The sequence below is a fragment of the Struthio camelus genome, chromosome Z, assembly GCF_040807025.1.
Source record: "Struthio camelus isolate bStrCam1 chromosome Z, bStrCam1.hap1, whole genome shotgun sequence".
Classification (NCBI taxonomy): domain Eukaryota; kingdom Metazoa; phylum Chordata; class Aves; order Struthioniformes; family Struthionidae; genus Struthio; species Struthio camelus.
This window is the reverse complement of record NC_090982.1, coordinates 75,203,226-75,308,775: the sequence shown is the minus strand read 5'-3', so window position 1 is coordinate 75,308,775 and position 105,550 is coordinate 75,203,226. Positions and strand designations below refer to the sequence as shown.

The window sequence follows — 105,550 nt, the reverse complement described above, 5'->3', positions numbered from 1 at the left end:
AGTTTCTAAAATAGCCACAGATAGGATAGTCTTTGTTGTTGTTCTCTGGGAGCCTCCTCTCCAGACTGCCCAGGGCAGTTCTGGTCGCTGCCTCCTGAAACTTCCCTGTGGCATGTAAATCAAATATTTTTCCCAACCAGGAGGGCTTGAAATGGCAGAATGATTAGCCAGTGCCCGCCAGGCTCAAGGAACAACACACTGGCTATACAAGTCATCTACAGAGTTTAGTGATGTCCTAACTTCCCTTCCCTCCACTGCTAGCTCTCTTCATAAGTGACTTTTGTCACTCAGAAAGATTAGCTGTTTATCAGACTCCTCTGCACACGCTGAGCTCTGCAACAGTGCTTGAGCTGCCACCACTGCATACAAGCTGCCATTGCTTCAGGGAAGACCTCATTTCTTGGGCTGAGAAGAGCAGATGCTTACATGGATGATCCTGCAGGGACAGTCAAATGCCAGATCCCAAAAAAGATTCATGCAAAATACACACCTTTACTTTCCCCTCCAGTACCTAATCCTGCAGTGGCAAAACCCTGTGGCTTGCAACTACCAGAGTCTGAACATGCAGCTTCCTCAAAAGTACCATTCTTTTAAGAGTGCTGCCCTACTACCAAAATCTGATGAGACAGAAACAGCAGAAGCCCAACCATCTGTACTTACTGCCATTTTAGACACCCTACAGTATGTAGGATCTACCTGTGCTCTCCTGGGAGAGTAGCCAGCACCAGATGCTGGCAACTGAATCGCCCTGTAGCTGTCCCTCCACTAGATTTACAGCATCATAAGAAGTTTGACTGGGTCTGCCCAAAGGTTTGCTAGGCCCACTCTACATTCCTACATGGCCAGCAACCACCAGTGGGAGTTTAAGCATAGGGCATGCCTGAAGAGTTATCCTCCCCCATATGCATCCCCGCGGTCAGCCACGTCATGGCTTCCTGAGCTAGAAATCGCACCTATGAAGCTATTCTTCATGAGTTTCACTAAATCTGCTTGACTTGAGCACCTTCATAACGCTCTAAATTTTAGGTCCCCAGAAAAGTGCCTCTCTAAAAAAAGTGCCTGTGTTCCTTGCCTTAGCAATGGAGTCACGGAGGTGCCCTTGACACCTTCCAGGCAGCAGGTCCAAGGGAATGAGGTGTCCAGATCCCCCTGAGCCCTGCAGGGAGTGAGGCTCTCGCAGCCATTCGTAACGCTCAGCAGAGACGTGGGGCACCTGCCGCCACAGCTTGGAGCGCTGATCTGAGCCCACAGCTCTCACAGGGCATTTATGTGGGATAAAGATCAAGACATATTCCCTCTCTGCTACCTCCTAGCTCCCTATAGTTTGGCTGTTGGGCTGCTTTTTCAGGTGTCACACACTGACATCCACTCTGAGGCTGCTCTGCACCTATGAGAGGAGGCAGACCACAGAGGCAGGATAACCACAACCTTGAGCCTCTAGGTACAGCTTGTGAACGTGTGTGGCTTTGTAAATGCTGACTAGAAGAAACTGCCAAACCCCACTTTCTCTGGGGTTTGGCAGCAGAGCTGATGATCTGAGGATGTTAGACCTAAATAACAGGTTTAGATGCTACAGCCCGTGAAGCTCTGAGCCCGTATCCATTCTAGCAAACATCATGAACTCTTGCAACTCTCTCACTTTGAGGTGACTGGGGGAGCAAGTCTACTGACAGATTAGGAGAAGAAACATATCATGGGCTTTTCCCTTCACAAGACATGCTTTTCACTGTAAATTAAGGAAAAAAAAAAACCCACATTTGAAATTTCTGATGAAAAAGTTTTCAGCACCATGGTTTCAGGTCAATCAGAATGTCCCATTCTGGTAAACCCAAGCTACTGTGGCTCTTGTGTGGCTTTTACTGCATGCATGTACATCACTGGTCAACCATCCTTGCACGATGAAGCAGACAAGATGCTTCTCTTTCTCCCACCCTTAGCTTTTGATAAGCAAAATTAAAAACATAACAAAACTAAAGACCTAGCCTAGCTCTAAAATTGTGATCTCTTTTCATGCTCCTGAACATAGAATGAAATAGCCAGAATTCATTTCAGTAGCTAAAATGATCACAATCCTCAGATTTCTTTTCTCTCACAAAGCAGTTTCGGATATGAAGTTAAAGCTTTTTTCCTACACTGTTCTGTCTTTTCCTGTTATGTGCGTCTTAAAGGCTTCAGACAAACTGATCTTGTACTAAAAGCCCTTTGTAAAAAAAATTCGCATCAAGAAGTCCATATAAAACCCATCTCTTTTCTATCCCCTGTGTTTTGCAAACCTTTGTTGAAGAAGCAAAGGCATAGTGTTGAATGGATTATGTTGCAAGCAAAATTTCCTCGTGCCTTTGACATACATAGGATACATAACTTGACTTGTTCCTTTGACTCCAGTCTGGCAGCATAATATTAGTGTTAGGAAAGGACCTGGGAAAAGTGTTTGTGCACTGAAAGCTCGGCTTGGTGCAGAACGATGCTGAAGGAAAACAGAGCTATTACTTGCTTGGCTGTTCCTTTCATAGCTAGCGATGCCTGAAGCTTCCAAAGTCTGGATTCTCTCTTTCATTGGTGAGTACTCAACTAGACCGGTGTGGGCTTGCATGGGACATATTGCAACTTGAATATTTAAAGAAGAGCTCAATGTGAGAGGGTGCTTTATTTCCTGAAAGGGCGGCAACAAATGCTGGGAAGTCTAGCCTTGTAATACAGTACTGCTGCTATTACTAGTAACAGGCCATAAGCTTTGTGCAGAGTTTGCAAGGCCTCAAGACAGAGGCTTTTCAGGCTTGCTTTGAACTTTTCTTAACGTGCCTTTAGCTTTGTTTTACTTAGTTTACCTGTGACAGCAATTTCTCTAATCGACAAGGTATCCGTGGCAAATTTGTTTATCTTTTTATCTTTGTGTGGTACAACCACAGTTTTATGCAGATAACAATACCAAGTAGTTATTCTATGTAGAAAGAGGTATTTCTAATGCTAACACAGAAATACAGGCCTGGTACAATTGCAGAGGCCCTGAGAAGTGGACACAGGATAATGCACAGAGGAATACAGGCATGGGATGAAAAGAGATAAGGCACGGGAGACCCGACAGTCATAAACTACTCACCAGTGGTCAGTTAAAGAAATGCAGACCTGTAGCTGGACAAAACTGGGCTTAGAGGTAACAAAGAGAACACAGAAAGAATATTTAACAAACACAAAAGGCATCATAGATAGTAAGATCAGATGTAACACAAAGCTGCAGACCAGTGAAGAAAGAGAAAGGTGTAAATGTGGGTTAGCAAACATACAGAATGACCCCCTGTGGATCCTAGAGCGAGGAAAAAGCAACCAGGAACATCATCAACATATTCTTCCCAATGAAGGTCTCTAGAGGCTGATGACTTGTTCAATATATTCATCAATGACCTGGAGGAAGGGACAGAGTGCACCCTCAGCAAGTTTGCTGATGATACTAAACTGGGGGGAGAGGCTAACACACCAGAAGGCTGTGCTGCCATTCAGAGGGACCTGGACAGGCTGGAGAGCTGGGCGGAGAGGAACCTCATGAAGTTCAACAAAGGCAAGTGCAAGGTCCTGCACCTAGGCAGGAATAATCCCCTGCAGCAGTACAGGCTGGGGGTTGACCTGCTGGAAAGTAGCTCTGCCGAGAAGGACCTGGGAGTGCTGGTGGACAACAAGTTAAACATGAGCCAGCAGTGTGCCCTTGTGGCCAAGAAGGCCAATGGTCTCCTGGGCTGCATTAGGCAGAGTGTTGCCAGCAGGTGGAGGGAGGTGATCCTGCCCCTCTCCTCAGCCCTGATGAGGCCTCACCTGGAGTACCGTGTCCAGTTCTGGGCTCCCCAGCACAAGAGAGACATGGCACTCCTGGAGAGAGTCCAGCGGAGGGCTACCAAGATGATTAGAGGGCTGGAGCACCTCTCCTATGAAGAAAGACTGCAAGAGCTGGGCCTGTTCAGCCTGGAGAAGAGAAGATTGAGAGGCGATCTCATCAACGTGTACAAGTATCTGAAGGTGGCGTGTCGAGAGGATGAGGCCAGCCTCTTCTCCGTGGTGCCCAGCAACAGGACAAGAGGCAATGGGCAGAAACTGAACCACAGGAAGTTCCATCTGAACCTGAGGAAAAACTTCTTCACTGTGAGGGTGACAGAGCACTGGAACAGGTTGCCCAGAGAGGTTGTGGAGTCTCCTTCCCTGGAGATCTTCAGAACCCGTCTGGATGTGATCCTGGGCAATATGCTCTAGGTGACCCTGCTTGAGCAGGGAGGTTGGACTAGATGATCTCCAGAGGTCCCTTCCAACCTAAACGATTCTGTGATTCTGTGATTCTGTGACTTACAGTGTTATGCTCTCCAGAGGTCCAAAGCTACTGACTTTAAGATTTAGAGGAACAATGGAAGGATGAGCATAACCCCAAGGAAAGGGATAGAAAGCAAGTGTGTCACAATTTTAAATCTATTATTACTATTATTAAGACTTTTTCTGTATAGAAGTATTTAAACTGCATAATTATTCTTTCTTTTTAGGTAACAATTAGATCTAGACTAACAACAATTAGAGTTGTTAGATTTCAATTATACCAACAATAAATTGGCCTTCCTTAAATATAAGATGTGCTTCCTCTTTGTTCAAAAATAAAATTTTGAGTATAATAGAAGGGAGGGAAAGATGAGCATGGAGGCTTCTTCAAATTCAGCTCCTAGCAAAGGGCCAAAAGGCACTCTCTTAACATCACTTTTGCCCTTTCTGAGGGGATTGTATGTGTTGCCTGCTGAGAGTTGCATTAAAAGAAAGTTTTACTATTATGTTCTGTGTGATTATTTTTACATCCCCGTGACTGCAGAGCTGAGGGCTGTTCTTGCTCTGGCAGTGAGAATGCTTTTCTGCTTTACCTTTTTCAGTATTTCCTCTGGAATAGGGTGGTGGGTTTTTTTCTTGGCTAGGAAGTTAGGCGGGTGATCTCTCTCTCCGTATTCCTCCTTCCTTTACCAGACTGGTTGTGGGGTAGAGCTGTCTTTGTGTACGTCACTCATTTCACCATTTATACCAGTTTAGCATATGGTAAAGAACGATGCTAAATGGAGGTGACAGTACATGTCGGTTTGCTCAGCAGATCTGGCATCAGTTATTCAGATTTCAAGCAAAGATTCTCCTTACCAGCTTGTGATGAAATATTCCCCATCTGTGATGTGCTCTTGCCTTCAGCCCAGCAAGCTTTGCTCTCCGTTTGCCTTCTAATTTATTAACTGTACGGAAAAAAAAAAGGTGTTAACCTCCACTACATGTGCACAAGCTTTATGGAAACATAACCCAGGTCCTGTTGTCCAGCTGCAGGTTAGGTGGGAATGTCACCGGAGGAGGAGACCACCAATCCCAGGCTCTGATTCATGACTCCATCTTGTTCTGATGTAGGGCTATCATACAGACTGCAGAAGATACCTGGGTGGCTTGTATTGGAAGGAGCCAGGGGATATCGTGTGGCGGCACAGTTCCGAGGGCACGTGCTGGAGAGGGTGTCTGACAGGGAAATGCAGAGAAGTAGGCACACCCAATGCTGCAGAAATGGCAACAGGATTCCCAATACTTTTTAAATCCACAGATGGAGTTATGAAGAGTTACAGATCCTCCTTTGTTTCAAGACCTTCTCGACCACTTAATTTCACTCCCTAGCAAAGTTCCTGCTGATTTTAAAGTGTGGCATCTAACACATGAGGTTAAGCCTTATGCAATAGAGATGAGGTGTTCAGTAACCCTACTGCTCCCTGAAGTCAAAGTCACCAGATGACCACTAGTTCTCACTGTATATCAACAATGATGCCAGTGTTGACTGGGACCCTGTCGCAGTACAAACCTGACTAGTAGCAGGAGCCAGAAAAGAGTAACTTACAGCATCAATTCTAGGCTACTGGCATGTGCCAGCATTTTAATTTTTGTAAATATTTTTTCGTAATGAAGACTTGTTCTTTTTAAAAACAAGTTGATCAAATTGTCTTAAATGGATTTGCACTGGTGAAAAATGTAATTTGCTTGCTTATTCATATAGCCAAACTACAAACACTCCTGTATTTCTCTGATACACTGTTCTTGCATTTGAAGCCAGATAATGCTAACAAGAATTTGTAAGCATTATCTACCCAGAAATTGCATAATCTGGCATGTTTGTTATCTGCAGCAGGAAGCTGCTATCTTCTGATGGATGAAACCTCACAAGTTTTTGTACAAACAGCCATGCAGTCCGGATGCCAAAAAAGATGGCTGTTTTGATTGATGCCAAGCAAAACAAAAAAAAATGCAATAACAACAGAAAGTAACTTAACACTTCTCAATATAGAATAATTACAAGAAAAATGAAAATCCTACGTTGCTAATTATAATACTACTGTAAATACTATGCAAGCACTAGTAAAAGTGTTTAGTCCACTACTTATTGCCTCTGCCAAGGGTAGAGGCTGCAGTGCTATGTTGCAGCCAGTAGTGCGGTACTTACTGCAGCTTCCTGGAGTATGAGGCTCTGCTGAGTGGCATTCATCTTGTATATAGCGCAGCTCTTCATCTAACACAGCCTGATGTCGCTCCCTTCCTCTACCGACGTGACACAGCCCTGTCAAGGCACCATTGAGATGGCATTTAGGATCAAGAAGGAATGAGAGAGATGAGTCCTGGGACTACTTGTTGCCTTCAGCAACGTCCTGACGGAAATATGTGGCTAACTCGAATGCCAAGTAAACAGTCATGACTGCACCGTCACCCCAGTGCCTAGTTGCCTGTAAAGGACCAGACCTCCTCTAGCCAAAAGAAAAAAAAGAGGGGCCAGGGCCCTTGGAAGATTCAAAGCTGCAAGCTAATCCTGGAGGACCTGTGATTACAAGGCACAAATCAGTGCCTGTTTCTCAGTTAGAGACAAAACGATGGGACAAATTGGGTAAAAGAGAGGATAAGGACACAAGATTCACCCCTCTAACAGTGGATCTTCCTCTTGAGTTTTGGTTCCTGACATCTAGCTGTTCTCTGACTGTCACAGCTTGGATCCAAATTAGAATAAATACTGAACTCTTTGCCTCCTTTTGCCGCGGGACTGTGAAAAGGCAAGTGTTACTCATTGCTCAGCAGGGCTCAGTTTTGAAGGAAAGGTTAATTTTAGTCTCCAAAGAATCCAAGAGAAAAAGAAAGGAAGGTTGAGTAAAAGGTAGTATGTTAAAAATGTCTGCCCTTTAAAAAACTGTAAATATCATTTTGGTTAAAACAGGAGTAGCCCAGTATCTACTGAAGTTCAAAGTTCTCCGGTGGCCAGGACTCAACTGATGAATACGAAAAAGGTTTTTGCCAGCTACACAGAAGAGTTTGTGGAGGGCATGTACACAGTCTTGGTAATTTCTGCGTACAATTCCTTAAGCAGTTTGGATTATTTGGAAGGACCACTAGCATTCCTCATGGCCCCAGATAGTGCCTTTTTAAATATTAGAATTTAAATAACAAAGTAAGGTTTTAAAAGTTATTCAATGGAAGTTCTCTCTCCCCCCGTGCCTGTAGTGTTCTTAACCATGTTAAGCCTAAGCGATGCTGCTCCTGCAAGATAAAACAAGTTTAGATAAACAGATGCATAGAATTAGGTTTTGCAGCACTTTGTTTAAGTCCAGTGACTTTCACAATGGGTCTTGTTCTACTAAAGTTCTACAAAACTTTTCTAGGCATGATATTCAGGACAGTCTGCATTGTTCTCCATTCATGGCCAATGCTCTAATGTTCAGCTGAGCAGTCAGTAATTGCAGTAGGAAAATTGTTAGTTGACATAAAATTTCCTTTGCAAAGTTTACAAAGCAGTTGAAATTTCTTGATTTTCTAGCCCTTCCCCAAGGACTGCAGAAGTTTTCTGGAAAGAGACAATGCATTGAGCTAGGGGATCCTGACATCTAATTGTTCTCAAAGTATACACTGTTACAACTTGGATCTAAACCAGAACAACGAACTCCTGCCAGCGCTGAGAGCTCAATCCAGCCCTTTGTCATTGCAAGATCTGCAGGGGGAGAAGTTATCTTGAGCCTTATGGTGAATTCTGCTCCAGAATCTTCCCCAAATCTTGCTCCAGAGTCATTGTAAAAACTGGGAGATTACCTTGGGGACAAGCTTTTCAATTGCTGAGGAAAACGAAAGGATCATTACACTAAGCTCAGAAACTGGTGAGCATGGAGCTAAGATGAAGAGCAAGCTTCTTTTTAAGTGCTTTGGCTGGCTTTTTTTTTTTTTTTTTTTTGTGGCGGGGGAGGGTCCTACCAGCATGATCTGTTCTCTAGAACTTTTCAGGACTGCCCATAATTTCCTGTGAGGCAAGACTTTGCTTTATTCGAATGATGAGGCTATTTTAAGGCACTGCGATGCTTATCGTGTAACTCTGGTCTCTTGAAAAGCAACACATGGTTTCCTGTTGTCACAAGCAAAGTGATAAGTAGTCCTGAAGACTGTGCTGTGGTGCAGGATGGGAAGAGGCAGCTTTTAAGTAGGGCGGTCATACGAATGGCTGTCAAGGAGGCTGCTGAAACAAGATACGTGCTCCTTCTATTTAAGGATGCTATCAAAGTAACACAAACTCTCAAAGTTTGAGAGTATAAATCTCAGTGATAAAAACCACCACATTTTTTTTATCCAGTGTTCTTTTTTTCTTATTAAAAAAAAACTTTTTGCAGTTTAGGATATTCTTTTCAACAGGTAAACAAGTGTTGTTCTTGATAAACAGTGATTGAACATTTGATTACAGTGCAGCAGCATTTTGGCAGATTAACGCCTGCTTAAATGGGAAGCAAGTCCATTTGATTTTCTGGAAGTGCTTTTGAGGCTTTATTTATTTTTAGCTCTAGCTCTGTTCCAAATCACTCAGAACTGCCAAGAGAGGAAGCGCTGATCAAAATTCACGTTGCTCTCCTCCCCTTAGCAGGGGACTCCCTGCCTGTGCACTGCATCTCCGAGCCTGCAGATGCCAGGTCTGTTGTTCCCTATGGGCTTGGCTTTCCCTTTATAACACGTCACCGTCCAAACCTGCATACTCTCTGCAGTGCTTATTGCAGAGCTGAGAAAATCTGGGGCGTTTTATACAGATACTTTATGCGTTAGTCTAGGAAATCTGACTCCTACTGCCTATGTCTTCCCAACCTGCCACTCATGCAAGATACTTAAGATGCTTTATTTTGGTGCTCTGAACTGCACATGCTCACTCTTTCTCCCCCCCTGCCCCCCACCCAACCCACCTACCTCCCCTCTCTTACTGTGTAGGGAGCTCAGTCTCTTAACGTGAGTCCTTGAGCTGTGCTTAGGTTAGATATCTAAAGCAAGAGAGGAAAAAGTTGTAATGTGTTTGCAGAGTACCCAGCCCAATAAGGTCTTTCAGCAGTCACTAAGTTACATATCCTGGACTGGCTGTCAGCATGTTGCTATCAGACTTCCTACAGAAAATTCTAGGTGAGGTTGTGAGCAGCAAGAGGTGTTAACGTACCTAGTGAGTAGGCAGACCTCACACTTTGCTCATCACCAGCACTCCAATGCTCTCCCCTGCCTTGCTCTGCCTCTCTACCCACTTCCTTTGTCCTGTCTCCGTCCTTGGTTCACCTTACCTTGTTCCTTTCCCCCTACTATGCTACAAGGGGCCTTGATGGCTTGCCCCGTGCACACCTTGAATAGGGACACGCTGGCTGCCTCCCAGCAATAGCCTTGCAGTTGTTTGTGAAATCTGTGCAACGTGGTGTTGCTTGCTCATCGAAACATGTCGTGGAGTGGTGTACTACTTTTGCACCTTCCCATATGTTTAAAAACAAACTCCTCCAAAACAAAACAAAACACCAAACAAGCTAGGTGTTCTTTACAGGAGTACTAGTGCTTATGAAAGGAGCCAGTCTCCGAGGGACACTAACACAGAACACATAATAAAACTTTTGAGCACAGTCCTGCCTCTGTGAAGTTTACTTAGAACAGATGACCTTTCCTAACCTTTGGAAACCATTTATTCATTTGACAGTGAATTGCTCAACTATAAGTGTTCACTTGAATTTCAAAGGTGTAGCACAGTTCTTGGAAATGATCTGTGGAAGCATCTCAGTTAGGCCTTTGATTTTATGTTGACTGGGCTACTCAAACACACACCTTTAACCAGACAAAGTATTTTCGTGGAGGGAACACAAGAGTTTTTTTTTTTAGTGTTTATCTGTAACCCACATTCATAAAACCACTCTAATACCTGCCCTCTTGATTCTGAGCTGAGTCTTTTTTTGCAGCTCAGGTCCACATGACCCCAAAAAGCAAAGAAAAACTGTCTCTTCCAGTCTGAATCTGGCCATGACCAACTTTGGCTTCTTGATAAATCTTTTTTTTTTTTTTCCAAAAAAAAAAAAAAGCAGTGTTGTGTAATGAAACAAAGCACAGCAAGATGATGCAAAAGATATGACAGGTTTATGAAAAGAATGGGGCAAGATTTTTATCACAGTACGCAGAGCAGAGCCTGGGATGAACAACACATTGTCAGGCACACTGTGGCACAGTGCAGGCAGAGGTGAAGTGAGAAGGACAGAGCGAGGTTAATCCACAACCCAGATAATTCGCAGCGAGATAGTCAAACACTATTTCTCCAAAAACTTAAAAATTCACCAAGCATACAAGTTGCATTAGCAACCACTGAGGATTAAACAGAAGAACTTCTGCTCCTCTCTGAGCAAATACAAATCTGAAACAACGAATACTGGAAAGTTAATGTTCAATACAGGGCAGCTACCATCCTCTGAACTCTATACTCTACTGCTTAATAACAATAGCAACTTATTACAGTAAGTCCAGAGGAAGTTTGTGGTTAGTTAACTATGTTGAGAGTGATTCACTTCAATATCCATCTTTTTTGGGGAGAAAAAGTAAATAAATAAAACCGTGCATAGAAGACCATTTTGCTGCTCCTCTCTCTCGTCAATAAAATAATGGTAGGTGTTAGATTATGATAATAGATAAGATGGCTCAGTTTGATTACTGAGTTTTCAGTTACTGATCTTTATGAACATCTACAGGCATCATTCATTTACTAAATTATTTCTGAAACCACATATATAAAAATGTCTACCAAAAAGATCTACATAAAAGGCACTTTTAGTGCAGCAAAAACGGGGGGAGCATGGATGGCCCTTCTGGAAGGGTGGGGGCCATGAGAGGTCTTTATAAAGAAGTTTTGAGTCATTCCTACTACAGTGATGGCAAAGACTGGTCTCCTTGAGGGTGCAACGTGTTTTCTGCAATTTACTTAAAACAGCAGCTGCAGATTAAGTACAGCATAGTAGAAAACAACAAGAAATCAAATACAGCAGTCACCCAATCTCAACTGTTAGAAATATTCTGATGCGCTAAAAAGATGAGCTATTACTTGTTCTGGGATATCGCTTTTCTACCTACTACATCCAGCCGATGATTCTTTACCTTAAATTAAGAGAAATGACACTTCGTCAGAAAGAAAAACAACAACAAACAACTTGTCCTGCCATAGTAGCTGTACAAAGATGATAAAATATTTTAATTTAAAACACACTTTCTCTTCTTTCTTCCTCTGCCTTATTTTTGCTTTTTTCCTCCTTCTTCTTCTTCTTGAGGGGTAGGGGACACTGAAATGATAAACAGGAAAGCAGAAAAAGAAGAGATAAGAGTTTACTCCCTATTCGCTTTTGCCTGTCCCTTCATAGCTGTACTGGCAGCAGTCTCTTGCCTCTGTGGTCAATGATAGCCTGCTACCACCTAGAAGGAAATCTGTCCCAGCTGCAGTCCAACTGCTTCTGGAAAAGGAAAGAGGTGCGTAGCAGCCCTACCCTCTGCTCCTTCTTATCCCCCCAAGATACCTTGTCAGGCGCAGGAGCGCACACCGGTTCCTTACGGGGTTCTCCACAGGTGCTGTGGGAAGCATCCATCGTCAGCAGGCCTGGCCGCGCCACTCTGCCTCCCCACGTTCGCACAGCGTGCGCTCTGCCGCAGAAGGGGTCCAGCCCAAAGTGCAGGTCTGAGCCTGGCTCCCTGCTCTGACAGGGAAATGGCTGGGTAGGCAGGTTTCTTCTCAGCTTCTCTTTTTAAATCTCTTTTAAATAAAATGTAAAAAGGTGACCAAAACCTTGCGGAATTAAATTTTAAAGTAAACTTCTGATTTCTGCAGGAAAAAAAAGAAAAAAGGAATAGGTTGAATTTGCTCTGAAAGTATCAAAAAACATTTCAGAGAAGTCTGAACATCTAAAATACACCAGGGAAAAATGTATTGCAGAAATGATTTATTTCATGCCCACTCTTTTACTACATATTTAAACATACATTTCAAAAATATATCCAGTACATCAATAATTTAGAACACTACACAGAAAAATTTATAACTCAGTGAATTTCAAAACAAGGTATTATGCACAGACATACTTGTATCATAAGGCAAAAGAAGCTAGTCTATCCGTTAGCAGCACTCCCACATACTATCCTTGATACACACTGGAGAACGAACATCTTCTATTACTAAATCTATACTTACAAATAAATTCCCTTATCTTCCATACACTTCCATAGAAATTTAAGGTATTTCTATAGAAAATAAAGTATTTCTATAAAATTTGAGAGAAATACTAAGCTATCACTCTCAAACTGTTATAATTTACAGGAATATGTCAAAAATAATGTTATCCTGAAGAAATAACTGAAATTGCATATTATTATTGCCTGCCCATTACAACTGAAATATAAAAAGATAAACTATAAGCATGCTGATGAATACATTCGAGTGCATTTTAACAGAAACATGAATAAACCTGACTGGACTTACAGTATGACTGAAACCAAATCTAATGCAACATAATCAATGATAGCAATTAATACATTAAAAAGGGATCCAGTTCAAGGTGCTGTTTTGCTGGGAATGCTGAGTTCCTATTAACATAACAAAATAGTGCAGGAGTGTCTTAACTTCAGACTAGACTACTCAATTAGAGGCACAGCTAATATTAGCAGAGAACTGCTGTAAAACAGTACATGTACCTGTAGAGCCCATTAGAGAAAATGAATGTAAAAAAATCAAAAAGTTTAAATTTTACAAATAAATTATTCTGTAAAAATTAATCATTTTCTGAATTTTAAAGAAAAATTAAATACTAGGAGACTATATATAACACAAACAGTGTTTTTGTTAATGATTAAGATGTATACATTTGACTGTAATGAGTAGATCAGATTTGTTTAAGAGGCCTCATACAAATTTTACTTCATAAAGTGATCTCTATTTGGTATTGTAAATGTCCCTCAGATTGCAAGCAATTATTAACAACAATGAAAGTTGGAACAAGATAATGTATTTTTTATATAACATTTATGATATTCCAAGATAAATTTAATGAAATACAAATTATCATTACAGTAAATCAGAGTAACCATCTTAAAACCTTTGTATGTGAAAATCATTGTCATGGTTATGTTTTATAATAGCAAGAATAAATATTGAAAAGATAGCAGCTTTCCCCCATTCCCATTAATACTGTTAACAGTAACTCATTTTACAAGGGTTTGATTTCAAAACAAAGGCAGATTATATACTGGGATTTTTCCAGTAGTATCATTTACAGCAGTATAAAGTTGGTTGTTTTCTAACACATTATCGTACCTAAATGATAAAATACCTCACAGTTCTCCCAGAGCGTCACTACCAGCACACAGTAAGAAAGTTTCAACACCTTTTACTTTCCCTCATATACAGACTCCTTCACTTCACTGCCAAGAGCTGCACCTTACTTTAAAAAAAGGCAGAGGACTCATTTCCCAATAAAGAGATTGGAATATATATATTTTTAAATGCCTGAAAATACAGAACTACAAATCTAGCAGGAACTGTCAAGTTTGACTAGAGTATTTTTTTCCCCATAATTTTCCCTTTTTTTCCCCATAATTTTAAGAAACCAGCTCAGCGCTGACACAGTATGAAAGAAGCTACCATTTTCATCCTCAGTTTTCAAAGTCCATTACAATTTGCATGGATTCTCTACACTGGTTTAAATATTTGATAAGAAGAGATTCAAACATTTGTATTATTGCTTGGATTTTTTTTTTTTTAAACTTTTTTGCATGTTCACAGCTTAAGAGGAAACAGTGTGATAACAAAAATGAAATGGAAGTATACCTTAACTGTTCAATAATTCAAGAAGTGAAGTTATAAAGAAAGATATAAGTGACACACTTTAATTACAAATAAATATGACCATATACTGGCAGAATAAATACGCTAACATTCAGTTTCCAAAAGCACACTTGCAAGTCTGTTATATTTTAAGTCACCTAATCTGGAGCATCAAATGTGTTGCAAGAACACCATTAGTCTACAGTGCAGTCTCTGCTTAAACACATCAAAGCTAACTAACTTTTTTTCAGCTGAGGTACTGTTAGGAGTAAAGCTACAGCAGCAAAGAACTCAGCAAGAGTTGCCACAATCTAGCCGTGAAGTGGGGTAAATCATCAGGCACTTAACCTCCAAGCAAATTCTCCATTAGTTATATAAATATTTAACAAAACTAGTTTAAAACTAGCTCAAGTACACAGCAAATGCTGTGCAAACATACCCCTTATTTCTCCAATGCTCTTTTATAGTTGTGCCCTCTAGTTCTTTTTTGAAATTTTCCCAGATTTATATTCATAGGAATGCACAATTATATTTTAAACACACTTTATATTAATTAGCCTACTAAATTGCACTTAATTAGAGCAAGGGTAACTGTTAGTCAGCGCTGAACACTATAGGTGAAACCCTGGCTTCTTTTAACTAATTCCTTAGTTAAACTCCCAGGATCCGGGGAACATGTGAGAGGTGGGAACTCCAAGCACTATCCAGGGGAGACCTCTCAAGAGATTTTTAGGAGCTCTACGTCCCGTGCTTTCCAAAAGGAGCCATTGGTTACTTCATTACTATAAAGCAGCATCAAAAAAGGTCAGTAGATTCCCACCACAATCAGGCAGGAATTTCTGTATGAACAACTGAAATTCAAGTGCCATTAATTTATACCATCAACCCCTCAAATTACTGTATTCCAATGAAAATTATACAGAGGGTTTACAACAGGGACTAGCTAGCTTTCGCACACAGATGCTAACCAAGTTGACATTGAAAATTCTGTTAGCAACCATTCTCCTCATTTCTGAGAGAGCAGAAATCAGGCCCCATTAAGGCTCCATCCAGCTCTGAAGTCTCCAGCAGTTAGGTAAGACACTTCACACGCATTCACAAAAACAAACATTGCTTCTGTGATGTTCCATTAGCACTGAATTAGATCCCTTTTGTAGTAACATTTCAAGTGTTAAATGAAGAACTTGCACCTTAGTTCACCTGAAGAATTTTACAAAGAAGCTTTTGGGCAAGCAAGCGAGATATCTGCAAGTTTTAAAAACAGAAACATCAAGTCTAGGTATGTTCACATGGATGTCCAAAAATATACATAAACTGAGTAACCCTATTCAGTTAAGGATGAACTCACGATTTTTTTTCTCAATATATCTAATATAAATTAAAGAGGTTAACCATAATGTTGCTAAAAAACAGTCTGCATAAAAATGTCTCCCATTTGCTCAGCTTCCAGTCCCTGATGCAGCCATGAAATTTTGATGAAACTTATAGAACACACAAAAAAACCCCAAACTAGAAAAGCCACCTCTTGCAGGTATTTTGGAAATTGCATGTGCTTGGACAAACATGGGCATGGCTGTCATTCACTGCATTCACCTAAGAACAGAACTGACAGTTACTTAATGTCTGCCCATTTATTAACACAATTATTTCTACACGAGTAGACTACTTTTTCTCCTTCATAGTAACAATTCAGTGCTCTAAAATAGGCAGATCAATATCCTACAAATACCAATACCATACTAAATACCACTAATTTACTAAATCAGAGGAGGTAGTTAGAATTCCATTAACACTTACTTCAGAAAACAAAGACTACTTTTAAGAATTAGTAGAACATCTCATTCATGGAAATATTCAGAATAACCCATTCCTAGCTGCTTAAAGGGTTGCCTGTGTTAAGCATGATAAAAAAAAAATTTATGGTAGAAACTACTTCTCTTTCAGTTTTCAACACCACTTCGCAATAACCACATAAGAAAATTCCCAAGTGGTAAAAATGTAAGACAAACTGCAATAAAGCAATAAAGCAACATTTTAAGTTAATCAAGTTTCTTGAGATATCATGAGTATGACTACATCTTTCACCTTATGATTAAATTTGAAAATTCATTCAGTTAACTATAGTTTAAAAATATAGCTACACCACTGAAATTAATTCAAAGTATTTTATACCACTAATAATTGGCATTTCTGAATGGCATTTAAACAAATAAGCATTTATTCTTTTTGCAACAACTTACTGTAAAATACAGGCACCTTAAAAATAGATACATAATGCAACCAGGGCAGTCGGGACATTCTAAGTGTTTACAAATCTAGTCATGCTATGTAGTTCCCTTCTTCTAAAGAAATATTCTAAAATTTGAAACTGTGCCTGAAACATGTGCAAATTGTAATGTTTCAGCATTTAATTCAATTTTCACATTAGATTTCTTTTACAGCTACAAAACCATTAGTGTGCTAACATTTTCAACTTTTATACCTGTAAAAACCTTAAGCAGGCATCTTACCTTGGATAACGTATTCTTGCTATTGCACATATGCTCATGTGACAGTGATAGTGAAACTGTGGTCCATATTCAATTATTTACATATGCTAAAATCTTTTATCTGCATACAGTATTGGAAAAGAAAAGATTACCATTCATGACTGATACACATTGCTCCACAATTTATGCCAGCACATTTTATGAAGAACAGCCAGCCATTCAAACTTCCTGCTTATGAAGGATACGATTCAAAGGCCACTGAAGCCAACAGAAGCCTTAATTTAATTCACCAGATTCTGGACTAGGCATAAAGTTCAAATAGAAAAAACGTAGGAAGTGTTTACTATAATAATTGATATAACTGCACTTTGGATGCATTAAGATGCTCTCACAACATCTGTTTAGGAAAAAAAAAAAAAAAATCCTTGCAAAAAATCCTCTTCCTAGAACTTACATGTTACAATTCAAGTTGAGCCTTAGGTACATTTATCAAGTTTATTCTGTAGTAATTTAACTGATTAGTTTTCTCCTTTTGGTAATGACACAAAAGTCCACACTGATGCATAACAGTATCTACAATAGAAGGAGCATAATCTTGACATAAGTGGTAGAGCTATCATACAGGAGGATTTCCAAAATATAGTTGTTCCTTCATATTCTTTCTTCAAATGGAAGTGGTCTTTTCTAGTTCAGTGATCTATCACAAACATAATTTTTTTCCCCCCAATCAATGAGTAGGAAATAGATTTTCAATGAATTTTCTTTAGCTTTGAGGAGTTTAGACATCATCAAATATTCTGCTTCGAGACATTGACAAGTATCTTCCACCAGGCTGGTACCTGTATAATGAATGTTAAAAAAGAAAGAAAAAAAAAGTCACAGAAGACCAATGAATAAAGATTTGTGAAATCATATGACCCTCGCCGCACTCTATACACAGTAAGTCTCTATGAATTATAGGATCTGAAATTCTACTGAATTACTGTTTTCATGAGAACTTGTTAGGTGGTCGTTAAATTAAATCTCATATGACCAACAGAAACAGTGACATGAATAAAGGGAGTCTCAAATTTTATTCCTCGTTCTACAAAGGAAAGAAGTTGAATGTTTTTTGAATAGTAAAAACTTTTTTTTTTTTTTAAACCAACATCTAAAAGTTGTTGGCTGGATGATTCTACTGGCTATTCCTAGGAGGAGAGCAGCATCCAAAATGATTAAAACAAACGCCTGGATACTTGGTGGGAGAAAAGAAGCCTCACAAATCATTAGTTGAATATGCTGTAAATGGTTTTGAAAAGCAGAAGTAAATTCCACTATATGCATAATGTACTTCATCTCTGCAGTAGCTAGTAAAACCCAGGACTCAAAGCAAGAACCCTAGCCTCTCCGGTGCTGTTACACTGCCCTAGAATGTTTATTAAAAAAAAATAAAACCACAAAAAATGCACACAGCTACTGTTTTAACAATCGATGTTACTCCAGTTATTTTCGAGTGAATTTATATTTTACGTGCCATTACTCTTGATTTATCATCTATGTGAATGAAATGAAGGTTTCTAGAGGAAGGCTCAACTATGCTCTGTGCCTCTAAATTTTCTTTTCAAATCAGAACATTCCACATTGCAAAGTCTGTACAGTGCCAGAAGACTTCGGACACTGTACTTGAAAAGGATTTGCCCCAAAAAAGAATTATATATGCATATTTTTTATAGATTATCTCAATAATAACACTGTATAAAAGTCAACACCTGTTAGAACTGCTCTGCTAGTTCCTCTTTAAACTCTTGCTCTGCCTACAGAGAATCAACTTTTGAAAGGTAGTGGCATTAGGTTAGACAAGACAATGTTATCAATTAACATCACTGAATCAATTTGTAAAATATAGTAGCGTCATTTAACGGGATCCTTGGGACGTTTTTGAATGGGAGTTTATTTGCTGAAGTTCCAGATATAAGTCAACTGAAAACGTTTCTGAATTTTTATTGAATTTGGTATGCTAGTTTTAGCTGAAAAATAACAGAAATAACTCTTTATATGGACTTTTTAAATGATTTATCATGAAATGGTTCTAAATCATAACTGTCTAGATAAAATACACACTCATAAATGTATTACTTCCTTCCCAAATATGGGCAGAGCTTACCAGCTAATAAGATACAGGACTCAAGAAATTTGATGTTGGAATCAAACCCTATTATAGACACAGCTAGCTACACTGTGCAATGTGAGGACTTTTTTGCCTAACAGATTCAGATTTTCATTTACTTTAGTAGTTCTAGTCCCCAGGTATATTCCTGGGATTACAGGCTTATCAATACTCAGTTTTACTTCTTGCAATCTTTTATGATGGTATTTCTGTCGGGAAATCAAACGAGCTTTCTGAAATGTTATGAGACATTAAAGAAAACCTCATGTTGTATGTATGCAGGCCATTCTCCAGTTCTTTCACTTCCACATCTCAGATTATGCCAATATACTTCTTGATATTCAACTCAAAGCTAACTCGGACAATTCTACAATACTGAAAAGAACAAATCCCCAGGTTCCAGTTGGTTTTAAAACACTTCCTCTATCATCAGGGAGGAGGAAGAAAGGAAAAGGCCTTGATGAGACTGTTCACAAAACTATCATTACTAAATCATCCCCTATGTGGTTATAGGGCAGAAGACAGAAGATATTAACATCCTTTCATTTTAAATAGAACAGACGATTGCTTACCTTCCAGACTCTGATTCAAGAGGGTCATCATTAATTGAGTCTGCATTAAAATCCAAAGGTTCTGCATCCTGGAGGAGTTCTATTCTATCTCTCTCAGTCCTACCATTTGATCGGGTGTACTTTGATAGTGCTGAAGAGCAAAAAGAGGGAAAGATATTTGTTTGCTATATAAATGCCTTTTAAAGTTGGTATTTCCACACACTCTAAGACCAAAATAGTAATTTTCTAGTATCTTATCCAAAGAGTAAGCCTGATTTAGAGTAGATTCAATATTAAATAATTCTGGCTGCATGCTTTTTAAAAAAGGGCACCTTTATTAATTAATGAAATACAGTTGTTTTGCATTTCACTCTGCCACCTTCATTAGGCATGCCTACACTTTGTTGTGGTGTTGGAACACTGTTATATATGTGGTTAACGTTAAAATATAACTTTAGCTAATCTACCAGTGAAAATTTAGGTTTCCAACTAGGGTAGAAAGGGAAGTCCACCACAATTCTGTCTCAAAAGCACGTTTGAAGCTTCTCCCTCCTGTTCAGTAAATTTCGTAAAAACAGCTTTGCAGCACTTCATTCAACCTGTCACACATGTTTAGTTGTTCAGTTTCATTTCTCATTTGATGTTAGCTTACAGGAGCATATAAAATTTATATAAAACATTCACAGAATGACAAATAAACTTTTTGGTAAGATTAAAAGTAGGCACTACACTACACAGTTGGTTGTTTTAAACGCTTAACATTATTCTTCTTTCTCAAAAGTAACACATGTAATAAACTAATCAGGCTAGTTTCACAGATGTTATTAGATGAACATGTATGTGCTCATATACTAAAATTTCTCTGTTCTAGTTGCAAAAGGACTCTTTCAGACTGAAATAATCAGGTTATTGACCAACAAATGAGAAGCCAGTAACCTATTATATAAAACTTTCAACTTCAAGACATATTCCAAATAAAGTCTCTTTGTTGACCAGTGCTACCCTAATTGCAAGTGTTACATGTCCCATCAGAGGTCCCTCTGACAGACCAGCCAGAATCTCCAACCTAAACTAGAGAGAGGTGTTGAAGACGGGAGGAAATTCAGGACTCTTTTTGGGTGGCTGTAATGGGAAAGATGGCACTGTGCCACAAAAGGGACTATCTCGGCATGCTATTCTAAGACAAACAAGAAACTATTTACTGTTACTTACATAAATAGTATCATGGAGACAAAATATTAAAAAAAAGAAAAAAGAAAGAAAAAAACCCCCACACAACAACTTACGTCTATTTGCATTGGTCTCTGAGAAGCTGGACTCTTTTTGGTCTGTGTGGACAGCTCTGCTTCTAGTGGAATCTTCTCTGTTTCCATATCGCTCTTTCCATTCCTGGAAAAAAGACAAAAAAGAAAACATCAGCTGCAAGTAAAGAACAGCACAACCAGAGCATAAGTTGGATCAAGAGACATGTTAGACCCACAATTTAGACCTAACTGGTCATTCATATCGAAGTATAAAAGCAGTATTTTGAAAATATTACTGCTCTGTATCTTGATACGGGAAGAATTTTTGCTTCATTTTTTTAAACTAAAGATACGTCCCTTTACTAATCAGGTTTCAATAGCTATTCCTTAGAAGAAAGAGTCACATTAAACAAACTATAAATTAAATCTACAAATAAGATTTGCTCAACTGCTTGCTCCAAGTTATGATGAGAAGACAGAGGTCTTTTTTTTGTTTCTTTGTTTGTTGTTTTTTTTTTTTTTGTTTCTGCTTCCACCTAGCGGTAGAATTCTGAAATATCCAGTTGCCGATGGCACAACGAACATTTGAACTGGTCATGCTTAGTAAACTTGCTCTGCTGTGTTTTCATTCCATCATATAATGTTTTAGCATTTACACTTTTTAATATGAAGTATAGTGAAGTATTAAAGAACGAAATGTCACACGCTACTTTTAGGAGACAACTTCATTTTTCAATAGAAACTTTTGCAATGGTTCAAATAACTGCAATATATTTCAAATTTATATCTGGATCCCAGATCATGAACTGGTAGGAACTGGTATACTCAAGAGTTACCGTTCTAATTTATGCCGTGAGCTCTATCAGGTCTCAGCTGCAGAAGGATCAAGAACAGAACAATCATGACCCAGTAAAACACTCAAAAGCCCAAAATGTTTTACGAGTGAATGTGCTACATTTAGTATTTAATACAAACTCAAACAACAGGTAACATCTGAAATTGAAGTTGCTGTTGAAACTGAAATTGTTGCTTAATGTCAGATCATTTCCGAAGCTACTAAATGCATTTGCTTCTACTCGGTTTTAACAAAAGGATAAGTTCTAAAATTATGAGATCTCATTGTACTTACTATATTTGGAGATCCTTTAAGACATCCCCCCCACTCAACTTGCTTTTTCAGGGGTGGGGGGAAAGGAGGAAATCGCAAAAAAGGCCTGCTCAGCATTGGCAGTCATCAAGAACTGAAGGCAAGTATGCTTGAGCTTTAAAAGCCCAGAGTTTTTAGTCACAGTATGATCTTGTCTTTCTCCAGATAGTATTTTTCTCTTCCTCCAGTTAATTCATTTTTTGCAAGCATCTTTTGGATATATCTATTTGATTCTAACTTTCTATATTAAATATCTGACGTCATAAACTAACGAAAAACTGAATTTACAGTTAACTGAAGTTGCCTACGTTTTTTTTTATTCCTACTGACTCAGCCTTCACCAATCTTCCAGTCCAGAAAGCACTAAAAATATGAATTTAACCAAACATTTTGTCTGTGTGTCTAACTAAGCAGTGATGGCATCGCTCCTTCTATCTTAAATGTAATTCCCCCCTCTGAGGAAAAAAATACATCTATGCCAATTGCTTTCCAATGAGTGCACACAGCAAAAGGGAAGTCTGGGAGGAGCCAATGAATTTGACAATATCTCATACAAATCACAAGTGCATCAACAGATACAATAAAACCCTATTTTTAAATATACTTTGCAGTTGGTACACTCGCATGAGGAGAAGAAAGCAAGGTCAGACCTAGCGATCCCAGAGGTTGCCTGACCTGATAGGAGGTGGGAAGTGTTTGGGTTTTTTTTGTTTTTTTTTTTTTAATTAAAAACAGGCTTCCCCTCTGAATCACTCTTTTTGATAAAGTAAATATATTCTAGATATACTATTGGTTCCTAGGACATAACTTTCAGGTTGACAAACTGCATTCCAGTTCCTTCTCAAGTAAATATTTTATTCCAAGCAAAGCAGCATCAGCAGAAGACACTGAGAACAAGCCATGTCAGAATATTCTGCACCCTAGAGACTAGGATACTTATTAAAAAGGGCCTTAGCATAAGGAACTACGCCTGTTACACCTATATGCTCAGGTCCTTCTCACAGCACACTGAGTAAGATGAGCATACAAGCAGTGTGACGACAATTACTCCCTTCTTTTATAGGTAAAATGTAAAATTATCTTTTTTTTCCTCCAGCCAAGACTATTCTGCAAGACTAAACTGATTCCTTCCATTATTTGGACATGTATTTTTTTGCCAAATAGATCAGGGTGAAGTAAATATCCTATCAGATATTATAGTATATTATTATAATTAGTTAAAATAATTTCATACTCTTCTTCGACTTTCACCTTCTTCTTGTCTTTGCCGCTTTCTTTTCTCTAGAAATAGAAAAATATTTGTAGTTAGACACGAGGAAAATCACTACCAACAGATAAAAAAGTGTTTGTGTATATATATGTTTGTCTGTGTGTGCGCGTGTGATATCAGGTGCTCATACAGTTAAAAAAAACCCAAACAAACAAAACAAGAAACCCACAGAGCTGCTGGAGTTTTCCATCAAAATTCATTCACTGTGGGAAAATACCTGAGGTCAAGGCACAACCTTTGGAAACCAGATGGCAAAGCATAGGGAAACTTTTAGAAATAGCTGGAAACAGTATGATAAGAAGAAACCTGAGCATTACCAAATCAAAACCTTTTGCTTAAATTCTGTTTGGCCCAAAAAATGGCCCAAACAGTTTCTGTTAGCATCTGTTCAGCTGGAAGCGTAACATCAGTGTTTAAAAGAAATAGCAATCTCTTGTTTAAGAGAATGAGTGATGCTCTCTCTCTCTTCCAAAAAAGAAATAGTACAACTAAATCTAGATAATTTTGTTTCTAATAAGCTATGAAAGAAGAAGTATCGCAGTGTATCCAGAGATTTTAACTTCTAAATCTTTACTCAAGAACCACAACAGCTTAGAACAACTTTAAAAGATACTTTCAACAAAAGGCTCCTACCACAAATCAACAAGAGAGTCTGAAAAAGCGCTCCAAAACAGTAGGTAATTACAACTCCACAGGATTACAAGCTTTCTGTGATAACGCACGGTAGTTAGCTGAAACTCCAAAAAGAACTAAAGATGATGACAGAATTTGGGAGGGACAGCTGAATGAACATTCCTACACCAAGAAACATTAAAATGAGGTTGTCAATGATAAAAACACCTGAGGTGCTAATTATCCTTTATGACAGATTACATAGGATCTTAGCACCATTAGATTAGATCAGTATTAGATCAGTACTGACTTCAGAGGAGTATCACCTAACTGAATCATAAAACACTGCTTATCTAGTGTCTAAAATTTAGATACTGGAAGAAAAGTTTGTGTTTTATTTTGGGTGTTGATAGTCTGGTACAGTTTATATAACCACCACACAACTGTAAATCTATTGCCCCACTGGTTTTCAAAATACTTACAAACTATTAAGTTACATGCTTTTTTGCAACATTTTAGACACCTTTAATGCAACAATGTATTATTTTTTGTAGGCAGAATAGGATAGAGGATCCAATTTACCTCTTCTGATTAGTTCTTTTCCTTCATCAATCAAATCAGACGTCATCTCGCTATCCCCCATGAACTGCTGGAATCCCAGAAGATTCAAACAACGAGTTCCTAAACTGGTGAAAGCAGAAGGACAGGCATATTCCTTTGTTAATCTACAATGAATAGTTTGGATATATTATATTATAATACAAAATGTAAAATGAATCATTCAAAAATCATGGACAAATCAAAGAAAAAAGCAACAGAAGAAAAGATAGATTATTATACTTATTGAGACATCAAAGTTCAGAACAGTGACAGGTTCTTAAATACAGCTGAAAGTAATGTAATATCCCTACTCAGGGAGATGAGAATGCTGACAGTCTGAGTGTAGCGCAAATGACTTAAAAATAAGACAACTGCTTGCAATTTTTTCAGATATAATTTATGCCTATGATAGCTCACTGACTCTTCTCTGCCAGAGCAAAATTACTATAAAGATTCCATCTATTTTGATTTCTGTTTTCTGAAACTACAATAATATAGGAAGTCACTTTCATCTCAGTTTTCATTCAGGAGGAATATCTGGCATACTCTTACGCTTTCAATTTCCCACCAGAGAATACAATTATTGTTTTTATTGCTGCTGTTTTCCTCTCTCCAAACTGGAACATCTATATCGTTTTAAAACTTGGCTTTGTCATACATTTATGCTGAGAAGTGCATTCCTGTACTATCTGAACTTTAAGACTGCTGGATTTAATAAGGGAGATAGCTTTCCTCATTAGATTTTCATTAAACATTTTGTCCCGTATACATTTCAATTTTTAGAAGGCATGAGAATTTAAGCAAAATAATTTCTTTTTCCTTCATTTTCTTTCCTTACTTTTCACTGTGATGTTCAACACCCAGGACCATCACGAACAAGAACTCACACAAACCGTTTTCTTGTCGCTGACTTTCCTGTTTCCCTTCCTCCCCGCCCCCCCCGCCACTGCTGTATGTCACCTAACCTGAAGCTAGACAGGGAAAAGCTGGGACTGGATCCTTACCTTATTACCTGTAGATGCGCATAGGATATTAATAGACCTGAAGGCACCGAACTACATTCTACATAACTATACACTACCCTCGACTGAATGGCAACATAGGTTTGAAGGAGCGAACACAAATGCAGCCAAATAGGGTCCGACCAAAGGCATCTCATTTCTTACAGTGGTCAAAGGCAGGTATTTTGAAAGAATACAAGGACAAAGCAAACACACCACGAAACTTTTCTCAAACACCCTTCCAATATCCAACAATCTCTGGCTCAGGAAAGCAGTATTCAGTGATTTAAACCACCATGCTTTTAAAATAAAGCCTGGTAACTGATCAGATATTTGTTATGAGTTTGTTAGAAAGTTCATTACCTAAAGTTTCTTCTAACGTTTCTTAGTTTATTAGAAAATCTTACTGAAAACACAGCCTCCTCACGTTAAGTTTAAACTGAACTAGCCAAAATCTAAACGTTTGTAGGCTCTGAAGTTTTAACAGTACAGACCCCAAAACCAAAAATGAAGTTTAATGAAAAAAAACAAAAGAAACCTCAGTTAGGAATTAATATGAAGGATACTTTAAAAAGGTACATATTCCACAAAGATAAATAATGATCTATGGTTTTATGTTTGGCATTTTTATTAGTATGTCACAACTCCAGCGCTGGAAGAGGAATCTGAAATTAACTGAAATTAACGTTATTAATACAAACAAATGCGGAGCATCATAGTCTTGCAAATTACCTACCTGAAGTATGTGGCAATACAGAGAATGACAACAAGCATCGGGTAATATATATAGAATCCATCTGCAATGAAGGATAGCACTCTCATAGATCCCATTATCTGAAGAAAACAAAACAAACCACTAGTATAAGAGTAAATTACTCTAGATATATCCAGAAAGACTGTGACATCTTGCTGTTTTCACAAATACATATTCCTTTGTAGTATGTGAAACATAGGTAACAATCATTTAGTTAACAATTTAAAGTATTACCACTATAGATCTATTTTAGGCAGTTGACCTGAAATGCCCAGCTATAAAAGCAAGGTCACCTCCCAGTGTGTTCACTCTGGGGTTTCTAAGATAATCTTTTTGCCTCACCTGATCCAGAATCAGTCCAAATGTGGTGGATGTTTTCACCTGCTGTAAAAGGAATCTCTGGACTAAGAATCTACTTCCTAGTAATAACGGGAGAGGTGGCTGACTAACCTGCAGAAATTAGCTGTTCAGTAAAATCAATCTCAGTTTTCAGTGGCAAATTAGGTTTGCTCCCAATCCATAAAGACACTCCATATGCTAGAGCTAGTGGAAGCTAAAGCTACCAGAACACAAAGAACAGCTTGCACTCTTCAGCATAATGCGGTACTTTCTTAGCATAAATAGACCAAAATAGAAAAATTGAGCTACTGACAATTACTATGCGTAGCAATCAGTATCTAACTCCCAGTCTATAAGTAGTTCCGCTCTGTTTTATATTAGTGAATATCTGGGCAGGGTGAGGAGAAGGATGTGAACCTTAATAAATCTTAACAAACGTCTCAAAATATTTTTCCTCCTCTCTAAACCACACAGAGGCTTCAAAACCATGCTTTCTATACTTACTGATGTGTAAGCAGTTGGCTGAGTGTTTTTATGAGAGATTGTTGCATCCATATGGGTCAAGCCCAAAAAATTCAAACATAATGGTGGAGTAAGACGGCAAAATAACCTGTATAAGTGTAAGATATAACAACGTTTAAAAACAATTTATCACATTAAAAACACTAATAAATGGTAACTAGATACAACAGGGATTAATGATGAACAGTTTAATGGGATTTATACACATATGATCATAAATGAAAGGATATCAATTAAACTTTAATTGACATTTTTAATTATTTAACAGGAAATCTGCAAAATATATACTGTGTACTCACATTCCACTGAAAAGGAGACTGTACGCATCTGTCTGATGATGCGAAGCCAAGTAATAATAGTTAAATACACGGATCCTGAAGACAGTAGAGTAAACACAGATACTTAGGAAGAAGATGGTAAGAAAACAGGCCATCTGGGGAAAAAAAGGCATCTGAATTTAGAACTCTACTAAAGGTTCTAAGGTTTATAGCCTATGTTTGCAACAGGTTGACTGCACAGTACAACTTTTCATTCTGAGACGGAACAATAACATGAGCTCTAAGACAACACTCAGGAGGTTTTTTCGACTAGTTGAATTGGAGAGTAATATTTGCAACATCCTGCACTTCACATAAGCGTAGCATAAGTTACTGTAGGAACATCTGTACTACTTCTTTCTGTTACGCAAATTAAATTAATATAATTGCCTTGGTAATTACTATGATTGATTTGATATTTTCTTCCCGCAATAGTAAAATAAGTCTTTAAAATTCAACCTGTTTTGTTAGTATAATTGGAATTTTTCAGCTCAGCTCTTCTGCTGATAAATTTGTGCACTCTTATGCTAACCACACCTCCCAGGGCTGGATTTTTAGTCAGTAGCAAATTCATATTTAGGAGAGAGAGGCTGTATACATAGTTGGTTAAAGACAGGTAATACACAAAGTCTAAACACCTAAGTTCCAAACTATTATTTCACAAACTATTCCACATATGTACTACTCAGCTCAAGTGGGTTACACTGTCATGCAGTACTGGAGAAGTGCAAGAAGTGGAAAAAGGGGGACCTTCTCTACAGAAACCAAATTTGGTGTTACGTATTTTAGAGACCTTCTGAAAGCTGACAGCTTATTTACAGAGACTTACTTTAAAATTAGCATAATCTACTATTATTGTAATAACAATCTAACTATAAAGATTTTTGTGGAGTGATTACCTCAAACTTACCTCTATGTATATATAATTGTATGTCTTTTCTGCCAGCTGTATGAAAACTGCAAATAGGGATAAAACGGGTTTTGTGCTGAAAAACGTGCACTCCGACCACACGACAATTACAGAGAACGTGGCCAAAACAACTGCAAGAACCCTGTAAAACCATGGTCGTAGAAGACATTCCCAGTACCACTCTGGAGGGGGGGAGAAAAAAAAAAAAGACAAACGCACACACATAGACACATCCCAAATTGATTAATGTAAATTACAATACCAGAAATGGAACTGCTCCAAACTGTTACAAACTTCTCACACTTGCCCTTAAAACTAAGGCTGGAATCTGTGGAGTCATTCGCTCAAATTCAGTGCTTTTCTGATGCCCAGAGATCTAGATGAGCCCTAAGGAATCAGCTGGAGAACTGGGGGAAAAGGGAGTGGGATTTGGGAGGCAAGTTTTGCAAAAGGATTTGGCAGGGAGAATGGGGAATAGAACAGAGCTCTTCACTCTGAGCCCAATTACTATGGGTGATCCATTTTTTATTTGTTAGTTCCTCTGTTGGCCTCTAGTAGGCAAAGCTTACGCTATAAAACCATACTGACATAACCTAGCAATAACTCATCGTTAGTATACAACAAATCAGAAATTAAAACAGAACGAGGAGAAGATACCTTCTAAGAAGATGCACAAGGAACTGCACCTCCAAATATTTGGTGTAGGACGGACAAGAGTCCTTTCCTCCCTTTTTAGTAGGAAAGCTATGCCACCTCAGTGATGTCCCACAAACACAGAAGGTAATCATGATCCCCTAGCTGAAAGTTTCTATTCTTCTTTCTTCTTCTAAGGTTTCTAAGTTTTCTATTGCTATTACAACACCTGAGTGTTACTTAGTTTGTAGAAAATTTAAGCTTCTGGTCAGAATCACAAACGCACAGCTGATGGCTATTCCATCACATAAATGCATGAAGATGTATGTTTGCTCCCCTCTATTATAATTAAACTGTTAACATAAAACAACCTAATTTTCTTACAGAATGGTACCAGTTACTCCTTTACATATCCAAAATCTGCATGACAGCACTTACCAACGGTTGGTGTGTAGAAATACTGAAAAATTTTATTCTCTGATTCTGGGGATTGAAAAGTATGAACAAACTGGCGACTTGCGCTGGTTTCATTTTTTGCCACATCTTCTAGATAAAAGGCTTGTTCTAAAAGAATCTGCCACTGGACCTGTGTACGACGATGTCTCTGCACTGAATAAATTACCTATAGTAAATAAATTCCAAGAAATTACGGTTACAACATCCTTGATCCAAAAAAGTCTTGTACAATCCCTCAAAAAATTCTACATCACAGAACCGCAAAGATTAATTCTGTAAACTCACAAGAACAGGTAGTTAACTCTGTTAAAAGAGATATCATAAGAGGACTATAAGATTCCTGAGTTTCAAAGCTCTTTGATCATCATCTATCTGGAGGTCAGCTGGGATACTAAACTTCTATGTTTTCTCTCACTGCAGAAAGTTTCCAGAAGTAGCAATCCCAAATCCCACTATACTAAGCCAATCAGGCATCACAATGCATTGAAATTCTTAATTTGACTGTCATTTATTCTCAGTACATTAGCATAAATGGGACATTTATCAATATACCTGCTTGTGAAGTTTGACCAAACTTTTTTCACTTGGATAACTGTTCTGTCTTTCATCAAAATCTTCATAATCATCCATGTTCCTACCCATTCTTTCCTGGTACTCTGTAGGACACTGGAAGGAAAAGGAAAACTGACTGGAATATGAAAAAGTGGTAGTGAGTTCTCTTTGTTGCCATTTTTAAATATTCTGGACATTTCATGCCTGTGAAATGCTCGCTCTACATATGGATTTTCCTTTTTGATACCAGCTTAACATTCTTTATTTCTAAGATAAGGCACTTGAAATTATTTACCAGAAATATTTACCCGTATTTTGCATACATTCAGAATAAAGCACATGGCAGAGAAACAGATAGAATATTCTACATTGCTCATTACACTATAGAAAAAAAGTACTATTTTAAGTAATCAACTGTTATAACTTCTGTTTCTCAAATACTACATATCTCAGAACGCAGTAAGCAGATAAATACATACACTGTAAGAAAGCACTGCATAAACAATTTCAACTCAAATGTGGTCAGCGGAAGTTATAAGATGCCAATTAGAGACTGTAAATTAAGATAAAGATGAGGATGAAGATTAGTTACCTTTTTCAGTATCGTATCAACACATTTTCTCAAAGGGTGATTATACTTGATACTTTCGTTTACTTTACGGACCTCCTGTTCACATATACACACACACACACAAAAAAAAAAGAGTTGCTTCACTATGTTAAATATATAAAAAAAAATTTACTGGGTCAGATAAGAGCTCCATCTTTGTGAATTGAAGCAATAAGGATCACAGACTAAAAATCAGCAGAAATTCCTAAGTCACAGCTTTTCCTACACATCTAATATAAGAAAATTAAAGGAGTACTTACAAAGAAGATATATATTTAAAAAACCTACAACGTCAGCGTGCAAACATTACTTTGCAAATGTGTGGAGGACTATTTTCTAGGCAAGAATGTTGAAACGGAAAATACTTTCTTGTTTTAGTTGTAGGTAAAGAGGAGGAGTTTCTTTCTTACCTGGTTTAGTTTAACATTTGTTACTTTAAGCAGCTTGATAAATATCCTTTTACCCTGCTAAATGTTATATCTTATCTCCTGCTTATCTCCAGACACTTCATTCCTGAGGCTGTTTGTTATGCCTCAGTAATAAACAGAGGCTACCTAATGGCTAGATAAGTTTTGTCAAAACTGGTTCTAACAGCTGATCAGCCTTAGTGACAACTAGATTTTTTTCTTCATCCTATTGGCAATGCAGAGATAACCAACCTTTGGATGAAACTAAGTACTCACGTCCAATCTTTTAGCAACTGCATTTAAAAAAAAGGTACCTAAGTTGTAGGAATTAGGCAGACAGAACTGGAAGAACTGTATTTATTTAGTCTCAAAGGGTGGCTACATGAATATAGGTGATCCTTCAATTTATAAAAGGCTGTTCTAAAAGATGAATGTTAACTGTGTCTGAATCCCTCTGACTCTCCTGAGGGAATGATCACAAGAAACATGCTTAATCTGTTGCAAAGAAGTTTTCTTTATGGGGAAAAAACAAACAAACAAACTAGCAAGAGTGTCTGTCAGGGCCAGTCCTAACATATTCAACCCTGTCAGGTAGGGTGCTGGACTAAGAAATGTTGTGAAGCTTTCTCTAGTACCGTATTCGTACAGTTTTATGAATTTCCCTCTGAGAAAGGAGAGGGAATGGAAGCCTCAATTAAAAGGGGTGAGAGCTAAAGGACTGCGATTTAATTACCGCAGCAGAAATTTATATTTGCAATGAAATTCTCAGTCAGTATTGGCATTTTTAAAATTTTTAAAAAATTTCAGGAGCGTCAATGTTCCTATGAAAGGAAAAAAAAAACCCTGGTGGGGGAAGGGAGGCCAAGATTTATGCAGTCTAGTGCAATTAGTTTTAGAATCAAGAAAAATGCAAAAAAAATGAAACAGTAGTGCCTCTCTCAACAAAAACTCTCTTAAAAAAAACTTTTTGTTCTCCAAATGCACACAGTGCGGTCCTACAAATCCAACCTGGAAGCTCTTCTTAAGATTCCAGAAGTGTATCGGGAGCAGAGTACAAAATAAGACACGCACAACTTGCTTGCATGAACACTAGCAAAATATCCATATGCTATATCGTCGATTATCACTCTGGAATGTTATTCATTATCGACCAATATTAATTCAAAGAGCTCAATATAAGAACAAAAAACAAAGGCTGTTGAGGTACCATGAGATATAATTTCTTCAGGTCAGGCACTATTTCCCTTTTGAATTTTATGTAGGACATTTTTTAGTGTCATGAAGTAGCACACTATGATGATACTCTCAATTTACTTCAAAGCAAATTCATGTGACTTAAGTTTTCCTGCCACAAATGCCCCCCCCCCCCACCAAGTAATTCAGATATGACTAATGGCAGCCTCCACTGTTTATATTTCGTAGTGAAAGCTAATTACCTACCTCCATAATATCCTCTAAATTCTCCTCTGCATCTGCTTTTTCGGTCATCAGTTTAGCAGCTTTGAAATAGGTCTTCATGAGAAGATAACCCCGTTTGGCCCCATTCCAGTGAGAGCGGGGAATTTCCACCAAACCATAACCCAAAAGCAACACGAGAAGAAAGAGACCCCAAGTGTTTGCGGCTGCTATCCCAATAGTCTGAAGTTGGTTCCTGCAAATACATAAATAAACAAACATCCCCCCTGACACACACACAGAAAGCAACCTTGAAATATCAGCACCCACAAGGTGTGCAAACGTACAGGAACAAGTTTAGTATCAACTGTAATTCTGCTTGTTCAGGAACAATCTACTACTTTGCCACATTTAAAGCTGCTACGATTTTTCCAGGTCTCCCATGCTTCTGAAAGAAGCTCTTTTGCCTAGAGCGCCCTCTCTGGAGGGAAACAAAAAAGCTTGTTTTCAAAGGAGTCTGTTGCTTTAGGAAACAACATGAACTTAGGATATAAACTGAGACAAAGCATCACTACAGGAAACAGCCTCTTTCAGAACCAGAGATTTGTGCTCAGCAGCAGAAGTTGAAAGTAACTAGGCAGTAAACAGTAGTGTCTACTCCTGTATATAGCATGAAAGACTAATAGCAATGTTACAAACATCAATTACTTTGACTTACCTTAAGGCCTTTAAACAGAATCTTCAGTAGACATAAATGCTACACAGGAAGTACTGACACACTTTTTGAAAGGTGTTATTTTCAAAGCACTGAAAAAGTTTTGCGAATGCCTTTGTAGGGAGGAAGAAAAAAAAAAAAACACCACTGCAAATATAAAGGGATCCCTCCACCCTACATATGAAAACCAGAAAACCCGAAGGAAAAAAAACAAATTTAAAAACAGTCAAAAAATCCCTGCCTAGAAAAAAAAAACAAATTCTCAAAGTGTCTAGCAAAAAAAAGATGCATTTCATCTACAGAAGATATATCTGTGACAATACATTTTTTAAAGAATTTGTGTAAGCGTATACAGCATTGTTCTTACCATTGCAAATTGAAGTTGGGGTTTACAGCCACATATATTAAAAATGCTCCAAAAATCAGCAAGTAAGTGCCGTAATAGATTGCATTCTCAATCAACGCAGTTTTAATCTTCCCAGTAATGGAGAACCCTCCTGATCTAGCATACGATTGCATGAAGGGTAAAAGAATCCTAGGGAAAAAAAGCGAGCAAAACCAACACAAATCAGCCAGACAAAAAGAAAAGTGTATCAGTGACAAGATACCAAGATAGGGCCTTTAACTTGAAAATTCCCAAGATTCTAGTAAAATGTGTTAGCTATCCTATATTTTTGTTCTAGATATACTGGTCTGATGGCAAGCCTTAAACAAATTGTAGATAAAAACAAGACAGTTAGCTTTACCATAGAAAACCTCTTCTAATGAAGAATTCACTACAAAAGCTGATCTTCCTGACTGAGCTACAAAGGTAATAATTCGATGATAGGCTGATTAGAAACGGTAAATCGATCTAAACCAAAGGCACAGACATTCTGTTGGCTGGAGAAAGGGGGTACTACCTTGCCTAACTCTTCAGATCCTCTAGACACATTTGAGATACTTCAGCAAAACAATGGTCATTCATAGAACTGCATTTTATGCACATACACATTAAGGAAAAATACACTCTGTAGATGAAAGTACTACTAAAGAGAGAGATTTTATAAATCTTAATCTGTAGCAATATAATTGTTATACCAATATGGTCAAGAGCAAAGCCAGAGATCAAGAACATGAAGTTGGGAATGGAAAAAACACGCTTCCGAACAGTGAGAAGTTTAAAGAACTTATCTTCTGCATGGAGGCCCCGGAGAAAAACGTTAATATGCTTTTTGCAAAGCTATCTGCAATAAAACCAAACAATTTACAGTGTAACCCAGAATTTGCCCAACTTATTCATATCATTATTTTGGTGTCCTGTTGCCTAAGAAAAAATAAAAAAATCTTTTCAGACTACCTCCCCATAAAAAAATTTTAAGCGCAAACTGGTCAGTTTCTACTACAAAAGTGAATCAGGGTAAATAGTTGTCACGTGAAGAGGTGCAGAAGTGGCGTATGCTCAATTTAATACACTAATATTTAGAAAACTTTCTTCACTAACGAACAACATACGTGATTAGATAGCTTTGTGAAACAGTGATATATAATCTTAAGGAGTACAGTAAGACTTAAGATGTTATAACTTTATCATGGTCTTTGTTACATTCCTTTGCCTTACTTACCATGTTAAAAACTGTGATGTCCAATATACAACACGCCAGAAAATTGGCATAATTCCATTAGGAATATAACTCCATGGTTTGAAACATTTTTGCTTGCTGTAGTAATGTAAGATAGCTTAATGTTAGTTGTCGGGTCAAGAGTATAGGACTTTTTTTTTCTATAAATTCCTCTATCTAGAAAAGGCTTTGCATACGGCTAGCATGTAATACACACTATCTTGAGTCAGCAGTCAGCCATAACACCTTAGAAGAGAATAAACAATCACCATTAAAAATATTTACCATTCTTCTTGAAAATTTAAAAACTTTTGTTTAAAAGTTTTAAGATCTGAGCTATAGCAACACAGCACCTACCCAATTATTACTAAAGTTGATCTTTCTATTTGGCATCCTCAAGCGATATACACTCACCAGCATCTTCCATAAGTATAGGTTAACTATAATTACAACACTATTAAATAGTTTTCAAATCGTGTATTTACCTAATTATGTTTAATTAACACACACAGAGCAGTCTTAAAGAAAGGCTAAATGTTAATTCAGCGAGTTTGGCCCTTCCCAGATTTTCCATGAATAAACAACATCTGGATATCCTCCACTTTGGGGTAACATAACTGGCAACACCTTCCGCACACGCTATCAACTGACATCTTAAATGCTCTAATCATCCTGCAGATACCTAACTACACTGCACCTAGCTACAAGATGCAGAAACGGTAAATGAAGGCTAAACAGTGAACAGCCACAGGAAGAGTCCCCTTTTGCCTACGTTCCCCTAAATTTGGGGATTATTTCCTTGCTGCCAGAAGACAATTAGCAGCTATTGTTACTTTTGCAGAATGTCATTCAGGTAACAGTAATTATTTTATAAGCAATAATATATGCTGCTTGCATTTAAGATAAGCCTACTCATCTCATTCATAAGGTATAAAATCAGATTTTCAGATCTAAGGCTAGGCTTTTAAGATCGTGGAGGAAAGATAAGCATTCAAAAGGCCTCTCCTCATGGATAACCAAGTTTGTTCAAAAAGCTTAGTTCTGTTGCTTTAACAAAAAAAAAAGGAGAGAGGAAATTTAGTGAGAAATTAAAAAAAGTCAGAGCATTTAGAAAAAAATCAATTAAAACTAGCATTATTAAGCATAAATGCCTAGCAATAGACACGGATGCATTTTTCTTCACCTTCTCTTCTCTCAACCAGCCTTCAAATGTCACACCACGCAGTTAACACTTGTTTATTGATCTTAAAAACACAGTACCCTTCCATCATTTTTAAAAAGACCACCATAAAATACTTCTTTAAAAACAGTCTAATGAAGAAGACATACAGCTCGTACCTTGGAGCAAGCGTAACGTAAGAGCCATTACTTTCCGGAGGACTGGAGTTAACAGCAAGTTTGCAGCGATTATATATAGTCTATAAAACAAGTAATTTTACATCAATGACCACAACAAGGCACAATATTTATTTAAAAATAACAAGTTGCATTTTGGAAGACATGTCTTGCACTCCAGTTTTACACTTGAGAGCAATTAAACTAACAACAAGCAAACCCTCAAATAAACAGACAGCTTGCAGGGCCAGTAACAGGAAAACTGAAAGTCTTTTTATATTGTTTAAATTAAAAAATATATACTATAAACAAATAAACAATGAAAATTTTAAAACAAACTGAAGTTGACCTGTCTGATGAGAGCAACAACAAAAGTAAGAAAATCAGTTGTAAACAGAGAAACTGTCAAGCTAAAAGCAATAACAGTATTTAGTTTATTTTAACATTATACATTTGAAAATTCTATTTTCATTTAAAATTTCTATTTTTAAGGTACTTTGTCTTCTGAAACTGTGAATTAAGAAATATCACATATATATTTTATTTAAGTAGTAAATCTTAGAAGTTTCTCACCGTGCTGACATCCAGAGGCAGTATAAACACAATAAGAAAGCAGAGATACCAGGCCAACAGCGTTGCTATGATCACCAGCCTATGTTGTTTCTTAAAGTCTCCATATCGATGAAGTAGGAATAAAGCCAGAAAAAAGACAAACACTATCTCAAGGCCCAAAGCTGCACCGCTCATTATTGAACGTTCACTCCAGCCACACAGCACAGCTCAGCTAAGAAAGCGGATCAGAACTGCAAGACAAGAAGACATTTCACTACATTAAAACCTCTGGAAGATACTCATGCAGAAAACAGAGCTGTGTACCAGACATTTACTGAAAACGCTAATAGCCTTTGCTGGTACACATGACAAGAACTCTGATCAGATGAAGCATGAGATTTTCAGCAAGGTGCCTCTGCAGAAATCACAGTATCATGTCACTTCAATTTTGTCATTTTAGCAACATACTATGAGAACTCCTCTCAGTCTTCTTGATATATAACAGATCCTGAAGTCAAGTCACCATCATTGAATAAGACTATAATAACTTTTAAGATTAGTGTAAATTGCAAAAGAAAGTCAACGCGGTTCCTTTTTTATTCTAGAAGAAATCCATTTATTTGGAAAAGGATAGACAGAAAGGTTTAAGATGAAACGTGTTTCTGGAAAGCTAAGAAAAAAATTTTTAAATGGACGGTTTCTCAACTATGCATTTAAATCCTCTACTCAGAGTTAACACAGCATAAAAATACAGTAAGTATATGTTAGTCTACTGGTGATGTACCTTTAAGATGTGAAAGTTCATGTAATAAGAGGCAATACGCTAGCTAGTTAATTCATCTTCCTGTGCCACTTCTGCTCTTCTTCAGAGAAACACAGGTCTCCATTCATTCATTTGTTATTAGTACTGTTGTGATATATTTTTGCTTTGCTCACCTTTTGGATTTATTTACTCTGTCTTACAGTCAGGGCTGTTTGGAACGCCTAGAACTTCGGACAGGCCTGCTATTATGCTAAGGGTCAGTTAGCTGCACAAAACCCAGTTTACACACAGAAACAGGCAGGACCACATTAGAGGCTAAATCCAATAGCCACAAAAGTCAAGGAGACTCGGTTCAGGGTTAACTGAATTAACCCTGAAAACACTGGCAGACAGCATAAAGAGTCATCCAGTTGTTAACTTCTTTGTTTCTGAAGCACACACAGATTGCCCAGCGTGCGCATGCGCACACACACGCGCACAGATTACCCAGCACACACACGCACACACACACACACACACACACACACACACACTCTTAGAACCATCTCTTTAATCTCTGCTGTACCTCTTGGCCTTTTGCAGGCATTTTCCTGCAAAAAATAAGCCAGTTGGGGCAGATCTCTACTGCTTTACACTAAAAAGGGAACAAAAAAAAAAATCAGAAACAGTATTTCATTATAACAAAAAATGCAAGTTCATGTGAATTATTATCTATAAAATATTTCTAGAAAATGAGCTGCTAAAAGCTTCTCGTTCCAGAGAATTTCCAAAAGGTCAAAGTCTATAAGCCTGGTAAGACAAATAAGCTCACAAAATTGGTCCATACTGCACTGTGAGGATCATTCCCTAAGATAAAATAGTTAACAGCTTGGTATCTAGATAAAAATACTAGGAGAGCTGAAGAATTATTACATTTTATTTCTAGGAAAAGTAACTGATGCCAATAAGTAAAAGTATCCAAAAAAGCATTCACAAACCTAGCATGACCCATTACAGAAAATTTCATCACCTTGCTATATGGCTAGTTATAATGTTTCTGACCTTTTTAAATATTCATCGTTTTAACCTACCACTTCATATATTTTCCCCACACAATTTGTTCATTTCTCTGCTCAGAGAGACTGGATTCTCCATTAAGGTTGCTGCTTCAGCTGGTTTCATGTAATCAAAATAGTTTTTGCTATGGCTTCCCCAGTTGTATTTTCAATGCATTCACTTTTCACCAGAATTTCACCAGATTTTAAAGAAATGCTATTACTAGTTTCCCTCAATTTACTTTTAAATCTCTTCAAAATTTGTCAAAGTAAACCACTTCATTTATTAATCTCTCAGTACACTACCTAGCAGCCACGATATGTATGAGAGAACTAAGCAATGAAAAGTGTCTCATTTCCAGTAAAGAAGTCCACAGTTTGTGACACCAGTACTTCCTAAAGGATAGGCTGGACAATAATTCTGTGAGATCTCCATGAAGATTTCCCATTTTGCTGCTTTTACGCTTAATTCTCAAATAGTTAAAGCAGTTTGGCAACTCTATAATGGCTTTTACATAGCGTTTCATTTTCCCAAAAGTTGCTTGAACTACCTTCTTGTATCTTATCAAAGATACGTACATTTACGTTTTATCTTCTCGCTCTCACCTAACAGGTCAAAGCAGCCCCTTACTGTCTGCCTGTACATTTTTGCTAGCTCATTTGTAAATCATGAATCCGGGTTACCTAACCTATTTCTCAATAACATATTCTAAACAAGTTCTTGCCTGTTCTATTGTACTATTCTTATTTCCTCAGCAAAGAGAATGCCTTTTTTATTTATAGTACAGCAGTAAATTCCACAAAAATATAGTATTTATTCTGCACTCATATTGACTTCACTAAGGCAGTGCTATCTGACCTATATAGGTGCCCATTGTAGGTGTACCTGATGCTGTGAAAATAAATTATACACCATACCCTCCATTAACCACACCTATACAATTTTATACTACAGTCACACCTGAAGAGCTGCAATTAGGGCAGAAGAGGAAAAATTATTGTGCAAGATGCTGCACTCAGCTACTGCCACAAAGGAACTTCCAAAAAGATTGCAAGTCTTGTACTGAACGTGCTAAAATAGAGAGAGAATCGAGTCTTACCACAACTTCAATCTACTCTCAAAGACAAAAGCAACTCTGCAGTGTCAAAACAAACTACACATTTTTCTGCTCTTTACCTGGTTCCTGTTTTAACTTCAAAGTAAAAAATGAAAGGCAACATTTTTACCAATAATGGTAAATGGAGTTATTGTAAAACAATGCATACACTTCAAAATTGCAGCTCAAAACTTGCAGATAGAAACGAGCTAAAACTATTTCTGAGGACAGATAGCTTAAATGGGAAAAAAAAAATCAATAGGGTGAGTGAGAAGCACAGTGCTTGAAAGCAGCTTTTACCATGAACTAAATCCTGCTTAACAGGACAGCCTTAGTTGCCCCTGCTACTAGAATTGTGACACACTTGTATTGCACCTTAAAACACATTACTGCAGGTTATAAAGCCATGCTTTCTTGTGGCAAGAAACATTTGCCTCTAAACCTGGTTGCTAGCTCAACGCAGGGCAAGTTGCTTACTTGTAATTGTGCTTCTTCCTTTTATTTAGACAGGTTTCTCACTATTAGTTCGTAGCTCCCTAATATCAGCTGGCTGAAATTCCGAGACACCTTAAAGAATTTTCTGCTGCGAGCAGTGAACTACTTTACATGGGTTCTCTCCTACTGCCTTCTTAGTAGAACTTTCCATTGCATAGAAGATGCTTCTACTAAGCTCTACAAAGAGTAACAAAATTCCTAACAGTGGAAACAAAATAGAGAGCAAGAAAAACACTAATGAAAAATAATTCCTTACTTCTGAGAAGCCACCTCTGAACGATATAAATATGAAATGTTCACCTGTAAAGACAGCACGGTAAGTAAACAGCTCCTTGCTCTGAAGGGGAGAGTATCTATTGGGATACTTCTACTTCATTTCTGGAGAATAAGGCAACTATGGATTAAGATAAGTGAGTTAAGGTCAAAAACTGAAGTACTGGAACCAGAAGTGCAATTTAACCATTAAAAACCAAGTGTATGCATCAAGAAAGCTAAGGATTTTGTGTTTTTTTTTTTTTTATTCAAATAGATATAGGCAAAAATACTATGTTTTTATTTTATGAATGGAAGAGCTTGGTTACCCCTCTATAGGGGCAAACAACTTCCACAATTCCTGGAATCTGAGATGGGATCCTCTTCTGAATTCCAAATCCAGCTATGCACTCTTCAAGTGCCATACAGGGCCCAGTTCACACTTTAATAACTGTCGTGGAGACTCCCTACCATGAATCAACAGTCTCACGTTACTTTGCCAACCTCAGAATGAACCATGTTCATGTCATCTACATTACAAACAAACTATTCTGCTTGGTACAGAAACACTCAAGTTACTAAATGAAACAGCAGAGAATGAAGCACACAGTCTCTTTGAGCTTTTACACAGCACCAATCTAGTAACAAAGGCGTTCTGACATTACATTCTTAAAGAATATCTAGAAAGAATAAGGTATATCTGAAGAAAGGACCCTGGTCTCACTGAGGCGGACTCCAACACCACTTTAACCAGGAATCTCAGATTAAACTGTAGTGTAGCATGGTCTTATCCTTTTCAAACTGTGCATGAAATCAATTTATTAGTACACTGTTCATTTTGGAAACTAATGTAATTACTCCTTCAATCTTTCCCAATTGGTCTAAGATCTCATTTTCTACAGCTTTCTCACTGCTCTCCTCGACACTCTTCCCCAGCTTCTACAATTGGCTGTAAACCACACAATATTCCACCTAATGCCTGAGAAGGGCTGAACTAAGGGTAAAAATTGCTTCACATGTCTTACTGAAACGTATAAGTAGAAGCTTAACCTGCATGAGGTTCACTGCACATATTCAGTTCACTATACCCCCCAAATTCTTCACCCTTAAGAAAGACAACACTGTTTTCCACCCTGTATTGGGGTAGTTGATTACCCCTGCTTCAGAGCCTTGCATTACAAAACTCCACTGATCTCTATCTCTTCCTCTTTCATAGCCTTCATCCCTGAATCTTCAAGGCACTTTGATGTCCACTAACACACTCACAGGTGCCTGTAATCCCTCCTAGCTTTGTGCCCTCTTCAGTTTTAGTAATAGCATAACTTCATTATGGAAATTCTTTGAAAATACTGAAGAGTAGTCGACAAAGGAGTGCCTCCTTATTCAAGTAGCTTTGCCCCCCACGCAACAGTAGTTCCCAAACTGTGCTTTTCCCTAGTTTGGTTACAAAAACATCATGAGAAACAGAATCAAAAGTCCAAATATGGGACATCAACTGATTCTCTCATATGTAATCCACCTGCTAGTCTATTAGGGAAAGAAGTTAGATCACTTTTACAATTTGTCCTTGGCAAACTGATGCTGGCTTTTACTCATTATTATGCTCAAGATGCTTACAAAATTGGGTTTGTTCCAGGATTTTTTTCAGAAACCAGAAATGAGGCTGACTGGCCTGCCACTCTCTAGTCCTCCCTCCTGTTCTTTAAATATTAAAGACAGCCAACACATTTCTGTTCTTTATAAGGTTGGTACCTCAGCCGTTTCGAAACTACTTCATCCTTTGCACTTCTTAAAGTAATCTTGTGTAAAGTACATCAGATCAAACAGATTTGGAAAAGTTACATTTCTAAAATTCTTGGATATTTTCAGTTTAGCCACTTTGGAAGAACCAAGTGGCTAGAGATTTCCCTGTCTTACTCTATACCTGAAACTTTTAATACTGTAATTACATCAGAAAAAAGTAATCTTTCACCAAGGAAGTTACCAAGCTATGAAAGAGATACGAAAGATGGCAACAAACAAAACTGAATGAGAGCCATAAAATACTGAGAGAAACATCTGTGAGATGGCATCTCCCATCTCAAGCTGCACTCACAACTCTGTGATGACTATAAAATGAAAGCTGCTCTCTCCAGCAAAATATCAGTGGTCAGTTCAATGGTGACCTTTGCCTTTCCGTCAGGTGACAATCTCCTAGTTCCTAATGAGTTTCCTCCAGTATATCTAACTTTGCAAAAGATAAATATGGCCTGCCACGACACCTGTGATAGGTTTCTCAAGACTGCCTTAGTCTGTAGAACTATGCTATTAAGCACACTGAAGCAAGAACCCATTTTACAGATGTGCTTAAACCTTTTGAACTGCCCCATAGCAACAATCTTTTAATACTTCCATCATTAAACAATAAAATATTAAAAAATAAAACTTAACCTCCCCTTACCTTCTCACGTTTTAGAAATCTTAAAAAAAGAACAAGAAATCAAGCATCATTTAAAAAAAAAAAACCCTTCAGCCATTTTCATATCCGAGTCTGCTTTTTTGTGTGTTCTTGTGTGTGTGTGTGTGTGTGTTTGTTTGTTTGTTTTTAAAAAAAACTTCCTTATTATGCAGTGTCCCTTCCAGCTTGGGAAAAATAACCTCTAAGATGAATCAAGAAAACTCATTCACATAGCTTTGCTTTTCTAGGAAACGCTAGCCCAGCTACATCCTGACAGATATCTTATCAGTATCTATAACTTCAATTATCTTGAAATGAAGAAAAGACTTAAAAACAGATTAAATTTTAAATTGTTGGCATGTAAACATTTAGGAAAGCTACAAGTTTTGGATCTGCTAATGACAAGCAAAAACTGTAATAAAATGTTGCATTGATTACATTCAAAATAGCAGTATTCTCTGATCTGGTGGGAAACCTTCTCCTTAGGAGCACTGAATAAAAGACAAATAGTTTACTGAGGTAGATAAGGATGTTGAAAAACAAAGAATCAGCAGTACAAACACATGGTAAGTTCACTTGCTTTACTTGGCACTGTCTAGTCCTCAAATACTAAGTGCCACAGAGGCTGATGCTTTCAGAGAAGAGAGTACTATGGAAACGATATATTGAAGAAAACAACCTATTTGGAGGAACTAAAACAGAAGGTCCAAAAGCTGTCTACTTGCCATAAGAATCTAAAAAAAGAACAGAAATTGCTATCTGGGCAGCCTGACTAATGCACCCACAAAGAACAGGTGTTGTTGTAAGGAAGGCAAGGTGGTCAGTCACAGGATCAGAAGCCTTACTCTGCAGTAAGATAAACTTAGGTTATTCGGTAATTTAGCGCTTTTAGAGAAATAATTGTATTTTATTCTTTTCACCAAGTTCTTCTGCATTCACTTTCCCATGCTTCAACAGAAAAAAGAGAATATAAAAGAGTAAGAGCTGAAAGAAGAAAAGGGGTTGTGGGATAGAGGGTTAAATACAGCCAGTTTCTCTGTTAATAAAAAAAGAAACTATCATTTGATTATCTCCAAATAAACTTTAGAGAACCATTCCATGACTTCAGCTAAAATTGGAAATGGCTAACGCTAAGTTATCCTTAAAGATTATATGAATGCCAATTTGAGTCACATCACTGACTATCCAACTTAATAGCTGTGCATGATTTGACATACTCTCCATTACCATCTCCAGTTTTGCAGGCATGTCTCTCCGTCATTATGGGGTAAACAAGGGATAGCATTTATGAGCAAGTTGCTAAGGGTGGAGTTGTAGGTGTGTTCAGAATTAATTTTCCATCCCCACCAATTTCAAAACATGCAATCTGGTTATCGTGGATGAAGAACTGCATTACTGGAAGAAGGTCTGGCAAAAGTCTGAAGCCTTATGTGAAAAGGCCACACCGATTTTAAACAGGTGTGGTTAGTGATATGACCAGAAAATACAGGCAGAGCCCCTCAATTCCATATGCCCACAGCGAAGGGACTGCCGCAAAGGCAGGAAAACCTTTCAAGGTAACATGTCACCAACACGAGGATTCTGGTCTTCCAAACCAGACACTGCCACTGCATGCTAAAGCCGTTAAAGCAGATCACTTTACATTCACTGACCACACAGAATGCACTCTAGCTTTGCATAAATTAAAACAAAATCGATATACATGCCTTAAAACGTATGCACTTAGCATCTCTGAAAGAAGAGGAAAACTAGGGGCTAACGACAAAAAAAAGGACCACACCGATTCCTCCCTTCCCCTTCACCCCCCGGGCCGCCCTCAGGGTGTCCGGCGGCTCCGCGCTTCCGACCCGGCTCACGCCCGGCGCGGAGGCCGCCGGGGGCAGCGCGACCGGGCTGGGCGGCCCCTCCCGACGGCGCCGCGCTCGGCCCGGCCCGGCACCGCGGCACCTTCCCCCGCCCCGGGCCCGTGTCGCCGCGCTGCCGGTGCCCCGGGCCGCGCCGGCCGCTCACCTCGAGTGGAGCCGCCAGCTCAGCAGCGAGTCCCTCGCGGAGCTCCGCCACCCTCCATCCTCTCCCCCCGCCGCCGGCGGCCTCCCCACGAGAGCTCAGATCGCCAAGCGGAAGGCGACGGCGGCCGAACCCTGCTGCCTCTGGGTCGCGGCGGCCGCCGACATTTCCCCTTCGCCAACCGACCGCCGCCGCCGCCACTGTCGCCGTCGTCGTTGTCGTCGTCGTCATCGCCCCCGCCCGGGAGGCGGCGCAAGGTACTGTGGGTACGGCCACCCATTCCCCCCCCCCCCCCACGACGTGGAGGGGAAGGTGTGCGGGCGGCGAACTACAGCTCCCGAGAGGCTTTGCGGCGGGCGCCAACCCGGCTTCCGGCCGGCTCCGGGGAGCCCCGCGCCCGCGCGCGCGCGCGTGGCGGGACGGAGGCTGCCGCCAGGCGCGGAGCGGCTGCCCGGCGGCGCGCGCGCGCGGGGCCGCCCGCTGCACGCGCAACCCGCCGCCGCCATGCACAGGTGCGGGGTGGGGGGGGGAAACGGGAACGGGGAGCAGCTGCTGCCCAAAACGCGGTCCGCGCTGGGGGGTTGGGGAAGCGCGGGAGAGCCGCGTGGTGCCCGGCGTGTGCGGGAGTCCTCGGGGGGAGCGTGCGTGGGCAGCGGGGATGGGGGTGCGCGGGTCCGGAGGGGGCTGCGGGAGCGGGGCGTGCAGCCGCGGGGCGCCGCGGGTCCCGCCGCGCTCGCGCGCGGGGCCGGGGGCGGTGGGGGGCGGAGGATGGCAGGGCGGGAGCGCCCCACGCGCAGCCCCCCCCCCCACGGGCTCAGGACCCCCCCGCGGGCCCAGGAGTCCCCGGCTTCCCGCCCGTGCCCGCTCCCAAACGGGTCTCGGTGCCGCAGCCTGGCCCCCGGCTTTGTCCCTCCTCCCCAGCGCCCATCACCGTTGTGTCGGTCCGTCCCCCCTCCCCCCCCCCACTACTGTAGCTTCCTGATTGTGCGTGTTTTCTTACCGAAGGGTTGTTAGCGTCCCCCCGACAGGGCAAAACGCCACTTTTAATTCAACTTATTCCTCCCTCCCGCCCCCCCCGCCCCCCCCCCCCCCCCCCGCTGCGTGGGGTTCGGGTTAGTCCTTCCCGTGACCTGTCGCAGCGCGAGGAGGCTTTCTGTCGTCTTTTGCGTTTAGTGTCGGTAGGGCGGAAACTTTTCAGTGAACGTGGGGTTTTCAGTGAACGTGGGGTTTTTTTGCTGTGTCTTCAGAAAACATCTCCAGGAAATCCCGTCTTCCAGCAGCAATGTGTCCACGAGCTTCACGTGGGACTGGGACTCCAGCAAGACCTCGGAGTTCCTCTCGGGCATGGGAGTGTCCGTCCTCAAGAAGGACAAGCTGGGCAACGAAAACACCCCGCAGGATCTGCTGGTGTCGCCCTGTCCTCCTCAGAAGCGGCAGAAGGTGAAGGAGAAGGAAAAGGACTTTGTCATTGTGCGCAGGCCTCGGCTGCTTCGAGAGGCAGAGTCAGGTAGTGTCGTGCTGGCCCGGGTTTCTTCTGGCCTGTGATAATGATGGAAAGCAGGCGTCATAAGTCATTAGTGCTTTGTTCTTTCTTTTTGTCTTTTTCTTTTTTCCCTCTACTCTGTCTCAGCAAAGTATAATTTCTAGGCCTTTTGGGCTCCGGCTGACAATGGTTTACATAAAACAGGGCTTAAACAGAAGAGGTGTGTCTGAGTCCAAAGCTGTGATCCCCATCTGCCACGCTTAGCCCCTGCCTAGCCTTGCTAGTTTGTGTCTGCGTGCCTGTAGTCCGTGCTGCGTCTCCCTGCATCTCCCTACTTGCTGCTGGGGACTTTGCACCTCACCTTGGCCCAGCCTGGCCCTGAGTTTTTTCTGTTACTCTGCCCGGAGGACCCGTTCTTAGAGATGTTTCACCACACAGCAAGTGGGGCCAGGCTCCTCAGAAAACACACCTGGGACTCCCTGGTGAAGTTGAGCTGTTGGTGCTGCTGTCTCCCAAATAACTTAAAAACCTTGAAGCTGGGTTTTTGTATAATCCTGTAGGAAAGAGGAGGCTGGGTCCTGGAGCCCAAAGGGACTCGGATGCACGCCTCCGAGTTGGCAGGCTGTGAGGAATGCCAGAGGGTGGGACCTCCTGGTGGAGCTGGACTGTGAACAGCTCAGGAGACCCTGCTAGAGGGCTACGAGGAAGGTGCAGCAAAGGGCTTAGGGCTCCCGGGCCAGAAAGGGACAATCGGGGAAAGAGCAGGGCTGTAACCTGCAGTGCTGGGGCACATGAGGAGAGGGCGAAGGGTTGCTGGGTTCCTGTCACTGATGTCAGAATGTTTTTTCAGTCTGTGCCACGATTGTTTAATGCAAAAGAGAGAAACAGTTCTCCAGAGACAAGGCTGTCATGTGAAAGGTGGGAATGTCCTCAGGCAGCCTTGCTTTCAGAGGGGGCGTGAGACCTGCTGGGTCGTAGGCATCTGTTCTTGAGCTTCTTTCCCAAGTGAATGGCAACACCTTCTGGAGCCCTTTACCTGTCCCTGAGAAGCTGGGACCACACCACGTCCTTTCGGATAATTCTTGGGGAGCAGTGGTCAGCGTGCGCGTTTTAAGGGGCACTTTGCCGTACCGAGTTCTCCTGTGACCTGTGTGAAAGTTCACCTTGCACTCTCTTCTGGGAGCCTCATGTGCGTGGATAGGATGGGCATGTTAGCAGGGAAAGAAGAAACAAGTCCAATACCAGATTTTTGAGGCTGCCTTTTTGACTTGCCTTTCCCCTCCTGCATGCGAGGAAGTGTATGAGCGTTAGCGAGAATTACAGAGGAAGTAACTGAGATGCTCTTGCTTCCCAAATGAGTGTATGAATGAAGATTGTAGTTGTTTTTCAGGAAAATTATTTTTCCGTAGCTTCAGGATATATACCAAGTTAATGCTATATGAAATTCTGGATTCACCTGTCACACCTAGGCAAAAATGGTAATAACATCTATCTATAATGAAAAGATGAAAGGGGGCTGAGCAGTGGTTTGGTGTATGTATAGCCTGGAGAAAGACTTGCTTATTGAACCTTTAATGACAAAGCCAAAGAGGGCTTCTGATCAGCAGGCAAAAATGAACCAGCTCTAACGAACGTGTTTGTTCTTTCCTTCAAGGTGTTTCTTGGGATGCACTTCCGGATGAATTGCTATTGGCAATCTTTGCGTATTTGCCCCTAAATGACTTGCTAAAAGTTTCCTTGATTTGCAAGAGATGGCGTCGTCTCTCGTAAGTATTGCTTTTCGTTGCTTGGTGCTAAGAAGAAATTTGCTTCCATAGATTGTTGAATGGGCTGGTTCTCGTCTTGTTTTCATCTGTAAATCAGTTGATATTGCGTGTGGATTATATATGTGTATTTAAGAGATGACTCAAATATTTTAGTGTTATTAATTTTATTGAATGCATTTAATATGCTTTCCCTCAGTCTTTCGTGCCATTGAAAGCTTTCTGTTGTGGTACTCGTAGTTCTGACCCTTGATTACTCACTAACAGGTAAAATTCTATTCCCTAGGTTTGATGAATCTCTCTGGCAGACTCTTGATCTGACTGGCAGAAATCTGCTGCCGGGAGTGATTGGCCAGTTGTTGCCTGCAGGTGTTACTGTATTCCGCTGCCCAAGATCCTGTATTGGGAATCCGTTGTTTAAAACCAGCAAGTGAGGCTTCCTCTATGTTCTGGATCCTGAAACGATTAATCTCATACAGTCTTCACTGTTTTTCTGTGTATTTTTGTTTAAAATCTCCACCAGTAGCAGCATTTATGATGTCTCAGTGAAGTGTGGATGAGCTGATCACTGGTTAGGCATGTGTTGAAATAAGAGGATTTGCATTCATCAGTCAGTTATTTTAAAGCAAGTTACTGTAGTTTTTGAAAGTATAATTTGAGCACTGTTGTCTACTTGAAATTTAGTTCTTTATTTTAGAAGCAAGACTTGTCAGACATATGGGATGCTTAAAAAAATGGTTTAAGTCCAGCAGGATAGGCTTGCTGCTCTTGTGATGATTCTTATGTTTATGCACCCTGAAGTTAAGAGTTCAGCAGCTTTGGCTGGTGGCTTAGTAGTAGATCCAATGAGCTTAGTATAAGATCCAGCGTTCCTTTAAGGTACAACCGCACAGTTAATTTCTTCAAACTTTGCATGCATGTGTTGCAGTAGAGATATTTATGTTATGTGGAATTTTGGAGTTGTTTTTTGGAGTTGTCTTTTTAGTAATCCACCTTTTTCCTTTTTAGACCTCTCAGGGTTCAACATATGGATTTGTCGAACTGTACGGTGTCTGTTGCAGATCTGCAGAGTATCCTTTGTCGATGTGAGAGACTACAGAACCTCAGCCTGGAAGGGCTAGTGCTTTCTGATGACATCATCAAGTGAGTGACATGTTCAGGAATATTCAATAAATACTCTCTGTTTGGTGCCACTGTTTTTTGCAGGCTAGTGAAATTAGGCAGTTGAGAGTTGTGCATTCTGGGAATCTTTTGCAATGCCTGGTTTTAGGCAAGGAACAGAATTAGCTGGCAGGCTCCATGGGCTGCCTCTTTCCTCGCTATCCTCAAAGAGGTGAGATGTGAAGGCAACACCCTTCTAGAAGAGTTTCTCTCATTCTCCAGAATAACAGTAGCCTAGAGAAACTGCTCATCTCCGTAGAGTATGCGTGTCCCTTGGCTGTTCCCACAGCCAAGCTTATTATGCACAGCAAAGCAGCTTTTATTTTCCCATTTCTGTGCTCCCAGAGCGCACATATCCCTTTCAATTTTAAGAGGTCCCAGCACTGCCCCGCTAGGTGCTCTGTGTGCTTCTGCACCATTTCTCACTGCTTTGTTGACCTTCTCTCTGAGTATGTGGAAAACTAAAATTTCTGTCAGGCAGATGAGATGGTGTTTGGTTAAACTGGAAAGATACTGATGTGTGTGCAATCAGCCTCTTACTTAATCATGTCAGGTGACTGGGAGGTGCCAGGGACCCCAGGTCAGAGGGCAGATATTCTGGATGTCTTGCTTTCTACTTCTGAGTTTTTTGACACTTTCCTCACTCCAGGGGAAAAAAAAAAAACAAAGCACAAATAAACCAATATGGTTTGGTTTTTGATGCCAGAAAAAGGTATCTGAAAACTGGGTACAAATTAGTCATGGAGTACAGAAGTTGATTGCCTTACGGACAAATTATAGATATCGAGTAGAGGATTTTTTCCAGGTTTGGCCAAGTGCACATCTGCTCTAGTCTTGTAAATGAATGCGTTCAGGAGGATGCTACTTGAACGTGTGTTTTGTGCTGGAACGACCTCCATCTTACAGGGAGATGACTTCAGAAATGGGGTGATTACTCGGTCTTTTGTAGAGGTACAGTCACTTCTAATAAGCCATGGGGTTTGTTTATTGCCTTACAACAGCAGAAGGCAAAAAGAAATTCTGTTTCCTTTTAAACTTAGCATTTTATAAATATGCGGACTTGTCAGGATCATCAGGTAAACAGGCAAATATTCCTTTCCAAGTTGTTCTGTGATGCAGCAAGTACGGAGTCTACATCCTTAGCGACTCTTAAGGTTGGTCAGTTTACCAGCCAGGTAGTGTTGCATCTTTAACAAATAATTCTGAGCCTAGACTCTTAGCTCTTAAAAATAATCACACATCCTAGCAATGCAAGTGGTGGCCTGACACTTAAGTTTCATCTGACTTTCTTTTTTCTTCCCTACAGGAGCATTGCTCAGAATCCCAGTTTAATACGACTAAATCTCTGTGGGTGCTCAGGGTTCTCTGCAGAAAGCCTGGAGTTGATGTTGAGCAGCTGTTCTGAGTAAGCTATTCCTGCTTACTGCTATTCCTGAGAGAAATTATCTTCTCTATTTTTTTCTCCCTCTTCTTCCCCCTTCTTCCTTCCCCCTTCCTTTTCTTCTTTCTTTCTTTTTTGTTGCATGGGCAGCCCAATTGTACTTATCTCTTAGTATCTCTTTTAGAAGCCTGATTGTGTTCCCAGATGCCTAACAGTTTATTATTAGCTGAATAGTCAGATAATTTGTTTCCATCAAGGTACTTTCTTCTTTAACAGGGAAAATAAAGTCTTGTTGGTGGATAAAATGCATTTACATACCTTGTAAATTTGATTATCTTGTAAATTTGAATTTTCTCAGTGAAAGCAATATGTCATCCTCGCAAAGGGAAAGTGTGCATTTTGGAACTGGAAAGTGGAGTCTGAGATCTCCCTTTATATAGAGGGTACAGCATGGGTGACAGAAAACATCATGCAGTTCCGTCCATGTTAAAATAATCCTTCAGTAATCTATAATGACCTTCTGCTTTATGAAGTGCTGTGTTCAGATGGACAGCTCTGGGGATTAAACCATCTGCTGGCGGGAAATCATTGAATTGGGCCCCAGTAGATCCGGGATTTATATTCTGGTCTTTCTGCTGACTTCCTGTGAGATGCTGGACAAACTACTTAATCTTTGCTTCTGCAAAAACATGTGTTGAATCAAACTGCTGAAAATTTGTGGGCAGACAAAGTCTTAATCTTTCTCTGCCTCTCCTCATGGGCAGATAATGCTTTCTATTGCTTGGTCTGATTACTTGGATCATAAGCTCTTTAGGGAGTGGCTGACTCTGCACTGTGCATAACACTCAGAAAACCTGATCTGGGCTAGGAATGTTAGTGGCAATGTGGACCTAGTTTTTTAGCAACAGAGCAGAAGCCGTATAGTATGTGCATGTGTTGGCTTCACCATTATGTGTTCTCCTTGGATGTTCTGTGGGGGAGAGAGAGCACCTCACTGCTGTAACAATTTGCCTTTTTGTTTACACAGAGATTACCATCTATAGGCTCCAGTTGTGCTGTTTACTCTTTGTCCTCTGGTTATATCTACAGTGCCTGCACACACACACACCACGCACGCACGCACGACTTTGTCCCAGCCCCTGAATGGTGATAAGCTATAGGTAGTCAAGCATATGAGGAGGGTTAGGGTCACAACATGACCAATACTTACATAAAACTGTAAAACATTTTATACTAATTAAGATTAATTGGTCACCTGGCCAACACTAATAATGGATAGCCAATGGTCTTTTGTTCCTCCAAATGTGAACACCTATTCAGTAGGAACTGTTTCAGGTCACCAATGGGAAACAAGATGAAAAGACAATCTCTGCTTTTGGCAGTCTCCTGAGACAGCCATTTCACTTCCTAAAATATGGAATCATTCAGGGGCCTTGGGAGGTCACTTCAGCCCTCTGCCCAGAGCAGGGTCTGAACTCAACACCAACCAGGTTGCTCAGAGCTTTCGCTGGTCGGATCGTGAAACTTTCCAAGGACAGAGATTCCACAGCCTCTCCGTGCAACCTGCTCCAGTGCTTAGTTATTGTAAGAGTCAAGTTTAGAATCATCAAAAGCAACTTGGTAGTAGATGTATTTCAGTTTGAATTCTGATATTTATCTAATTCAGTGATAACTTTTAAGGCAGAAAATTGTATTTCATTCATGCTTCCAAACAACCCTCTGTTCATTTTTGTATAGATTGGAGGAGCTGAACTTGTCCTGGTGTGACTTCACAGCCGCCCACGTCAAAGCAGCAGTCAGTCATGTTACTCCAAAAGTAACCCAACTAAATTTAAGTGGATACAGACAGAATCTGCAGATATCAGGTAAACAGCAACATGGCAAACCTTTATTCCATTATGAGGGAAAAGACGTGTTGGGTTTTAAGTATCAGCTGATTTGTTGAGCTAAACAGCAAATCAGGCTTTTTATTTTCTTCTGGCTGGCATCTGCTGCGTATAGTAGAAACATGATGCAGTAACAGTGCTCTTCTGCTCAGTGTAATGTGATGTTCTTGCTGTCACAGGATCTTATTCCTCTCTCCTGCTCAGCCATGAGGGGTGAGGTAATTTGTTGTCTCTCAGTTTAAAAACAGGCAGGTGAGAGCTCATTTGATCTTCAGTTGGAGGTGTAGCCCACACTTCTGAAGCGAGTTCTGCAAGCAAGATCCACTGGGTCAGATGTTCCACTGTGGGCTGTGTATTGGCCCTCCAGATATACAAGAGGGAGCTCAGTTCTTGGAGCCTTCTTAAATTAAGGCTTCTGCTCTTGTGGTTGCTGAAAGTGTCTTCTGAAAGTGAACAGATGAAATAGCTACTTGAGTTTCAGCCTGGCATGATATTCTACAGAAAACTTTTTTTGATATGAGTTAATTTGATTTTATGTCAACTGAGAAAGCAAATAATCCAGCTTCAGCAATTAACATTAACTGTTTGCTTGCTGATACTTTTTGGAGGGTAAGCTACTAGAAGTTGCTAGGTCACAGAAAATGTATAGGAATCTAGAGCTGGGGAAAGGGCACAGCAAAATGGACAAAAGCATAGATAAAGGATGAAAGGGCTGTGATGGTGAAGAGAAATGAATTATCTCAATGAGCAAATGTGACAATAGGGCGTTGACTGACAAGCAGTGAAGTCTCTACATACAAGCTGTGTTCCCTCTTTGATCTGTTTAAATCTCACACAGACCTCGCTTGCATTCCCCTTGTGGAGAAATACACCATTCTGCTTTGTATCTCAGCCCCAAAACTGTAAACAAACACAATACCTAATCTATTCCTCCAAATCAGTTGGCCTCTTTGCCAAGGAATTTCGAAGCTTGTGTTGGTCTGATCAATAGAGAGATCGTGTGGTCTTGTTTGCAAACACCTTCTGTAAGAAAATTTAGTGTTTCAATACAATTTATAAGGCATAAGATTGGAGCACAGTTTACTAATCATCATCGTTTAGGCATTATTATCTTTATTTTTCGCACGTGAACTCTGAAATACCAACGTTTTCTCTTGGATGTTGATATTCAGCTTCCTGATAGCAGCCTTTTAGATGCTGTCTGATAGGGTATTCTATGCTATTTGTAGACAATGACAAAAGCTCCCAGCAACTTAAAATTTAAATCAGGAAATCCGTAACTTTCTGTCATGAGAGAGAACTTCCCTTTGCAGGGGTGAAAATGAAGACATTTGAAAAAATTGACATATTTTAAGTATATTGATGTAATTTTAAGCATAAAAAGGTATTTGAAGTGTTGAAAATTTCTGGTACAGAAGTAGCTTTCACTACATGTAACATACTTTAGGCATCTCAGAACAACTGTGTCTAGTGGATTTCTACATCAGCGACTTTCGAGTTGCTTGCTTGCTAAGTTCCTGATGCACCTGACTTCTAGGTACAGTTCTTTGGACTAACTCCATCTGTTTGGCCATAGGATTAAAAACAGTCCCTGTGCAGTATCTCCATAGGTAGACTCTGTCTTAAATCTGCAGTATGAATCTCTTTGAAAAAATGGGTTTCAGATGTGGGGTTCCAGTAGGGAAGATATAAATGAACATAAATACATGGAGTTTGAAATACTCTGTTCTAAAGCATGTCTTACTTGTTACTGAAAAATGTGCTGACTCTATGCGACCTCTTTTCAGATGTTAAGACACTGGTGGAAAGATGTCCTTCTCTTGTCCATTTAGATCTAAGGTAAGAAACCCTGTGCAGCTAGTATTTAAAATTTTACGGTTCAGGGGATTTCTCATTCTACTGCTGAGCAGTTGCTAGAGCAATAATGCATAATTGAGTAGGATTGCACAGCCAGAAAGCAGTTTCTCAGCTAAACCTACAGAAGCTTTCCTGTTTTGCATGACTCAAGTTGGAGCAGGTAACATTGTGTGAAGATTTCTTTGCCACCTGGGCATATATGTTAAATACACAAAGGATTTGTCACGCAGAAAGTGATAGTAGTCAGCAGGTAGAGAAGAAGAAAACTTTTAACATACAGCTTACGAGCCTTGCCCCCTAGTTCAGCTCCGATACAAACTTGTAACATGGCCATAAAATCATAAAAAGTGTATTTTGTTTTTAAGCTAGTCAACTAAAATCTTTTGAAATCGCCAAGTGTAAAACAATTGTCTTGCGTGACCTGAAATCTGCTGCAGAACATCTGCATCCAGAGGAGCTGCTGCTTCACTTCCCCTTCAACAAAAATCAACACCCTCCCTTCTCCCCCGCCACGCACTTTACAAATAGGTCGTTTCCGTATTGAGCAAGAAAGCACTTAAATGGTGGAAAAAGAAGTTGACATTTATTAAACTTTCCAGCTTGAATTTTGGAAATATCAAATTTGCTGCTTCTTTGTACTTAAAGGACAGCCTCTAATTCATGTGCTCTCATGTACAGTGACAGCGTGATGTTGAAGCCTGAGTGCTTCCAATATTTTCATCAACTCATCTTCCTACAGCATCTGTGTCTTAGCCGATGTTACCAGATATCGCCTGCTGCCTTAGTGTAAGTAATCTCTGAAAGGCTTTGGCTCACTGCTCACAGAGAGGGTACACTGTACTAAACCTACTTTATTTTAGGCTTAAAAATTGCAAGTACTGTTTTGAAAAACTTCCTGGTGTGAGGAATTAGGAATAAAGGATAGAGGTAAAAGAACTCTGACTACCAGAGCATGCCCCTTCCAGAATCTGGACTGTAACCAAAGGTGGCTGTGAATCTCTCTGTGATGTGAGCCTATATGCATGAAACTCGCTGCTCAGCATGTGAGTCGTCTCCCCTTAATGACATTGTACTACTGGTATTTGTTAATCTCGGGTAGAGCTCGAGGTCCCAGTCCTGCCACTGACTAGTATTAGTGTCAGTATTATGCAAGTGTGTATGGGTGTAAATGCAGGTGCTCAAGTTAGAAAGTGTAAGCTACTGGGGAAGCTTCTGGCATCTGCTTGGTCAAATATGTTTCAATACAGCTGTTAATTATGGAGCAATAGAAGGTGAAGTCATCTGGAAAAGTTAACAGGGTGGATAGTACTCACTGAACAGCTGATCTGTGCATATTCCTCTGCTTCTGCGTGCCTCTCAGTTAGTGGTTGCCATTGAAACAAGGATTTAGAGTTACTTGCTTGTGGGGTTTTTATGCTATTTGTTGTTATAGCTGTGCATCTCTATCCTGTTTGGGGTTTGTAAGTGCATGCTTTCAAGTATCAGGCTTTGATTTGACCATGAAGCCTGGAAGGATGCAGTTTTCCCACTCTTAGATCAGGCACTGATCCACATTTCCACAACTCTTTATGTTTTAAAACAGTCTACACAGCTTTCTCTTGCTTCTTTCTTTCCCTATCCTGTGAGGAATCCCCTATTCATGTATGCTTTTTTTTTTTTTTTAAAGAGTTTTTTTTCAGCAGGTGAGTGTTTTTTACAGAGCTCCTTCAACCTGCCTTGCACACTGTACTTCCTTCTTGTTCCCCTTCCCTAGCTATTTGGTGTGTGTGGCCTGCCTCAAAGATGTTCAAAAAGATGTTCATTCCCTTCCTGCTGTCACAGCTGCTCTCTGTTACAATAAGTTGATATGAGCCATATTGCAAGAAGCAGGTACTTAGAAATGCCATTTAGAGTGAGAGTAACACCATCAGCCATGGCTCTGTCTGGCAAATCTTGCAAACTTCCAAGGATGGAGATCTCATAAGGTCTTTCTGTTTCAGTGCTTCACTAACTTTCCTGTAAAAAGTTTTTCTTAATACACGGTCTGAACCTCCCAAGGCACAGCTTGAGGCCATTGCTTCTTATCATATGTCTGACACTATCAGGAAGAATTTGGCTCTGTCCTCTTTGTAGCTGTCAAGTAACTGTAGGCTGCAGTTAGTTCACTCCTTCACCTCTTTGCCAGAGCAAAGCCCTGCTTCCTAAGCTTCTCGTGTCCTAGGTCCTGTGCGTCCTTTCCTCCAGTTTCTTAGTATGACTGGGGAGGGGAGCAGGGAAGAGGAGCCTAAAACCAGCCATAAGTGTCCAGTTGACTATGGCCTCACCAGTGGAAAGGGGGATAACTCCTCTGAATTCACTGGCCACACTTAACATGTTCAGCTTGGGTTACTCACAAGGAGAGTGTGCTCTGTTGGCTGCTATTCAGTGTGGTGTTCCTCATAGCGCCCATCCGGGCTGCAGCTCAGCCAGGTGGTTCCCAGCCTGCTCTGGTGCACTTAGGGTTGTTCCACCCTGGGTGCAGGACTTTTCATTTCTTTTGAATTTTGTGAGCTTTCTGTTCACCCAGTCCTCAGTGTTATCAAGTCTATTCTACATCCCTCTGGTTGTCGTTTTTATCCTTTTCTTACTGACTGTGAGAGCTTGCACAATTGAGGACTGTTTCATGAGCAGGAATGTTATGTACTGCTGAAATGGCTCATATTTGCCTAAAGCAAGGATGCAGAGGATACAACTGGCCTAGGATAGTGGCATTATTCCAACTGGAGGTCTCCAGTACCTCAGGGATCCTCTGGAGATTCAGGTGATTACAGAAATACTGTCAACTAGCAGCAGGAACATTCACAGAACGGTTGAGGTTGGAAGGGACCTCTGGAGATCATCTAGTCCAACCCCCCTGCTCAAGCAGGGTCCTCTAGAGCACGTTGCCCAGGATCGTGTGTTCAGACGGCTTTTGAATATCTCCAGGGAAGGAGACTCCACAACCTCTTTTGGCAACCTGTTCCAGTGCTCAGTCACCCTCACAGTCAAGAAGTTTTTCCTCATGTTCACACCGAACTTCCTGTGTTTCAGGTTGTGCCCGTTGCCTCTCGTCCTGTCACTGCGCAGCACGGAGAAGAGTCTGGCCCCATCCTCTCAACACCTTCCCTTCAGCTACTTATAAACATTGATCAGATCCCCCCTCAGTCTTCTCCAGGCTGAAAAGTCCCAGCTCTCTCAGCCTTTCCTCATAGGAGAGATGCTCCAGTCCCCTCATCATCTTTGTAGCCCTCCGCTGGACTCGCTCCAGGAGCTTCATGTCTCTCTTGTATTGGGGGGCCCAGAACTGGACACAGGACTCCAGGTGAGGCCTCACCAGGGCTGAGCTGAGGGTGAGGATCGCCTCCCTCAACTTGCTGGCAACACTCTGCCTCATGCACCCCAGGGGACCATTGGTCTTCTTGGCCACAAGGCCACATTGCTGGCTCATGCTTAACTTGTTGTCCAAGACTCCCAGATCCTTCTCTGCAGAGCTGCTTTCCAGCAGGTCAACCCCCAGCCTGTACTGCTGCATGGGATTATTCCTCCCCAGGTGCAGGATCCTGCACTTGCCTTTGTTGAACTTCAGGAGGTTCCTCTCCGCCCAGCTCTCCAGCCTGTCCAGGTCCCTCTGAAGGGCAGCACAGCCCTCTGGTATATCAGCCACTCCCCCCAGTTTTGTATTGTCAGCAGCAAACTTGCTGAGGGTGCACTCTGTCCCTTCTTCGAGGTCACTGATGAATAAGTTAAACAAGACTGGACCCAGTCTTGACTCCTGGGGGACGCCACTAGATACAGGCCTCCACTAGACTCCGTGCTGCTAATCACAACTCTCTGAGCTCTGCCATTTAGCCAGTTCTCAATCCACCTCACTGTCCACTCATCTAGCCCGCACTTCCTGAGCTTACCTAGGAGGATGTGATGGGAGACAGTGTCCAAAGCCTTGCTGAAGTCCAGGCAGACAACATCCACTGCTCTGCCCTCGTCTACCCAGCCAGTCATCCCGTCATAGAAGGCTATCAGGTTGGTCAAGCATGATTTCCCTTTGGTGAATCCGTGCTGACTACTCCTGATCACCTTCTCGTCCTCCACGTGCTTAGTGATGACCTCCAGGAGGAGCTGTTCCATCACCTTTCCAGGGATGGAGGTGAGGCTGACAGGCCTGTAGTTTCCTGGCTCCTCCTCCTTGCCCTTTTTGAAGGCTGGAGGGACAGTGGCTTTCTTCCAGTCCTCAGGCACCTCTCCTGATCTCCAGGACCTTTCCAAGATGATGGAGAGAGGCCTAGCGATAACATCCGCCAGCTCCCTCAGCACTCGTGGGTGCATCCCATCGGGGCCCATGGGATTTATGGATGTCCAGTTTGGACAAAAGATCTCTAACCTGATCCTCCTCCACCAAGGGAGAGTCTTCCTTTCTCCAGACTTCCTCTCTTGTCCCTAGGGTCTGGAATTCCTGAGGACTGGCCTTAGCAGTGAAGACTGAAGCAAAGGCAGCATTCAATAACTCTGCCATCTCTATATCCTTTGTTACCAGGGCACCCGCCCCCCCATTCAGCAGCGGGCCCACGTTTTCCCTAGTCTTCCTTTTGCTCTTGATGTATTTGAAGAACCCCTTCTTGTTGTCCTTGACGTCCCTTGCCAGATTTAATGCCAAATGGACCTTGGCCTGCCTTGTCGCATCTCTGCATGCTCTGACAACATCCTTATATTCATCCCAAGTGGCCTGTCCCTGCTTCCACCTCCTGTACACCTCCTGCTTATGTTTGTGTTTTGTCAGGAGTTCCTTGTTCATCCATGCAGGTCTCCTGCCCCCTTTGCTCGACTTCTTGCTCATAGGGATGCACTGTTCTTGAGCCTGGAGGAAGTGAGCCTTGACCATTAACCAGCTCTCTTGGATCCCCTTTCCTTCTAGGGCCTGATCCCATGGGATTCTTCCGAGAAGGTCCCTGAAGAGGCCAAAGTTTGCTCTCCTGAAGTTCAGGGTTGCGATCCTACTTATTGCCCTGCTTCCTCCTTGCAGGAGCCTGAACTCCACCATCTCCTGGTCACGGCAGCCAAGGCTGCCCCCAACCTTCACATCTCCAACCAGTCCTTCCTTGTTTGTTCGTTAGTACAGGGTCCACCTCTCCTTGTTGGCTCCTCCATCACCCGTGCCAGAAAGTTATCATCAGTGCTTTCCAGGAACCTCCTGGCTTGTTTTGTGCCTTGCTGTGTTGTTCCTCCAGGAGATGTCAGGGTGGTTGAAGTCCCCCATGAGAACTAGGGCCTGTGATCATGAGGCTACTTCCATCTGTCTTTCTTTAAAAGGCCTCTTCTACTTCCTCCTCCTGATCTGGTGGCCTGCAGCAAACAAACACCTACACCAGTGTCACCCTTATTAGTCTGCCCTTTAATCCTTGCCCATAAGCTCTTGACCCACTCATCATCCACCCTGAGGCAGAGCTCCGTACAACTCCAAGTGTTCTCTCACATAAAGAGCAACTCCACCACCTCACCTTCCTAGCCTGTCTTTCCTAAAAAGCATATAGCCATTCATGACAACATTCCAGTCATGTGAGCTGTCCCACCAAGTCTCTGTAGTTGCAACGAGATCATGGCCCTGCGACTGCACGCAGATCTCTAATTCTTCCCCTTTATTCCCCATGCTGCGTGCATTGGTGTACAGGCATTTCAGAGAGGTATTCGAGCATGCCAGATTTCCCAGGAGGGATGCAAGAGGATACCCTGTAGTCATGTCTTGTAGGCCCTTCCTTGGCTGCACGCACTTGCTGGAGGTATCCTCATTTGAGCCCTATTTTGCTATCTCAGTGGTCTCTATAACAAACACTCCCCTTCCCCCATCTTTCCTAGTTTAAAGCTCTCCTTACCAGACTGGCCAAGCTATTGGCAAAGTCGGTCACATGTACCCCATTTAGTGAGGTGGCTTCCATCTCTCCCAGTCAGTTGTCAGGCTTCAAACAAGGTCCCACAGTTATAGAAACCAAAACCCTTTTGCTAAAAGCAGCGGCGCAGCCAGTTGTTTACTTGGAGAATCCGTTTACTCCTCCTCTCATCCTTCTTCCTAACTGGCAAGACTGAGGAGAAAACAACTTGGGCCCCCAGACCCTTGACCACCATCCCCAGAGCTCTGAATAAGAATAATTGCCACAGGCTATGTTTACTTTCTTTCTGTTTTTTTGTGTTTGGTTTTTTTTGGGGGGATGGGGAAAGTGTCTTTTTTTTTTCTTTCTTGCATTTTTAAGCCCCCTGAGATGAAGGCAGGAAGGTTAGAAAAGCTTATTGTGCCCTAATAGCGCTGTAAATGCTTGTTTACAGAGCCTCGGAAGAGGATTAGATAACTGAGCTGAAGAAGTTAGTTATAAAACCCAGATTCTTTACTTGGTGGGACCAAGCTGTTGCAGCCTGTGGGGGCTCTGGGCAAGGATGTCAGTCTTTCTTACAAAAATTGTTTTTGTAAGACTTACTGTCCTCAACAGTAAGAGCAATAGCAATTCCCTTTGAAAAAAAGGACTATCAAAATGGGAATCGGAAAAAACCTTTACTGTGGCACTGTGTGCTGTCATGGTGATAGCTTGTGTAGCCTGTATCTTTGCCTTCTGATTTCATCTAATATTTGTTTATACATGCAGGCAGATACATAGGTCACATGATTACTGGGCAAACATTAAGCGATGAAGAAGCTGGGGCTGGCTGCTTATCAAAAACATCATGACAAATTGGACATTGACAATCCCCAGTGGCTTCTGTACTGTAAGCAAGCCATGTGTTGAAATTTTGTCCGAGTCAATTCCTTCCACTTGTTCTAAATATTTAAGTAAGTAAGTAAGTCTGGAGAAATGAAAGAGGAGGAGCCAGTTTATTTTTTACTTTTGTGAGAAGGAACAGCAAGAAGCAATTTAACCCTCATATATATATATAAAAATGTGTGTGTGTGTATAATATATATAAAAAATACTTTTTTTCTTCAGCTTTCTATATCTAGTTAGTGGCTTAGCAATTAATCTTGTTTTCCTGAACTACTAGCACAGAGAACTTGGTTTCAGTTAAATGGGTACTTTTTAAAAGTAGGAAAGGACGTTTATCCCAAGTAATTACTTGCCTTATTGTGAAAAATTTAGTTCAAGTGTATTTAGCTAGGTTGGATACAGATCGCCCAAAAAAAAAAAAAAACCACACTTGCAGGCTAATGACTGACCTGACTTCTTATTGCTCTTTTTCTAGAGAACTTGGTGAAATTCCTTCATTAAAGACTCTTCAGGTATTTGGAATAGTGACTGATAACTCCCTGCAGATTCTCAAGGAAGCACTTCCTGATATGAAGATCAATTGTTCACATTTTACAGCTATTGCAAGGCCAACTGTTGGCAGTAAAAAGAACCATGAAATTTGGGGCATCAAATGCAGATTGACACTGAGAAATCCTAGCAGTTTATAATCGTGTGCGATTCACTGGATGCTATGGACATGCTGGGTATAGTGAGGCTCCCTGAGAAGGCAGTGCTGGAGGACCTTTAATCCTTGGTCTTATACCTTAATGTAGTTTCATAAATATTTTTACAGTATTTTTTTACTTAAAGCTTTTAGAATTCTGATGTGAGTAAGCTGTAGAGACTTCTTTTTTTTTAAAGCCCCTTTTTTTAGGACAGCTTTTTAAAATATTTGTGAAAATCATAATTAAATTTTGTCAACCTCTGGAAACTGTTGCAGATTGTGATGCAGCTTTCTTTGCTCTAAGGTGTTCTAAAGGTGGTTTTGTTTAACTCTTCCAAATCTGCTATTCTTCAAAAGGCTCACAGAGTTGCTAGATATCTTAATAAGGCTCGGTTTGGGTTTGCAGAGCTCAAACTGACTAAGGGTATTAAACCTATCCGAATTCTTAATTAAACAAGATATACAGTTAGATGATAGGCTACCTACTGTTTGTAAGGACAGAAGAGTCACCTTGGGCTCCAGATGCTTCTGAATTCACTGAACTTCACTGGAAACAATAAGGGAGCATGGGAAGGGAAATCTACATAAACACAGCTGTGAGGCAGCTGAGTACTGTACAAGTTTGAAGTAGTGTAAAGGAGCTACTGTAACACCTTTCTTTAGCAAGCCACAAAAGTAACTCCTATTTTTAGAATTCCTGGTTAGTAGCAGAATGTAGAACGTGATAGCCACCATCTCTACTTTTACAGCTGTTTATTATAAAATAGGTTTCAATTGTTTCATCATTTCTTGCCATATTTTCTGACTAAACGTTACAGAAACTTCATGTCGTTTCTTCTGGCTTCTGCAAGCTTCAGGAAGCCTGAATTGGGAAATGTTCTCTCTTCTCAGCTAAAACATCATACAAAAACTATCATTTTCTTTAATGAATAAGATCTTAAAACAGTGATCAGTGGAATAGCAAAAAATATTGCAGGAGGGAGTGCTCATGTGGTTCTAGATCTCAGACCAACAACAAAACCATACCTGGGACTGTAGCATAAAAGAGCAGTGAAAGGAAGAAACTCTTTGGTGCTATTGAGGAACAATGCTTTTTTTTAAATAGCTTAAGTTTTTAGTATCATTCCACTTCTTGTATCTGTAACACTAATCAGCACTGTTGTAGCTTTTTTTTTTTTTTTTAATTAGGGAGTCAGGTATGAAAAGCTAAATAATTGTTCAAAAAAAACACCTAAGGATAAGGAGAGGCAATTACATCAAATAAAACTTTGATCTGGCTCTATCATTGGTGTCCTCCTGAATAAGCAAATTTGTGGCATTCTACCACACGCAGGCATTAGCTTCCTGGCATGAAACTTGCACCTTGTGGTCATGATGTACCAGTGACTGCAAACACACTGTCCTCATTCCAATGAGTGTAATAGGCAGGTGGTAAATTTATTCATGGATAGTTGAGGTGAGCTGCAGCGAGAATGTAGGATTGTTAGACAGCTTGTAATCCTTACAAAAGAGTTATGGGCAAATTACCCTGTGAAAGGTTGGAGTGGGGAAGCAGTAGGAATTTGGAGGCTGTTGGATACTCTACTACTTCACAATTTGCAGTCTTAATTCATGGCATGAATCTGCTTACCAAGGAAAAAAACCCTTGAGCTGGCAGCACAGCACTGCTGTAAATTCTTCTCCCTCAACACAATGTAACCACATGAGTCTCTTGTATTTAAATAAAGACCTACAAAGTTACTATACTGTACCTGTAATGACTGAGGGATGGGACAACGTTTTGGTGATTTGACACCAGCTTTGTGGCATGTGTAAAGAAAAGCAGAAATATTTGTCCAAGCAATGAATAAACAATGATGGCTTAAAAAGAAAGGGTACCATCACCAATGCACTTAGTATTTAATAGACTGTATATCGCTTTAAAAAAATGCAGAACTGGGGCAGCGGTATGGCTTTAGCTTTTGAACTTTTTCTGAAGTATCATTAAATGCTGGCACAGTACACACATCTGTATCGCAGGTTTATTGGTTATGATGGTAGCTATACCAGACATAATGCAAATCCTCTGGGTAAGATGCATTGACATTTTTCTAACTAACTGAAGAATTTTTTATGTGGTAGCCCCAAGCAAAAAAATACTGAACTCCACAGAAACAAGTTAGATAAACCTCTGCATTTTACTTACAGAAAGAGAAAGCTTAAAGACGTAGAAACTATTATAGAAAAACTACATTGTAAGTTAAAGGCAGCTGAATACATGAAACATTTTAAAAAGTTAAAGCACAAGATCATTTCAAACATCTATTACACTTTAATTTTATTACATAATGTATAAACACCACTTAAAAAAGCAAAGAATTACAGGTTTATTTTAGCAGAACACAGAAGTATGGACTGGCACTAGATGAAAACAGACCAGGGATCTGAATCAGCAGGTAGAAGAGAGACAGAGTTGATCGACTGCCAGACTAGGCAGATCAAATCAGTGTTAAACCAATGCTCAGTCCTATCACAGAACACTGCCTATCAGGTAGACTGTCTGTACTGTACTCCTTTGTAATAAAGGATTCTTAAAAAGGATTTTATGGTTCCTTATTAGAAGCTAGCTCTGCTTACTGATTATCTGTTACAGATCTCTGACCCATCGTCGTCATTTGAATCAAGCATTCACCAGTAAATGCTTCAACAGAAGTGCAATTAAATACAGACACAAAGCCAGTAGAGGCCACTCATGAGTAGGTCGTGTTTCCATTTCGCTCAATAATGGTTAGGAACTTAACTGAAATCACCTACTAAATCCTAAACCCTCTGGCCTTAAACCAGATCAAACTTAGGGTCTCTGTAGGACTTGAAAACACTGCCTTTTGGTCTCAGCATTCAAAATAAGGAATGACAGGTTTCAGAGGATGACACCCTACTCAGTCTCCATTTAAACATTACAGCACACAAACGTCTCTGAATAAGTAGGGAACAGAACTTCTGCCATAAATTTTAATCTGTGCAGGTATTCAAGGACACTAAGTACCTGAATATTTAATCCCAAATAAGCCCCTGCTCTAACAGTTAGTGGCAAAGTCCTAGGAAGTCCTAAATTCATTTCACTTTTTTTTTTTTTTTTTTTTTTAAACAGCATGTTGACTGGGATACTAGACAGAGGCATATAAACCATCATTTATCTGGTTATAGATGGATTAGGAATAACTAATTCCCTAGTTTCTGTGCAGCCTACTTTCTAAAGAAGTATTAGTCTTTCACATCTTTAGAGTAGTTTCGCAGATACTTTAGACATACAGAAGACCTTTATTCTCATAGTTTCCTGAACTTAAAAAGTTTCTAAAGAATATGACTACTTCGATTTTCTCCTTCCTGTCTACAATCCAGATAACTCAAACAGATATTGTAAATAACACTTCAATCCCCAGCACACTTAGAAGATGAAATGTGCAGAAAACAGTGATAGCTTATTGAAAAGGCTGTATCAGTATCCCATTTTTCTAGAATTCAATGGTTTTGGCAAATCCTTTTCCTCTCAATTCTGTTTCAGAGTGAACTCCGGAGGAAGAAAAAAAGAAAAAAAGAAAAACTGAACTAGCAGAGAGAAACCCTTTATCTGCTTCCTCCACCTATAAAAATCACTTTACATTTTTGTGATTGGCAATAAATACACTGATTGACCACACTGTAGAATATTTCCATTAGACCTAAGAACATCTGTTACAAAAGTCTCCTCACTCAGAAGTAGTTTGAGTGAATCTCCCTTCTGGAAATAGATCTGTAGTAGACAGAAAAAACTGTTTCAAGTCATGTACCAGAAGAGTTCCAGCTATAGCAAATTCATTTTCTCAAATTCTGCCCTCTCCTGTATGCGTTAATCAGCATGAACTTCCAAGAGCAGTCAAAGTTCACAGTTTCTCCAAAACATTATTTAAAAGTCACTTCCCTCTTGTATAATCATAGAGCTTATTTTTTCCTGTATTAAAAACTTGTTTACCCAACAGATATGTAATCAGAAGCACAGGAAGTTAGCGGTAATTTGCTGCCAATTGAACCAGTAGAATTCAGCATGGGGTTGGGAAAGGAAGCATTTTATGTGGTAGTTAAAAACTCATACTTGAAAAACAGGGAAACACGTAGGTGTTAACCTGTACTCCAACTACTAGCACCTAGCACATCTCATTCTTCTATAGCAACAAAGCAGCTCAGAAGCCACAATTCCAAACCATTTTATTTACCAAGGCCTTTTTTAGTGATAGCTACATAAGCTACTGTGACTGAACACCTGCAAGCCAGTTACTCCATTCACTGAAGGAGCATACATTAACTATATAAAGTATACTGAAGTAATGTATTCCCATTAAAGGGCTTAAGAACACCCTTAGGTTTCAAGTCGCTATCCAAAAGCAAAGGTGAGAGCTAACTCATTCAAGATATGTGAATAGAGCTTCTAGAAATCAAACCAGACAAAAGTTTTAATGCAAATTATACAGTAGGAAAAAAATAGTGGCAGAGCCAAAAGATCTGTCACAAGTTATATGAAAACTACATAGTTGCAAAATTTTTGAAAAGCATATAAAAAGTTCACATTTCCATTTCTGTTAGGTCAGTATCAGAATTCACCAAAAATCTATGGATCCTTGCATCAAGTCACTCAATCCTGACAGTCAGCTTTTCTACAAAAGTGTATGTATGAAGGTGTTTAGTTTCATCAGTCCCAGACTGCTATTAAAAAACTGTACATCTGAATATTTTAATGCTGACTTAATACCTGAACCCATCTACCTAAGATTAAAAAGATGCTCTTTCATGTTTGCCTTACAGGTGAGAAGTGTCAATTTTCACTGAAGTTATAAGTAAGACTTCTGATACATTTCTTTTACACCAGATGCAAAACAGCTTACGTATCAGGTTTCTAAGATTTCCCCATCCCAAGGAATGAGAAGCGTCTCAAGCTTCTTTCAAATGCTCTTGCATCCAAAAAAAGCTAACTTCCAACTTAATGCAGCATTGTGACGTGCTGTCTACCTCCAGGAGTTCCCCTTCTGAATCCAGAATTGTTTCAACAGAAAACACATTAGGGTCCTTCATTCTTCCAGCAGAACAGTGCATAGTGCATCCTCTGTATCAATCAATATTGAAGCTATTGCCCCATCGTTAAACTCAAAAGATGTTCCTCCATCTACAACCATACATGCATCCCAACAACGGGAACGGACACAGACTCTGCAAAAAAATAAGAAATAAGTTTCTCATTAAATTGCTTAAGAAATGAGATACTTCACACAAGCATTTATTTGAATACATAGGCTGGTTCTCAGGCAATTCTTTGGATGGGTCAATAAACCCTCGATTACCCAGGATCCCACAGGACAAACATTATTTGCTCAGCATACTTACAGAAGAATTTAACATGATACTAAATACTGGAATCCTCTATCATTATCAGTACTTTGTACAGACATAGCAAAGTCTAGAGAAGTCTGAAGGACCTGATCAAATAGAGAATCCTGTATACCAAAGGAGAGTGAGGACAGCCTACGTAACAGCACTCCATATTGAAAGCTGCAGCTTAGCAGACAATCCCATTTACTACTGGTTTGCTTAACAGACCTTTTTACAGAAAATAGTTTTACATTTAGCGCAGTTCTAATGCATAGTTTTTATATTAACTAGAACATGCAGTTTCAACTAACAACACTAGAGATTTCCGGATAATTTGTCTATTAATATATTCTACTTTGTGTTTGCAATGACTTTCCCTTCTCAGTGAATGATTCATGTAACAAAGCTGATGGTCAGAAAGCTTGCCAGGCAATACCATGAATAGGTATGGCAACACTCTACTGTCAATATTAAATGAGTTTGACTACTATCTAAGCTAACAGAAAAAATCTGCCTAGGTATTTTAAGGCAGCTCTTCTACTAGTGGGCAAAGCCTTTAAAAGGAAAATGAACTCAACTGTTGGGATTTATCCTTTCAAACATGTAGAAAGTAGAAGCAATATTAAATATGGAATTTTCCAAACTTTTTCCATGCTGCTAGATGGGAACTAGTAGTGATGCCAGAGAGACTGTAAGTCTTCAGTCTCACGTGGATAGGCTTGATTGTTCCTGATTTAAACCTCGGGCTAGGGAGACTGTCCTGATCTCCAAGATTTAATTCAACAGTTATCTAATGATTTAAATTTCATAGATGCATCTATCACAAACCTAAGAGCTTGGACTTACGGCCACAGTTTCAGAGGTTAAGGGTGTTAAGCGGTCTGGCATCGCCCTAAGAAGAACACAGCACACACAATCCACTGACACACACATCCCCACTACTAGGTTAGCACAGGTCTTTGTACCCAAGGCTACTTCGTTACTTTCCATACATGAGCCTCAGACACCTTACTCAAAACTGCACCCATGCGCATCATTACATTTGTTTAATACACCTTCCATCTCAGTCATGCAGTATTTTATCCATCAGCCCTATTTAAACTACCATATCCTATTCTCACTATGTAAAGGTCAAACAAATCTATGAAATTTTATTCCAGTACAACTTCATTAACCTATGGGAAACTAATCAGCTGCTCAGAACTGGATCCACATCAACACTTTCTGCCCTAGATTTCTCCGAGTATTGGTTATTTGATGGGTCAAAAAAACATAAAGACCCACCCTAACTTTGTTAAATTTGTGTTTTCAACCACGTCTGAAATTGTGTCTTCAGACGAGGTGAAATTAGGCAAGACAATTAAAAGCAGCAAGCAACAGGTTCAGAAGAAATACAAGGAGACATTTTATTCATACAGTGTTAACTTGTGGAACTCCTTGTTACAGATGTCAGATGTCATAGCTGCTAAAAAGTTGTACAAGTTTAAAGGGGAAACTGGACAATAGCATATTAAAAAAGTCCCCTGAGAATACACAGAAACCACCTCTACCTGTACTGAAAAATCCTGGCGCAGGGGAGGCAGATGTTAGGCAGTGTATGCTTCCCGTTTTTACCCTCTTCTCTCAGCACATGCTTTTGGACTCACAGAGAAGATACAGGGCTAGAAGGACCTTTGGGTTTCTCAGTACAGCAAATCTTTGTTCTGAGAAAGCACATAATTAAGCGCGCAGACATGAAAGAAGGGGACTCTTGATTCATGGAAGAACATTAGGTCACAAATGCCCTGATTTAACTCAGATCCAGGTAAACTAGTTGGTAATGTATGCATATGATTTGTAATAAAACTTGCTTTTTGGCTTAAGATGGATTCCCGCTAGTCTACGTATTCTCTCAGGAAAGGTCCAGCAGCTGACTCTTAAGTCACCTACCATATACTACCTATTTACGATCACAAAGTAACTGCTGTCTAGAAATAGCTCAAGAACATTTAGGATACATAATCCACATGCCAGCCAGACATATGGCAAGTAGGGAGGTGGGCAAGCACCACACAGGATTATCCTTGCTGACAAGTTTGATCTTGCCAATGCAGAGGACAAAGTCCTAATGATATTCTAAATCTGTTATAACCTTAGCAAGAGGTGCTATAAATGAGTTTGAGAGTTGAGGATTACACGGTTGTCTCCAACCTTCCTACTTTAGGGAGTAGATACCAAGGTGGTCACCTTCGTAGAAAAGCAAATAAGGACACTATACGATTCAAACGGCTCAAAAGATGTTCTGCTAGATGTCAGTATCAGACTTGCCTCCCTGACAAATCTTTTTATACTAAAAGTATATACTATATCTTTTATAAGTATATACTATATCTTTTATACTAAAAGTATATACTAAAATCTTTTTATACTTAAACTAACTGATAACACAGCTTCCTTCAGTCAAGCACGTAACCAGGAGTGATCCATGTCCACCAAGAAGATTCAGACAGACCCCAACACCTGAATGAAAACCCAGTACTTTTTATCCAAGTAGGTGTGCTGAAGAAATCTTTCTGCTGTTAGTCAGAATACCCACCACTTCAGGAAGCCTGGACTCTGCAAGTACAAGACCCACCCAGTATGAGGGCTGAGTGAATTTCAGGGAAGGCAAACCAAGGTGTTCTCCTAATTCGTTCATGTTCCAGGATCTAATGGCGCTGCTCAAAAACTGTTTCAATCAGACAGCTGAAGATAATCTCCAAGCTCGGTCTCCATCACTAAGAAGGCCAAAAGAACTGCTGCCTCTATGCATTCAAAATGAATTACATAACCAGCAAGCTACTCAACACTTTGCATTACTCTTTATAAGAAAACCAAACGTCTCAAAAGCATCCACATAATATGAGGATGCAGGCAGTTCTCTAGAGACAGAGGTGGCACTTAAGGAAACATGCCCTCCAAAAAAAGCTCTGGAAGCTTACAAAAGGATATCCGACCAGATGGTCTCACATCAAGGTGACTACGACATGCTCAGAAATAACAGCATACCATACAGCCATACCACAGACACCCTGTAATAAGTAGGTACTGTCTACCACTGCAAATGAAGATACTGGTTCTCTGCAGATAACCTGTCTCTTTGTGCCTGAGCACTAGCGTAAGAGCATGTTCAGACTGTCACCGAGATAGAGGAAACGCTGGAACATGACATTGCAGAGGAACTTGAAAGCTTGTTCCACTCCATCTCACTCTGGGCAGCTGACGTATCTCAAAAAACAGGAAGAACAAATAGAAGATCTTTAGTAGCAAGAGCTGAACACCAGCAGTGACAGGCAGCAAAGACTACTTCAAAAGGGAAATAATAGGCAGACGTGTGTTTGCATAGATTTGTCTCTCCATTGTAGCTTTTATAGTACAGCTCATGCAGAAAACTTTGACAGGAAGCCTGTAGAATCCATGGGTGAAAAATGTAGTTATTTGCTCATATTTTAACCCCTCCTCTTACTTTGTCTTAAAAAGATTTACTTACCTTTGAGCCCTCCCAAATCAAAAGAAGCAGTAAACATTTAAAGACACTGCTCACACTCAGTGGAAAACTTCTCTAACATGGTAACATTTAGGTCCAACAGACAGATATGTCTTTTTTTCACTAGGTCATAAGAGATTTGTTATAATACTGATTTGGGTCAAAAGAAAGGGAATTTGGGTCTCCTTCAAGTTCTCCCATACGAGGTAAGACAAAGTAAGATTTTTTTTTTAAATAATATTTCAAAACTTATTTAAATATTTGTTTTGACCTAAGTTTGAACACATCTGGTTAACATCGAAACATCATACTGTTCTTTAGTTAACTTTCAAATTACACCAACTAGCAGTTGAATGTGTTCATACTGACTTGCTTGCGGCAAACTCTAGTAAAGTTTCCCAAATTAGAATGACCAAATTAGTTTAGATTACAAGGGGACTAGTCTAATCTTCCACTCAAAGCAGGGTTTACTTCAAAGACAGATTAGGTTGCTTAGGGTTGCCCAGTCAGGTTTTGACTATCTCCCAAGGACTGAGATATGACAGTCTCTAGGCAGCCTATGCCAGTGGCTGACCTTTCTCATGGTGAAAACCTTTTTCCTTACATTTCGTCAGGATTTTCCACCCTACAAATCGTGGCTGTTGCCTCCTGTCATTTTGCTGTGTGCCTCTGAAAGGAATCTAACTCAGTCTCATCTACAACCAGGCTAAACAAAAACAGATCCTTTTGAGTTTATCCCTTATATATCATGCTCCAGCCCCCTAATCACCTCAGTGGCCCTTTGCTGAATTTACTCCACTTTGTCAATGCCTGTCTTACAGCGGGTGGGGAGGGCACACACGCAAAACTGGTCACAGTGCAATTCTTTTATTCTGTAAGATTGTGCATGAATCAAACACTACAAAGGGGTGTAACAACTTACAAACATTCTCTTCCTGTTCCTATGAAAATACTCAGGCTCCTCAAAACATAAACTGGGAGGTGAAAGACTTCAAGTGAAAACTCCTGGGTTACTCATACTTCAACAAGATACACAGAATGAAATAACTCTTCAGCAATTGCTTCAGCCAACACTTACTTTGAAGAGAAGCCACGCTGCCGACTACTTGAGAAAACTCTGTTTACAATAGGTTCTCGAATACTGAAAAGCATCTTTGGTTCTTCTGGGCTATAGAGCAGGGAGTCATTGTAATCGTTTGTTACTGTAAGTAGAGAAAGCAGCCATCAGTTTTTTCAGAGAAAATTATTCTCAGAAATACCCATTCCTCCAGGAAAGAACAGCTTTCCCTACCTAGAGGTAATACTGAGTCTTACCAGATGTTAAATAACCTTCACTTTAGAAAGGATTTAACTATACAGAAGATCTACTTCAGTTCCACTGCATGACTAACATTCACCAGCTCTCTTCAGGTGATTAAGTATTAGCTGTTTTGAATTTCAGAACTGGTATTCTCCTGAAGAGATACATATATCTGTGTGTATGTGTATGTGTATATATATATATATATATATATATATATATATTTATTTATATGAGAAAGCCTATTTTTCAAAGTTTAAACGTATTTAAGAAACTAATAGTGCAAGAGTGCTAAAATAACAAATCCAGTGTTGAGTATTAGAGTACAACTAAAATGAACTGGTTGAAGTTGTTATAATTCAAAGAAAGCTTGTCATTTTCACTAACCTTTTTGTACTAGTTCTGCATTCAATGGCAGATTCAAACCTCCATGCTTTTTAGCTGTTGAGCCAAGAAAGAGAGCCCCAATTAGATAGGAATATCTTCAGATAAACTTAGCCAGTAGGGCCACACTGTTCACTCACCAATCCTAAGGATCTCTTCAACAGCTTGGTTTGCTACCTTGTTAATGTTATAGGACCTAGACAGAGAAATACAAGTTTGCTAAGCAGTACACCTCTACATTAAAAAAATTGAAATCTGACAGTTGTACAGGTTGTGTGTTTTTTTTAATCCCTTCAGTCCACCTCTTGCAAACTAATTCCTCACGTTATTTTTAACTTATGGAACCCAACGGTTGTTTACAAATATTACGCCCTTTTGTCAGTATAAGAGTACCATAAGCTGTGTGCTTGAATTGTGTAATAATTACAGTGTAGACAGAAAACAATTAGATCAGATACTTATTCCTTTTGCCACATTTGGATACACAGCAAGTCAGCAAGAAGCCTCAGTTTGAGCCAAGTCTAAATATCAGTAAAAAACAGTCACTCCCTGTGCCCAGGTTCAAAAAGCATTTCAGTGCCAACCACACACTTGCACAGCAGTGCTTTAAAAACCTCAGCTGCCCAGGTCTCAATGGAACCTACGATCCTGTGTTTAGTACTTCTGCAGTGGCAGTAAAACACCTCTCAGACTGCAACAGGCAACCACCACACACCTAGCAGACTCCAGAAAACGATGAGAGTTTTCATCCAAACTTGCTCTTCTTATACTCCTTGCCTACCTGCCAGCCCAAGCAGATGCTCAGGAGAAACTGAGGTGCCAAGTCCAAAGTTCAAAGTTGTTCTTTCCTAACTAGCTACTTTTCATGCAAGTTTTAGCAGCACAAGGAAGCATTTGGAGGATTTAAATTCTCTCGGGCTGAGGATGCCTGAACTCCCAAGAGACCACCTTAACCACAGTCTAAGGAAGGTCACCTTTCTGAGGCTGGGTCCCTAGCGCACCACAGCATGCCAGAATCACAAAGCCACAGCGTAAGCTTAGAGAAGTCAGCAGTAAATACTGATTGTGGCACTGAAGATGCACAGTCCTGGGATTTGGTCCCAGCTTCTGGGATTGCTCAGCACAGAATATATAAGCAACAGATAAAATCTGTAAGAACAGTTTTGGGCTAAGGTGGTATACTCCCGAGGTACTAAACACTGGGAAAGTTCCCCCAGCAATCTGCCAGTTTCATCCTTGGCAGCTTCCACAACCGAGTTATGCTCATTGAATGCAAGATTCTGAAGTACAATGAAAACTAAAACCCAGTAACCATAGTTACAACATGAATATTCATTTTTGTATTTCAGTAAAAGCTTCAGTTTTAGTCCATCTTAGGCTGCCACATAAATCCAAGGCCCTGTTGTACAACTTTAAACCATAAGCACAGCCAGATTTCCAAACGAAACAGGCTCTCACTGTACGTTTCTCACACCTCAGAAAATTACATTGATTATACCTACATGCAGTAATGTGGCTTGTTTAAGTTGAAGTTAAGAACATTAACCCTTTGATTGAGCTAGTGTAATTTCACTTAGACATGTCCTTCATTTTAGTGAAGCACTTTGGCAAAGAAACTGTGCCTTTTCAATTAAGTTTGAAAAAGGGTTGGAAGGAGAACGGACAATACATGTGCCAGAGAACACTGTTAACACGGTTTCCAAGCACGTGTTTTCCCATTCTACTTAAGAGCTTAGATTTTATAAGTTTTCCAGACTGTAACATCTAAGTATTTTTGGTTTAGCCAACAAGAGCAGTTCAGGGAAACCCCCCTTACATGCTCTGCAAGTCAGGGCAGGATCTCTTTCCCTCACCACCCCCAACCAGTCATCTCTACACGGAGCATCTAACCTCCTTCACCTGACAAAAGCTACAGCTAAGGTAAATTTCTGTCGCAATCCCTCAGCTTCTTATTCTTCTCCCCCTCTGCTTCACCCTTGCAAGTGTGGGGTTCTCTGCTCTTCCCAAACACCTGAGACAGCTTTGAACCACAATGAGAACACTTGGACATAGCTGTGCCATGCACAGACTTAACGACAGCCCAAGAGGGCCTCTATGGGTAAGACGCTTAAGCGAAATAGATTCATCACAAGCTAGTTTATCTGAAACAATCTTTTCTGTCAAAGCAGAGACATGAACTTACCATGCTTTTGATCCTGTTCCAGTGCATACATTAAGCCCTGAACTCTTCTGTTTTTCCCATGGACCATCATCAACTGATATCTCATAATAGGAGGCCCTATGAAGCGAGAATTTAAAACTGGGTTTGCAGGACTTATAGTTCTCCCTGAATGAGACAGAACACACAGCCTTATCAGGCACATAAAAATTTAGGGGGGCCAGTTTTAAACATAGATGACAATTTTGCAGGCTTTGTACAGTGTACTTCTGATTTGGCAGCCACTTTTGATTCACTGTTTTATAGCAGTTTTTATAATAGACAAAGTGATTTGCAGCATTAATTTTTTAGGTAGTTTTCCTGCAGCTACTTTTCATATTAAATTCTGTGCAAAGAACTCCGCAGTTCATCTGGCAATAACTTTGTATATAAGAAGGGTTTGCTGGACTTACAAATGAAACTACATATACATTACCTTCCTTGCATAACTGTTGAACTACCGCATAAACTGTGCTTATGCTGTGATTGGGTCTCATAAAATTACATCAGGGAATACTAAGAGGTAAAAAATTCCAACATCAGTGAGTAATAGCACGGCTTCAAGCTGAACTCTTGATCACTTCAGTGATTAAAAATCCACTGTGATTCTTCATGAACCGTTTCAGCTTGACTGCAGTCAGCAGGCTTAGTTTCTCTCCAGGGCAAATTCTTCCTAAAACTCAGTGTACTGAGTCTTGGAACACAACCATCAATCTGTACGGTATTATTAGTAAGGAAGTCCATGAGATACGAATATTAGGCCTATGGCAACCAGAACGTCTCTTTTCCTAAGTTTCAGAACATCTAAGTGCATATTTATAAACTACAGTTGCTGACGTTTATAATGTCTAATCCAACAATATGATATAGTCTTCAGATTAGCAGAAGACCTTTCAGAAAAAACACATTCACTGTGTTCAGCATGACTGAGTTGCACCCTTCTTAGTAAAATGAAGGAGCTTACTGAATTGCTTTGAGTGATGAAAGTTTCACTCTGGATAGACTGAGAAGAATACAGTTCTTGAACATTTGGTGTCAAACAGTTTAGACGGTGACTAAGAGCATTATGCACACTCACTCTTGAAAATACGGGAAGAAGAAAGAACTAGAAGCAAATTAAGAACACAGATGCACAGTTTGATTCAGTTTAAGACAAAGTTTTTGCAAACTGGATATGAAAAGTTTTTTCAGTTTCCTTGTTTTCTCAACTGTTATGCAGAATAAGCCCTCAGAAGCACCTATATGTGTATATGCTATACACAACCTTTGCTACTAGAAATTTGTTTCTATGTCTATTGTGTTCCTCAGTGCTTGTCAAATATACTGGAACCGAAGAGCACAGTGTATTTCTGGCATTCAGAAGTAGAGAGTTATTGTAAAGTGTTGGGAAACAGCTTTGTCTTCCTTTATCACTATGTGTTAGAAAAATGTTTTAGCATCTTGATAAAATTAGGTTTGATTTAGTAGAAAATAAAATTTGTATCTGTTTGAGACTAATTCCTTCTGCCAGTCTGAGGCTGGAGTCCAGATGGAAGATAAAGCACTCATGGAACATTTATACTGTTTCCAGCAGCAACCACAGTGTCCCAGGCACTGTACAAACACAAGAAGAAGTTACACTCTAAAGGCTTTGGAGAAAAAAAAAAAAAAAAAAAAAGACAGACACAGAGTAAAAGGGAAAGGGATGTAAAATACAAGTAAAAGTTTGGCCAAAAGTCCTGACTGAGGATCATACTTTAACTCCTTTCCCACAGCCCCAATCATATTCCCCACATCCTCCTTATTATTGTTTGATTAGCAGAGATGCCTTTATCTTCAGGACAGAAAGGGATAGTCTTAAAGGTATTTTGGAGAATGCAGTACCAGGATTTGATATAAACTGTTTTTTTAAGACAAGAAAGGAAGCGTCAGACATTTTCCTGTAATAACAAATGTTCAGCCAAAGGGATATCATTACCTCTGCCTCTAATGACAGAAAGGGGGAAAGGAGAAGTTACTAGGATTTCAGTTTGGTCACGTTAAGCTTACAATAAGATATTTAGGAAAGGATGCAGGATGAGACAATTTAAGGACAGACAATCAAAATCTTCAATCCACTGTAAAGACAACAATTGAAGGCATCTGATTATGTAAGAACTAGCCAGGAAAGAAGTAAAACAATGGAAAGGGAACGAAACAGCCAGGAATAATGAAACATGGCATGGCCAGACAGGAAGGGGGAAAAATATCAATTCATATCACTGCACCAAAAAAATCTTTGAATACACACTTTGAAACCAGCAACGCAGTGTTATATATTCACAGACTAAGATAGAAATTTCACAGTAAAGACTTCCCATTACCAATCAGCCACTGCAACGTCATTAAAAATAAAGTCAGTTGTGCCTTGCTGCCATAGTAAACAATTAAACATACCTGGATGAGAGAGATTCCCCAATGAAGACTTCATTGAGTGCTCTCACTGGCAAAAGATGCGGACCAGAAATCTCAGATCCTGCAGGTATTGAATACAGCCATTTCAAATCATGGCTCTAAAACCCGAGTTTTCAAAAACAATTCATGACTCACTGGAGAATGCAGTCTGCTGCCTGGGATTACATTCTAGACCTTGATTCTCAGTGTTCAGTCTTCCTCAAGGACTCAATTTTTTCACCAATTCCTTCTGTATCCAGTTACAGTCCTTTACTGGAGACCACAAGTATTTGAACCAAGGCCAATAAAACAATGACACATTTTCAGATATTGTTTTTCCTGCAACTTGTGGTTAACCAGACAGGTTGAACTCTCCTCTTCTGTCAGTGGTCACTCCTGGCTTAGTGAAGTTCACTGACAGTGACTTAACAGATGTTCTGGATGAATTTCAAAGAATTAGATTACATGCCACTAATTAATGAGGATTAAGATAGCGTTCACATTGACTAAAAAGGCTTCTCAGTGGGGAAATCCAGGACTAGAAACAAAGTCAGAAACTTCTCTTCAGTCCACCGTAAATAAAACAGCTAAAATGTTTTTATTACTTAGGAATTACCTAGGCAGAAATTCTCATTTCTAAAACATTCTAATCCTATTCAATCCTCCTTTTAAGGTTATAATTCATCTCAATGTACAAATAAATTCTGTAAGTATTTAGTAATTAAACAGAATACCACTTCCTTGTTGAGATTTCCCCTCTTTCAGCGACAACAAAAAAGAAAAACTTAACAGCATGACCTTCTTACACAAGTATCTGTATGCATATAGCCACTTGCAGGGAGTCTGACATAGGTTTTTTTCAATTGTGAGGTAACCTACCTCAAATTCAGCACAAGTTAAGAGCACATACATGGAGTTTTAGTCCGATCATCTAATTCCATGGTAAACTGTTTACATAGTAACTCTACATCTCCATAGTAACACTAAGAGACACCGTTTAAAAAGCTTAAATATTTTTCCAGTAGGTAACATACTGAAAAGGAAAAAAGCCTACAAATTAACTGTTAATACTAAATTCTACTTATAAGCGTACAGTGCAGAAGAAGCACATAAAAACTTAAGGTACTTCAAAGAGTCTGGGCTAAGAAGAGTCATTTCTCCCCCACTTCTCAAATGTTTGCATCTGAATGAGCTTGGCAGCAACCAGACTTCAAATACTTCACGAATTCCTATAAATCTGTATTTCCTACTCCAAGTTATCATGGCAAAGTGATTACATACTTGTCACAAACTTCAACCTACTTTGATCCTGGAATCTTTCATTTATATGAGCCCTGCTGTGTTGCTCCTGGCTTAGCTGCTGTTCATGTAAATCTACAGGGGTAGGATTAATACCGGTTCCTTCAAGATACAGTCGGATTCGTTGCCGCCACTGCCACCTTAAAGAGAGAAAGAAATTGGTAATCAGCAGCTGAAACGTTCACTGTAAAGTTACCTAGGATCAGAGCCTTGAAGATAGAAGAGTTTCACTGGTCCACTCTTAAAGCAGAGCATTTTAAGATCAAAAGTTTGTACATTCAAAGTCACTTGTCAAGTTTCACAGCTTCCACTCTCACTTTTAAATCTAGAAAATCAATCATATTCAAATGTAAATATTTTACATTTATCAATTTGCTAGCTAATGATTTTTGTATGTGTGAAATAAGATGACACTGGCCAAAAAAAATCCACAAATACTACATGACACATCTTATCTTTTCAGGCATATGATCCTAACTTATGAATTAATGACTGACACAATGAGTTTGAGAACAACAGACTCTTAGGCATTTATGCACCAATAGCTGCTGGGTTTTTGCCATCACTTTGCTTATATTTGCAGATGTCCTGAACAGCAGCTCTATCCATTCCTTCCTCTAAGGGCCGTAAGTAGCCTATCATTTTAATAATCTCCTGGCCTGACAAGTTTTTTAGGATGCTTGAGAGAAGTTCAAAGGAAGGAACAAAAGGATATAAAAGTCATTCTTCATTAAGCTGTTGCATCATTCAGATTTTTGTTTTTTCCCCAGAAATCAATGCCTTTTCCCTCTTATGATTTACAGACGATATCAAACAAAGCAGTAGTAGCAGTTCCGATTCAGAAGGCAAATCACAATGGAATGTTTTGAACACAGCTTTTCCAAGTTCACGTTGTTGACATTTGGGTCACAGTAACCAGCTTACATTTTTCATGGAATAACAGTAAGGAAGATTTAGGCTGGATAAAAATCCACTACTACATTATCTCCTGAATTAGGACACCACCTTGTCCTGCAGTAACTTTAATCTTCAAATATATACCGTAACTTCACTCAATCTTTTCTGAACTGGACAAACCCACTTCTCTTCCATGCACCTTAATGCATCAAGTTTCCTAGAACTTCTAGGGGGAGAAGGAAGGGGAATTTCCAATCACCTTTATTGCTGTTGCTCTTCTGAAACATCAATACTCAAATCTGCACATAGTATACCATTTGAGGTCTTTCCAGTGCTAGATAAAGAAGAAGAATTACTTCACATGTCCTACCTATGACTTGTGTTTAGACAAACTGCTATAATGTTTGCTTTTTCTGCAATGCTGACACTGATTTACATTTAATTTCCAATCCATTATAATTCGAGATACTTCTGAGAAACAGCTACCTGTCATTTTTATCACGCATTTGTGCATCCGATTGTTCTAATCAGTAAATGCAATACTTTGCATGTGTCTTGAGACATTGAAATAAATGCTTTGCAATTCAGTCAAAGTCTATTTGGATTTTAATCCTGTTCTCCTAAAGGTGGCATGAATTACAAGCATTTATCTTAAATAAATGTACTATCTACTCCTTCATCCAGATCATGAAAGAAAATACTGGATACTACCAAAACCAAGGGACATCCCTGTAGAGCTGCATTCAATAAGCCCTTAGTATAATTAGCTACATGCCCTTATACTCCAAGTACAATTTAGGCAGCCAGGCAGGCAGCTCAGGATAGATATTATTACACTAGCTTCCTTACAAGACTCATGCTAGAATGTGTCCAAACTCCTATTAAATGAGCATATAGGACAGCTACTATTCTGAGATAGTGCTACACTGTTTACTGCCATAAAAAGAAACACGGATAGCCTGGCATTGTTTGTTCGTAATAAGTCTTGATGTTGATCGTTATACAGGACTACAAGGTAAGTGTTTACACAGACTTTTTCACTAAGGTGACTGCCACATCCCTGGAGAATGAAGACGATCCCTTTTCCAGTCACTGGCACCTCCCTGCCCTTCAGGAGTTCTGACCAAAAGCTCTTTCAGACAGTTTCATCCAGTTACCCACCTATTTAAGAAGTTTCCTTAGGCCCAATAAATCTAAAGATTGCCAAGTCATCAACAACCCAATCTCTTCCTATTCTGCCCTGAGATTTTCATTCATTATCAGTAGAACTAAGAGTGAAATCTGAGAACTTACTGCTCTTAGTGAAAGGTGACTAAAGTCAGTCTGGTGCTCTCAGTATCGTCTGCTGTTTTCTTTCCCCGTTGCTTACAATGTCTTTGATCTTCCACTACTGCAGGGAACAATTTCATTCCTATACATGTATGCTTCCTTGTCTGCAATCTGGCTGAATTTTCATTCTCTCTCACATTTCTGCTTCCTAAAGGCAAAGTAATGAGCTCAAGTCTATCTTCAACTACATTCCAAGGTTGCACTTGATCATTTTTTCAGAACAATGCTAGTTTTCTTGATCCTTCTCTCCCGTGAAAATTTAGTTTTCTTTGCATCTCTTCAATTTCCATCCCCAGCATGTTTCAGACCGCTTTGTTGTAATCCATTCCTCCCGTTTTACTCCTGGTTACTCTCCTAAGAATTACAAACTACCACTGCCATTGTTCAGACTGCTATTCCTTCAGTCTCGGCTAATTCCTTCCTGTTGCAGGGGGGCTTGGGACTGTTAGCTCACTAAATTAACATCTTCCAGTAAAATGTGTTCTTAGGTGTTCACAGTGAAACAAACACTCTAGCCTAAATATTCCAGAAGATGTTTTAACTAGGGGCAATTTACATTTCAATGTTGTTCTGTTATTTAAGGGAAATGAAAATATTGCTGGCAGAACTCAAGTGGTGTAGACTTCTCAACCAAGTCTCTACCTCACTTTTGAAATATTAGCTTCAGCTGAGCTTCCACATCCTGACTTCCAAGTCTTCTGCTAGTCTCAGTGTCCCTCTCTCCCAATCCATGCTGTTCCCTGCCAAACTCATCCCTCAGTTTTGCTTTCTCTGTGTTTGAACAGAATGCACACATATCACCACCAGTGAGTCATTTAAGGAGATACTGTTCTAATTTCTTCAAACTGGTAGCAGATTTATACCTTGCTTGCAACTAATGACTTTCCCTGTTCTGAAAGCCTCAAAGGGTGCTGTTTATAACTAGCGAGATCTATATTCAACTACAGCTTAGGTTTTGACTGCGACTGAACTTGTTCTATTTAGATCAAACAGTTCAGTAACTCAAACCAGTTCAAAATATTTCATACCGGAAAACAAAAAAGGGAAGTCACATAAAGGGCATGCACCAGTACTGCGGAGCTCAGTCTTCATCACTGGTTCCCAAGTTTCTCCTTAAGTTCTTAAACTTGAGATGAAAACTGACAAGCTGTAGGGAAGGGACATAGAGAGGAAGTGTAAACTACTTCCCCCTAACATGGGAGCAGGAAATATGTTCCCTTAGCACTACCACACATCCCTGTAAACTCAGGCCTATGCAGACACGCACAAAGATATGAGTGCAATATGAATCTGAGGAAGGAGGGGAAAAAAACAGAGCTACTGCAGCCAAGCAGACACTTCCACAGTTCTCTGAGTGACACCTCCCAGGTCTCCACCTGAGAATAAATATCAAAGATACAGCCAGTCTCCTCCTACTGTGAGTAGCTCAGCTGTTTCCAAAGGCAGATACAGAAGGCTTTGTGCTGAAGTCCTTGCTAAGGTGAGCAGGACAGCACAGCGACATCGAGATACATAGGGAATGCACATTGGCTATGCTTCGAATCACATAATGAAAGGATGTGACGTAACAGTTGCTCTGAAGACTCCAGCAAGAATAGATGCTCCCTGTGCTGAACAGATCCTTGCTAAGGGATGTAAGTTTTCAAACTTATTCCAGAACAATAACCAGGAAAATCCTTGCTGTTTAGCTCTGATGAGGCTTCATGTCCATAACGAGCAACAACAGGAGTGCCAGCACTGTAAAGTCTAACACGGCATCCAACAAAACATTAGAAGCAGTTATGGTATCAAGGAGGTTACCGGCCTTAACACTACCAGATTTAATTAAATCACTTAACATGATGGACAGTTTAACGCTTCTGTTCCCCAGGTCTCAGGATATCAGAGTTAAAAGTGCCTTTTAACTTAGTAACACCGACTGCACCATTCAGTTATCTGTAATGAATCCTGATGACTGTATTAACCTATTCTAGAAGCCTCCTCTACTAAGCCACAAATAAAGTTACACTTCAATCAAGCCACAAATATACTAGAAGCATAAACAAAAATATTTGCAATGCTTTTATGTGAATGACTTATTTGTTTGATGGTTTGCCACTGTATAAACAATCCAGAATGTTAATACAGCACAGAATATCTCTTTTTAAATAAGAGTCTATGAAAAATTCCCCTAGTGTGCTTTTTAAAAATTCATATTGCTTCCTGCCTAATTCAAGTGAGATTCTTCTCTTGTAAGAATAGCGAGTATTGAAGCATCAAGTTAACTTCAGCATGAAAAAAAAAGAATACACCACAAGTTCTCACTAACATTACTCTGGTAACACCATTTAAGCTGTTCTACGTAAGTCACCAAAACCTCAGCAGCATCACACTGACCATCTCCTAATTATGTAAACCTATTAACATGGCCCATCATTGTACTAAGAATGCTTTCAAGTGTTAAAAATGCATTATTCACAAGATCTACAGTTCCTTCTTCACACGTTTGGTAATTCAGAAAAGTCAATCAACTGCTGAAGGTCACAGCCAGTTTTATGCTTTGTAAAACAATCCCACAGTCAACCACAAATCCATTCTTCAATAGGGTACACATCTACAGAATTTGAGGCATCAAGATTTTTGAGGCATCATCTGTCCCTTAGGAATTGAACCTCATCAATCCTGTCATAATACATGGGTTTTTTTTTTTTTTTTAAACCAAAGATCGGTGAATCCTACCTGAACTCACCACGATAAAGCTTCTGCAGTGCCTCAGGAAAAGAGTGTGTATATCTCACAGGCAAGCATAAGTGGCCCTCTGATCTGGAAGCAAAAAAGGAATAAAGACAATGAAAATGACCATATAACTTCTGAGATTTGGTCCCTACAAAAACCAGCTCTTTTGGTTACACGAAGCAAAGCTAGATTTTTGACCTTTATGATACTGCACCTATGATACTGTACTATTCCTACATACATAGCACATCAGCAACGATACAGATCTTTGAGGCCCAAGGAAGAGTAGGGGGAGGCATGATGAGCTTTCTTCCACGTTTCCCCTAAAAACTCCCTGTTCATCTAGTAATCCTGTAGAAATACGTTGGTACTAATATAGTTCCTGTCACCATAGTTCTATGCAAAGAACTTCAGCTTAATAAAGCTTCCAAGTTAGAAAGAATATTTTCTCCATTTATAGATAAGTTAGTGACAAGAGACAGGTAAGTGACACGCCTAAGGTCAAAAGAATTTCATGTCCAAGCCAGAGCACCAAACACTAATCCCCTTTCATGAATGATATTCGATAACTTGAAGGCAGTTGTTATTTGAACCCTGCTGTTCAGACTTGATACTGTAGAGTATCTATTCACTGCATTTGAAAAGTTTTGGAAGAGGAGTCAGGTCTGGAAAGAATTAAACCCTTTTGGCCATCACTTTCTCATCAGCTAAGATTAGATTAATAGGGAACATCAGAAGCAGAAACTCAAGTCTGGAAGTCTCAGCAGACAGAGCTTTGGTGAATTCCGAGTTTTCACTTGCCATCCATTTGAAGGTTATACCAATCAGGCAGTACAAATGCACTGTACCCACCTGCTCAAATCAATCTTATTGCTAGGTGAATGCAACTGATGTGGAGTTATAAGAGGACAACCAAATGCCATTGACAGGCTGAGGAGACAGTGTCCTCTGAAGTATAATATGATTTACATGAAAGAACCAGGGGTGAGGGGAAAAAAAAAAAAAACAGCAGCAACAAAAAACATCACTTGCTGAGGCCCTATCAGATTTCCAATAGGATTTACCTTCTTGATAAACACATTAAGTTTCTGAGTATTCAGGCACCACTCTTAGGTTTTTTTATTATTATTTTAAAGAGTTCTGCATTTTCCAGTCACTATTCTCTACTGCCACCTGTAGCCTGGAGCTTTTGGTTAGGAATGCAAGTTAACTGGCTCTGAGCACCATCACATTTGTGTGTGAACACAGCTGTGGCAGTTTATTAAAAAGTTTTGGATAAGCAGTAACTTAATGTCCTTTCAGTCCAGAGAGGATAACTCAATGTGTATGTTTCTGTAATAAAAAAGTAGTAATAGGTTCACTTTATAGTCCACTAGAACAGACATTTATGTTGCCAAACACCAATGGGGGAGGTAAAAAGCCACCTGGGGGGAAGTAACAGACCCCTGCCGTTGTTTTGTAAGTAGAATACAAACCCATCTTATTAGACATACTCCAAACCTTGGTCCAAGGGCACCCACTTGTACTGGGCTACAGAGTGACCAGAAGCAAGAAAGCACATCCTGAAAAGGCATTCTGGGAATATCTACTTAAAATATACATTCATTTACTTCAATTAACAATCAGTTATGTTACACTATCACTCCAAACAGTTCCTACTACTGAAATAATTGCACAGTCAACGTCCTTTCAAACATGCTGCTACTTGGCTCTGGAGCCAGCATAAAGTCACACGGTACCATACTTACTGGTACTGGATTTTGTAGGGTAAAAGGTTGTTTGTGAAGATGAGAAAAGCCATTTCAGTTTAAAAGGAATTCTCATTTTGCACAGCAGTTTCATCTAACGTTACCAAAACTTCAAATTCAAGGCTTCTCTTCCTGTGTTGAGCATCATGAAAAATTAGATACATAACGTGCTTGATATTAAATGAAGTATTGCTCTCCCAAGTGTAGTCATACCTTTCAGGATCAGTATTTACTCCAATAACTGGTTTAAATTTATCAAAGACCTTACTGGCTGCCAACAACATTGTACCATCACCTACAAGAAAAAAAGCAAAAGAAAAAATTAGTTTCACTTAACATTCTAGCATTCCAAACAAAACAATCTCTCACAGATTGAAGCGTTATTATGACCCGCTTTTTTTTTTTTTTATCAACAACTGATTAGGGAAGTTGCACAAATATAAAATGGAACAGGAAAATTACTGAAACTATTTAAAATAGGATAGTGACAACCAAACTCAAGATGACAAAAATGATTGAAAAAATACTACTCCTCTCCCAGCTACACATACCCAGGCAATTGAATTTGGCAGAAGCAAGTTTGAGAAGAGCAGGTAAGAGAAATTCTCTTTAATAAAAAAAAAAAAAATTAGAAAATATTGCTATTAGAACCACATGAGACAGGAAACAATATTACATCAGATCTTACTGTGAATCGCATGAAAACAGTGGCTTTAGCAGTTTTCTGCTAGAAGGCAGAATTTAAAGTTCTTATTTGGTTCCAAATACACACAACTGGGAAAAAAGGTCTTAGATAAAATTGTTTAAATAGAAATCTAAGTGCCCCTAGCTTCTTCAGGTATCTAGCAATCTCCTTCCTGTCCCTTAAGCAGAATGGCAGCTATAATCCAAAACAGTCTTTGCACCAAGATACGAGTTCTGAAAAACTTGGATGGTGCTGCTTAAAACATTACTATTTCCTAGCTGTTGGCTTCATAACTGTGCCAGAGGTTGCCATAGCCAAGCGGGCAGAGGAAACATTCACACCTCCCTTTAATCTCCAACTTAGAAGGGTCTACTGAATCTACAGAAGCATATTATTAGGGTATTTCAGGTATAAACACGCATCTCTCTCACGAATTCTGAGTGTGGTAACCACTAGCCAAGAGGAAGGTGGACTCTGGGGGAGGAGAGAAAGGCAGAACGGAGCTGCACCTCATCGCTTTTCTGACCATGAATCAGACCCCAGGAACACATTGCAGTACTTGCAGCAAAACAAAATAAAGCTGAACAACAGCAAAACACAAACTGAACAAACTGCTGCCACCCAATGTTACGAAGAAAGAATCAGGTTAGTTTCTCTGCTGGTCGTTTGAAAAGCTCTGAGCAGCTACACAGACTGCTCAGAAGTTACATACTTTTACCTGTACCATCCAATTAGATACTCCAGTCACTGCAATAAGTGTGAAAGTAAGAAAATATTTGGGAAGGCAAAAGTAAAACGTTAGTCTTTCACACCTAAAATGGGAGAGTAGGGTTTAGGGCTATATGCATTCATATGACAGCAAACATTTCGTCCTCTTCAGTTGAGAACGATAGACTTCACAATAGCATTACACAAGACGATACTAAATTTTTCCAAAGTGGGCAAGCATTGGCAATCACCTCCTAATGCTACAAATACTAGAGGAGGAGAGGATGGTCACAACCATTGCATTTTTTCCTATTTTCTGACAGCTGCATCAGCAATCAATTTCCAAAATGGGCATACCTCTTCTACATGCTTCACACACTGCAAAATTTGAAACTTTATCTATGAAAACATACCGAAATAAATACTTTCCCACCATAAAGTCATACCTCCTGCTGATATAACAGCATCTGCCCACCGAACTGTCTCTTCATTATATTCACGACGTTTAACAAGACGGACTTCTATCCTCTCGTTCCTATAAAGTGCAGGAAAAAGCCTGAATGTGTCCTATATTGCTCCTTGTCCCATCCTTCTGAAAAACTGACATGTAATTAAGGACTAGTTACAGCAGTATTTAGTTTATGAGCATTTGATTCTCACACAAGTCCTTCACATCTTTTCAATTTGCTTTCAAGGTAATAATGCAGTGTGTTAGTTAAGCGTACTGAGCTCGTTCACATTAAGATTGTTTCAGGAACTACTGTCCATCTACATCACCCTATTTTCAGTATTCCTATTTCATTAGCACTCGCCACACAAAGCTTGTTCCATTGTTTAACACAATCCATTGGAATTTGCACTGTTCCTGAAATCCTCAGTACCCATACGATCTTACCGTAAGCTGTCTACAACATGCTCCACATTTTTTGAGTGAATGCGATGTCGCTCCAGTAGACCGGCATAGTTAGATCCCTTCAAGGCAAGCTGTAAGGCAGAAATTGATTTTTAAGTAACTAGCCACTACAATGAGTGCTCTTGGGTAGTATAAACACAAGCTATAAGAAAAAGCACGCATTTTAAATATTCCGGTAGTTACTTCTTTGTATACATTCCCGTCAGCTGAAGTTCACAGCTGGTATGTGACAGTGCCACTTAACTGCAATCCAATGCAGATCTAGAAAGATTGCATTTGTTGGGTCACCCACTGATGTCAAGAAATCCAGCCACTAGATAAATGCAAAGACAGACTCACAGCTGAAGAAACTACAGAAAACACAGTGGAAGTGGCCACACTAGAACCGCAGCTCTGTCCTGCTCAACGTCTGTTTCGAATCACTATTAGCAGAAACGTCGTCTTTAGCTGGTCTTAGAGCTGGCATCAGGAAAATATCTCCAACAGAAAGGGTTCCCAGGCTTACTTTGCTTGGGTGCCACCAACAGCAGTACAGGTAGACAGTACCAGTAGTTTGCAGCTGCTTTGGGTCACTAACAAAGATAAGCATTGAGGCGATCAGAAAACATCCGCATACAGCTTTCCAGCCACCTCTATAAAAGTTGTTAGTACTAGTTTGGGGGCAGGGGCAGGTAATGTCCTATTAACCTCTTCACATACCTTAACCTCTTCTTTCTACTCCCCAACTACAATGCTGGTACATTCCTATACATCTCCCTAGCTCCTTAAGAATGCATGGTGTTGCACTGGGAACTTGAAAGGTGCTGCTGAGTTAACTGCAGGGAGGGGAAAGAGTACGCAAAACTTGAGCCAGTTATGACATTGCCCTTGGCTGGGTCTACTGCCAGCCTCGCATTTTCTGTTTAGAGGAGAGAGGAAGAAGATATTCACCACCTGCAGTTAAAATTTGTCCCTGAATACTCTAGCTTTGGTTTGCTAACATAGAGATTTCCAGTTGTGCTCTCTGGAGCACAAACTGCCATTGCTTTACTACCAGAAGGAACAGGAAATCCACAGCATATAACCTCTGAATAACAATAACTGTGTTACAAAATCAAAGCTCTGATTCATGCCTCCTCTAGAAATATCTGCTGTGATTAAACTCTTGCCAACAAACACCTGACAAGCAAACTGTTGTTACAGCATATGTTTTTCAGACTATTTCCACAGACTATTACTTCCCTACACAACAAAAACTGCAAACTCCATCTTGCAATTATTTACCTCATTTGCCTCATTTGTCAGCATATTCCCTTTCAACTTGGTCCAAGAGAGCTTTTATCTCAGAACAATGACTTAGAGCAATAATTCTTTGTATGACCATTTGTACGCATTTGAGCTAACAACTTCAGCAGTAAATATACAGCTAGCATTTCATCGGTATTGCTAACAACAAGAGAGATGAATAATTTTATTGCTGTAGAATCAAATCTGCTCTGTAACATGTATTTGTCTTAGATATAGTACATTATTTCATCAATAGCTTCAGAAAAAATAGAAGAGGAGAAAACTCAAATAAGCTTCTGATATCCAGATGATTGGCTGAAATAAACTTCTGTGGTATACCACTACTCTTGCTAAGAGCAGCATAAAGAACTGGTATTAAGTGCGTAGAGGTCTCCTATTTGAATTTTTTTTTCTAGAGAAATAAGCAGGTATCATTAGGCAACACAACAAAATAAAAGCTCGGGCCTCAAGTTTAAATGGATAAGCTACATCTATGGGGTTACTGACCATGCTAATTTGCAAAAGGCTCCAGAAATTAAAATAGTTTGCACATCTCCAGCCACCATCCTCCTAGAGCTCAGTGATCAATCATTAACTCAAAAGTTGGGGTTTGTTTAAGAATTCAGAGAGTGACAGCATGCCTGAGCCAAACCATGAAGGGCATATCAAATATGAATGCTAATAGGCAGCTGCTTTTCATACAACTCCTCCAAAGAATCAGAAAAGTACCTACAGCCTTTGTGGTCAGAGGTCATATGCAGGATCACAATGTCATACTAAAATGATCACAAATACCGCCTCCTAAGGAGCTCTGCAGTACTGAGCGTAAAGAATAAGACAGACTGAAACCACTAATCCCTTTCTATTACCAAGGAGGTGAAGGCAAAGATCAGACAGCTTAATCATTCCATGCACATTCATCTCCCCAAAAGGGGTCTGGAAGAAACTTCTGACATACAGAAAAGCTCAAACTGCAGAACAGCCTTGACTTCTGAGCCTGCCTCTTCAGACAGGCCTACAGATCAGCGCCGGAGTTGGATCTTACCATCTGTTCCATTAAAAAGACCCTTAGATTTCACTTAATTGTTTAGCTTCTAAATGAAGGCAACTTGCAAATTCTACCCTTTGGAGGAAGTTCAAGGTGGTCATTCAAAATGAGAAGGAGTTGACAGGCCACTCCCAGATTTTAACATCTGAGAATAAGTAGAACAGTCAATTTGCAGAGAAGAAAGAAAATCAGATGAGAATAATGGGAATTCCCTCTCCCCTCAAACTTATTCTATATTAGCTAAGCTCACAACTACAGGCAAGAAGAAACAGTGAACCATGTTCACCATCTTCAAACTGCTATCACTCATAAAAACAGTTGCAAAGCATTTAAGCAGCATCTATTTCCACAACCCCTTCATAAGCAAGGCACAAGGATGGCTGGAGTGCCTAAGCAAAGTGCACAAACACTCTTCTGCCCCTGTAGGTGCCTGAACATTCAAGGGAAAAACAGTACTGATCTGCACTAGGTACACTTTTAAGTGTTCAAATAACTGAGGACAAAGTTCAGACAATTACAACGGCAGTTTAATTTTATTATTAGTGGAGATCCTTACAGATCAGTTAGATATCTTTAAACTAAATATTGGTACTCTTTGGTAAAATGTTAAAAGAAAACTTTTACTACAGACCAGTATTGACTTCAGTTGATATTTCAATCTGTGCAGAGTGATAATTTGGTCTGAGTACTAAGTTCACCTGAAGAAAAATGGAATTATACCAAACACCTGATAACAACTCTGTAAAGAACTCTGCAAACTCCTCTGCATATGGAGCTTTCTTTAGATTCTATTAAAAAAAAATCCTCATTAAGATTCATATGAAGTGGAACAATGCAGCTCTGATATTTTACAGAAAAGTAATTTTTCCTCATCCAAAGTAATACTTATACTTCATTTTATCACTAACCTTCCTTTCCTCCTGCCCATAGAATAAGCAGACCTGTTTGGACCATGATACTGAAAGAAGCCTCTCCAAATTACAAAAAAAACCTGAACATCACGGGGCAGTAGCATATATGCTTTCAAAATTTAGGCATACTAACACAAACTAAAAAAGTTACAAAAATGTTAAGTCTGCCAGTACAGTACAAGGAATCTACTATAAATCACAAGAGACCTGTAAACTTAAACTGTTACCTACTTCCAGGTATTGCTAAACTGAAGACTGATAAGACAGGCTAGAAAACAAAATGCCAGTCCTACAGAGCTCAGGAACTTCAAACTGCAGTGTGCTGGGAATATCTTAGCGTTAAGAAGTTGTAAAAAGCTAAGGTGAGGGGAAATATTTAGGTCTGAGCTCTGCGCTACAGGTAAATAGTTCCTTCCACTGGTTATTAGGAAAGACCAATAACAGAAAAGGAAACTGGAAAGTACGGATGGAAGAAAGATGCTGTTCTTTATCCACGGAAGAGAGAATAAGGGCAGACAGCACAGGAAATGACACATCAAAAAACAAAGGCAATCAGCTAAAGGTGACATCACACAGATACGTAATAGCAGCAGTATTCACGGAGAGTGGGAAAAAATAACAAGTACAACTGCAGCAGCCGTGTTAATCTGACCTCAACAGCATGCAAGGCTGAAAAATAAAATACATGAATATAAACACGAGACCGCTATTTTAGTTAAACGTGCATTAGCATATGAAAAAACAGGGACAAACTGGCCAAAAATACGTTTAGACACAAGTTCAGCAGTGCTTTTTAACATCACAGCAGAGGGATATTGCAAAGCAGGCTTCCAGCAGTATTCACTGGAAAACACAAAGATGAACAAAACATGCTCTATTTAGGAATTTTTTCCTTAACAACATGCAGTAGAGAAGGCCAACACTGAACGCTGGAAAAAGCTCTTCTCATCCTATCTTCCTGCATTATTCTTTTTAATGCAAGGATAATTTTTTTCTATCACTCCTTTAAGAGTCTTCTAGGCAGGAGACATTTGCTTGACTGCTTGCCTAATTCTCATCTCTGGTAAATCTCACACCACATGTTTTGAAGAGTAGAATTATTTTCCTAAAGTAATACCATCAAGTAACAATGCTCTGCAATTAAGGCATGGCTTGCAGCAACAAATACAAAAGAAACATGAAGCCAAGTAAGGTCAGAATATCCCCCGTTGTCTACATATGTGAATTTGATTCTTGATTTAGAGTACAAGGAGAAGAAAAGCCACAGAAGTTTTAATCACCTTTGCTACCCTAAGCACTAGGATAAAAGAGCGTGCTCTCAGGGAAACACAGTAACGATGTCGTGAATATTGATCTCGTTCCATTCACAGCTTTGCTCTGGCTGCATCTTCTAAATTTTACCTCATTACACTAAGATAAGTAGGATCTTTTCAGATGCATTTTGGAGACTATGTATATACACACACACACACATATAGCTGTTACTAAGCCTATCCTGAATTTACAGCACTAAGCTTCACATTATCTTGAACTGTCACTGCAGCAGGATGAGATTAATGTATTGGTAGATCAATTAGTTGTTTAACTTATTCTCCTGAATTAATAATCTAACCACCTGACCAGAAGCAGAAAATCATAAATCTAGAAATGAATAATCTCCCAAATTAAGTCATGTCACTGTGCCACGTGTTGCCACCACCTCCCCTAAGCAGCAGGAAAATGAGAACAAGTCTGGTTTCTGTTCCATCCAATTTCTACAGAAAGATCCATCAAACAAATGGATTTAGAAAGTAGCAGCTAAACACAGAAGATAAGTTTGAATTTTAAGCTGTTATCACCATTACAGGTGAAATCATCTAGCCAGTATTAAGTATCACAGTACAGGATTCTAAAAAGTCCCATGTCTTCAGAAATTGACTCTCATGTTCAACTGCACCTCCCAAGAATGGACAATTAGTACTTTCAGTTTTAAAAAGAAATAGGCATTTATTGTGACAGGACCATGGAACAATTTTTATTCCTTTTCCAAAAGAGTTGTAAATTTTGAACCAGATACAGCTCTGAATATGGCATACACTTCAAGTAATACAATAAGTTTTTGGTTTTCCTGACAAATAAGAAAAACTGACTCAAAGCTTGCTTAAGTACCAAAACCTTTAAGACTTGGGTAATTTATAGTAATTTGGTAATTATGTTTATAAGCATGCAGGTAATTTTTTTCATCTGCACTACTAGGTAAGTTAAATCATCATCTCCGTGTTGCTAAAACAAATCTAGTCTTCCTCAGGCAGAAACTAACTTTTTTATTTCTCCTCATCTATATTTAAAACTGCCAATCACATACTAAGCTTTCCTATTTCGTATTACAAATCTACAAAACTAATGAAGTGAGGTTCAAGCCTGATTCAGTTTCTGGATTTCAGAGAGCAAAGTGCAAAAGAGAAAGGTGAAAGTAAGAAGCTGAGCAGTCAGTCATGGTAAAGCCTGCTCAGTAGAAATCTGCAGCTTAGAGGCATTTCAGGCATTCTGCAAAAAAAAGGTCTGCTAGGAGTACAGTCCCAGGAACCCTGAACCAGTACTCTGAATCTTTAGCAGGTCTTCCAGCATGAGCTGGAACTGACAGAGGAGTTCAACTCTGTGGTTTTATACTAGAGGTGGCCAGGTTTGGATCTGACACAAACCCCAATTATAAGTGTAGGACAGTATGGTCACTCTCAATTTCTTTTAACTGGAGAAGAGTTATCAAGGAGAAATACTCACCAAGAGACAAACTTCAGGTACTGTATTTATACTAGTGATCCTGAACTGCTGAAGATCCTAACTGAAGTTACTTGACCTCTTAAACATCTCAAACTTCTTAAGGGTGAAGTGTGTTCTCCTACTTACTTTTGCAGTAGAAATACTAAACATGTAAAGTCTGATCTTTCCTGGTTTTGCTAGAGAAAAAGAGACAGGAGGATCATCACATTTGTAAAAACACCTAGTCAAATCTAAATCTTTATTGAAAATTTTCAGGTTCATTGAACTGATGCTTTGTTAGATAAGTCTCTGGCTCAAACTTCTGCTAACAGGCCAAGCTTCAGCAGAGTCATGCTTGCAGTACTAGTGGATTAACCCATTTGGGGACACTCAGTTCTTCCAGGAATATTTGGTCCAGGTAATCCAGAGTAGCGAAGTTCGCTTCGCTAAGTGAACTTGAGTAGCGGTTTTACTGAGAAGCTGCAGGTCCCAGGAAAACTTCAGACAGTGGTTTCAGATGATTCAGTAGTTTTTAAAGATATATATAAGATATATAAAATATATAATCAACAAATCCACTGGAACAGGTTGCCCAGAGAGGCTGTGGACTCTCCATCCCTGGAGATATTCAAAAGCTGTCTGGAGACAACCCTGGGCAACGTGCTCTAGATGACCCCGCTTGAGCAGGGAGGTTGGACTAGATGATCTCCAGAGGTCCCTGCCCACCTCAACCATTCTGCTGTTCTGTGATTCTGTGAAATTAAAAGCCTTGCTTACAGTACAGCTCTAATAATAATCATTTGCCTTAGTTGAAGCAACAAAGAAATGTACAGCTGCTCAAAATGCCAAGTCCTACTGAGAATCAGCATGACCTAGGCTCAAGGGAGGTTTAAGTTCTCTATAAAACTTGAAACATGAATCAAGTTTTCAATTTCAAACTAGCACAAAACCGCAAGCTGCACCCAGTTCCTCTCTTCCTTCCCAGTCTGGCTTATCAGTTACTGTACAGGTCATTAAGTGCCTGCTTACAGTAACAGTGGTAGGTACACTGACCTACCTGGTAGATTACTACCTACCATGGAAGAATGGCAGTAGGTTGGTCATACCTTGACCAGCACTCATCTGTCTACTCTTTATTGATGAACTAATCAGTTGTAAATTGCACAGAAGGGTTCCTAATACTTTGACTTTCTCTGTGCTAGGTATCTAATAGTTCAATATGTTATCCTTTAAGCCTTGGAAGCCCAGGGGCTGTTTTATCTAAGAAGTTTTTTTGCTTATACTTTCCACATTTTTCTTAAATTAGACCAGGCACTTTCATTATATAACAGTGGCCTTTCAAAGGCTACAGCCTTTGTATCCACTAAAAAGAGACAATCATCAAGTGTGTTTTGCAGATTTTAACATTTTGTATTCCAGTATTTCTGTAGTAGCTGACCTCAGTAATTTCTTCACTTGGTGAAGTGAAGCTGGCAACCATTATTTTCCTGAAGCTTTAAAAATATGCTGCTTTGGAGCAAGAGTTTGAGCTATATTTGAACAAAAGTAAAAAAAAAAGCCATAAACTGTTTTCCAATTCTTCATCTATCACATCAAAGTATCATTGTGCTTCTAACCACAATTGAAGAATACATGTAGTGGTTTGTAATTCAAAGGCTAATATAGAGTAAATTGTGGTGTTAGATACAAACAAATTGGTAATAGCTTTCTGCATTAATAGGTTTCTCAAAATCCAGTGCAATCGAGGCAACCGAATCATTCAGTTCTCATTAACTGAGCAGGACAATAACATAACAATGTCACAAATCATAACTGGCTAAGTACTTAAAAACAGTATTAAAGATACTTCCAAACAGCCTACTTTTTGGCTGTACTTAGAATCAGATGCTTAGTGAGATAGCCCATGAAATTAGTTAAGTACACTGAAGGGCCCTACATTTGCATTTATTTGCTACCCATGATTAAGCATATTTGAATAAGGTGCTGGAAAAACAAGCATTATGGAAAAAGGAACTGAGCATGCTACATCTGCTTCCATAATTTTCCAGGCTCCTCCTGTCACAGAAAGAAAACCAGAAGAGATTTTTATTAATAAAACAGAAGCAACTAAAGTTATTCAGCACTAAGGCAATTGTATCAAATTTTAAAGGTAAAAATAAGCAGAGTGCGCAATGTAGTTGCATAATTGTTAACTATAGTTACACCCACCTCAAAGATTCCAATGGACTATTCAGGATTACTTCTGAAAATAGTCTTAGCTTTATATAATCTTGCTAGACAGTAAATGTATCCTCTAATCTGCGTCTTTTGAATTTGACATTGAATGTATGCTTCTAATTCAGTAAACTGAGAAGAGAGGGCTTTTTCTTTCCGAGGTAAGGAGGCAACTATAGTCCCGCCAATTTTTTAGAACTTTTTTATATGCTCCTCGACAGAGGAAAATCTATTGGAAGTCTGCTGGAATAAGTCACATTACAGAATAAGCAACCAGAGATAGGTAGTCTGAAATCACTGGAACGATGAAAGTCTTCATAGTACCGGTTCATTTGTTAAATGAGCTTCCACTTAAAGACACTACCTTCGTATGTCAAATATTGTGGCGGGGGGTAGAGAATCCTGCTAGGTTACTCAATTTTAATTTAAAAATTAGAATTTGGTCGAACTCTGAGTTTTCACATTCCTTCTTCCTTCTGTCACTTTGCTTGCATGTACAGAAATGACTGTTTTGAAAATACTTGAGTAGCATTTTCTATGTAGAATTCTAGTGGATCACTGGCACCTGGACTGGAGTTGGAGTGCAGATCTTTAAAAGAGAAACCTGTAAGAACCCTACAGCCTGGATATGGTTTTTGTAAGTGAACCTTGGGTGGTGATATGAAATTCACAAACCTGAAACACTAGTAGTTAGCAAACGCAAACTGAAAATGATGCAAAAACACATCTTTTGCAATTTAATAGGAAAGGAGGTAAGGAAACATTTCTATAATTAAAAAAAAATCACTTATCAAATTAGAGGAAAAGTAATACATTTTCTCAGGACAGATCATTTTCTAAAAAGTAACATGAAATGTTTAATGCATAGATTATTAACAGCTGGTGCTGAAAGCATCTAAATTAAGGTTGTTAGGGTTTTGGTGGGTTCTTCCCCTCCCCCCACAAATTTGCAGGTTTGTTTGGTGCACAAGAACTCACAAATTCCCACTGAAGTTTTCCTATCAGTTAGGAGATACTACTCCCTTCCTGACCAGCCCCCCTCAGCATGGTTTTGGTGCCCTATATTAAAGATCAAATCACATTGTGCCTCCACTAAAAAAAGCTGCTACCTTTTCTCTACCTATCCACCAGCTTTCAGGAAGGCTTTAACAACTTCACATTGTTCTGCTGTCCACCCCTGAATTTGTTGCAGTGGTCGGTCTGTCTAGAAGAAACAGGACTCCTACTCCTTGCTTTCCCTCTCCACTCCAAATAAAGATGCAGAAAATAAGGTCACGGTGAAGTATCAGCTGCGGTCCACATTTAATCATTTCCCTCTAATTAGACCAAAACCAATGTAACTTTTCATCTGACAGGATGTTTTCAAAAGCAGTTAAAATTGCATATTGAGCATGTTAATATGAAGTGTGTTAACAAAGTTAGTTGTCCAAACACCACGATATTAATCTTCCCTAAATACTTTCCAGCAGTGAGAAGTTAGAGCAACTGACATGTAATTAGCAAATCAAAAAAGAACAGAACTCAGAGGAAATCAGGTTTCTCTACTACGGAGACAGTAACTTCTCTCAGTATATACAATGAAGATGGCAATGCTTGCTCTGTATGGATTCTCTAAGAGTCAACTAATGGATTGCAAGTTGCCTTCAAATGCTTTCAGTGCATATAGTACCTTTTACCTGTAAGTATTATTAGCTGACCAGATCACTAAGTTTTTTAACCAACTGTCTTTCGATGCTGTCCCAATAACCAGCTCAGAGAAAATTCAGATTGCTGTTGATTCTAGTAAGCAATTTGTTTGTATGGACTTATGAGAATGACTAATATCTAACTGGCAGCTGGTAACTGCAAGTATTAGGAATTCAACAGTCTCTTTAAAAACAGCTTCCCATGTTAATTGATGCATAGAATTTACTGATGCAATGCTTTTTAAAAGCATGATAAGTCATTTGGGGTCATTTTTCTTTTCAGGTACTACAAAAGAAACCTCATTTTTACAGGTCTCTAGTCTCCTTTCTGAACTAGAGACTTCTGAAAACCTCTCCCGCACGAGAGCTTTCAGAGCACTTAATCTCACTTTCCAGAATACTTCAGATTTACTAATGATGATAGTTAGATGTGTTCAGGTAAGTTAACAAATTTAAAGCTTATTTTCAAAGGTTGAGAGACATACATCAAAACCACTTGAAACAAGCATACATAACACATGCAGAAGAGGCAATGAAGGATTTAATCTTTTATAGCTCTACTAAACACTCTGAAAGAGTGTTTGCTTCTGCTCTCTATCGCTCTCCCCCATCTGTTCCATTTTTCGGTCATCAGGTCTGTTCCTTCACCTCTCCTGTCGCTACTTATACAGAGAAAGAATTCATGAATTCTGAACTTGCAGCCTTGATTTTACAGCCCTTCATAGTGTTTGTATAGTACAACTCACCTAGTATGTCAAAAAAGCCACAGAAGTATTTAGGATACAGCTGCTCAGGGCCTCTGCTGCTCTGAGTCTCTATTTCCTATTAGAGGTGTCAGATAGCCAGCTTCTATACTGAGATATTCTGCTTCTCAGAGTACCCTACAGGAGCCAATGATTTCTATTCAGCCTTCTCTGAAATGTGGAGTAAAAATTCTGTCTCATTAGAAGCCCATGGTCACATATGCAGCATTATTTTTGCTGTAAGTGACTTACTGTGTTTTCTATCTTAACACAGAAAAGCACAGACTGGTAGCTGAATTCAGGTCTGCTTTCTTGTTTTAAAATCATCAGGCACATCTGCTTAAGCTCACAACGATCATTATTTATCCTATAGTAAAATCTAGCACAGCGCTCCCAAGCGGGCACATGAGTTATCTTCTGAAAACTTGCACATTCTGTTCTGCCCACAACCTGTAAGGCTTCCCAAATCTAAATCGTTAGCATTGCCCTGTAAACTTAATTTCTATATTCAAGATAGCCAGTGCCTGGATGCCTAAAGATCCACGATGGACCACAACAGCAACGTGCTTCGCTGCTGGCACAGGCTCCCTTACGCAGCAACACCGCGGACGAGCTCTGGAGTCACTTCAGCTTGAGCCACTGCCCCATAACACCATCCCCACCACCAACCTCCACCTTCTTGGCTAGCATATAACAACGTACTACTTCAGATGAGCCAAACTCTTCCTACATGCTTTCACTACTAGTTTACTTTCTGCTGCTACCCCAGCCACAATCTTTCACATAGGCCTCAATTCCCATTTTATTCTCTATATCATCACTCCGTATGACTTTAAGCTCCCACACCAGATGCATGACTGCTTCAATTCATGATCATCATCATACACTTACCATCACTCTGGGCAACAGCAGCAGGGACTCATTGTACATCTAATGGCAATGTCTGGCCTCATTTGTTTTGGATAGCTGGGGTCCCCTAATAGCCTGGGGACCAGCTTCTAAAGTCACAAGAGAAGAGAGGACACAGGGAACAGAGTGCAGCTAACCTCAGGAATTAAAACATTACATTCCAAACCCGTTCCCAAAAAACGCAACACAGAGGGAGAAGGACGCTCTGCAAAATTCACACTAAGAAGCGATCTCAGTTGGTAATAGAGAGGGTGAGAGATTGATTCACTACCAGAGCCTTTTCCAACAACTTCACACAGGACTACTCCCCATGCTAAGTTTTTTAGGCCCGTTTTTTCCAAAAATAAAGGCAACCAAAGCAAGATATTCATGTCTAACAAGTATGCTACCTAGGGAACAGGAGGAGCAATAGTATTACAAAGTTATGTGAAAAAACATACACACATGCTATTTTCAAAGTACTTGGAAGGACAAGGGAAATAGATTTCCCCAGAATACCACTGCCTTTCCTTGAAGATTGACAACTTGACAACTTTGCTTTCTGGACAAAAGAGAAGTGCAAAATTGTGAACACAGGTCACTAAGTTAAGGATTTGCAGTGTCTTCTGGATTCCATTCCAAGTTTATTACACAGCACATTTCCAGAGAAAACCTCCTTACACTTTCTTTTGTGATAGCAAAAGGAGAAGTCAGAAGAACGTAAAGAAAGATTCTTCAGTTATTAGTAAAATAGCTAGTGTAGTAAATAATATCATTTAAAAAATGATGATATACAGGCAAGTGCTTTGATGCTGTGCTACACAGATTAGCTTCTTTAGAAGAAGCGTCTGAATCTTTACCCAACATATTTGCTGAGACTGTCATTAGCTCACAGAGTTCAAGGAAAAAATCTGAGACAAGAGCCACAGCAGAGTGTAAATATGGAAATTTTTACAGGTCAACTAAAAAAAACTTAAGAAATAGGAATTCTCCTTACTGTCTTAATTCTCACATTTCTTGCCTTATTTTGAGCATCTTATTTTGGGAAATATTTACAGTTTGTTTTAGCACAAAACTTAGTATTCCCTCCTACACAGCAAGACTCTAAATTAATATTGCAAAACACATACTTAGGCAAGTTAGCCTTTGTCTTCCTGTAGACATCGTTAATTTTATTGCTGTAACTTCTCATGTGGAGGCATTCTGAGGGGAAAGCTGGATCAGAAAAAAAGGCAGCTGATCTAGAATAACACCACCTAAGAGGAAGAATTATCTTATTATGCCTCTAAGTTGCTCCATGAGGACAAACTCTAAAATGTTTCTATAATTACCACAGTTAGGTAATGTCCACTCATGGTTACATTTTCATTATCGGTTACCATAGGTTACCAAATCTTCAAGATGTTCATTCTTGTCAGAAGGGTCAAATCACAGCTACCTCTACACTCAATCAAGAGCATTTGTAGGGATGTTTGATGCTCACTAACTGATTTGCTCTCCCAGTCTTACCTGTACCCAAGCAGTTAAGGAAAAGGTGAACAAACAGCCTATTTCGTTTTTGCTTGTACACTGAAGACGGTCTGATCCTCTATACACTTCCTCACAGGAAACTTAAGTATAGACAGAACAGCAGTCTTACAGATGAGCTATATGAGAAGGTGCTTTTCCAAAGCCACTGTACGAATGAATATATGGGGCCAGCTCAAAAACACTAACCAACATGTAAGTGAGAGTAAGAACATAGGCTGGTAAGTACTAAGGTTGATGTCACACGAAATTCGAACACTTAAAGAGCTTTAGAAACCATGCAAGAGTGTTTCAATAGGAATTTCTTAAGAGCTGAAGTACTCAGGAAGAAGCAAGTAAAAAGCAAGAGCTATCTTATTTTAAATACCATATTTATCCTAGTCCCTTAGGATGCAAGGCTATGCAACCACATCATCTCTCCCTCCCAAAATTAAACCCATTTGCAAGTTTCATCTAAATTTAGCAAATAAATAGAGATCTAAAATATTTTCCTGCTGTATGAGTATCAAAGGCTACACAGCCCCAAAGCAATGCTTTTGTTCAGGGTAAGACAGTAGTATGAGCTCATGATCTGTTCTGCACGGACTGCTGGTGGCGAAAATAACCACAGCAGGTACAGGCTCCTACCAGGCTGGTAGCAGACGACAGAGAACACTCCATGGAGGCAAGGGAAGGAGACGGAGGTGGGGCATGTGAGGGACAGCACCGGGGCACTGAATCTGGGAGAGACGAAGACAAGACGCAGCGGTTACTGGAGGTACGTAACAAGTCCAGAGACCTGCTTTCCTTCATATGCCATAATTAATGGAGCAACTACCTGTTTTGTAATGGAATGTTTCTTAAAGACCAAAGAAAAAAAGTAATGAAAGCTCTAGCACGACAGAAGGATGTGGATGAAAGATTCAGCTGTTTAGCTGGAAGAAGTGTTAGGAAAAAAAATGGAAGAATCAAGTGAGAAAGCAAGGTAAGGAGATGGAGCAAAGCCAGAAGAAATGAGAATGAGACCCTATTAAGTACTAGAGATCATTACAAGACATAGTGCTTTTCTCAAATTTTGAGAGATTTCAGCAAAGTAAAACCAAAACACACTTGCTACACGAGTCCCACATATTGCACTACCCCTCAAGTAACTTACAAACAGACAGTAAGAGGGAGGTTAAGCTGTACCGCTTACACCAGCCTACCGTACCAAGAAGGGGTGCTCACTAGTTCCTAAAAGCAGGCTTCGAAGGGCGGGGATGCGCCCGAGTGCCCGTCGGCGGCGGGTGCCGCAGGCTCACGGGGCCAACGGCTCCGCACCTGCCGCGCGCCCCCCGCCTCGGGGCCAACGGCTCCGCACCTGCCGCGCGCCCCCCGCCTCGGGGCCAACGGCTCCGCACCTGCCGCGCGCCCCCCGCCTCGGGGCCAACGGCGGCCCGAGGACCCCCACTCCCCGCACCCCAAACGGCCGAGGCGAAACGCCGCTTCGCAGCGGGGTCGCCAGGCCGGAGGCGAGCCCAGGGAGAGCCGCTGCGCCGGCGGGTGACGGCTCGCTCACGGCCGGGCGGGCCGCACCGCCTCGCCTGAGGGCACGGAGCTCCGCTGCGACCGGCTCCCCGCCGCCGCCGCCCGGCGAGCAGCCTTCGGAGCCTGGCACTGATAAATCAGCTCAAACTTCACGGCGCCAGGACGCGTCCCCGCAGCTCAGCTCCTGAGCCAAGGGCTTTCAGCCCGCCCCGCTCCCCCTCGGCACCCGGGACACCGCGCCCTGCGCCGCCGCTCACCAGCTGCTTGAGGTCCTCCTCGGAGAGCCCGGCGTAGCGGTACCGCTGCTGCTCGAACTCGTACCGCGTCGTCTTGGCCACCACCGCCACCCGCGCCGGCCGGAACCCGCCGCCCGCCGCCGCCGCCGCGCCGAGCCCGCCGTAGCCCCGTCGCCTTGACGCGCACGGCCCGGCCCCCGCCGCCCGCCCGCCGTCCTCCTGCCGCCCTGCCGCCGCGCACCGGCCGGCGGGGCTCAGCCCGCGGGAGGTGGAGAGGCGCCGCCGGACGCCGCCGAGCAGCAGCAGCCCCGGGAGGACGGAGGAAGCCCCCGCCGCCCGCTGGCATAGCAGCAGGGAACGGCGGGCGGCCGCCAGGCTGGCGAGGCAGAAGTAGCCGTAGGGGAAGCCCCGAGAGGAGGACATAGCCCGGACTCGCTCTCCCCCAGGCCAGGAGCCTGCGGCCGCCGCGGGGGAGGGGAGCAGCGCTGCCCGGCGGCGGCCGCCCCGCACTGAAGCTGCTCCCGCACGGGGAGCGCTAAGCCCACATGGCACGCCCGCGCCACTGCGCGCCGACCCCTTCCCCGCGCGCAGGCGCCGCCCTCGACCAATGCGGAAGAGCGCCGAGACACACCCACCCCCCCCCCCCCGGGCGGAGCCGCGCGCGGCGCGCGTGCACGCCCCGCGGCCACCCGGGCGGGGGAGAGGCGCTGCCGGGGAGGGGGACGAAGCGGGGCGTGCGCATGCGCCCTTCCCGGCCAACCGATCAGCCCCGGGGAAGGGCAAAGGGAGGAAAGAGCGCGCGGCGAGTACCGGCCCTCCCACCGTCGCCGCTGGAACAGAGACTGCGCATGCGCCCGCCTCCTTTGCCTGCCCGCTCCCCCTTCCCAACGCTCTCTGCCACTTCGGGATGCGGGCGGGGCGGCGCGCGAGGCGCCGCGCTCCCGGCCCAACGGCCGCTGCGAGCGGTTGGGCGCCCTCGCTCGGCCCGCGGCGGCCTCCCTCTCCTGTGCGGCCCTCGGGCCACCGCAGGATCATCTCTTCTGCCCCCTCACCTCCTGTCATGGAGCCCCTTCCTTTTTTATCAGTTTGTAAAATAAAGGCGGTTACATCCTGTGTTCTCTAAAACAGGACTTGGTACTGCACAGGCTCTTGAAATCCTGAGGCGGGCCCCAGTGAGACTCCTCACTTCAAAGCTGTCTTGCTCGCGGTGTAACATACCTGATTTGGAAAGTTAGGAAAAGAAGAGGTCTTGGGTTTAAAAAAGGACTAAGTATCCAGTGAGGATCTGATCAGAAACCCGTTGCTTGAGAAGTCCACCTCGTCTACCTAACTGTTCCGATCTACGTTACATTTATCGCAATGTCTGAGGAAGCAGAGGCAGCATGGTGAAAGCAACAGGCTTGGAAAAAACACCCTTGAAGCAGCACTGTGAATACATACATAGGAGCGGGACTAGGGTGCGTTTTGCAAGCCCAGGGAAAAAGCTGGAGTTATAAATCATGAGCTGCTTTTGGTCTTTAATGTAAGCAAGCTACTTGGAAATACTGGTGGGTTTTAAATATCATTAATAACTGTCTTTTCAGGTATTATCCTTAATAGTACTTCTGCACTGAATGCTTCCTTTACTCATATTTTTCTAATTTCTCTTGTGCCTGTTCTTTCCCTGGAGGAAGTTATCATGTGAGCCGCTGTAGAGAGATAGTGAAGAATCTGCTTTTCACCTGTCAATGCAACAGTCTTCTACAATACTTTTTTAAATATGACAGTCAGGAGATCAGACTAGCTAAAGCCATTCAGCCATATCGTACTACAGCGGTATAACAATACAAAACAAAAGCTCCACCCAGTGTTTACCGATAGGTAGGAGGTTTTCTATCTGCCGATTAGCCTAGCCTTCATGGAAACTACCATAAACCAGACCAGATAGTAATTAAACATAACTAATTCTCTTGCTAACCAAAACATGTCTCATGCTGTATAACCATTAACTTTTGCATTGTACAAAGCAATAGATAATACCAGATGACAGAGACCAAAAGGATAGCAGAGGTTTTGAAAGGTAAGACATTTTATGGCTCTATTCTGAATGGTATTTGACAATTGAATTACTCCTCTATGATTCTGTGCTTCACAAGTTACCTATTTATATTGAACGGTTTTGATCTTTGTTTGCAAAACAAATCAGCTTCAACCACTATTGCAGGTTTGAATATGAAGCAGTATTTTACTCTGAGGCCATGCCATTATCATCTTACAGTCTTTTGAATTAATGCACATATGCTAGCATTAGTAAGAATAAAATATGAAGAAATACATCTTAAAATGTAAATTCAAAACAGCATATGATGATAGCATTATCTTTATTTTCTGGAAGCAGAGCTGAGGAACAGAGCATCAAGTGATTCATTCAAGATCCCAAAAGGAAGTCTCTAACATGTTAGTTGAAGAGTAGCACGCAGATCTTTTGCTACCTCATTCTCTATTTGGAAAAAGATTCACACTTTCTGTAACACATAGAGCAGATGTTTTGGAATCTTACTTATACATTCATCTTACTTTGTAGATGAGCTACTGAATACTACTTAAAAAAATTTCAATACAAACTTCCCAGCCTCTCCCTTACTATACTTTTTACTTCGATTCATGTGAATAAGACCCAAGTATCTGTCAAATGATACACTTAGTCATTTCAAAATATGTTCACAGATTGTGACAATATATGATGACACATACACATTCCACATCTTAAATCACTTAGGAGCAATACACCCAGTGCCTTAAAGGACAGATTTGATCATATGGGATTAAATAAATAAGCGTAAACCTAGTATTCTTAGGATATGAATACAAAGCAGGGGTGAATTCACACAGTAATAACTGTTTAATGCACTGGCTGCCTGCAACCAAATTTGTCAAGGGGACAGAGAACTCAAAACTTGTTAAATTCCTTATGAAAAAAGACACCTCACTAGCACCTGCAGCAAGGAAAATGCTTCAGCATAACACCCAATTTAGACACCAAGGAATTAATAGGTGAGGTAAAGGTCAAGACATAAATCCATAGAAAACCAAGCAGCCTTAGTTCTGCCTTCATCAAATGACCTAATGGACTTTAAAAAACCCTGTATAGTAAACTTAAAATGATCTTTTTTATTTTACAAAACAATACAACTGGAATCATTTCTATGTAGAAACTAAATTATTCCTAAGTCATTACACTAGCTGCAAAACTCCGGCAGTGGAAGACTGTACCAGCAGTTTTACATAAACATTCTTCAACCGTAGCCTTTTTCATCCAAAAGAATTTGCATATTGGTTCTACTGCAATTACAGTCTAGGACAACTGTTCATTTCTACAGGAGTTACACTGTCCTATTGAAGTCTATGAGTAATGACTTCTTCTTGTTATTTAATTAATAATCATTTATACAATTAACTTATCCAATCATTTGTGATCTCTAGGTTTTCTTAATACGTGCCTAACTCCTACTGATACCTGAAAATGATAGTGTTATCTTTATATTGATAACGCTATCGGTGTTAGTTGCATTCTCAGAGGAAGGGGTAAACAGACCATCTAGGTAACGTTTTTCGCAACTGAGTCCTCAGATTGTGAACCCAACTGACCACAGTTGGTAATTCTGCTTATTCAGAGGAAAACTCCAGACTAACTCCTAGAGATCACATCCCTCATTCAACGCATAATCCAGGTAGATTAATAAATCAGCTGTTACATTCTGATTAAATTTCTGGGGCCAGATTCTATCCGTGTGTGCTTGCGTTTTGCTTGCAATATAGGTACTCTCAGCAGCGATTATGTAGTTGGTCCATATAATTTGCTTTACAAACTCCCCAGAAGAGCGGGATGTTTCAGAACAAGAATAAGAAAAGCAGTTATTGCCTTATGAATGCAAATTATTGACATTTTTTTCCATAAAACTTAAAGAGAAAGGCCAAGCTTTCTTGTCCACACT

At 40.3% G+C, this 105,550-nt stretch overlaps 3 protein-coding genes across 8 annotated transcripts; 1 reads left to right on the top strand and 2 right to left on the bottom strand.

Moving 5' to 3' along the window:
* Nucleotides 1–12,251: 12,251 nt before the first annotated feature.
* On the bottom strand, nt 12,252–44,640 carry LOC104147785 (G-protein coupled receptor-associated protein LMBRD2). The gene is made up of 18 exons (XM_068928567.1): nt 44,390–44,640; nt 36,323–36,552; nt 35,753–35,832; nt 34,418–34,513; nt 33,181–33,348; nt 32,144–32,354; nt 30,279–30,353; nt 29,687–29,800; nt 29,117–29,300; nt 28,046–28,227; nt 27,118–27,251; nt 26,801–26,906; nt 25,940–26,037; nt 24,185–24,288; nt 22,955–23,001; nt 20,616–20,718; nt 19,351–19,480; nt 12,252–17,471 (listed from the first exon to the last, which is right to left on the bottom strand). The coding sequence occupies exons 2-18, from the start codon at nt 36,494–36,496 to the stop codon at nt 17,411–17,413; spliced, it is 2,067 nt and encodes a 688-aa protein (XP_068784668.1). The 5' UTR covers nt 36,497–36,552; nt 44,390–44,640; the 3' UTR covers nt 12,252–17,410.
* LOC138064744 (S-phase kinase-associated protein 2-like) lies at nt 44,301–64,463 on the top strand. Of its 3 annotated transcripts, none has more exons than XM_068928577.1 (10): nt 44,301–44,643; nt 45,634–45,893; nt 47,524–47,635; nt 47,919–48,062; nt 48,641–48,775; nt 50,100–50,198; nt 51,912–52,039; nt 53,848–53,899; nt 54,596–54,703; nt 61,133–64,463. In XM_068928577.1, the coding sequence occupies exons 2-10, from the start codon at nt 45,731–45,733 to the stop codon at nt 61,344–61,346; spliced, it is 1,155 nt and encodes a 384-aa protein (XP_068784678.1). In that variant the 5' UTR covers nt 44,301–44,643; nt 45,634–45,730; the 3' UTR covers nt 61,347–64,463. The 3 variants fall into 3 exon arrangements, with proteins under 3 accessions (XP_068784678.1, XP_068784677.1, XP_068784679.1); XM_068928576.1 differs by lacking the exon at nt 44,301–44,643 and adding an exon at nt 44,788–44,898; XM_068928578.1 differs by lacking the exons at nt 44,301–44,643; nt 61,133–64,463 and adding exons at nt 44,794–44,898; nt 56,966–57,231.
* On the bottom strand, nt 63,350–102,129 carry LOC104147786 (NAD kinase 2, mitochondrial). 4 transcript variants are annotated; one of them, XM_068928569.1, is made up of 13 exons: nt 101,598–102,066; nt 100,462–100,553; nt 86,796–86,884; nt 86,347–86,435; nt 84,721–84,802; nt 82,763–82,846; nt 77,822–77,958; nt 76,523–76,601; nt 74,093–74,236; nt 72,051–72,106; nt 71,914–71,967; nt 71,305–71,428; nt 63,350–66,562 (listed from the first exon to the last, which is right to left on the bottom strand). In XM_068928569.1, exons 1-13 carry the CDS (start codon nt 101,920–101,922, stop codon nt 66,424–66,426), a joined length of 1,494 nt encoding a protein of 497 aa, XP_068784670.1. In that variant the 5' UTR covers nt 101,923–102,066; the 3' UTR covers nt 63,350–66,423. The 4 variants fall into 4 exon arrangements, with proteins under 4 accessions (XP_068784670.1, XP_068784672.1, XP_068784671.1 ...); XM_068928571.1 differs by having other exon boundaries at nt 74,093–74,188; XM_068928570.1 differs by lacking the exon at nt 100,462–100,553 and having other exon boundaries at nt 101,598–102,129.
* Between the last annotated feature and the right edge of the window lie 3,421 nt (nt 102,130–105,550).

Excerpts from the sequence above, each read along its gene's own strand:
- LOC138064744 (XM_068928576.1), top strand. Across the intron at positions 48,776-50,099 it reads CTTTCTGATGACATCATCAA|GAGCATTGCTCAGAATCCCA; the intron begins GTGAGTGACATG and ends TCTTCCCTACAG. Across the intron at positions 50,199-51,911 it reads ATGTTGAGCAGCTGTTCTGA|ATTGGAGGAGCTGAACTTGT; the intron begins GTAAGCTATTCC and ends ATTTTTGTATAG.
- LOC104147786 (XM_068928569.1), bottom strand. The coding sequence starts at position 101,922 with ATGCCAGCGGGCGGCGGGGGCTTCCTCCGTCCTCCCGGGGCTGCTGCT. Across the intron at positions 84,803-86,346 it reads TGCTGTTATATCAGCAGGAG|GTGATGGTACAATGTTGTTG; the intron begins GTATGACTTTAT and ends TTTTTCTTGTAG. Across the intron at positions 66,563-71,304 it reads CAGCGTGGCTTCTCTTCAAA|AGTCTGTGTCCGTTCCCGTT; the intron begins GTAAGTGTTGGC and ends ATTTTTTTGCAG.
- LOC104147785 (XM_068928567.1), bottom strand. The coding sequence starts at position 36,496 with ATGAGCGGTGCAGCTTTGGGCCTTGAGATAGTGTTTGTCTTTTTTCTG. Across the intron at positions 28,228-29,116 it reads TTTCTACACACCAACCGTTG|AGTGGTACTGGGAATGTCTT; the intron begins GTAAGTGCTGTC and ends CCCCCCCTCCAG. Across the intron at positions 20,719-22,954 it reads AAGGTGAAAGTCGAAGAAGA|GAATGGAAAGAGCGATATGG; the intron begins GTATGAAATTAT and ends TCTTTTTTCCAG.